General features: G+C 42.4%; 13 protein-coding genes across 14 annotated transcripts in view; 10 read left to right on the forward strand and 3 right to left on the reverse strand.

Annotated features, from left to right (window-relative positions):
• The window catches only part of LOC8062216 (U3 snoRNP-associated protein-like YAOH), a 10335-nt gene extending 5209 nt beyond the window's left edge, over positions 1–5126 (forward strand). The window contains exons 4-7 of the mRNA XM_002464134.2: positions 135–354; positions 593–768; positions 4347–4412; positions 4604–5126. Of these exons, the coding sequence (XP_002464179.1) occupies positions 135–354; positions 593–768; positions 4347–4412; positions 4604–4699 (558 nt within the window). The 3' untranslated portion in view covers positions 4700–5126. The remainder of the gene's footprint in view (positions 1–134; positions 355–592; positions 769–4346; positions 4413–4603) is intronic.
• LOC8062217 (homeobox-leucine zipper protein HOX32) lies at positions 27833–33643 on the forward strand. Its single transcript, XM_002464135.2, has 18 exons — positions 27833–28368; positions 29373–29532; positions 29708–29823; positions 29908–29998; positions 30097–30192; positions 30274–30387; positions 30488–30571; positions 30760–30915; positions 31025–31099; positions 31185–31291; positions 31397–31589; positions 31693–31881; positions 31964–32044; positions 32131–32265; positions 32349–32674; positions 32834–32939; positions 33026–33175; positions 33264–33643. Exons 1-18 carry the CDS (start codon positions 28130–28132, stop codon positions 33408–33410), a joined length of 2565 nt encoding a protein of 854 aa, XP_002464180.1. The 5' UTR covers positions 27833–28129; the 3' UTR covers positions 33411–33643.
• LOC8062218 (kxDL motif-containing protein 1) lies at positions 41299–44852 on the forward strand. Of its 2 annotated transcripts, XR_002450091.1 has the most exons (4): positions 41364–41534; positions 43820–43881; positions 44143–44295; positions 44466–44852. XR_002450091.1 is itself a non-coding variant. In XM_002464136.2 (3 exons), the coding sequence occupies exons 1-3, from the start codon at positions 41416–41418 to the stop codon at positions 44569–44571; spliced, it is 378 nt and encodes a 125-aa protein (XP_002464181.1). In that variant the 5' UTR covers positions 41299–41415; the 3' UTR covers positions 44572–44852. The 2 variants fall into 2 exon arrangements, 1 of the variants encoding a protein (XP_002464181.1); XM_002464136.2 differs by lacking the exon at positions 43820–43881 and having other exon boundaries at positions 41299–41534.
• LOC8062219 (histone-binding protein MSI1 homolog) lies at positions 49818–58008 on the forward strand. Its single transcript, XM_002464137.2, has 6 exons — positions 49818–50347; positions 54993–55319; positions 55999–56151; positions 56783–56907; positions 57046–57141; positions 57518–58008. The coding sequence occupies exons 1-6, from the start codon at positions 49985–49987 to the stop codon at positions 57747–57749; spliced, it is 1296 nt and encodes a 431-aa protein (XP_002464182.1). The 5' UTR covers positions 49818–49984; the 3' UTR covers positions 57750–58008.
• Positions 61492–63543, forward strand: LOC8062220 (patatin-like protein 3). The gene has a single exon (XM_002464138.2). It carries the CDS (start codon positions 61659–61661, stop codon positions 63042–63044), a length of 1386 nt encoding a protein of 461 aa, XP_002464183.1. The 5' UTR covers positions 61492–61658; the 3' UTR covers positions 63045–63543.
• LOC8062221 (26S protease regulatory subunit 6B homolog) lies at positions 65056–70550 on the forward strand. The gene is made up of 6 exons (XM_002464139.2): positions 65056–65729; positions 66813–67043; positions 67927–68085; positions 68413–68565; positions 69017–69100; positions 70065–70550. Exons 1-6 carry the CDS (start codon positions 65229–65231, stop codon positions 70197–70199), a joined length of 1263 nt encoding a protein of 420 aa, XP_002464184.1. The 5' UTR covers positions 65056–65228; the 3' UTR covers positions 70200–70550.
• On the reverse strand, positions 76837–78768 carry LOC8062222 (patatin-like protein 3). The gene has a single exon (XM_002466719.2). It carries the CDS (start codon positions 78415–78417, stop codon positions 77080–77082), a length of 1338 nt encoding a protein of 445 aa, XP_002466764.1. The 5' UTR covers positions 78418–78768; the 3' UTR covers positions 76837–77079.
• LOC8057251 (selenoprotein H) lies at positions 94635–99795 on the forward strand. The gene is made up of 4 exons (XM_002464140.2): positions 94635–95032; positions 98236–98332; positions 98447–98506; positions 99453–99795. Exons 1-4 carry the CDS (start codon positions 94713–94715, stop codon positions 99531–99533), a joined length of 558 nt encoding a protein of 185 aa, XP_002464185.1. The 5' UTR covers positions 94635–94712; the 3' UTR covers positions 99534–99795.
• Positions 101790–103157, forward strand: LOC8062223 (BTB/POZ and MATH domain-containing protein 1). Its single transcript, XM_002464141.2, has one exon. The coding sequence runs from the start codon at positions 101801–101803 to the stop codon at positions 102884–102886; it is 1086 nt and encodes a 361-aa protein (XP_002464186.1). The 5' UTR covers positions 101790–101800; the 3' UTR covers positions 102887–103157.
• LOC8062224 (patatin-like protein 3) lies at positions 105474–107286 on the reverse strand. The gene has a single exon (XM_002466720.2). It carries the CDS (start codon positions 107157–107159, stop codon positions 105813–105815), a length of 1347 nt encoding a protein of 448 aa, XP_002466765.2. The 5' UTR covers positions 107160–107286; the 3' UTR covers positions 105474–105812.
• On the forward strand, positions 117299–120656 carry LOC8057252 (vacuolar protein sorting-associated protein 2 homolog 2). The gene is made up of 11 exons (XM_002464142.2): positions 117299–117557; positions 117971–118015; positions 118571–118605; positions 118899–118949; positions 119030–119134; positions 119225–119296; positions 119429–119500; positions 119925–120005; positions 120102–120137; positions 120227–120291; positions 120401–120656. Exons 1-11 carry the CDS (start codon positions 117524–117526, stop codon positions 120498–120500), a joined length of 696 nt encoding a protein of 231 aa, XP_002464187.1. The 5' UTR covers positions 117299–117523; the 3' UTR covers positions 120501–120656.
• LOC8062225 (DNA repair protein recA homolog 1, chloroplastic) lies at positions 121110–127553 on the reverse strand. The gene is made up of 13 exons (XM_002466721.2): positions 127234–127553; positions 125773–125864; positions 125598–125673; positions 125361–125423; positions 125137–125266; positions 123484–123569; positions 123275–123400; positions 123080–123184; positions 122942–122998; positions 122789–122851; positions 122650–122726; positions 121873–121945; positions 121110–121475 (listed from the first exon to the last, which is right to left on the reverse strand). The coding sequence occupies exons 1-13, from the start codon at positions 127429–127431 to the stop codon at positions 121374–121376; spliced, it is 1248 nt and encodes a 415-aa protein (XP_002466766.1). The 5' UTR covers positions 127432–127553; the 3' UTR covers positions 121110–121373.
• LOC8057253 (protein LOL3) lies at positions 130450–134553 on the forward strand. Its single transcript, XM_002464143.2, has 7 exons — positions 130450–130827; positions 131123–131236; positions 132573–132686; positions 133291–133400; positions 133488–133565; positions 133654–133725; positions 133815–134553. The coding sequence occupies exons 2-7, from the start codon at positions 131125–131127 to the stop codon at positions 133854–133856; spliced, it is 528 nt and encodes a 175-aa protein (XP_002464188.1). The 5' UTR covers positions 130450–130827; positions 131123–131124; the 3' UTR covers positions 133857–134553.

Below are 141717 nucleotides of genomic sequence, written 5' to 3' on the forward strand. Positions count from 1 at the left end.
ACTATATGGCAGACTGTGGTTTGTAGGAGCATCCTTCAGTTAGTTATTTATCATTTAATAAGGGGATGTGATGGGTTCATGTTGTAGATACTGTAGTTTACTCTGTCAATTGAAGTCTCTTTGTTCTTGGACAGATTCCAGAAGAGTCGCAGTTAGTGTTCCGTGCTCCTGCTGCCGCATCTTTAGAGAGTTGCTGCTTTATTGATGACAAGGAATTTTTGTCTGGATCTGATGATGGAAGCATTGAGCTTTGGAGCATAATGAGGAAAAAGCCTATTCTCATAATAAAAAATGCTCATGCAGTATCATGTACTAACCTTAATTCAGTTGACAATGATGATGAGTCACCTAAAGGTAAGATGGCATCCCCTTTATGTTTGGAACGTGGGAAAAATCCCGGTTGCTGCGTTTTTCCTGTGAATTGAACTGATTCCTGTGAAATTCCTGTGTTCACTAGTCTGTTTTCTTTTCATCATCTTTTCAATTATTGTTAAGACGGCTTTCAGTTTAGTAGCACTTTGCATCATGGTACTATACTTGTACCTTATATTTGTGGAATCCTTAATGCTTTATATATCATGTTTCAATGCAGAAAATGGAATACATAAACCTGAAAATGTGCCATCCGCAGCCCAGTCATGGGTTGGTACTGTTGCTGCAAGAAGAGGTTCTGACCTTGCTGCATCAGGAGCAGGAAATGGTTTAGTTCGTCTCTGGGCTGTCAAACCTGATTCCAAGGGAGTCGAGCCATTATTCGATTTGAAACTGGTATGCTACTCTTGTTACTCGATTCATTTTGCTGAATGTAGTCCTGAATATTATATCCATCATAGATTAAGTGATCAATGCATTTTCATCTTGCTATCTATTGTTGAGACTTGACATGTACATGTGCTCAATTAAAGGACATTAATGGGATTTCTTAAATCAGTCTAGGTCCTTTGGTAGTTTCTAAGTCGATCATATTCGCTCCAGTTACAAATAAGTGATGTTCTGGACAATTAGACACAGACATGATCTCCAGAACACAATTTTTTGACCACTAATGTTTGCTACAGTATGTTTGTAACACATGGCATACATATACTATCATGTAAACTAATTTTCAACAGGAATCTTGTATCATTTCAATATCCTAACTAATACAAAAAAACATAATTTCTAATAAAAGTTTGAAACGGTTGACTTAAGATAACCCCAAAACATCATTTATTTGTGAATGGAGGGAGTAGAAGTAAGTAGTTGTTGCTTTGGAATGACCAGGGATTTATTTGTGAATGGAAGGAGTAGAAGGTAAGTAGTTGCTGCTTTGGAATGTCCAGGGGCATATATGTTCTCTGCTGACTGTGCAGATAAACTATTTCAAGGTGTTCATTAATTGGAAGTCTTTAGAGTGTAATTCTGAATCAGACATTCTTCAAATGTACAATGTATTGTCAACTCTATCTCCTTAAGAAATCTAATTTGTATCTATTGATTCTTTTAATACTTTGGGTACCTTAGCAAACTTTAGCCTGTATAGCTATTTGTCGGAGTCCATATTATGGTTCATTTGGGTTGGCTACAATCTGTAAATAAGGGAGTGGAAAATATAGAGTTTTAGATGGTTACTCCACCTGGCCTATTATACAAGCTAAACCAGTCTTTTGTGTTAAGCATGTATGCAGATTTGGTGCCACTTTCTCATTTTTCCCCTTATTTATTTTACTATCCATAGCATCGCCTACTGATCTCATAAATTTCAGAAACACTCAATAGATGGCGTTCGCATCATTTTCTTTTATGGATTCTTCAAGTTTAACCTTGTGTGCTTGATCAAATACACCAAACCACCAGATTGAAATCCTGACCATTGTGTCGCTGCCACCACTGTACTTAATCAGGCTTTCGATCTTAGTTTTTTTGTTTCTTGTTTCTTGTTTTTTTTTTTCGCCTGAGCTCCGTGTTTTTGGCTTTGCGTTTGAATCTGTGGCTGTTGTTGTGATTCTAATTCGTGGGGGTTAAAGAAGCAATTGTCTTTGAGAGAACTGGATGGCTTCTAGCTCATGACATCTCAGTTCCGTTGCGGGCGTAGAGAAAATCAAAATTCTCTCTGCTATGTCCCATCCTTCACATCGTGTCCTATTGTGAGATGGCAGATGAGTTCTTGAACAAATCTTTGTCTTTCCGATTTCTTTTTTCAATGAGCAGAGCCGTGGTTTCGTTTCCAGGGCGTGCCATTGACAATCCCAGACAAGCTTCTCATCTGAAACAGACAAGGCCTAGACTCTTTGGAGCCGCTTGTCAATTTATCTATCTGCCTCTTCGATCTGCTTTGAGGTGGACCCATGTGGCTCCACATATTCTTCGATCTGCATGCCTACTGCTCTGTTTCTGACTTCTCTGTGTGCTCAAAGGCTCAAAGCTGAGTGTTGATTTGCATACATGGCCTTCATAATCCCAGATTAACTCGCTTAGCTGTTCTTCTGATTCATGGGAGGCCAAGATCGATGTTCCCTGGCCATGTTTTCAGATCGGACGACTAATCGCGATTAATCGTGATTAGTCGTCCTTATCGTAACTGCGTGCTTGATAAGTTTCGTCGATTCGATCAGGTCGATCAGAAACCTTATCGTCCGATTAGATGCGATTAGTCACGATTAGTCGTCCGATAAGTGTAGCAGGACGATAAGTTGGGCCAGTACAAGAATATTGTATTTAGGCCTGTAGGAAGAATTAGGCCCACCTTAAGCCAGCCAATTAGGGTAAGAAAAGAACAAGAGTGAGTGAGTGAGTGTCCAGGAGGCAGGAGCTCATGTTTGTGGCCAAATCAGGCATCAGCAAGCTGGAATTACATGTAAGTGGCCAAATCACCATGATAATGATTCATTATGCCATGAATTCATATATTTACATCATATATATATATATAGTATATACATGGTCGATCAGGTTATCTAGGCATAAGGACGACTAAATGTCCGATCAGCCCGATCAGACCGACTAATCGACCCTGATCGACGACTAATCGCGATTAGTCGTCTGATCGGTGGTCAAACAACTAGATTCGATAATACGATCTGAAAACATGGTTCCCTGGGAGTTTCGCTGATAGCACCTTCTTCATTGGGGAGGTGCTTTATTAGTAACTCACCACACAAACACTGCTTTGTTCATATGTTTTTGGCGGGTGATTGTTGTATTCCTCTGTATCTGCAATTTTTTCAGTCGAACAAATTTTTCTTTGCTGTTCACTGTAATGCCCACAAGCGCTTTAAACTGAAGATCAAGGGACCATGCAGCTGATGATGTTACTAATTGATGATGGCAATGAAACGATGAACTAAAAAACTTGCAAAAAGAAACACCTAGCAAATGGATAGATTGTACTCTATCAAGCTTTGGAGTCCCCTTAGATAGGTTTCACTAAGTACATTTTTTATTCATCCTTCAGTTCTGTTCACTAGCACTTTTGTCAGTCCTTACTTTCTGGGAATAGATATGCTGGAATAGATATGCTTGCCCACTGCAGTGATATAGTCCACAGTGACTATCATATTTTATAAGTCAGAGCACAACTGAAAATAATCATTTGTAGCTCGCTAAACACTTAATAAAAAAATTGAACTTTTTTCAGTCTGTACAACCCAGCTGCTTTAGAAATCAGCCCCTACCTAGTGAAAGAAATTCATAAGCGCTTTCCGCTATCACCTCTGTAGTCTTCTTTCTCCCTTGCTTTTCCATGACAATGTTGGGTATGTCTTCTCTCTCTCCTGCTTTTCCATAACAATGTGAGTATTTGAGATACTATTCTCCAACATGGTATCTTTTCCATCTCGTATTAAGCTTAGGCTCGGGTAAATCTGCAAGCTGTCAGATGTGTTTTCCAACATATACTGGCTTTGTTGTCATAATCTTTCATCCTGTGTATTCCTGGAAGTTCATGGAATCACTCATTTAGTAGAAGATTAAAAAAAATGCACTGTCAGAGCCATGAAATCATTTCAGGTCAAATTGCGGGTCACAATGTAATTTCTGAGCCATGCGCTGATATATGAACCCTTGCCTGTGGTTTCGGGCTGGATACCAATTTGTTTTTGTTTGATTTGTGATAAGTTTTCCCAAGGAGAGGTCAGACATTTCGTCTGGAATTTGCTCAAGACAGATACTGCACCTGCTGCATGTTCTGCTGATTAGCTGTCCCAAACCCATACCATGCAGGATCTACTGTCATAGTTTTCTGCAATTGTTAATTAAAATGCATTCCTTTGCTCAATTTAATTTTTCATTCTAGCAGTGTAAAAGAATGTTGAACATTGTACTTTTCCTTGCTGTGTCACTGATATATGTTTTTTTTCTCACTCCAGGATGGATTTGTTAATTCTCTGGCCATAGCAAAATCTGGACGTTTTATTGTTGCTGGTGTTGGCCAGGTCAGTATGTCATGCTCCCTTTGTTACTACTGCTCAGATACTTTGTAGACGAGATCCTTTATATTCTACTAAGCTCTACAAGCTGAACCATGTGGAAGGACACAATTTCTTTTCATCCTTTTGCACCACAACACTCTGATCTTTGTGAATGTTGGAATCTCAAGCTCAGTACTAAATTTCTGTTCCATCAGGAGCCTCGCCTGGGAAGATGGGGACGAGTTCGATCGGCCCAAAATGGAGTTGCAATTCACCCAATCCGACTAAAAGATGAGAAAGAGGATTTGTAGAGTAGATGATTGATGTCTTGCCCCTTAGATGTTGTAGAAGGTCACACAAGCATTACAGTGGAACGTCCATCCATCCATCCTGCACTTTTGCACCCACGACACAGAAGAAAATTCGTTTCGAGAAGCTAAATGGATACCTGCAAGCAATGCGAATTTGGAGGGTGCTACAGATGATTTTTGAGGTCCGGAGGTGTGTTTACATGTGGCAAGAGAATTCGAGGCAATTTTGTAACTTCAACTGCCTTCCGAAGCGACAAAAGAATTAATTTATGAAACAAGAGGATCCATGTATTTTTTGTTCCCCGATGTTCTAGTTGACTGCATTCTTTTTTTTCTTCTTTCTATTAGCTAGTTGCCGCCATACGCTTGTTGTAGGGGATTTCTCCTTGATTTGATTGAATGCAGTGCACACAAAGAGTTTCATCTAGCTGCATGGCGTTTATAAGCAACAAAATGTTGCGGTTTTATTAGTCTGGTGGATCTAAGATGGGCTGTGATTATGTCTGCATCAAAGAGAGTAAGGATTAGGCCCATAAAAGTCAATAGGGCTCGGTCTTTTGTGTTATCCCTGAGGCCCGTATAGACCTATTTTGTATATATATAGGTTTAGAGGGTGTTTAGTTTCTCTTCCATTTAAAAAAAAATAGATTAAATACATTGCAAAATTTTTGGCAAAAAATAGTTATTTTTCATTTTGGATTTTGGTCTGAAGAGGCAAAAAAAAAAGTCCAAAAGAGCCTCATGGGAACAATAAATTCTATATTTTCGATGGAACTAAATATAACTCTGAAGATCTTGGTATTTTGTATTCCATCGTTTCAAAGTAATTAACATTTTGTATTTTATGAAGAACTAAACACCCCCCTTACTTATGTGTCAGAACGGAAGCCTGATCAAAGCCTGGCTGACCGAGGGTCAAACAGCAAAACGGAAGAGCTTCAGCTGAAAAGTCCCTGCGCCACAAAAATTGGGGTAGCTGGTGTATTCGGAGGCCGTGCCACGGCGGCGCGGCTGCTCCGTTTTCGCTCGAAAAGCATCGCCAGACGCCAGCTTGCTTGTTTGTGAGAGAAACGAAAGCAGAGCGAGGCGAGGCGCAGGCGCAGGCGCGCACGGCGTGCGTGCATCATGGCGTCGGAGCGGTTGGGTCCGTCGAGCGCCACCAGATCGAGGCCGCGTCTGCCCTCATGTCCTCGGTCAGCAGCACCACCCGATGCCGATGGGCGATGGATTGGCGTCTCGCCGGCGCGGCACCCCCCCTTGCTTTATTTCTCGGGAAACACACGGTCGCGTCGCGCGAGCATATTCTCCAGCCAGTCCAGTCCAGTCCAGTCCCTTCATCGGGTGATTGGAGCGGCACGACTCAAATCATGTCTCGTGGCGTGGCGTGCCGTGGGTTGCGACGCAACGCGAATGCAAGAGCCTGATCAAAGCCTGACTGACTGGGATTAGGCCAAACCAACGGCGGAGATTAATAGTAAGCGGCATTCCTCAGATCATGAGGAGGACAAAGAGCAAGGACGAGAACCTGACGGCCAGAGTCCGTCAGCATATATATAGCGGCATAGGATTCCCCAGCGAGAGGCCAATGCAAGAAGCGGCCATCAAGAGAACACATCGGAGCAGCAGTAGCAGTACAACGCAACAGCGACCCCGTGTTGCTGAATGCTGATCGACGGATCGGATCGGAGGGGCCGGGCCGGGGGTTCCGTTGGATAATGACCAAGACCAACCAACGCTGACGAGTCATCGTCTTGCTAATCCACCTGCAGACTGCGACCGGGCGATGATAATGTCGCGTGTTTAACAAAGGCCAGACACATGTGACGTACCCCTGCCCCTGTCTCTACTTCTACCTGCTTTCTTTAATCTCCCTCCTCCCTTAGCTCACAAGCAAGTTACTGCACCTACGGAAAAGCAAACCCAAAGCATGCATGCATGCGTGATTATCTTATCTATCTATCCATCCATCTACTGACTCGTGTAGTCGTGTAGCTAACATGCATGCATGTTGTATGTCTGTTGTATAGCGTCGTAAATCGTCTCTGACAAGTCATAACCGAACCATTGGTCTTTATGTCGCCTCGTACTAGTTTCTAGATTACGGTGGATACGCAAATGTTGAAGGCAAAGGTCGATGATCACATACTATGTGTAGGTATGGATGCATAATTTTAGGGCTGGATGCCTGAATTCGTCAACGTACCTTAGCACGAATTTCATTAAGAGAAAGGAATTAAGGAGTTCATCGGCGAATAAATCAGAGTGGTTATATTCCATCGTCTACAACTGAATTTTAGGTTTATTTGGATACCCTTCTCTAAACTCGAGAGTTAAAGAGTACAGATAGATGATCTAAAATTAGTTCTAAATTACTTAAGCTCATCTTTATGCATTAGAGTTCTAGATCTCAAAATTAAGCAAAAGTACTCAACTTTTAGAGCTTTAAAGCTTAGAGGAGGAGTGTCGAAAGGGATGACAGTTCCATCTCTTGTATTGACTCTGAATGATATCGTTGATTTCACACAGTATGCTTCTCTTCTCTAGAGTCAAAATGGGCTTATCATGTCCTTCCTTTTGGTACTCAAATGGAGCTTTTAGGTGCCACATGCGACATTTGGGCGTTGCGTGCATATATATAGCCAATCCATTTAACTGTATGGTCTAGTTATATGTGAATTTGTTATACAAAATTGGTTTGACTGAGTTCATTTCTAATGTATTTTTGTGGCTTTGTTTGTTATTATACTACCATGTTAGATGTAATATGTTACAAAAATTAATGGCCAAAGTATTAGCTTGGGAGGCCTGATGAGTGATGAGAGCCAGGCTATGACTTACATTTTGAATCGTGACGTTAGTCTTTATATGCTCATGTATTACTCCTTACTAAACCTCATCAGTAGGTCTGTTTTAAAATATAGTCTTTCAACATGTGCTCAGTGCTCACATGTTAGAATCTTATGAGACATAAGTACTAGAAGCTCTTGAATAAATTTAGCAACTACATATTTTGATTAATTTTATAATGTTAGAGGTGGGTAATTTAGATATGGATTTAGGGTTTATCTTATTCAGAATATCTTTTCTAATGATATAGGCAGGTAATTTGGATGCATATCTACCGATTTAGAGAGTTATTTTTTTTTCATAATGGTAAATGTGGGCACCACTTTTATAAACCAAATAGATTTGTCTATTACTGCAAATGGTGAATAGAGTCCACGTAGAATTGGTGGCTAGATATTTTGAATCTTTTCAAAGAATTTGTTGTTTTTTCCCCTAAAATGTCTAGTGGGGAGTAATGTGATCATTGTGAAATCTTCAATTAGTAATAATAGGAAAAAGGGGATACGCTATACATGCATATTTATGCATAACAAGAAAGAAATTGTGCTATTCATCTTAATTCACAAAAGAGTGTCGTCTTAGGTATCATGCAGCCAGCCATGATGTTAAAAGTTAACCATCAACGTCGTTCAAAATATTTCGGTTGAACTCTTGAAAATGATATAGCTAAATTTGTCATCAAATCGTGTCTAGCTGCATCAACGTCCAAAAACCGACACTCTTTTGCATCTAGGGGGAGCACAAGTAATAGCTAGAATGGCACGGCAGTGACATGATAATTAAGCTCAATATTTTGAGCATATATATAGCACAATTAAACAATTGACAATTCGATATAGGACCGAACCAGAGTTATACGCGTGCAGAAAGGAGGAAGGAAAGGAATGGGCAAAGGTCAGAACGTTGAACACACATATGCATATATGGCTAGCTAGCTAGCTAGTCACTAGTCAGTCACACATCTGCGTCCTCATCGTCACATCATACATACTTTTTGTGCTAAAAATATGTATGAGTATGAGAACATTGCCTTTACTAACTAGAGCAATCCATGTGTTTGTTTATGCATGCAATTAGACAAAAGCTAAATATCGTGTATAATTGGGCCCTCCCCCTGAATTATGAGTGAAGCATGCCTCCCAAGCGTCCCTACGTAGCACGCAAGCTATGGTCTCTCTCTCTCTCTGCTAATCTTTCTTTTCTGTCTACGGATTTCCATACTTTTTATATGTATATGCACACCTGGATCGCCAGATCGATCACCACCATCGATTGCAGCGGCGCCCTTCGCGTACCGGCACTGCCTAATCATGCGCGCATACGATCAACACGACCATGCATGCATGTTTATTACATATGGCTCGAATTATCAAATTATTAAGGGGAGTTAGCCGTTCGTGTCAATTATGTCTGCATGCATTCAACAACGACCGTTGTTCTCGATGCATGCGGATCTGACGGATCCGGGGTTTTTTTTTTTTCGGATCCGTTGATCGACCAGCAAAGACGAATGAACCGGGCGCAGTTTAGATTGCCTAGGATTAGATGTTATTGCTTCCTCCACAAAAGGATGCAATTATGGACTTTGTGCAGGTCAAGCTTTTTGGTCAGTTTTATTATGAATAGTATTAATATTTATGTCTCTAACTAGATTTACTACGAAAACATATATATCTCATAATTAATTGATCGGTATTTATTTTGTACTATGTTAGTAAATTTTTTATATGACTTGGTCAAACTTCAAAATCATTTTGACTTATCAAAAAGTGATAGTTGCATCATTTTGTAGATGGAGGGTGTAGTTCAAACTAAAATGATTAGTAAGCTAAAGTTCAATTGGGCGTAGGTATTTGATCCCCTGAGTAAAATTTCCATAGGCAACTTTTTTTTTTTAAAAAAAAAGGCCCAATGGCTTGGTTTACCTGTCTAATGAACTAGCTGTTACTCCATCTAGCCCAATTATATATAGGTAGTTTAGCAGAAATTATGTAGCTAGAAAAGCTAAATAGACATATAATTTGAAACAGAACGAGTAGTTGGTGCGTAAACTAAAAATTGTTAACAAAATAAATAATGTTTTATGCACCTCGCTGTCTACAATTTTGTTGGTTGCAAGATGCTCTCAAGCTCAAATAAAATGAAACAAATGGTCAATGGGCTTCATTTGTTTTGCTGAAAGTGAGCATTGGAGGAAGTCAAACATATGAAATTGGTGGTAAAGTTCCATCTCTATTATCATCTTCAACCATATGAAATTTAGTTTCCTTTTTGGGATTAAATTTAGTGTTCTAGCAGCAAGGAAATATGAAATAATATATAGCTAAACTAACTGAAATTTGAAAATCATGCTAGTTTCTATCGCAGTGATTACATGGCACCTCTAAGCTTGCACTCCAATTGTGTGGCTGGTAGAGATGATGTGTGCAAACTGCAATTGCATTGGGTATCTTTTGTTTCAAACTTTTGAGATGAAATGATAGCGAGTGAGTACATATATCTGAGCTACGCGTAATCCTGCTAAGGGTAGTGAGGGTAAGGAGAAATGATGTGATCTCGTCTCTACACAAGTTAGGAATAGAATTTCTTTTGGTATATATCCTTACTCAATTTGATGTATTGTTGTTGTTCATGACCCTATGTTATTTACATTAGGGAAGCAAATAATTATTCATAAAAAATAATTTATTTATATTTCCAGTTCATGTGTGACTGCTACAAGCCTCTAAAACGTATGCTAAAAGAAAATTTTTAAAAAATATTGCATTGGCATTACCATATGCTCCCTCCATTTTAAATTATAAGGTGATAAAATGTTTTATAATAATTTAAAATGATGGGGGTATAACTATATATGAAGCCATGTTTGTTAAGCATAATCTAGCTTTTGTTCTTTAGGTCAATGTAGGGTGTGCTGAAGGGGGCCAGCCTGATGTTAGAGCAGCTCCAGTAGGAGCACCCAAATTAGGGCATCTATTTTTTATTTGGGTGCTTCTCCTCATTTTTGTTGGTTCTCTATTTTGCATTTGCTCCAGCAGAAGACCCAAAACCAAAGCTCTCAATTTCTCTTAATAGACATTGGCCATTGAGATCTACTTGTCATCTTTGATCTTTCACCAACTGAGCTATCCCAACGCCACAAGGAGGGGAGTTCAATGAGCGCCGCACGGACTCAGCAGTTCGTGCCTCGAGCGGTGGCGGTCCGAGAGAGGGAAAGAGCCAGCGGTGGAGTGGGCGGAGCCGATGGAGGAGGGAGTCGCATGGGGAATGGTTCAACGGTAGAGGAGCGGAGCAACGCTCTTGCACGGCGAAGGAGCGAGCACACGCCGGATGGGGGTCCTAAGGGTGAGCCCCCATTCTCCCATAGGAATGGGGTCTGAAGGGTGGATTTAGATGCCCACAAATGGAGACTTTAATAGAGATCCTGCTAAACATGTGTTTTTTGTCTAGGCATCCATATTTTATTACGGTGGTTTAAATAGAGGATCTGCTAGAGTTGCTCTTAGAGATATACATGCGAGTAGTAAACAAGGTGCACCGTTGACACGAACGGAATTTTCTTGGATGCTTGAGAGCTAAGGCTTGAGACTTTGAGATGGAGGGGTCCATGTGCGTGTGAGTGTGACGAGCTAGAGAATTACGTCTTGCATTGGCCCATGCATGCATGCAAGACGTGCGACAGCTATAGTGTAGTAGCTAGAATAGAGGTAGCAACTACCGCCAATCTACCTAGGTCGGCGGTTGGTTGGTTGGTTAGTCCCGTCCACCCACAGTGGCCGGCGGTGGTGGTGGCCGGCCGTGTGCTGCGCGCGGCCCATGCAGCGCACCCGCACCGCGGCGGCGTCACGCGCGCGCGCATGGCGCGACCGACCCGACCCGACCCCGCGAGTACGTTTTGTCACGCGCGCCGCTCACAATTCGCTTGCAGCAAAGACCCAAAGGGGCAAAGGGCGGCGCGCGGCCGGGCGCCTTGCGTGCTCCTGATGCCGGCAATTCAGGCCTACCTACTCGATCGTCGCTCGCCCGGCCGGCGCCTCCGCCTCCGCCTCCGCCTCCGCGCCTGCATGAACAATTGGAGATAGAGACGACGACGACGACGACATGCGCGCGCGTACGCGTTCCTTCTGCGTCGCTGCATTGCTTTATTTAATTTGCTGCGACTGCCGACTGCGATGGAGAGAAAGAGACACGTATATATACATATAGCTAGTTGTTGCATTTTTCTTTTCCTTCTACGTTTGCTGTATGTATCCGTAACTCGATAATAAGGACCTGCATCGATCCCTTCCAGTACGTCTTCCACGCCACGATACAGTAGCTACGACGACATACTCTCCAATGTGGTGGAGGACGTACGTGTATATACCGAGCTCGCTCTCGCTACTACTACGTAGCTAGCTAGGGTCGGGCATCCTATACCCACAGGGCCACAGGCCACAGCAAGGCCAAGCTATAGGACGCGGTGACGGCATGCATGCATGGACCGGCCGGCCGGACGACGCCGCGGCGCCTACAAAATGGGCAGCATGCTTTGCTTGCACTACATCGGCAGGGGCCCCCACGCCACACACACACACACACACACTAGCTAATATTTTCTTTTGAGGGTTGAGGGACAAGGGTGACAAGGCATGGGAAAAGTGACATGAGCCCTCATCATGCCATTGCCCCGGCGACAAGGGGTCCGGTATGTAGGCCACACACTCGCACACTACGTACATATATACACACTCTGATGCATTGGGCTACGTACCTAGCTCATATGATATGCGGCATGTTCATGTACTACTTAATGCATTGGGCTACCTAGCTCATATGATATGCATTGGGCTAGTCTCAATGTATAGTTTCACAGCACAGTTATCAAAACTATAAACTACGTAACCGAGCCACATGAGTTTTATGGGGATAAAACTCCTCTCTCATCTGATGAAACTCCTTCATTTAATAACCTTGCCAAGTCACCAATTTTGCTTATGTGGCACCATATTTAATGTGTATGATACTCTCATAAAACATACGTTGAGACTGACCTTACTGTACATGAACCACGGGCCCTTTTTTATGCATGCACGAACCCTACCAAGGTAGCAATCCAGCATTGACCTCTCGCTATCCTGTCAAGGCGCAGAGAGAGAGAGAGAGAGCTAGATGGATCCATCATGCGCCACTAATTGTGCTGTTATATAGGCCCTATTGCTTATTGGTGCTCCTGGCCAGTGGTTGTCATCCTTGTTCTTTTCTTGCTGCATCCCTCTGCACGAGTTAAAAGAGCCTGCTTGCAGGGCCCTACCCCTTGCTGCAGCTAGCAACTGCTGCGTGCATGCTTTCTCTCTTGTGCTTGCCACGTTCTTGCACAGTTTGCACTTGCATTGGTGCCTCTGGTGGCCTACTCCTTCTCTCTGGGAAAGAACAAACCATTTTAAAGTTGCACAAGTCTATGTAAAAGTATCAATATTTATAATACCAAATAAGCATTATTAGATTTGTCATATACAATATTACTTTTATATTATACATATTTTGTGTAAGCATTGATAATCTTTTTATACAAATTTTGACTATGAACTCAGCTAGAATTATATTCTTTTTGGGACATAGTTAGTACATCACAAACACCATGCCGAAGTTAACAGCCCCTCTACATGACCATGATGATGTTTTTGACACTGCATGCATGCTGGAATACTTAATTACTTATCGATCGCGTTATTTATCTTCATTTCTTAATGCCAAACATGCATGCATGATTCATCAGTTACATAGATATATATATAATGCATTGTGTGTACTGGCCGGCAATTAGTAACATATATAGGAGTATATATGCAGCAGCTAGTACAGCTATGTAGTACGTACGACATGGATCGTCGCAAGTCTTATCACCTGGACTCCCTTTAATTATGAGACACGCCATATATTCTCCAGCGTTCTTGTGGCTAGCTTTTGTTCCCTTGTTGCATGCAACCTCCATTGCGTGCGTAAAGGTGACATGACATACGAGTGTGTCTCGTAGGAGTACATGCATCTATCAAAGGGCAGGGGCAGCCAGCACGTATGATTGTTCTTCCCAATGCAACAATTTTCAAAAGGAGAAGGCAATACACAATTACACATATAATATATATAGGAGTAGTAGAGTAGATCAGAGAGAGGAGAAAAACGAAGACACGTCTCAATGTAAGTAGTATAAGTATATAGGAGTAGCTTGCTAGTACACATATATGAAAATCACAAAAAAAAACCATATGGATGCATCCATGACATATGTGCTTGTTTGTCAAACCTTAGAAATACTAAAAAGCGAGTGTGGTGCTTTTGATCTAGTACTACTATCGTCTGTCGTCTCTCCCCTCTCCCTACTAGCTTTTGAGCGAGTGCATAAAGACAGTGATCGACAAGCTTGGGAGCCAAGGGAGATGAGATGAGTGACAGAGTGAGTGAGAGGGGGTGGCCACAGCCCAGCAGGCCAACACTCACATTTGTCACCCATGCAAGAGAGAAAAAGATCGATACAAGGGGGGAGGGAACAAAAGGGTTTTTATTGGGAAGTGATGGTTGGTGCCTCCTCAGTCCTCATGCCAAGAAAGCTGTTTTTTTAGGGCAAAAGGAACTGAGAGGGTCCTGCTCGTGCATGCTAGGGTTTATAGGGGTTAACGTTGGGACACGACTGCTACCAACTATGCATCTCTCTTTCTCTCTCTCGTAGTGTGTGTGTGTGAACTGTGAAAGAAAGAGCACTACTACTGACTGAGCCTGACTGCCTGAGCACACTGAAATGTGTGGCCATTTGGCTACACGATCTTGACAAATCTCTTTTGGGGTCGATTTGAAAGGCTATGTTTGTAAGGATGCATGCAAAGGGGCAGGAGTGCCTTTTGCTTCTCTTACTTTGAGGCCACTACTCCATCAGCTTGCTGTGTGCCCCCCTCTCCTTTTTGTTAGCTAGCCTGAAAAAAAAAGCTGCCCGCCAAAAAGCAATCTCAATAACTAGAGCCATGGTTTCTAACCGTGGACTCCTACGTACCTAGGGTCGTTATCTTAACTCGATTGAGTAATAACTACGAAGGATCCATGAACAATCATAGAAATCCTTATGTATAGCGCAGGAGTTGAAACAGCATATAGCCCCATAATCCATACTTTTATCCGTGGACTTGTTATATTCTAGCAATCATAAACAAAATCCCCTTAGCAACTCATATAAATATATGAATGCTATCATAAATTATTTAAAATTATATTAATACCCATAACATAATATATGTAAATTGTTACTTTACACACAAATTTATACGACATTCGAACTGATATGTTTGACATGTCTATACTGATAATATAATCATAAGCACTATATTTTTTAAATAAATCAATATTATTATGGGTATTATTATATATATATAATCCTCTGATAAGAAAATTCAACATCTTAAGAATTGGGAGAGATTAGTCCAGACCAAAGATGGTATGAATTCTAGATATTAGCGTTGTTTGGCGCGGCAGAGCTCTAGCTCTAGATAATTTATGGATTTTTCTAGAGTTGGTCACCTGTATCTCTAGAAAATCCTTGATTTAGGGCTACAAGCATGTTAAGTGCATTTGCATAACTTATTTGTATATATTTTAGATTAAATAAAAAATTCAAACCATGGATCCAACATAGATCTTGGACCTAGAGTGTGTCGAACTGGCCATCACTTCAAGCTCTACCATCGATCTTAAGTGTCTGGCAGAGGTTATTTTACATGAGTATTTGTGCCATTGTAGTATTTTAGACTATAGTCTACAACCTAAAATTCCTTTTTTTAATAAAATGCAAAAAAGTTAATAAAAATACAAAGAGCATAAGAATTTCAATTTAACTTGAGGATAAAAAGGTAGTAGCAACTAATAAGATTTTCTAGAGATACAGGTGACCAGCTCTACAAGGAGGTGCCACATGCAATTGAAAAAATTGTGTTAGAAAATGAGCAAAGAGCAAAAACATGCAAATTGTTATAGGCATTTTTTATTAGATGTAGGTATTAAATATGAGCATCTAATGCTTATTTATCCTAAGATTTTAGCTTGTGCGACTGAAGAGTTTAATGGACTAATGTACATATAATACTAGCTTGGTTTACAAAAGAATGCATCTATGGTATGCAGGTGTGTTCAAGTTCAAGTTTGATTAGGTTTAGAGTAAATAGTATTTACGTTTATGTTTCTAAATTGGTTTATTATGAAAATATATTCCATAATTAACATAATGATACTTAGTTTGTATCATGAATATTAATATTTTTTGTAAAATTTTTATCACACTTGAAAAAGCATTTGATTCCTCAAAAAGCAATAATATTTTTTTCATTGATCATGTACGTAGGCAGTCAGTGGTATTGTCTACCTCAAACACTAATATTTTTTTCATTGTATGACCACACCGGACCACCACATGTTTTTCATTGATCATGTACGTAGGCAGTCAGTGGTATTGTCTACCTCATACACTAATGTTGTAAACCTAAATTCTTAGTACTACTCCATTAGGCTGTAGTACGTTTGATCGCCTTTTGACTAGCAATTAGTGGGTAAGCATGCAATTAATTGAACTGAAGTCTACTGAACAGCGGGCATGTACATGTCAGTGTCATGAATTACTCAAATCCAAACTTTTTAGGTTCGCAGGGAGTCAGGACCATCAAATTAACTTCGGTGCATCAGACTGATTAACTGCTAATTGCAGTACTCCAGCATTAAAATAATTAATGCCTCAGCAAATGAGAGGCAACAAGCTCAGCTGCAGTCCAACTGAATGCCTGCATGCCTGCAACTGGTCAGATCTCGGCCACTAGTTCACCATTGCCGTTCCAAGACCCGGCACAAGCACTCAATTGCATTACACACTGCCTGCAAGCATTCATTCATTCCCCAGTCGCTAATCCAATGCAAGATCTCCAGCCCTGCAGTCAGCTTTCGTGCCCGTCGTCGCGAGTGCTGCCTTCCGTTCTGAAGCAACAGGACACGGGCATGAATGCAACGATGCGCTTTCCCTTCAATTATTACGGCCTTGATATGATGTACCCGCCTGTTTCCGTTCCCAGAAACCTTCTCCGATCCCTGCTGCTTGTGTTTTGTCTAGGTGATAGTGATGCAAGAGCTGATGATCGATAGTTGAAAAATGCTTGCCAACATTTTGTAGGAGCTCCTGATGATCGATGCCAACAACTTTTGAAGACGTCGAAATGATTTGCTGCGAGTCTTTCTTTATTTGTCAAGAAATCTGCTGATTGAGAAACACATGGCAGTTTTTAGCCTTTCAGTAGTTTGCTTTCTTGCATCACTTCTGGTGCAATTATAGAGCTACTATAGTATAGCAGTAGTACAGAAAATATATTCAAATAATTAACCACCAGGAGCAACAATGTATCAAGTTTTTTTCAGAGGTATCAAGTTAACTGCCCAATAAGCATTGATCTAGGCACGCCCAAATGAAATCCCTCGTCCCAAACATAATTTAAGAAAACAAAATATACAAGGAAGCAAATAGGCAGTATATATATTAGAGGATAAAAAAAAGTGAGATGTGTTTTAGGCATTTGATCGAGAAGTGGTCGTCCACAATCATGGTGTGAATATAATAATAGGATATTCTAACATTTAAATTTTGTCCTTAAATATAATGCATTCTAGAGAATAAAAATCAATTTTACATTAAATACTTTTTATTTATCGACCAATTACTATCAATCATGTTGATGATAACGTCTGATTAGGAAATAAAATAAAGGTGCATACGTCTTTTATTTTCTCTCTTGATTTGTCTTAAAATTATTAGAATGCATTATATTAGAGGACCGAGGGAATAGCTGCTAAGGAACTAATACTATTGTATTATCATCATGACATCAATATTGTATTACATAATAGCAAAACAGTTGACATATTCACAATGGAATGCTTTTAATATATGTACATAAAAACAATCTTAAATCTGAAGAATGTTTCAGAGAGAGAAAATGTAGAAAAGAAACACAAGGTCAGCGAAGGTTGATTTAAGCAATCTTCGATAGTGACAACGACTGACAGTGAAGTTTCAGTCAGTTTTGGTTGACGGGAAAAAAGAAGGTAAATCAAGCTGCTTGTTCCAGAAAGACAAATAATGAGAAAAGGATCCATCCATGAACATCTTGGATTGGATTAACCGGTGTTTCCTTAACGCCTATCCTCTCATTCGTCGTCCGCACGAATTTCCCGCCGGAAACTTTTGGTCCTCTTTTCCACGGGCACAATATGTGATCATGAGCTAAAGCCTGCATTTGTGGGGCTTAGTGGAATTGGCATCCCTTTGGACACAAGGCACATCACCAAAGCCCAAGAAAAAGATGCAAGCTTTTTCAATTCTCTCTCCTTGGCTCATGCATGCTTTGCCCCCTAACACTAGGGCTAAGTGCATGCTCCAAACGCAATGTGCTCATAAAACTAACATATCACACACCCCACCAATTATAAGTACTCTCTGTGATGGCACTTGAGGCCCCTAAAAGGCTCTTTTGTTGTTTATTTGTTCTTGGAATTTTGTCGGTCCAAATGGCGCACTTTAGTTAGCTGTCTCGCATATTATGTTTTCTAGTTAATTAAGTGATAACACCTTTTGCATGCGCCTTGTTTTTTTTATGTCCAAGTTGGGTTACATTGGATTCGGATTGTGATTTATTTCTTTATTATATTAATTCTCTCCATGTAAGTACAAAAAAAAAATCTTTTTGGGGCCCTGTAGCATGTGTGTGTATATACCCTTGGATTATTGATGCTTCTTTTCTGTGGGCGGTGTAGCTAGAAACAAGTGTAGCTTCTAAGCAACATGTACTACATACAGACCGATCGACCAGGAGCCTTTTCTTTGAGAAATTTTTGGATCTAAAGACCAAATGTCACCAACTCACAACGGTTTCTGCAAATGAAAAGATAGGGGGCTTTTCTTTTCAAGAAAAAAAAAGTAGCTTTAGTGTTCTTCGTTCCTTTTTACTGTCTGCCACGCGTGGCTCTTCTATCTCTTTCTTGGTGGTCTCCTCATTTCCGCTGGCTTTCATATATATACCTGAAAAACATGTTAATGACAGCAGTAAGTTCATTTCTTTCACATGCCACTGGAATGAAAAAGATCGAAGCAGCATGTATATATGTAGCACATAGTATATATACAAAAACATATGTAAACGAAGATGCAGCAAAAACCAAACGCAAACGAACAAATTCAGAGTGCAGAAAAAGGAGGCCATGATGTGCCAAGTCTCTGAATATTCCCCGGCCTCTCAGTGGGAGGGCCTAGCTTCTTCCTTCCTGGCGCCTGCACACACACACACACACACGACACGAGCTGCATATAAATATATATATCAGCATATTTGCATGCATTTGATTAAAAAAAACGAAGGAATTAAGGACGAGCTAGCGACAGTAAGACTACGCTGCTGGCACTGAGCAGTGGGGCCTGGCCCCGGCGCATCATCGTCTAGCGTGCAGAGGGGCAGAGACATTCCCCTTGGGCAGAGCAGAGATGGAGCAGGGTATATTCACCGCACGGCACGGCCGCCGGCAGCCGCGCAGGCACAGCTCACGCTGCCATGCCATGGCATGCCATGGCGAGACGAGAACAGTAAAAGAGAGGCCGCGTGAAATGGTGCGGCATGGGGCCGGTGGCCGGCGGCCGGCGGGGGCTCGGCGTGCGCTGCGCGCGCCGGGGCGGTGTCGGCCGGGGGCGCGGCAAAAGCCTGGGCGGGCACGCGCACCGCGGCTGCCTTTGGCTGGACCACCCCGCGCGCGCGTCCGTCCATGCGGTGCATACGCATGCATGGCATGCATATGCCACGGGCCACGGCGCACCATGCCATGCGTGTGTCCAAAGTGTCCGTCCAGCGCGCGCAAAAGAAACGATGCAGCAGCAGCAGCAGCAGCAGCGAGCGGGCACCGCGCGGCGCGGCGCGGCACAGCACAGCACAGGCTAGCTAACAATGCAGGACGACGGACAGGAGCGGCATCGCCGGCTTTGGCTAGTGACACGTCCCTTTTGCATCGGCGCTGGCACTGCCAAACGCAACACGCAGCGCACGGGTACACAACCAAGCAAGCAAGCAAGGCTCGCTTTCAGACTTCAAAGTGCGTGCATATGCATGCCAGCATCTGGATCTGTCTACACCTCCTGATGATCGTGGTATGGTATGCCAAATAAATGAGGGTAAAGAGCATGAGGATCTGTTGTAGTAAATACTTGAATCATATACCTTAATTATGCTATTTAAATTATTATTTTTACAATTACGAATTTATCAGTATGACATCTATGGTCTACCAACCATAAATACACTTATCGTCTCTCATCGTCTTGCTCCCATCGTCTCTCATCATTTTCCATGTTCTGTGTCCACCGATCATAGACATATCAATCGCTTTTCATCGTCTCTCCAACCGTTATAAAAATATTCAATTTAAACTGCTAGTAAACTCTTACCATCCGATTTGCATGTGTCTTAATTTACTTGAAACTTCTGGGCTTCTAGCTCAGCAATGCCATCATTGTCCATCTCTAGCTGTTTACTTAGGCCTTGTTTAGATGTGAAAAGTTTTTGGATTTCGCTAAAGTAGTACTTTCGTTTGTTTGTGACAAATATTGTCCCATCATAGACTAATTAGGATCAAAAGATTCGTCTCACGATTTACAGGTAAACTGTACAATTAGTTTTTATTTTTATCCATATTTAATACTTCATACATGTGCCGAAATATTTGATGTGACGGAGAATTTTGAAAACTTTTTTAGTTTTTGGGTGAACTAAACAAGGCCTTATTAAGGATCGTTCATCGGCAGAGACAATGCTTGTCACGGTTTTGCTGTTTGACAATATCGACAGGTGGCATATAGTATACTAGTTGAACTCAGGCCTTGTTTAGTTGGCAAAAATTTTGGATTTTGGGTACTGTAGTATTTTTGTTTTTATTTGACAAATATTGTTCAATCATAGACTAATTAGGTTTAAAAATTTATCTCGTAAATTATAGGTAAACTGTATAATTAGTTTTTTATTTTTTTCTAAATTTAATACTCCATGTACTATAAGATTCGATGTGACAGGATATCTTAAAATTTTTTAAAACTAAACAAGCCCTCTGCCGAACAAAGTTCAAGTCTTCAAGATATATAAGGGACAAAGAACTAGGAGGCTAGTCGTTCTAGGCGTATGCATCGGGGGTGGCGAGATGCAAAAGATGACAATGTAGCTGAGGGCCGTTATGGGAAGCGGGGAAAAAAATATGTAGTGCAAACTCATGTCTGTCGTTCGAAAATAACAAATTTGGTGTGCATGTGCAATAGATGACAAATTCCTAGGAATTTTGTCTTCTAGAGCATATGGGTATCAAATTTTTCATTTGTGTTTGAATTTGTACAATATGAGTTTGTATCTCAATTGCAACAACTCCACTTACGGCCTAGATGCACTTTCAACGGTCCATAGCATGGAATGGATACTTGTGGTCTTTTACCTTTTGGTTTACCATTTTAAATTGGTTGGCTTTATCTTCATTCTTTGTAATTTGAATTTGTTTAATTAGATAAACATCGGGCTGATCCAATGACCTAGAGAAATAGGAAAATTGTCTCACTACTTGGAACTGTTATTACCCCATGTCATGGGTCCGTAATCATGACAAATGATTAGTGGATCGGTTGATGAGTTGATTTGATGCATTGGATTTTGGTGGTTTAGGACTTGAAACAAAATGGTTATCTTGGTTCGGCCATCTAAGACCTACATCCAACAACGAGTTCTTTAGAATGCTCAAACAAGTTCTTACGATGGAAGAGAAAGCAAGAGAGATGGTTGGAGAGCGATAAGTGGTTATGATATAGGGTTTCTGGGATTTGTCCCCCTCTAGTGATGACTCTATCATGCCTTATATTCTGGAGGACGAGAGGAGTACAAGGAGTCCTGGGGGTTCTCTTGGCTGACAAGGGAGTGCTATGGTTTTATATCCTAATCTTCGGGTCGATGGAGGAGTCCAACCTCCAACTTCGTCCTCTTCTCTAGTGGTTGTGGCCGACAGAGTTGTGTCGTCCTTAACATCGCCCGTAGGATCCTAGAGCTAACCATCAAAGCCCGATGCCGTGGTGTCTCACCTGAGTTCATCCCTCCCCATGGTGTTTATTGTATGCCAAAGCGATGGGCATTTCCTTAAGAACGATTAGCCGAGGTGCCTGCACGTCCATCTTCTTCCACATGCAAAGGCGACGCGTGTACCTTTTGTCGTGTTGTGTCATGCCTCGAATGTGACCCTGATCTCGGAGCAGTTGACACAATGTCGCGTGGATGGTGAGCTAGAGCTTCAACGGGGCCTTGGATCCCTTGGCTCTCCTCGCGTGTCAGACTGGCTTGTGCTAGAGTCTAGCAAAGATTTCCTACGTCGTTGCGGACGGACGGTCGGTCGGTTGGGATGGGGCAATGAGGGTCCATAGTTTTCTGGCCTTCTTTGGTCGATCGTTGTCATTCAAGGTTGAGGATGCTCAGGGACTCTTCGATCCCCTAAGCGGAGGGCTTGATCGTAGGCTCATCCCGAGGCGTTCCTTCTAGGGGTCAAGAATGCATTGGGAGCTTGTTGTCTTAGGCCCAACGGGCTTTCCCTATTATCCGGTGGGTGCATGCGAGCCCACACGATGGGTGTAGGCCTGAGCCCTTGGTCGATTAAGGGAATCAGTTAGGGGGTTAATTGGAATGTACAATGTTAACTAGGGTTTTAGTAACCTCACTGTTAGGTACTCAACATGACCGATACACCACTAACCGTAGTATTTTTCATGGAGAAACTCGTAATAAAAACTCATGAAGATTATTTTTTATAAACAATGCAACTATTATATGTCATTTCACATGCATAAATAGTTTAAGGGAAAATTAATCCTGAAAAAGAAACATAGTACAATAGTATATATGATGAGATGAATTCCATTCTTTATGGTGCAACCAGTGCATCTGAGCTCTTATATATATCTTCTTATGAGTAGTGACGTTCAGAATACAAATGTATAAGAGAACAACAAAGTATTAAAGTGGTTTGCTTGAGTTTGTAAAAGATGAGTTTCATCTCAGTTCCAACAAAAAATATATGTAGATGCACTATGTGTGTGCATCATTTTTCCTAATGATAGAAATCAGTATTTTGAATGAGTTCTCGTGTTTCTACCGAGAGATGAGTTTGCACTATATATTTCTACCGAGTATGAGTCAATTAGTGTAAAGCCAAATGTTGATAGTTCAGTAAACATAAATAAATTTATTATTAAAAAGAATTTGTTAGGTACATTTACTTGATAGTTGAAAAGACCGAGTCAACGTCAAGAGCGATGTCGTTTTTTTATTAAGGGAGGATTTTTATTAAATCACAATCGTTACAACAAGTATTGGGCCTTGTTTAGTTCTAATTTATTTTATAAAATGGACATTGTAGCACTTTTGTTTGTATTTGACAAACATTGTCCAATCATAGACTAACTAGGCTCAAAAATTTCAGCTCATATACTACAGTAAACTATATAATTAATTATTTTATTTATATTTAATGTTTTACGCATATATCGTAAGATTTAATGTGACGGAGAATTTTTAAAAAAAATCGTCTCTAGGCTTGTCTCCAGCCCCAAGATCTACTAGATGGCTAGTGTTTAGGATCAGTTTTAGACTGGACACCCTGCCAAAGGAACAAATGCAACCGCAGGTACAGGAACACTAGCTGTGGGCGCTCCCAGTTCATCCATCTAGAGCGCACAGTGTCCTACAAATCTAGTAGTAGTATGATCCCCCGGTAGCCGTTGATCGAATTCATGAGGTAGGTGCAGCGCAGGACGATGGAAAGACCTCGCGGCTCTCTGCATGCTGCTCGCCCATTGAATGGCAACAGGCCAAGGGCCAAGGCCAACGCGACGGAACACGGAGGGGAAGAAGCATCGAGCATGGATATGGATGGCGCCGTGCGCAGCCACAGCCAGTCGTCCCCTCCTTCCCTCGTGCCTGGCCCTGGTCTCTCGCCGGCGGAAAATTTACCCCTCACACGCCCGCTCCCGGGAGCCAAAAATTATTCCGCTGTTTTAATTTGTTGTTGCCTCTCAAGCACAGGACTCTGCTGCCGCCCGCGCGCAATGAAGAGCCTTCTGCAGGATGCCTAGGTTTTGGACCCAATTTCAACATCATAATAGTATCTCGTTTGATCAATCTTTTAATCCAGCTACAAGCATGTTCACGTTCAAAGTAGACGCCGGCTATCAGCGAAAATCCTGTGAGAAATCGTTGCTTGTTCTTCATCAGAGATCAGGGGAACCCAGTCGTCGCTTTTGAGTTGAAACAGTACCGAATTTACCCGCCACCGAATCAATCAACAACAAACATCGAGAATCACATATTGCCATTGACTTTTTGAACCCTTCGATTGATGTTACCGCAGTCAGTACGAGTGCATGCATGCGTTTCAACTGAGGATGACCTGGCCGGCCGTTTGGAAAAGCACAAGCATGCACACATTGCTATCGGTGCTATTCCACGGGGGTCGGGTCAGCATACAGTATATATGAACAGTTTGTACACAGTCTAAAGCCTCTGCTTGCTTGTTCATTATTCTCGTGCTCCGGCCACTGTAGGAGGCTGGCTCTGCTCTCTTGCATTGTGTTCTTGGCCACCTGTTTTGATCTCTCCTTTCGCTTTATCTTCAGTTACCGGTTGCAGGAGAGAACCTCTCACGCTCACGGGATATATGTCTGCGAGCGGCCGGGCCACATCACGAGATGACTAGGCAGGAGCAATGCTGACAGGCGGCTTACAGTGTAACTGACTGTTTATGGTATAAACAGTATGGTCACCTGCCAACGAGTAGCGTGTACACGTCGTGTAATCGTTCGTTCTACACGGCTAACACTGGTTTCTGTATATGATTAGCTAGGCTAGGATGTTGTGGCAAATGGCAAGCAGGAGTAGATGACGGGTGCACCCAAAGGTGAAAGTAGGATGATATAGCTCTTTGATCTCATCCGATCTTGAACCTAAATGTTACTCCCTCCGTTCCAAATTGTAAGTCATCACAAGAATCCTGGAGAGTCAGAGCATCTCAAGTTTGACCAAAATTATAGAAAAAAAATTACAAAGTTTTGTGGCATCAAATAGATATACTATAAAAATATAATTGATGAAGAACCTAATGATACTTAGTTGATATAAAAATAATGCTATTATACTACTATATAAATTTGGTCAAACTTGAGATGCTTTGACTCTTCAAGATTCTTGAAATGGCTTACAATTTGGGATGGAGGGAGTAAGACCATCTTTAAGAATCTTTCTAAAGCTCAATCTCTAAATTATCATTTGGAGAGTCATTCGTATAGAAATTGTTTTTTATATTTTTCCACACTCTAAAGGTTTTTCTATACCTTGTTTGTGAGTCACTATCGTTTTTATATTTTTGGCTAATGAAAAATCTAGAATATATGGTTATATTTGGATAACCAAATAAACAAGTTGTTGGGGAGTTTTTTTTCCAGCAAAACCTCTACTCTTAGCAATTAAGAAGGATATAGAGAGTTCATTGGAGTTGCTCTAGAGAAGTTTTTTTATATATATTCAAGCAAATACGGTAACCTAAATCCGATTGTACGTAGATATACGGAGTAGGATATAACATTGATAAAATTTGATGGATATAGATTATCTAATAATTCAAAGTAGATTATCCGAGTCTTATAATAGAAATATCCAACTATTTGAAGCCGAACATATCTGAAAACTGAAAATTTATAATGAATTTTTAAGTTTTTACAATAAAATTGTTACATTGGCAGAGAGGTTTGGCAGCCTTGTTATTAGTTTACTACTACTGCTTTATTAGCACTTAAATATGTTTTTGTTGCTACGCAAGCTTTGTTTGCATAGTTACATAATTCCTCTAGTTGGAATGCTAAAGAACGTGATTTGTGTTCCGTTGACATTTTATAGCTTTGTTTATGTGACTTGTTCATTTTGTGTGGGTGTGGTGGCTGACATATATATAAGTTCGTGCAAAACGCTGCATGCCTCAAGTAATTGTGGTTTAATTTGTGAACCTATATTTACAGAAAGAATTGGCATGCCGTTCTGTAATTCTATTGGTTGTCACGTGGTTGTAGACAAATTGCGTGCGTGTGTGGTTGCCGCTCACGGTTCACCTCCAAAAGGCCGGCACTGTGGGGTCGTGCTCCGCGTCCTTGGCCACCCATATTTACCCGCGCCATGAGCCCATGACCATGAGCGAGCATGCCTACTCCTGCCTCCTGCTGCCACGGGCATGTGCCTGCCATCAAAAGCACGCAGCGAGCGCCACCAACGACGACACACCTCCCCAAGCCTAAAACAAAACAAAATGGACATCCTCCAAAGGAGAGAATATTTGTCCGTCCAATTTCGCAACCACACACACACACACACAACGCGTCAGACTTGGCCCTGCTGGGCCAGCCCTGCGTTTGGGTCCACGGCGTTTAAATTTTTTATTTAAAAAATGTCGCATGTACTGTAGCTCAGAGTAGGGCATGGATGCTTCTTCGATTTAACTGATCCATCGCTGTTATTATAAAATAAAAATTCTATCATCAACAATGTAGTATACTTTTACCCAAATCTCGTGCATCAGATTTTGTGGTATGGCAATAAAAGAGCCTTATATGAGCCAAAGCCAAGAGAACACACACCCTCCAAATGTTTTATAAGGTCCTATTTTTCAAATGTTTGTCGAAAAAGTTTCAGTGGATAATTTCTCTATCTTCATGCACTCATTGTCTTTATTGGGAATTTTTTCCAACTTAAACTTTGCTCTTCTTAGCAGTTCTCTTTTCTCTTTTTTTTTTCTTGCACAATGATTCCTGGCTATAACGTTCATGAGATCTAAACAACCTAACTTGATAGTGACATGGAAGAGCTTCTCCCTACGTGGCTGCTATCCGCATCTCCGCAAACATATATGCTAAGGCCTTGTTTAGATACATCAAAAACCCAAAACTTTACAAGATTCCCTATCACATCGAATCTTGCGGCACATGTATGGAACACTAAATATAGATAAAAAAGATAACTAATTGCACAGTTTAACTGTAAATCACGAGACGAATCTTTTAAGCCTAGTTGCTTCATGATTGGATAATATTTGTCAAATAAAAACGAAAGTGCTACAGTGTCAAAATCCAAAAAGTTTTTGCATCTAAACAAGGCCTAAGCCACTTGGCACCTCCAATAAACCTTGCCACATTACATATTCCCCCTAGTGCATATCCTACCGAATCATTTTCAAGGCAGAGCCATGAAAAATATAAGATGTGCATGTTTGTTTTTGTGACTATGTTTTGATAGAACTGATGTCGATATTGCTTAATGTACCTAGACATGGATTTACTTGAGACACAGACGCTCTTTGGTGGAGCTTCTTAGCGCTCTGGTTTAACTTGCATGTTTTACTGCTGCGTGGGGACAGAGGAAGCTAATAAAGCTTTTTTTTACTTCACCAGCTCTGCGCTGTAATACGTGGAGTTGAAGCCGTCATAAGCACTTCGTTAAACCACCACTAAGACCAACTCGAGCAGGGTCTCTACTTGAACCCTATAGTAAAATATGGGTGCCTAGACTAAAAACAACACGCCTAAGGGCCCTACGTTTGCCTTATCTATGAACCTGAAACACTAGTATGTAGATCTAATCCTAATGCTTAATATCTAGTATACTTCCTCCATCCTAAAATAATTGTTGTTCTGGATTTTCGTGTTGCAAGTTTGACTATATTTATAGAAAATACATACAATATTTGTATCTTCAAATAAATTTGTTAAAAACTAGATTTAAAAATCTTTCTAATGATATTAATTATATATATAAGTATTAATATTTTTAATATATATTTAATCGAAATTATTTTTCTCGAGAAGCAAAAACGAGAGTTATTTTAGTTGGAACGGATGGAGCATGTTCAAAGGTCACCAAATTTTTAGAAGACTAGGGCTTTTTATAACTGAAGAGAGAAATACTAGAGCTACATTTACATCTGTCATGCGTGTCACCTTGTAACCGGACAAAAAGAAAAAGAAACTGATGAATTTCAGAAACAAGACAAGGCTAAATATAAAGAGGAAAAGAAAATACGAGTACATTATTTGAAAAGACCTCAGGCTCCGTATCTTTCGCTACCCTACCCCAGCTGAGCTGAGCATTTGCCGCGGAGCTACTATTAAACCAACCCCCACTCGTCTCTCGCTCACCTCTCTCTCCCATCCCCGTCTCGCCGCTAGCTTTCCCTTTCCCTTGCGCTCCTCCCCTCCCTCCTCACCCTCCCCGCGGCTCGGCGAGCAAGCAACAACCACCCCCCCCCCCACCAGGCCACCACCGCCACTCCTCTCCTCTCACCACCATGGCGTCGGGCGGCTGCGCTCTCGCCCCGAGGCTATGACTTGGCGCCGCCCGTGGCCGTGGCTCTCCGTCTTCTTGCGACAATCCCTCCTCCTCCTCCTCCTCCTTGGGCGGTTGGGCGGCGGTGCTAGCTAGCTAGATGGCGATGGTGGTGGTCGGGGGCGGCAAGGACCGGTCGTCGCCTGGCGGCGGTGGGGCGCCGCAGGTGGACACGGGCAAGTACGTGCGCTACACCCCCGAGCAGGTCGAGGCGCTCGAGCGGGTCTACAGCGAGTGCCCCAAGCCCAGCTCGCTGCGCAGGCAGCAGCTCATCAGGGAGTGCCCCATACTCAGCAACATCGAGCCCAAGCAGATCAAGGTCTGGTTCCAGAACCGCAGGTGCGTGCGTCGCCGGAACCACGAGCCCCTTCCTTCTCTCCGTCCATCATCTCCTCTGTGTTCATGCCTCTGCTTATTTGTTGACGAATTATGCGCTCCTGCTGCTGAAATCTCTCTCTTTCTCTCTCCCTCTTTTTTTTCTTTGAATTGTTGCTTTCTTAGATTGGGTTATAAATTTATTATTATTAAAGGAACGAGCTTCCTTGTTAGCCGCATATTCGTAGGAGTTAGGATGCTTGTTTCCATGTAAGTAAGCCATCGAAATCGTCTTTGAGTACAAAGAGAAGAGGGAAGAAATGGTTTTGGTAAAGTTCTGGTTAGATTTCAAAGATGTTACGTTCTGCCTCTTGCATTGGACCGGCTGCCAGCATACAAGGCCCTCCCTTGTTCTGTTTTTTGTTTGGAGTCATGACTCATCAGTTTCTATGACATGTTTTTTCTTTTAGTTTTGAGTTTTGAGGTCGGTCCATATCTGCTCAGGTTTTCAGCTGGAAATTTGACATGACTACTTCGATGTAGTACTACAAATTCTCCCTGCTGAGTTTTTTTCCCCCGTTTGTGTCGCGGTTAGGCGTAATGGATGCGTCTTTTGCTGCTCGCATGTGCTACTATTGTTTTCTCCGCATGTAGGAGTAGCAACATTTGCTTGCATTTCTAAGAAAAAGCTGCTGTCCCTGTATTTGGATAAATAAATGGATCTAATTAGATACCCCGTGCCTATCACAATGTTCACGTTAAGAGCAGATTTAAAGGGTAGTGGGGAAACAAAACATCATTTTCAGTTGGGCAACCAATTAACTCGCCTGAGTTTGTGTGATCCATTGCTTGCTTTACTGCATGCCACCACACGGTCTTGTAGCTGGAATACGATGTTTAGAGTGAGCAATTACATTTGAATACTGCGAGCCAGGAATCCTTGTCTTGGTTTCTTCATATGCAAGTGACCTCTGTAACTCCTGTGCGATGTGACTGCGATTCTGATGATTCTTGCGATTGGTTGGTAGATGCCGCGAGAAGCAGCGGAAGGAGGCCTCGCGCCTGCAGACTGTGAACCGGAAGCTGACTGCGATGAACAAGCTGTTGATGGAGGAGAATGACAGGCTGCAGAAGCAGGTCTCCCGACTCGTCTACGAGAATGGATACATGCGACAGCAGCTCCACAATGTGAGATCCATCTCCTTTGCTCATTCCCCAGAACATCTTGCTTGTATTTTTCTAGATAAATCAGCTGAATGCTATTAAGTATCATGTAGAAGTGAATGTGCTGTTTTATGTAACTTTTGATGTGCACCTTGTTGCATGCTTCCACGTCTAATACTGTGTGCTATGATGTTTGCAGCCTTCTGCTGCGACCACAGACACGAGCTGTGAGTCTGTGGTCACAAGTGGTCAGCACCACCAACAGCAAAACCCAGCAGCTCCGCGTCCTCAACGGGACGCGAATAACCCAGCTGGGTAATTTCAGTCCCCAACATTTCTTAGACCGCTTTTGTGCTGGCATGCTTGTAAATCTGATGGAGTTCTTTTTCATTATGGCAGTCTACTAGCTATCGCTGAGGAGACCTTGGCAGAGTTCCTGTCGAAAGCGACAGGAACTGCTGTCGATTGGGTGCAAATGGTTGGGATGAAGGTAATGCACTTATTGCGACAAAAAGAACGAATTGTGCCATGTGTTGCCTGCTTCAATTCTGTTTTGGCTAATTACTTAAAGCATGAATTCCTTTACAGCCTGGTCCGGATTCCATTGGAATCATCGCTGTTTCGCACAATTGTAGTGGCGTAGCAGCCCGAGCTTGCGGCCTAGTGAGCCTTGAGCCCACAAAGGTGTGTTTTTTGTTCATTCTTCATCATCACATAGCTTTATGTTTCCATTCAGCAGACATGCCCTAATTGACTAGTCCATAGGTCGCGGAGATCCTCAAGGATCGCCCTTCTTGGTACCGCGACTGCCGGTGCGTGGATATCCTCCATGTTATCCCTACGGGTAACGGAGGAACTATCGAACTTATCTACATGCAGGTAAGCAATTTCATACGAGTTATAGTGCTTTTCGCATTCTTGAATCATTGTCCTCCGTGTTGCCTGTTAATATGACTGTTACTTACATCACATTCTTTAGACTTACGCACCGACAACTTTGGCGGCACCACGCGACTTTTGGACTCTCCGATACACTAGTGGTCTTGAGGATGGCAGTCTTGTGGTAATGCTTCTTTCTTTTGTTGCTATGATGTCATTTATGTTAGTCTTGTCAATTCTGTTTGCTTGCTGTTTGGATCAAACAACCGTGCTGCCATTTTGTATGCTTATGATAGGTGCTACTTGATTGCCCTCTCAGGATATCTATTGTGCTTATAGTTGGTAACTGTCGTTTCTTGTCTTGTTCTGTAGATCTGTGAGAGATCATTGACACAATCGACTGGAGGCCCATCAGGACCCAATACTCCAAACTTTGTCAGAGCGGAGGTGCTTCCTAGTGGCTATTTAATTCGACCTTGTGAGGGAGGTGGCTCCATGATTCACATTGTGGATCATGTTGATTTAGATGTAAGTGGAATCAATATTGTCCTGTCCAATTTGGACGCTTTAACCAGATCTCTAGGCTTGAACAAAAAAACTTTTGTGCCTGCATCTTATGAATCTTACCTTCTTGTAGGCTTGGAGTGTGCCTGAGGTCCTTAGACCACTTTATGAATCTCCGAAGATTCTTGCACAGAAAACAACTATTGCTGTATGTTTGCTTTCTCAATAATTCATTGGTATCAAGTACTGATGCATGAATGACCGAGTCATGATTTCTTATTTCTATGATGCAGGCACTGCGTCACATTAGGCAAATTGCACATGAATCGAGTGGGGAAATGCCCTATGGAGGGGGCCGCCAGCCAGCGGTTTTGAGAACATTTAGCCAGAGGCTTAGCAGGTTTGTGGCTGTGTTCATGTGTTCTCATTTACCATTTGTGCCATTTTAATTTATCGGCAGGACCAATACACATGGCACTTCTAACTTCTTTAATGTAATTTACAGGGGTTTCAATGATGCTGTCAATGGGTTTCCAGATGACGGTTGGTCACTGATGAGCAGTGATGGTGCTGAGGATGTTACTATTGCTATCAACTCTTCTCCAAACAAACTTATTGGTCCTCATGTCAACTCCTCCCAGCTGTTTACTACAATTGGAGGTGGCATCCTGTGTGCTAAGGCATCAATGCTTCTTCAGGTTTGTACTCTTATCCATCTAGTTTTAGCTACAATTATGCACTTGTTTGACGTTGTATAGCCTGATTATAACAAAGGTGTGTTATGACTTTGTCTCAATGTAGAATGTGCCACCTGCCCTACTAGTACGATTTCTGAGGGAGCATCGCTCTGAATGGGCTGATCCTGGTGTTGATGCTTATTCTGCTGCTGCTCTGAGGGCTAGTCCATATGCAGTTCCTGGCTTGCGCGCTAGTGGGTTTATGGGCAGCCAGGTTATTCTGCCGCTTGCACATACCTTAGAGCATGAAGAGGTAATTTCTAGCGAATTTCAATTTAATAGTTTCCTTACACCATTGATTGACTGATCATTTTCATCAAACTGATTGTTTGCAGTTCTTGGAGGTTATTAGGCTTGAGGGACACAGCCTCTGCCATGATGAAGTTGTTCTGTCACGAGATATGTATCTTCTGCAGGTATATGATCAGATAGCATTTTAACTTTGTCTTCATTTCAGTTGTGTTGTTGCATCGGCCTCACAGCATTGTATATTCTTTTGCAGTTGTGCAGTGGCGTGGATGAAAATGCAGCTGGTGCTTGTGCACAGCTAGTCTTTGCACCCATCGATGAATCTTTTGCTGATGATGCACCACTGCTGCCCTCAGGCTTCCGTGTCATTCCACTGGATGCAAAGACGGTTAGTATTACTTTTTTGTGATTGTAGTGTTACTCTTTGTGATGGCCTAGACTAACAATGTGTCGGTAACAATGAACTGGCAGGATCCACCATCAGGCACACGCACACTTGACCTAGCATCTACTCTTGAGGTTGGATCTGGTGGGACTACTCGTGCTTCAAGTGATGCCTCCAGCACCTGCAACACAAGATCAGTGCTGACCATTGCTTTCCAGTTCTCATATGAGAATCACCTACGGGAAAGCGTCGCAGCAATGGCCAGGCAATATGTCAGGACTGTGGTGGCATCGGTGCAGAGGGTGGCCATGGCAATAGCTCCTTCCCGTCTTGGTGGACAGCTTGAAATGAAGCAAACTCCAGGATCTCCTGAGGCGCACACGCTTGCAAGGTGGATCGGCAGGAGCTACAGGTGAAACTCTTTTCTTTCCTAAATCTGGTTATCAACTTTGAGAATTATTTATAGAGGTGGCGCAAGGGTTGACCTATCAATTATTCAGTCTGAATCATATTATACTCTGTTAAATTGTGCAATGTAGTTAGTAATCTCTGGCCATGTTAAAACTTTCAGGTTTCACACAGGAGCCGAGCTCCTTCGCACAGACACCCAATGCACTGATGCTTCCTTGAAAGCACTGTGGCAACACTCGGACTCGATCATGTGCTGTTCCCTGAAGGTAATTGGTTGTGCTTGTATCGCCAATTTGTAACTTGACATTATGTTGTCTGGTTGATGTTAAGTTTCGTGAAACCATGCATTCAGGCTGCTCCTGTGTTCACCTTCGCCAACCAAGCCGGCCTCGACATGCTGGAGACGACGTTGATCGCTCTCCAGGACATCTCCCTTGAGAAGATCCTTGATGATGATGGCAGGAAGGCGCTCTGCACCGAGTACCCTAAGATTATGCAGCAGGTATGCAATAACCTCTATTCCTTACAGCCTCCTAGATTCTATCAATGCCTGAAATGCTAATGACGCCATTAATCTGTGTCCACTCTAGGGCTTCGCATACCTCCCCGGCGGCGTGTGTGTATCGAGTATGGGTCGGCCGGTGTCCTACGAGCAGGCGGTGGCGTGGAAGGTCCTGAGCGACGACGACACCCCGCACTGCCTCGCCTTCATGTTCGTGAACTGGTCCTTCGTGTGAGAACCGGCCCCTACTTAGTAGAGCCAGTCAGTCGCCTAGCATTTGCAGCTGTTATTTGAACTCTGTGCCCATGTACTACTGTCGCTTTTGCCTGCCTGTGTCCAGGCCACCTATATGAAACGCACCTCCCCCCCCCCCCCCCCCCCCAGTTCATCCCGTGGAACAAACAGCTTTGTAGTTCGTCTTTGCTTGCTTGCTTGCTATCTTAAACTGATGGAACCTGGTTTGCTGCATTTTCTCCTGAAAATTGGTTGGACCATTGCCCCTCGTCTCCTGCTCCTGAATCCGTTGCTTCTTTGCTTGATTGGGGTTGGGGGAAGCGTGACACATGATGTGGCCGCTTGCCGACCTCGGACGCGGGGTCCTGGATGGCCAGACGACGACGGCGGCCGATGTGGTGGTTAGACTCGCAACCGAACTGATTTTTTTTTGGGTTAGGTCAGGTGCGTGGTCTTCTGGTAGAGTAGAGGCCCGCCGGCCACCTGAGCTGGCGATGGACATGGATAGGGAAGGAAGGAGAGGGTGGAGAAAGCTATGGCTGAGGGCACCTGAGGACGGTGACGGGCCGCCTAACGTAACCTCCCCCGGACCCGGTCGCCGCGTGCGCTGGCGTCGGTCGTGGCGCCAAACTCGCCGCGTTTCGGCAAAGAGGATTCTCTCGCATCCGCGGGCCGCGGCGCTGTCGAAGGTTGTACGTGGGCGGTGGATCATTTCAGTGATGCGAAGGAATGGATGGATGGGAAGCGTTTGTGGCTGGTTTGTTCCAACCATGACACTAGGCTTTGTTAGTTCACCCAAAACCAAAACTTTTCAAGATTTCTCGTCACATCGAATTTTGCGACACATAAATGAAGCATTGAATATAGACGAAAACAAAAAATAATTGTACAGTTTGGTTGTAAATTGCGAGACGAATCTTTTAAGCCTAATTAGTCCATAATTAAATAATATTTGTCAAATAAAAATAAAAAATAATACAGTACTTAAAATAAAAAAATTGAAAGTAAACAAGGGCTTAATAACGTGTTGCGGTGCAACTGCAAGGGGGCCAGGTGTGATGTACTCGAAGTGGCAAATAACTGTGAGTTTTTTTGAAAAATAAAATGGCAATAAAGGTTCGATTTTTCTTCTACGACAGTTGACGTGCTTTCTTGGCTGACTTTCAGTCGTGGGATAACAGCAGAAATTATTTTTTTAAAAAAATGTAGAGAACTACTCCAATACTTACATTTTTGGAACTTTTTATATAATATAAAAAATGTTAAACCATATTACAACCGAGTATTTTATAGGGAGATAACAAATGGTATTTTGTCCTTTCTACTTTTGTCTTCTTTGTCTTTGTTACATGAGTTTTAGGGTTATGAACAAATTTAGCAAGCCTAGAGAAAGCCCATAATGACAGAGGTCACCCAGTGGTGATGACGTGTGCAAGACATGTGGTTTTATGAGTTAGCCGACCACAAGGATAGAGGGAGTGAGGGGCTGAGGGGGACAATCATGCTTGCTATATAATTTAATGGAAAATATTAATGTGTCCTTCTCGGATAATATAGCTTTTAGCACTTAGCCCCCTCCTATCAGTAATTTCTAACTACGCGCCTGGCCAACTAATCGTTGAAGGTAAAATATAAATGAGGCGATCACATTGTAATGGCACCCTAATAAAGTGTATAGACACTAAGGATAAATTCAGCAACATGGGATTACCAAAAATAGGGAAAAAATATACAATGAGGCAGTGATGGATTTATATATGCAGTGGTCTAGCCAAGTTGACGTAGAGGCCATGCCCCCCCTCCCTCCACAATATGTTTTTACGCTATATACAAAATATAGATGAGACTAGAACACACATTGTAGTGGCACCCTAACAAAGTTGAATTAGTATAGCCACCGACACCCCTTGCCAAAATTCAGAACAAGTTAGAACCATTAACTATAATATAATTAATATAATAATATAATTATTATAACTTTTTTGAATTGCAGTAGTGAACTATAATATAAATCGGTATCCCCTCTCCATCACTTTGAATGGCATAATAAAATATAATAAGGATAAATATTTTCCTAATATGTATATAGGGAAACTCCAGGCTTGCACTAGACGAGGAGACGCAATTGGCTCACATTTCTTAGAACAACATGGAGTGTGGATTTTCCAGCGAAAACATGCATCAACGAAAACAAACGTCAACGAGCATCACAAGAGACAGATGCATGTGTTCAGAGCCATTCCTCAAATTAAAAATAAAAACAGGGCTCATCATGCAACCCATACAAACACATATATAAAATAATATATAATTTATTTTATTTTATTCAATAAAGGGTATGTACAATCGTGTGCAGTATATATATATATATATATATATATAATGCCAGACTCACACCGTCTCAATCTCACCGGAGGGCGCAGCCGCATTGGAGGCGCTTCCATCTCACTCTCGCCAGAGGGCATGGCCGCATTTTTACATGCTGGGCATTGCTTATCTACACCGTTGATTATGCATCGAGATATGTGAAACAGTGGGGAGAAGTGTGAACACAGTTGAGAAAAGTGCAGCGGCACGAATCTCAGAGCATATTTGGATGGTCCAGATAAACAATGGTGAGCATGTACATGCTGCATTGTATTACTGATATATGTGAGCAAACAAAGTGGAAGTGAGGAAAAAGAAAGAGGAGTATCTTGGTGACGTGGATGCCCACAAGTTGTGACAGATGCAAACAGAATCTTATGGCCACCGGCATGAACACGAACCGGGGCAGATCTGGCATGGCATTACCAAAAATAAAAACAAGAAAGAAATATACAATAAGACAACGATGAGTTTTACATGCGCGAGGGTGCCGTAGGGTAGGGGCCATTGCCCCCTGCCTTCACGAGCAACAACATTTTTACTTTATATGTATTAATAGCATATATTTGTAAGAGGTAGTAGTCATTGATATTTTATGGTCATCAAACTTATTGAGAGGTAATTTTATTATATGTTGATTTTCTTTATGTATAACTTTTAACTACAACCTTATTTAGGGCCATGTTTGGATCTACCCAACTAAAGTTTAATTAAAACTTCAAAGCTAAACTTTAGAATTAAAGCTCTCCAAACTAAATTTTATTGAGTTGGTTGGATCCTCCACCTAATAGACTCAGTCAAACTTTAGTTAGGTTGAAATAAGTAAACTCAACCAAACTTTAGTCATACCGTTTGGATCCCTAGTAGCCACTTGTTGCATGCCACACTCCAAACACCCATGCCACACATCGCCAAGGCTTCGGTGGTGCCAGCACAACTTAGTTCATTTTTTGTGCCCAACCACGCTAATTGTGTGGCAGCCAAAATGCCTATCGCCAATACGGCACGGCCACAGCTGTGGCACCTGTGATTGCGGCGGCAAGCAAACAAACCCTAAATTTAGCCAACTAAAGTTTAGTTAGGCCAGTCTCAATGAAGATTTCATTAGAGTTTCATGCACATTAAATATGCTGATGTGGCGCTATATTAATGAAGAGAGAGATGATAAGAATTTCATGGGAGTAGAGAGAGTTTCATCCCCATGAAACTCCTATGCACTGTTTCCAAAATATGACCCTTGGAGGATGACGAGGTTCAGCATTGGCATTAAAGCAACATCATAACAATCCTGATTAGCCTGCGGTATGCCCTTGCAATGTTTGACATTCAAGGGAGTTGCCAAAGACGAGGAAGCAAGTTAATTACATGATATAACGGAGTTGCTACATGGTGGAAAGATATATAGAGATTTTTCTTCAAATGATTCTCTAAATAATAATCTGGAGAGTGATTTTAAGAAATTTCTCGAAGATGCTCAGAGTGAGTTTTAGAGCCGTTTGAAATGGATCCAGATTATTGAATATAGGCCTTGTTTAGTTCAAAAAATTTAAGATTATCGATCACATTGAATCTTACGGGTAAATACATAAAGTATTAAATATATACAAAAATAAAAACTAATTACACTGTAATTTGAGACATAAATCTTTTGAGCCTAGTTAATCCATGATTAGACAATAATTACCAAATACAAACGAAACTGCTATAGTACCCTAAATTCAAAAATTTTGCCACCTGAAATAAGGCCATAGGGGAAATTCCAGAAATCACACAGTAGGGCCTTGTTTAGTTGTCAAAAAAATTACAAATTTTTTTAGATTTTTCGTCACATCGAATCTTGCGACACATGTATGGAGCATTAAATAAAAATAAAAAATAACTAATTATACATTTTGTCTGTAGTTTGTATTTGACAAATATTGTCCAATTATGGACTAACAAGGCTCAAAAGATTCGTCTTGCAAATTATGGTCAAACTATACAATTAGTTATTCTTTTTATCTATATTTAGTGCTCTATGCATGAGTCGCAAGATTCGATACGAGGGGAATCTGAAAAATTTTGCAATTTTTTTTGAACTCCGGAAAGTTTTTAGACTTTGATACTGTAGTACTTTCGTTTGTATTTGATAATTATTATCCAACTATAGACTAAGTAGGCTCAAAAGATTCATCTCGTAAATTACAGACAAGCTATACAATTAGTTTTTATTTTTGTCTATTTTAGTGCTATATGCATGTGACATAAGATTTGATGTACGTAGAATCTTGAAAAAAAATAAATTTTGGGTGAACTAAGGCCTTGTTCAGTTGGTGAAATTTTTTTTGGTTTTGATACCGTGGCATTTTTGTTTGTATTTGGTAATTATTATCTAAATATGGACTAACTAGGTATCTTACAAATTACAGATAAACTATATAATTAGTTATTTTTTTTAATTTATATTTAATATTTTATGTATGTGCCGTAAGATTTGATGCGACAGAGAATTTTTGAACTAAATAAGCCTAAACACTATTATATTGGAATTCCGAAATCTCAGTAGGGACGTCCCGGGTCCGTTGCCGTGGGACCAGAGGTCGGAGCGGTAGCGGTTATCGGTAGCACGCGCGCCGCTGCGCCTGCGCGCGCATAGGCAACGAGGCTAGCTGAACGGCTGTCCGGTTTGTACGCGGCAGCTGCAGCGCAGGCAGGGCCGGGGCCTCGGCCTCGGCGTGGCACGCGAGGCGGCAGACTAACAGGCCGCGTCTTGTCGATGGCAGATCTTCCCTCCGTTTTGTCTGCCGCCTGCCGGGGCCAGCTTTCACTGTTCCATCGCATTCACTCCCTCCTGTCCTGTCCTGTCCTGTTCCGGCTTCTCTCCTCCTCCTCCTCCTCTGCTGCTCTGCTACCCTTTGGGTAGTTGGGTGGGCACGCAAGACGCATGCAGCGCAAGCGGGGCAAATTCGGGTATGCATGCATGCATGCATTCGCGGTGCGGTGCCGTGACGTGACAGAGATCGAGCAGAGGCCGGCGCCGAGATCCGCCGGTCGGGAATAAATCCGGGAGCGGCGCCGGCGCTTGGCAGCACGCGCGGCCCACGCGGCGAAGCCCGGGCGGCAACCTGGTGGTGGTGGCCCGGGCCAGCACAACAACGCGGCTGCTCGCTTATTTCTCCACCGGGCCTCTCTGTCCGCGGCGCGGGCCGGCGATGATAGGCGATCATCACGCAGCGGATTCGACGTGCACGCGGACGGCCGACGCGGCTGACGAGAGGGAGCTTGTCACTGCACGTCTGCACCTTTGTTTGTTGGACGGACAGGGGGTGCCGGATGCCGGAAGCGGAAGAACAACACCAACACGACGCGCCTAGCCTCTCGGTACAATGACCGGGCAGCTGCGTACCGCCCGGCCGGGCAGCGCAGGATAGGATAAGAACAACGGCACGCAGCACAGCACATTGTACATGTCCAGGAGGAGATGCTCCCACGGTCTGACCATGATGGCACATTGGCTGCGTGCCTCTGGCCTCTGCATGCCCTCTGCACTGCAGAGTGCAGAACGTACGTACTGTACTACACAAACAGTACTGCTACGCTACATGCTCCTTGCTGCAGAGCCTGTACTACGTGCAGCGCTGCTGTGCCGCGGTCGCAAGGGGTGCGTGCTGCCACGGTTCAAGGCTTTGCAGTTTGACCTGCGATGTGATGTGACCAGCGCGGCCGCCCGTGAATGTGCGATTTGATATGTCCCTGTGCCGCCGGCTGTGCGTGCAGCGTGCCGGCGACCACGCCGGCACGCAGCTGCTGCTAGGAGTACTCTTGACATGCTTTGGTTTGGCTGGAATTAACCGTTTGGAGTACAAGCGGGTGTCATTTGAGTGCAGCTACCAATAGTGATACTTGATATTCATTTTCATGTCAATAGATTTATTCTTCTTCTCGTGATGAGATACTTTTCCTTTTGCCTGTCAAGGAAAAACACATATATTTTGTGTTTTTAAAAGAAAATCCACATATATTCTGTGTCACCATGGGGTACGTCTCTATAGTATGCTATGATAAGACCACATTCAGTCCCATATATCTTATGCGCGTACCGTAGAGCATCTCCAAGATTACCTCATTTTTTTTCTCCCCAAATCATGTAGTTTTATAACTCATAAAAAGGTATTGTAAGAAAAAAAAAAGGTCATATCCAAGAGTTTAAAAATAAGACAATTTTACATCAGGAATCCTATATTATTTCTAATATCATAATCACTTTTACTCTCTCTCTCTTAAATTTGCATCCGGAAATCTTTTCTACTCTCTATTCTTTCTCACACCCTTCCACCTTCAGAAGACGGTGTGGGGAAGAGCAATACGCGTGACAAAGGTTGCGCACAATTTTACGCACGATACCGGTCTATTTGCCAATTGCCAATAGATGGAAAGGGGATATGAGGTACTTTGGGAGATGAGTTTTTCTCCTTTTTTCCAAAAAATATGGATGAGGAAGGGATATGGAGTACTCCAGGAGATGCTCCTATGTCCTAAAAAGAGTGTCCATTGTTCTTTCCAAATTATAAAGCGTTTTGATTTTTTTAGTTATATTGCTTTTACTATGTCTAGACATAGTGTGTATCTAAGTGTGTATAGTTATGTGTCTAGAAAAATAAAAACATTTTATAATTTTGGAATGAAGGGAATGTCAATCTGGATAAATATTTGTCTAAATCCATATCACATTCATTGATTCCAACGGAATCGTGGCATTGATGCTAATGTACTTTCGCTTCATCATGTTATGCTTAATCAGTTTTAACAGTATCCTGTTTTCTTATGGTAGTGAATTTGATGGAGCCTGTAAACACATAGTTAGATTCCTTATGGTGAAAGCTGTCTACTTGAATTTATTTTCTGGACTATGATACAGTTGCTTATGTTTTTCTAGATCTATTTTAGAATTTAATGACGCTATTTTCAGTAGTAGTGATTTGTCTGTCGACGTGTGCGTTTGTATTTTTCTCAATTTATCATACATGATTTAACTATGTTATTGTTTTAGTTATAACAGACGTGTCCATCCATAGAAACACACCTATGGCGACGATGTCTCAACATAGAGTTTCATGTCTTAGTTTTCAACACATCTAATTTTGGAAACAGTGCAGAAAAGTTTATGGGGATGACTCCCATGAAACTTTTATTATCTCTCACTTTATTAATACGGTATTACGTCAGCATATTTAATGCCCATAAAACTCTGATGAAATCATATTAAGACTAGCTGCCTAGTTGTATTCCGTACTGTAATTCACACACACACACACACAAATGGAAGCAGCCTATTTATTTCCATGGGCCGATCAATGTTTACGATGGGCCACTTTATAAGCCCAGAGGCTGGTTGCCAGACGGACTGAACTCACAGTCCCATCCAGCAACAGAAATCCGTTTTGGCCCAAGTGAAGCGGCACCACGAGGGTCCAGTCCGAGTGTCCAACTGACGCTCGGGCTCCCCAATCCCTCCCACCCGGAAAATTTTCGATCTGTTTTGGCCCAATCGCTCGCAGGTCGCAGCGCTTCGACCCGGACCCCGGAGCGGAGGCCGGAGGGGGAATCCACAGCCGCGGTGCCGCGTTGGGAGCAACAGGGACGGCGGAGGCGGTGAAGCCATGGAGAAGCCGCTACCGGAGCCTGCCCCTTCGGCAGCCGCGGAGGAGGTGGCCGAGCGGTTCAGGTCGCTCGTCGACCCCGATGACATCGCCTCCATCAGGCAGACGCAGCACCTCATGTGAGCTCGCCCACTCCCCCTCCTTCCATCCCCGATTCCGTCGAGCCCTGAATGGTTCAGATGTTCTGATTCATCAGTACTACTGCTGTGGCTTTCAGTTGCTGTGTGCCTAGCGTGCTAATTGAGATATTTTTGGGTATTCCCCTCGACAGATTTTTAGACGGTTCTGGGCCTAGGTTCAGTGCGATATAATTGGCTATTTGCCATTGCAGTTGTTGCCTCCTTGCTTACAATTGCCACTGAGTCTATGAAGAAGTCACCAATCAACCACCTATAGTAAATTAGTAATTTGTTGCTCGATTGCTTCCATGCCTGATGATGATTCATCATCTAAAGAGTGTCCTGACATGTGCTGCCCTTATTACTCTTCGCCTTTTGTTTCTCTGAAAAATATTTCCTAGGTGCTTACTAAAATTTCACATGGATCCATGTATAGAGTTCACAGTTAAACAAATGGTCATTGTGGCGCTTAAACCTGGTTTTCCATTTCTGCATTTGATCAAAGGAATTGAAACTTCTCTGCCATTGAACGGACACCTGTTGCTATTTTGGGTTCATGCATATTCTTAGTCATGTAAAAGGCATATTTGACAATTTAAACTTTTATAGTATCTGTAGTTAGTGAAGCTTGCATTAGTTTAGCTTGCCCTGTTTCTACTAATATTACAAGATGTTCTAAACAGTATTATAGTTCATACATGGCACCTTCCAGTGGTTAAATCATATGAAAATGGAATTGTATTATTTAGAAAATTTTGTTTAATTGAAATTGGTGTGAACAAATGCACTCAATTAGAAGTTCAGTTAAATATTTCAAAATTTGCATTACAGTTACAGACATAATAAGAACAGATTTTAATATTTACATGTGACATATGTATTTGCCAAATATGATAGCATGATGAATTCCATGATCATGTTTCAAAGAAAAAGGAACCTGCCTAGGGTTATGATCCTAAACTTTTATGGTATTACATTTAGTTAAGGTTGCATTAGTTTAGTTTTCCTTCTTATTGTATTAATTACAAGATGTTCTAAACTGTATTATTGTTTAGACATGTATGTTAAAGCCCTTCACTTGTATGACTATCTTTACTAGAACTAGAAGTAAGATGATCCTATCAAATCCCAAACTAGTATTTGCTTTAACTGACAAAAGCTTACAGAGGAAAAGCTATGTGTGCTATTAACGACTAATGATGACTTAAGAAGGTATGCCTTGTCTTGTGCTGGCATATCAGAATCCAACTTAATTATGGATGGAACTTGACTTCCAAACTAGATGTGCATTCTGTGAAAGGTTTTGTTGATATCAGGTTGTCAGAATCTGTTTAGAAATTCTGGGAATCCTATCTAATAATTAAGAGAGCAATTTGATCTACAAGTTCATGTTATCACTTGATATACTTTTTAGGATTTTATCTTAAGAAAACTTGAATTTTTCCAATGATTCACTGAGCAGAGTACCGTTTGTTAGTAGTCAATACCTGCAAATTTAGCTTCTTGTTGCAAACAGCCCAAGATTCCAACATTATAGAGTTTGGTTGTTTCTAAACCTTACTATTTATTAATTACGATCCTCAAATGTACATAACTAAATGGATGTAGCTGTTGTATAACTTTTCCTTTTGGAATAGAGGAATGTACCTCTTAGGCACCTACGATCTCTAAGAAATTGAGAAGCACTTGATTCTTTAGGAGAACGGTATTTTCTAGCACTTTATGTACTCACTAATCTTCCATTGCAAATGAAATTTGACTGCCCTTTTTTTATTGCAAGTTTAAGAGTTAGGCGACTTAAATATCTTATTATTCTTGCTGTTAATGGTAGTTCCATAGTTGGTTATAAACAATGTCTTTATGACATATATGCAACACCAGCTGGTACAGTGGGCCAGAAGTACTTGGTGAAGGATTTATGCTCCTAATGTTGCTTCATTGTCTTCACGTAAGCAGAATCGTTTATGGAGTCACTAGCATCCATTAACTTCAGATCGTGGTACACAAAATATTCATGATTATGTCATAGGAAGAATACAAATATCTACAAAATTGACTATTCTGTAATGGATACTACAGATATTCAGACATTCAGTGAAGAACGGCAAAATGCTGCCCACCTTTTGACAGACATGTTAAGTGTTGCAGTTTGTTTCCATGAGATATGCTCTGATTTTAGACTAACTTGCCTACCCCAATTGATGAGATAGGAGGTCGATGCACACCAGATTATCTGCCATCCTATGAATAGTTTAGAATTTTGAAATTATTCAGTTCTATACTAGGTCATACTGAGTATATGCTGCCATGCGAAAGGTCTGCATGTACGGGAGCTTCCCCGCCTTATGTAAGTATTCTTCTATTGCAGTTTCCCATAGAAGCGATATATTTGTTCACATTTTGTGTGAAAATGTTTCTTATGCGAGCAAATTAGCTAATGAAGCATGAAGGATATCATGCAATTTTTTGTAAGAAGTATGAGGAACGCTAGTTGCTCTAGTGATTCATATCAATTGTTTGGCGATGGAAGTTGCAGTAACTATTGTCTTCCTTTCCATTTCTAGTTATGATCATCTGAATTGTGATTGTGATTTCCCTTACTATGCAGACTGGGGCGATTGCAAGATAGCAATGCAGTTCTCACTCATTTCAATGACTACTCCGAACAATGCTTTGCAGAAGTGTCTAGTGATTTTGCTAGTAAAACTCGCCTTCTCAGGTCCATGAAGGCTGATCTTGACCATATTTTCACAAAGCTAAGGTACCATCACATTTCTAAATTTTAATTGCTGTCCCCGTCTCAATTAATTTTCCAGTTGTATCGTATCCTTGTGCTCAGTTTTTCTTATCCTCGAATTTGCATTTGGTGTCTGCTCCTAAATCTAAGATAGATTTCCAGCTAATTAGACTCCGTCCTCTTTTTTTCTGTAGAGGGATGAAAGCTAGGTTAGCAGCCACTTATCCTGATGCTTTCCCTGATGGTGCAATGTCAAAGACGATGGACCAGAGACCGGACCTTGAAAGTCCTCTGGATTAGTTGGCCTAACATCAAAATTCGGCATATTAGTGACGAGATATGCAGGCATACCTAAGAGTTATTTAATAACTCTGGAGTTGCAGAAATTTCTAGCTTTGAGTGACCTATGCTTCCGCTTATACAGTTGTAACTCTGTGTATTAGAACTGGGCTTAATAGATCAGCATCTTTGTTGTGTTGTAAATATTGCATCTTGGCAAATCAGGGTGTGTTTGGTTTGAGGAATGAGGTTAGTGGAATGGAATGAGTTGATCCATCACCACCTCATTTCTCACAAGCTAATAATTTAGTATATACATGAGGAATGAGTTGATTCTACCAAAATTCATGAGATGAACTCATGATGCATCACCTCATGAAACATGGGGTGGCTCCACAAACCAAACACATCATTAATTGCCAAGACGACCCAACATCCTCTATTCCTCTTCTTCCCTGTTCTCCTCTGCCTCCCCTTATGATTCTCTCTGTTCTTCTCAGCTGAAAATCTCTATTCCTCTTCTTCCCTGTTCTCCTCTGCCTCCCCTGTTCTTCTCAGCTGAAAATCTCAGCTGCAAAAAAAGTATGTGCCTACCGACTGCTATGTCTTCAAGGTTGTATGAGACATCATCATGTCTGGATGTCTGGTCCACTAATCTTTGGTTTCTGTGTTTTTATCTTATTCAGAAAACGAAGTCCAACAATTGACAAGAGTTTGAGTTAGATCGATTCAATATTTAACATGGTGTGCACCTTGTGTAGTTATTTAAACTGGTGTAGGGGAGATATAAGGGGAGATATTGATACCGATTTCTACCGCAAGTGTTTTTTATTTCAACATAAAGCCTTTAACACTAGGGGCTAATTTGGAAGCAAAGGGGAGGCACAACCAGGGACGGAAAACAGTCCATAAAGAACTAAATAATTATTGGAATTGTTTCCAATTTCCTACCTTGGAGAAAGGGAATTTAAGTTTCCAAATTAGCCATAGGTGGTTCTGGACACCTGGCATGCTATGGCTATGGGAGATGAATGAGATGTTTACAGACTTCCACGAAGGTTAGCCTTATCCTAATGATTAATTTTACATATCATTGCCACTTTTTGAAAATTTGTTGCATAAGCAGTAGATCTCTCAACTTACTTTTGGAAAGCAGCATTTTTTTCTCGCAACAAATCAGCAAACAGTACTTTCTGTCACAACTTTTCAGCTAAGCGAATAGGACAGCCACAGCCACAATTTACTAATTCTCCTAGTGAGGTGAACTTTTAGTGTTTTAGCATTCAAAATTTAGTATAAATTTTCCCTACTAAATGTCTTCTAGTGGGATTTTCTAATGCTTTGAATAGTGGTAGTATTTTACTACTACTTATGACAAAGAAGAGCATAGCCTGGCAAATCTTGATTACGACAAAGAAGAGAGCATAGCCTGAAAAATATTGCTTATTTGTGGAGCAAGAACATTTACCCAATCGTCAATTCGTCATCAGTGATTTGCTTCGATACTAGGATGTGAGACATATAACCACACGTAAGTCTGTTTTTTTTTTTAATAATGGAAATAGTATCCGGCTTCATCCTCATTGAAGAGGAATCAAAGTATCAAACCAACTTATTACAGCTTACTTAACAACTCTGGATAAACAAGGTACGCTTGTAAGCAAAACAACCCAAAACCTGGGCCTTGTTTAGTTCCCAAAAAAATTTACAAAATTTTTCAGAATTCCCGTCACATCGAATCTTTAGACGCATGCATGGAGTATTAAATATACAAGAAAATAAAAACTAATTGAATAGTTTGGTCGGAATTGACGAGACGAATCTTTTGAGCCTAGTTAGTCTATGATTAGACAATTTTTATCAAATACAAACGAAAGTGCTACACTTTTGATTTCTCAAAAAAAAAATTGAACTAAACAAGGCCCTAATTCTGGACAAAGGTCATCCATAGGACGCGAAGAGACTTAGGCCTTGTTTAGTTCGCAAAAAATTTCAAGATTTTCCGTCACATCGAATCTTTGATCACATACATGGAGCATTAAATAAAGATAAAAATAAAAACTAATTACACAGTTTATCTGAAATTTGTGAGATGAATTTTTTGAGCCTAGTTACTCCGTGATTGGACAATGTTTGTCAAATAAAAACGAAAGTGCTACAGTAGCCAAAAAACCAAAATTTTGCGAACTAAACAAGGCCTTATTGCCACGGTCTCCAAAAGTCTGCTTAACAAATGATGATGGATGTTGTGTCTTTTTTTTTTGTCTAACGTCCTTGTTTAGTTCAAAAAAATTTTGCAAATTTTTTCAGATTATTCATCACATCGAATCTTTAGACGTATGCATGAAGTATTAAATATAGACAAAAATTAAAACTAATTACACAGTTTAGTCGGAATTGCTCATTTGCGTAGATAGACTCGTCGGACGCGACGGGCCATGGCGCCGTCACGCACAGGCGCCTGTTGCCACCGCCGGAGGAATTGACGACGACGCCGGCGTGCACGCTTCAATCCGACCTTGTCCTCGAGGCTCAAAAGATTCGTCTCGTCAATTCTGACCAAACTGTGCAATTAGTTTTTATTTTCATCTATATTTAATACTCCATGCATACGTCTAAAGATTCGATGTGACGGGAAATCTGAAAAATTTTGCAAATTTTTGTTAACTAAACAAGGCCTTAGGGTGCCACGAATAAACGTATGAAATAGACATGCTCTTCAAAATCTAACTTTGATTTTTTATTTATATAAAAAAAATTACAAGTGGTATATGTATATTTTTATGAAAATATTTTTTTAAGATAAATCTATTTATATAGTTTTTATATTTTCAAATTCAACAACTTAAAAGTTATTCATGATTTATATTTCTAATGTTTAACCTAAATCTTGTCTAAAATGACTTTCTTTACGGGTATGGAGGGAGTATGTGTCGTCTCTCGCCTGATGGCTGAGGCCTTGTTTAGTTCACTCAAAAACCAAAAAAAATTCTATTACATTGAATCTTGCGGTACATGCATGAAACATTAAATACAGACGAAAACAAAAACTAATTGCACAATTTGTCTGTAAATCGTGAGATGAATCTTTTGAGCTTAATTAATCCATGATTAGATAATAATTACCAAATAAATACAAAATTGCTACAGTACCCAAAACCAAAAAAATCATAACTAAACAAGGCCTGAAACTTGCTTACGTTATTATATTGGTCCTGCTAATGTCTGCACGTCCGATCCGCACACTAAATTTTCATACTGCATCTCACTCCTTCAGCAATGGATCGCGCCCCCGCCCACCTCACGCGGAGAAGAAAGTAGAGAACTAGAGATCGAAATTGCCCTTCCTATGCTCTCGTCTCCCTGCACATAGAACCCGCTCGCCCCAACCTCACCTCGAACGGATCAAATAGAGTAAGTTTCCCATTCGCCCCAACACACTCTCATCAAAAAAATTGCAACATCAAACAAACACACAAAAATAAGGTGAAACAACAAAACAAGAGTGATTGCAACGAAACTAGATGCAACATCGTAAAAATATGCAACAAAGAAAAAAACTTGTTGCTCCAATTAACCAAAGCTACTGCAACAACAGAAACAAAAGCATAAATACTAAATGCAAACATCTTATTGCAACGAAGAAAAACTGCTTGTTGCAACAACAAACCAAATCTACTACAACAACGGAAAACAAAAGGACAGTGCGAGATGCAACAACAGCGAAAAAACTAATACAAGAAAAAAAGACTACTTGTTGCAATGGTGAAAACAACACTACTACAATAATAAAAATAAAAAATGCAATGCGAGATGCATCATAAAAAAGGTCTAATGCAACAAAGAAATGTTGCTTGTTGCAAGAGCAAAAATGACGCTATTGCAATAACGCAAACAACAACTCAATGCGAGATGCAACGTTAGAAAAAAGACTAATGCAACAAAGAAATAATACCTGTTGCAATAGCAAAATAAAGCCTACTGCAAATAGAGCTCGCCGAAACCTAGCCACCATCAAGTCCCTCAGATCTAGATCTAGATTCAGAGGAGTAGGAGAAAGAGAGATCACATCTAGAGGAGGAAGAAGAAAAAGATCAGATCCAAAGGAGGACCCACCTACCTTGTCGGAAAGCCATTGCGCTTCTCTCTCGTGACACGAAGGTCGCAGAGCGAGTGAGGGAGGGAGGGAGGGAGAGAGGGGCGAGCTCGCTGAAAGCCGCCGCCGTTACCCTCCTCTTCGGTGGCATGGAGGCCACCGAGAAAAGGGGAGGAAGGAAGGGAGGAGCGGCTCACCGGAAGCCACCACCATCGCCCTCCTCTCGAGGTCACGGAGGGAGGGAAGGGCTGCGGTAGCGCGCGAGTAGAGCGAGCGGAGTGGAGGAGCGGGAGGAGATGGGGAGCGAAATGAGAAGAAAGTGCGTGGAATGGAAGAGGGAGCCAGGCGAGCAGACGAGGTACCGTTAGTAGGAGACGCGAATGGTAGTCTGACACACGTCTGAAGCATCGGACGTACGCCTCATAGTATTTCCATTATTATATACTGCTATAAAATCGTGGGCTCAATTTATGACACTGTTACATTAAAAGCTACGTTTCCTCATTTTTGTCGAGGGATGTTTCCTCATTTTCTGCATGTAAAGGTTTGCGATTATATAAGTATCCATGTATATATAACGTCGATCTAAGTTGTGACACCTTCTTGCCAAAGAGAGGACCTCGGCTCTTAGTTTATTTAGTTACATAATATCTAAGATTAAGTATATATATGGTACTGATATTTTTTTTGAGGAAATATATTGGTACTTATATTGCATTTCCTTTTTATTTGATTCATTCGTATTTGGGAGGTAAAAAAGAACTGGCAATCTTTATATTTGGTTTTGAGAGGTTCACATTACCATGTCCTGCTGCACTATTTCTACCACACTTTTCAACAAACGAGCAGTATTTTTCTTTAATCGAATTTCAATATAAACCAAATTTCAGCGAAACGAACGTCTAATCCTATCAGGTGAGGTTCGAGTCACCATCATTTGAGTTAATCCCTCTGCATGATATGCTGATTACACTATGGCATGACATTGACACGCTGATCACAGGCTCAAAGAAAAAAGTCTGCTTGCAATTTGAAATGGAGGAAGTATTTGGAAAAGAGGAATCACGGAAAGAGGTGTTGGGCGGCCTTAACATGGGCCTCTTCTTTACCTTGTAGCCCAGCAGACCTGACCCGACCCGACCGATAAAACCCTTTTCCCCGTCGCTTCGGCTCCCTTCCACCTCTACTAGTCTACTGCAGCCGCTCTTCCCCACCATTGTCCCCTTCGCTCAATCTCTCCACCCCTGCACTTCCTCCCGCCATTTCGCCCCCCGCTCGCCAACCCAAACCCCCTCTGCTCCCAAACCCTAACCCTAGCCTGCCCCCGGCGGATCGACGATGCCGAAGGCCGGAGGAGGGGCGGCGGACGAGGAGGAGTTCCGCGCCGAGGTGGAGGAGCGCCTCATCAACGAGGAGTACAAGATCTGGAAGAAGAACACTCCCTTCCTCTACGACCTCGTCATCACCCACGCGCTCGAATGGCCCTCCCTCACCGTGCAGTGGCTCCCCGACCGCACCGAACCCCCGGGGAAGGACCACTCCGTCCAGAAGATGATCCTCGGCACGCACACATCCGACAACGAGCCCAACTACCTGATGCTCGCGCAGGTCCAGCTGCCCCTCGACGACGCCGAGGCCGACGCGCGCCACTACGACGATGAACACACCGACATCGGGGGGTTCGGCGCCGCCTCCGGCAAGGTGGACTTTCTGCCCCTGCCTTTCCGATAAACTTTCCTCCGCGTTTTACTCGATCTCTCTGGCGTGAACTGATACTATTGAGTGATGTCCCGTGCCGTGCTGTGGTAGAATTTAGTTCATTCTTGATTGATCCGCGTGTTCGTCAGGGGTTAGGGTTTGTGTGTTAATAGTGGTTAGGTAATCGGGTGTGGTTTGGCTCCTATGTCGGCGTGGGTACCTGCAATTTATATATAACAAAACGCGAGGGATTTGTGTTGATCTGCTCAATAATTGCTCGCTTAGGCTTCAGCTAAGAATGCTTGCTACAGCACACAACTAGGTAACTTATTTCTTGCGACCATGATGCTTGGTGGGATCTAGGAGTCATTGCAGTTGCGGGTTCGAACGTTGCCTTAATTATGATCTCCATCCATTTATTTGGCATGTTGTTTTAGATGGTAGAGTTGTGTGTCAAGGAACTTTCTATAGTTTGCTTTGTAAATAAACATGTGGGTGTTGATTAGTGTTCGTTGTACAGGTGGAGTGGACCATTTCCGTTTAATGGTTAAAAGATCTTTTGTTTTTACATGTGAAACTGTGCTATGGTGGATTCATGTAACGATTGGCATTTTGTCATATGGACTAGTTGCTTATTATTTATTTTTTCTTGTTACTACCAATGTGCTGAACTATGCCCTATAAAAGTACTGAATATGGCCTCTCCTTTTTTTTTGCATTTTATTGTTGAGTTGTGCATGCTGGGTATGGTTGCTATATTTTTTCTATAATTGCAACTTCCAATATGGAGGCTTCATTTTTTTTCTTCTGGGTGACCTATCCACCTCCACCACCACCCCTCAAAACAAATCCCATTTTATGCCAATATTTGGATTTTGCTATGATAATGCTCGAAGAGTAATTGTGCAATTCGCTGCTGAGCTGGCATCTGTTTGTTTGGCTGCCTGTTCATTATGGGCCTTGGGCTTATAAAACATAACCCAACTCAATCGCAGCCATATCCGTATGTAAGCCCAATGATTGAAGGAAAAAGAACCTATTAAACCTTCTAAATCTATTTATTTATCTTGTAGCCCACCTGACCTGACCCTGACCTATACACCCTTTTAGCCCATCGCTTCGGCCCCCTTCCACCCCTTTACCGCAGCCATTCTTGTCCTCTTCGCTCAATCTCTCTCTCACTTGCCCAAACCCCCTCCACTCCCAAACCCTAACCCTAGCCCGCGCCCCGGCAGACCGACGATGTCGAAGGCCGGCGGGGCGGCGGACGGGGAGGAGTTCCGTGTCGAGGTGGAGAACCGCCTCATCAACGAGGAGTACAAGATCTGGAAGAATACCACGCTCTTCCTCTACGACCTCGTCGTCACCCACGCGCTCGAATGGCCCTCCCTCACCGTGCAGTGGCTCCCCAACCGCACCGAGCCGCCGGGGAAGGACCATTCTGTCCAGAACATGATCCTCAGCACTTACACCTGCGACAATGAGCCCAACTACCTCATGCTCGCGCAAGTCCAGCTTCCCCTCGACGACGACGACGACGCCGAGGCCGACGCGCGCCACTACGACGATGACCACACTGACATCAGGGGGTTAGGCTCTGCCTCCAGCAAGGTGGACTTCCCCCTCCCCATAAACTCTCCCCAGCGTTTTACTCGATCTATCTGGTGTGAACTGATACTATTGAGTGACGTCCTGTGCCATGCCTTGGTGGAATTTAGTTCCTTCTTCATCCGTGTGTTCGCTCCTATGCTGAGGCCGGTACCTGCAAATTTATAAAAGAGATCATGAGTGATTTGTGTCGATTTTCTCTGTAATTGGCTAATTGCTCCCTTAGGCTACAGGTAAGGATGCTTGCCACAGCACACAATTAGGTAACTTATTTCTTGCGACCATGCTGCTTGGTGGGATCTAGGAGTCGTTGCAGTTGCTGGGTTGGAATGTTGCCTTAATTATGATCTTGGTTCATTTATTTGGTCATGTTGTTTTTTAGGGTAGAGTCATGTGTCGAGGAACTTCCTATAGTTTGCTTTGTAAATAAACATGTGGTTTGTTGATTAGTGTTTGTTGTACAGGTGGAGTGGTCCATTTCTTTTTAATGGTTAAAAGATCTTTTGTTGTTACATATGAAACTGGTGCTATGGTGGATTTGTGTTACGATGGCATCTTATCACACGTACTAGTTGCTAATTATGGTTTTCCTTGTTACTACCAATGTACTGAACTATGCTCTACTAAAGTACTGAATGTGGCTTTAGTTGATTTAGCACCTTAATTTGGCAATTCAGTGGTGGCATCTCCAGCTAAGGATCATGTTGTTCCTCTTCTCTCTTGAGAACAACTGGTGAAGCGGGGACAAGCTATCCCCATCTTCCTTTGTAGGGAAAGCTCAGCTTTAGGGAGTTTTTTCTGTGCAAATTAAAGGCTGCTTGGAATCTTTGCCAAGCACTGTAAGCTAGAAGTTGAAGTGGGCAAGGTGTTTGGATTCTTAGCCAGCTTACCTCGGGTTCTGTGTTAGAAAGGTTTTCCTTACCCAGGCAGGCTAGCCAAATCGGCTCTCCTGGGCTGGCAAGGTTTTGCTTGCCCAGCTAGGCTAGGCGAGGCTAGTTCTCAGAAACCAAGCAGCCCCTTAACCTTCAGCCTTCCAGATATCTGTGTTTTTATGTGAATACAGAAGCCTAGGTTTTTGCTCTCTCTTTTGAATCCAGGATTTTATTTCTTACATGTTCAAGATGAAGTCTGGAGCTTCGGACTTGCTCAGTTTATCCTCTCTTTTTTTTTGCATTTTATTGTTGGGTTGTGCATGCTGGGGTATGGTTGATATATTTATATTTTTCTATAACTGCAACTTCCAATATGGAAGCTGCATTTTTTTTTCTGGATAACGCTCAAGGAGTAATTGTGCAATTCGCTGCTGAGCTGGCATCTGTTCATTTGGCTGCCTGTTCAATCTGGGCCTTGGGCCTATAAAACATAACCAGACTCAATCACAGCCATATCCGTATGTAAGCCAATGATTGAAGGAACCTATAAAGCCTTCTAAACCTACTTCCAAATCTAGATCCACCTAGAAAAATTCCCCAACCATAGACTCTAGATCCAATTCCCTAGCTCTTTAGAAGGGTGAAACTTGGAAAGTTGCCGTGGTGGGTGATGAAAGAGGATTTGCCGTGCGCGATGGAGGAGGATTTGCTGTGCGCGTGCCAGGGGCAATGACGGAGGATTTACTGGCAGGTTTGGAGGCAAAGTTGGAGGGTATCAAGATCACGGAGGACAAAGAGGAGGTGATGAATGCACAGATCGTGAAAGATTATAATATGTGGGTAGAAAATAAGCCATGACTGGATGATCTTGTCATTATCCATACTTTGGAGTGGCCCTCTCTGACTGTGGAGTGTGGAGTGGCTCCCTGATCGAGCAGAGCACCCTGGACAAGGTCGATCTGTCCCAAAGATTGTCCTTGGTACACATGCACGTGGTGACTTTCCTAACTATTTGGTGATTGCAGAAGTACATATGCCCTGGAGAGATTCCTTTTCTGAGCATTGTGCCAAATTGAAGAAGGTCCATCCCTGTGCCTGTGGACCATGTTCCTTTTTTTGTTTGTGGCTGATATTCTGTGGGGTTTGGTTTATGCTGTGTTCCCCCTCTGGCTTATTGGACTTGTTAAGATCGTTTCTAGGATTTGAATATTTCAAAGTATTTAATAATACTGGGGGATTAATACCATTTGCTTATGCTCCATTTTCCCTGTCTCTCCCAATATACCAGTTACTTTTATTTCATGTGAAGTTGGAAGTGGATGATCATAAGTTCCCATCATGTGCCACCTGTTAATATTATTATTTTTGCTTCTATAAGCTCTAGAGGAATATTTTATTTATCCTTACACAATACCAATTCTATAGCCGATAATATTTTGTTGAATTCATACCACAGAACAGTTCTAATTGTATAGTGCCACGGTTGCAGTGAGATTATCAGTTCTATCTATGGTGATTTTTATTGTGATGCTATTTCTAGTTGCTGCAGATGGCTTACATGCTGGGAGCCTGCATGAATACCTTTACACTTGGGTGATATGCACATCCTCTTGGTTTGGATTGTCTTTGCACAAAGGAATGCCATGTTGTGGAATATTTAATGACTAATTTTCATTGGCCATGTGCCATTTTGAGAAAACTGGAACATTTGATTGGGTCTTTAATTGCTTGTTTGCTAAGTTGCCATTTTTATGTGGTTCTTGGTGCATGATTTTCCATAGGTGGTACTGCAAGGTTTTTTAAAACTATTGCTACGTTAAGGAACAATCAATTTACGTATTTGACTGTTTCATCATCCTGTTGTATACTCATGTTTACTTATATTTCATGTACCTCTTAATTTTGTTGCCATATGAATCTAATGAAGTATTGGGTATGAGAGTGTTCTCTTGATTTTGTTGCCAGTCCAATCTAATGAATAATGAACCTCTTGGATATGAGAATGTTCTGTTCGTTCATTTACTCTTTAATTCTTAGCTCAAAAATATACATTTGAGAATTTGCTTCCTCATTTTTGTTACTGCCTTGCTGAGGTCTTTAATGTTTACAAGTTTCTCTTTTCTGTTTGGAGACAATTTTTAGAACACATGTTCCCTCCCTTTTTGTAGGTGCAAATTGTTCAGCAGATAAATCATGATGGAGAGGTCAATCGAGCTCGCTATATGCCCCAAAATTCATTTATAATTGCTACCAAGACAGTTAGTGCAGAAGTATATGTCTTCGACTATAGCAAGCACCCATCTAAGCCTCCACTAGATGGTGCATGCAACCCTGATTTACGGCTGAAGGGACATAATTCTGAAGGATATGGCTTGTCATGGAGTATTTTTAAAGAGGGTCATTTGTTAAGTGGGTCTGATGATGCTCAAATTTGTTTGTGGGACATTAAAGCAAATAGTAAAAACAAAAGTCTTGATGCCCTGCAGATTTTTAAGGTATGGCTCATGTGCCTGGTTCTATTTTGTGTGTTAATGTTTGGAGCTTCATGTAGAACATTGTTTAAAGCATTCTTCATTCTCTAACATTCTAATGGTTATTTTAGAACTCTGAATCATCTCTTTGAAGGTGCATGATAGTCATACTTGGATTAATAAGACAAATTAGTGGAACTAATACAGTTTCTTTTGTATGCTGATTTGATTTTTTTGTAATTAAGAAAACTATGACAGAATGTGTTCTCGCTAAATAGCAGATTGGAAAACTAAATGTTCTTTCTCTAACGAGTATGAGTAGAAAAACTATTAGCGCGTTTGGTTTACAGAATGCACCAATGCGGAGTGATCCGATCCTAGATACGAAGCTAGCCACAGCGTTTGGTTTCTGTCATGGGTTGAACCCATCCCTCATCAAGCCTGTTTTTGTGTGCAAGTCCGTCACTGACTCATTCTGTGAAAATCTATCGGACACCTCGTTCCGCATGGACTCATTCCGGATGTCATCACTCCATAAACCAAACAGGCTGTATCTGTATCTGTCACTGAAACCTGGAAACTCTATTTTGCAATCTAGGGATTTCAATCTCTCATCTGTTGTTTCTTATCCACAGTGATGTAAGCTTCATAGAAATACTAATGCTATTTAATAGTACTAATACTTTGATTTTATTCTTGTAAGCATCATGATGGTGTCGTTGAAGATGTTGCTTGGCACTTGAGGCATGAGTATTTATTTGGGTCAGTTGGTGATGATCATCATCTTTTGATTTGGGACCTGCGGTCTCCCGCACCTACTAAGCCTGTTCAGTCAGTGGTGGCACACCAGGGCGAGGTAAAGTAACTGTTGTGACTTGTGAGCTTTTAAATGCCATTAGAAATATTGATATTATTTGCTACTCAAAAATACATTTTATTCCATGGTTACAAATTTTTAAGATTTCTTGTGTTGCATGAAGTGAGGATCTGGTTGTCCTTAAATGAAAGGAGATGTACTGTATGCAATTTGAACTAGTTTTTCCAGATCGATATACTCCATCATTATTGATCTTGAAGGAACGTTTGATTGATCATACATTCTATCATTTTGTTACACATGCTTTGACATCTTTACTTTGGTTCTCCAGATCTGATGTTATATTGGTGGATTGTATTGAACACTAAAAAAGTTTAGGTTTATACTTGTCTGTATATAAGCAGCATTTTTTGGGAACTATATGCTTCTACTAGAGGTATAGGAAACCTTGGTCCTGAATCCTGATTTCTTTGGGTGTACAAACTAGAGGTAAATGGGAACAATTTGGTGTTGAAGATGTTCTAAATTTTAGGGTAGTAAGATCAGAACCCATCAGTGCATCTGAAAGCCAGTGGCGGTGGGACTTTATTGAATCTTGCTCTAAGTTCGTGATTCCTGAAAGATCAATGAGAAGATTCTTGTTCATTGACGCTTGCTTCTTTATTTACAGGTGAACTGCCTGGCTTTCAACCCGTTCAACGAATGGGTTGTTGCAACTGGTTCTACTGACAAGACTGTCAAATTATTTGATCTTAGGAAGATTGATACTTCTCTGCACACCTTTCACAATCACAAGTATGTTTCTGCTGTTTTTGTTCTGTTCATAGCTACTGTTTGTTTTTACTGCCTAAACAACTTTCTGAAGTATTGGATGTTTCTATGGATGTTATATTTCTAGTTTAACATTAATGTTTCAACACCATTTGTAATCAGAGAGGAAGTTTTTCAAGTTGGATGGAGTCCAAAGAATGAAACTATACTTGCATCCTGTTGTCTGGGCAGAAGACTCATGATCTGGGACCTAAGCAGGTAATACAAACATTCACAATATTCTCATATGTTGTTAGCCTTAGTTTTCTTTTCCACTGGTGCGCTGTATCTTCTGGATGCTACTACTTCCTCTGTCCCAAATTATAAGACGCTTTGGTATTTCTAGATTTATAGCTTTTACTATGTATCTAGACATAATATATATCTAGGTGCATTGCAAAAGTTATGAATCTAGAAAAGCCAATACGTCTTATAATTTGGAACAGAGGGAGTAGTTGTTATGATGGCCAAAAGCGATGTGTTTTTTTGCGATTTTTTCTGTGTTGTGCTTTGCTCCCTACATTACTTATTGTTGAAGTACAATTAAAATGATATGGTTCGGATTAACTATTGTCTTTGTTTTGCTATATCACAGGATTGACCAAGAACAAACACCAGAGGATGCAGAAGATGGCCCTCCAGAGCTCATGTTCATCCATGGAGGCCATACCAGCAAGATCTCTGATTTCTCATGGAACCCCTGCGAGGACTGGGTGATTGCTAGCGTCGCTGAAGACAACATCCTCCAGATATGGCAGATGGCTGAGAACATCTACCATGACGAAGATGATTTGCCAATAAGCGATGAGCCGGCAAAGACATCTTAAGCCCCACAATGCAAAAGGAATCTTAACTCCATCAACTGTTGGTGCTCCTAGATCTGAACCCTGCTGGCCAGTGTTGGCCAAGAATCTTAACTGAGTGCGTTGGCCAAGAATCTTAACTGAGTGCGTTGGCTGTAGGTTGCTTCCGTGGTCGTAACTTTATGCTTGACGGGTTGGCTGTGTTTCTTCGACTGTCGGTATGTTATTAGTCGAACCTTTTGAGCGTTATACATATGCCGATTGATTAGATCTGTTCGTCGCAGTTGTGTTTTGTAGTCCTGTTATATCTTATAAGCCGGCCTGCTAATATTTGGTGTGCCGAGGGTTAGGAATGTCGACGTCTAGTGTCAAGTTGGTTGAGATGATGCGAGATGTTTTTGTGGGCATGGCGTGCCAAGTAGTAGAGGCCTGTTGATCACTGCTTGCAAGTATCTAAGGTCGCTCGCTTGCCATTTGCATCGATGATCCTGGGGTCATGTGATCATATCATGTCGGAATCATACTTGTACGCGACAATGTCTTCGTTCCAAACGGGCATATATGCTTTCTGCCGGCGACTAGACTGACATGCCCAACAACAGGAGGTTACATGAGTAGCAACTGACTTGCTGATTTTGTACTAACGATTCTCTTCCGACCTCATTCCTCAAGCGCTTGTTCTCGTTGACAAATTTCGTAGGGAGCACGTCAATTATGCCCCACCATTTCTGTCCGGCTGATGCGAACGGTTGGGCCATGGCGTATACATGTGTGCATTATATGTTAGCACCAGCTGGTTGCCTGATTATGCTTCATCTATGCATCCTTTGTTTTTTTTTTTGGTGGAATCATCATTTGGAGATGATCCTGTCGCATGGTGATGGCCGCGCATTGCATGGGGAGTTGGGGACTGCGGAGCGAGGAGTGCTAGTGTATCCGTGTCGCAAGCAAAAACATACGAATACACTATGGCCTCCGTGGATTGAGAGCCTTTTTTTCAGATCATTGTCATGTAACACGCGAATTAACGAGAGATTATGTCGAGAATCCCAAAACATACGAATCCACATCACAAACACAAAGTAGTATAACACATGTAACACGCGTAATTAACGAGAGATTTGATGCGGTAGTGGTTGACCATTCAACTTGCACGATATACACGTATGTATGTATTGTATATAGTATTATTCCGCACGAACATTATCGGTACATTATCATTATTATTATTATTATTATTATTATTATTATTATTCTAACGAAACATGTGTACGCAAACGTGTAAACAGTTCCGACAAGATGAAGCATCCTGCCATGGACATGATAAGCTAGTTTTACAAACCTAATAAACAACATATATATACGTACGCACGAAAAGCTGGTTAGTTAGGCTTAGGCACGGCACAAGCCGACCGTCTTTACAACGTCCCTTTTTTATTTCCTTCAATCATTTCGTGGAATTTAGAGTTGCACGGCACCTAGCTAGCTTGCCGGCACTTTGAGTGGAATGGACACGACGACAGCCTGCTAGCTGGCACAGCTCGCTTAGATTAAATTGTAATCATCATTTTCATATATACAATGCATGGCGTAGTATGTATGCACGTGTGCGCCGTCTGTTTTTTTTTTGGGGGGGTTGGGGGGGGGGGGATCGAGCATTCAGTCCTAGTTTAGATCAAAAAGTTTTTTGTGTTTTGAATTTTGATACTATAGCACTTTCGCTTGTATTTGGTAATTACTATTCAACCATACACTAACTAAGTTTAAAAGATTCATCTTGCAAATTACAAGAGAACCTTGAAAAAGTTTTAGATTTTGGAGTGAACTAAACTAGGGCCTTGTTTAGTTCACCCTGAAAACCAAAAAAATTTCAAGATTCCCCGTCACATCGAATCTTGTGGCACATGCATGAAACATTAAATATAGACGAAAACAAAAACTAATTACACAGTTTAGCTGTAAATCACAAGACGAATCTTTTGATCCTAGTTAGTCTATGATTAGATAATATTTGTCACAAACAAACGAAAGTGCTACAGTACCGAAAACTGAAAAGTTTTCGGAACTAAACAAAGCCTAGGCCTCAATGCAATGCAATGCAGTGTCGGCAAGAGGGCTACCATACAGAGCGAGACAGATCCACTCACAAACAATGCAATGAATGAATATTCCAACTCGTCCTAAATAGATTGTTTCCCCTCTCTCTGGGAGTCTTGATAAATTGAAGATATCCATGGTGAATTCAACACATATATGGAACTACCTCCCTAATCTACCAGGTTTGGTCAAAACTCAAAACACATTGATATACGGCTAAAATCCGAAGAAAACCTATAATATACGTACTCTCTCCATCCATGTAAAGAGAGTTGTTTACGACAATGACACGGTCATCAAATCCTAACTTTGACTCTTTATTTTATAAAAATATTATATCAAAAAATAGTGTATATATATATAATTTTTATGAAAATATTTTTTGATTTTCATATTTCTAAACTTAAAAACTTAAAAGTCATTTATGGTTTATATTTTCAATGTTTGACTCAAACTGAGTACACCGGCCACCATCGTACGCCGATGGAGTCCAGGTGTTATTCTCTCTGTCGATCTTTGTCGCCAACCCAACAATGCAAGATCGAACTGAACTGAGGCCTTGTTTAGTTCACCCTGAAAACCAAAAAGTTTTCAAGATTCTTCGTCACATTGAATCTTGTAACACATGCATGAAACACTAAATATAGACGAAAATAAAAACTAATTACACAGTTTAGCTGTAAATCACGAGACGAATCTTTTGATCCTAGTTAGTCCATGATTGTCACAAACAAACGAAAGTGCTACCGTACCGAAAACTTTTCACTTTTCGGAACTAAACAAGGCCTGAACTGAAGGAAGATGCACACGAGGACAAGAGGAGAATCTAATCTAACAGCTCTGCTCCGTACTCCACGAGAGTACGAGCATATCTGCACATGAGGTACAATACAACGCCAAGCCAAGCCTGCAGCTGCACTGGTTTCCTCACGTGTCGAAACCACGTGAGCAGTACTGAGCTCCCAGATCCAGCGCCGACGGGCCGCGCGACGCGAGGAGAGCGACAGCGCACGGCCCGCCCGCGACGTGCAACTCCATCGACAGCAAGGACAGGCGCCCCATTATTCCATTAACGGCGGCGTGTACGGACGCCCACGCCAGGATGCATGAGAGCTCAGAGGGAGGGGGCGCTCTGACGCCCGCCCCGTGCGTGACCCCCGCTCAAGGCTCAAGGCCCTCACGCGCACGATCGCGCCCAGGACCGCCGCTGTCTCGCCATCCAGGCCGCCCCCCCGCGCGGGGTGCTCCGTTCTCCATGACAGCCGGAGCCCGCACAGCGTGGCGCCGGGGCCACCCACGTGTGCGCGCCGCGGTTTTGTGCTGCGGAAGCGGAAGCGGAAGCGGAAGCTTCGTCGTCGTCGGGTGCGTGCGTCCGTGCGCGCGCGCGCGGTGAGCGAGGCCCGCCCCCACGGCCCCCGCACCCATGCCCAGGTGCCCCACCCATGCGATCCCGATATCCAGCGGAGCACAGCGTTTCGGCGCTTCCTTCCTGCCACCTTCCCGTCGCGCCTGTGGCCCCGTGCCACCCGCCGATCAAGGCTCTGATCCCCAGGGACGCGTACCGTACCGTACGCTAGCTGTCCTGTCCGCCCGGCGCGGCGCAGCCCGCCCCTCACGGACGGCAGAGCGTGCGCGCCCCGGCCACGTCGTCGTGCTGAGCAAATAGCGATACCCTGTCTGCTTCTGCTCCCGCCATTATAAAAGGCCTCGAGGTAGACTGGACTAGGACGCGTCGATTGTTGCGGCAGTCGCAGTCTCACACTCACACATCACGAGCTATCTCCGGCTCCCATTAATCCGCCAGCCAAGCTCCGTGTTCCCACCCTCCCTAGATAGATGGAAGCGTACGCGGCAATGGCGTCGCCTCCGCCGCCCACCACGACGAAGGCCGTGGTGGACAAGCTCAGCTACGAGATCTTCTCCCTGCTCGAGAGCAAGTTCCTCTTCGGCGCCGGAGCCGGGTGCCTGTCGTCCTCCGTCCCCGGCACGCCGGCGCGGGCGCTTCTTGACGGCGGCCGCGTGCGGGTGCTGGCGATCGACGGCTGCGGCGCGGGCGCCGAGGACGCGCTCCTGGCCGCCGCCGCGCTCGCGAGGCTCGAGGCCGGGCTGCGCGACCGCACGGGCGACCCTGACGCGCGCGCGGCCGACTTCTTCGACCTCGCCGCGGGCGCCGGCGCGGGCGGTGTGCTCGCGGCGATGCTGTTCCTGAGGGGCCCCGACGGCCGGCCGCGGTACACGGCCGACGACGCGCTCGCGTTCGTGGCCGCCAGCGTCGGCGGCAAAGGCAAAGGCTGGGGAGGAGGCCGGCGCGGGCCTCGGTGGGCGAAGCTCTTCCGAGGCGCCCGTGGCGGCGGGGACGGGGACGACCGGTCGTTCCGCCGCGTGTTCGGCGACGCCACGCTCAGGGACACCGTGGCCCCGCTGCTCGTGCCGTGCTACGACCTCGCCACGGCCGCGCCCTTCGTGTTCTCGCGCGCCGACGCCGTCGAGAGCGACAGCTTCGACTTCCGCCTCCGCGACGTCGGCGCCGCCACCTGCGCCGCGGGCGGCGCGCTCGCGACCGTGAGGTCGGTCGACGGTGCCACGGCCATCGCCGCCGCGTCCGGGGGAGTGGCGGCCATGGGCAACCCGGCCGCGGCCGCCGTCACGCACGTGCTCCACAACAAGCAGGAGTTCCCCCTCGCCACCGGCGTCGAAGACCTCCTCGTGCTCTCCATCGGCGCCGGTGCCTCCTCGGCCACCGTGTCCGTGTGCGACGGGTCGAGCACGCCCATCCCCACGCGTTCTCCGTCGCCGCGGGAGCTGGCGCGCGTAACCGCCGAGGGCGTCGCGGACATGGTGGACGAGTCGGTGGCCATGGCGTTCGGGTACGCGTGCGGAAGCAACTACGTGCGCATCCAGGCCGGCAAGGCGCCGGCGCCGCTCCAAGCAGCCACCGCATCCGCGGCAGCGGGAGCCATGCTTGCGCAGCGGAACGTGGAGTCGGTGCTGTTCCGGGGGCGGAGGCTGTCGCAGCGGACCAACGCCGAGAAGGTGGACGCGCTGGCCGTGGAGCTTGTTAAGGAGCAGGATCGGCGGCGGCGCAGCCCGCTTCCGAACGTGGCCATCAAGCAGGTGGCTACGCCGCGGCTGTCGTCGGCGACCACGACGTCATCGGGTACCGTGACGGCAAGGACCGCGTCGACGATGCCGTCGCCGGCGTCGTGGGATTCTCGGAGATAGTCGAGTTAATTATGCCGTGACGCGATGACGAGTTTTTGTTTTCAAATGCATGTCACTAAACGAGGGTAGAGCAGTGACGTGTGTGTTCTTTTGGATAATGGGCCACCGACGTGTGGGCCGCAAGTTTGAAAATGAACTCATTTTCAAGTATTCCCTGGATAGTAACATCATCGAAGTAGTAGGACTATATAATTGCTCAAAAAAAATTCGAAGTAGGACTATAACCAAGTAACCAACTGTCATCCTCGAAAAGAAATCTCTCCCGGAACCAATTACACTTGATACTTTATGTTACAATGATTGCTAATGAGACTGTATAGTTGTACAATGTTGTCATGCCATTTATCTAGAACACAAATATTAAAATTATTTATCATAAATAAATTTAGTTAAATTTGAGTTTGTTGAACCGACATGAATTCTATAATTGTATTTTTTTTTCCGACGGAGTGAGTATGATATCTCGAGTTGGCTATAAGATTAGGATAGCCATTTTTTCGGCCTTTCTTCTTTCTCTATGCTTTGCATTTACTCCGTTCGATTTGTAGCACGTGCAGAGGTGTGCACCTCATTCCTCAGCTCCTGCTGTCCTGCATAGGATTCCAACTCTTTCTCTTTCTTGCCTCTCTCTTCTGGCAAAAGTTACTCTCAGAATTACATCAAAGGTTTTACATTTTAGTTTATAGGTCTAGGATGCAATCTCACTAGGCGAAATCTCCCCAATTACAGTTTGATGGAGCAGCGGGAGCCAGTAGCACGCGTGTTGGTTAGACCTTGTTTAGTTTCTAAAAAAATTATAAAATTTTTCAGATTTTTCGTCACATCGAACACATGCATGAAGTATTAAGTATAGATAAAAACAATAACTAATTACACGGTTTACCTGTAATACGTGAGTCGAATCTTTTGAGCCTAGTTAATCTATAATTAGACAATATTTATCAAATATAAACGAAAGTGCCACAGTACTTATTTTGCCAAAAAAATTTGAAACTAAACAAGGCCTTAGATAAAATACCCGATACCTAATCTCCAAACCCGAATTATCTAAACATGGACCTAAATTAGTCAAACCAGGAATATTTGATCACAATTTCAGAGTTCCGGTAAGTAATCCGGTAACTGAACTGCCCAAAATATCTCAAATACCTCTTCTCTTTCCAATATGAAGATATTAAATGGTTTAGTGGAGGATAAGGTCCCGTGTCAAACGGCACTACTTCACTGGTGAAAATTGTTTTTTTTACTTCAACCTATGAACAACTCTATCGATAAAGCTTGAGCTGTTTTAGTAAATCATTTGTTAAAACAACTCTATCGTACACTTCAATATACTCTCACAGAACGTCACGTAAGACGAGGTAAAGTCGGGAGAAGCTATTATTTTTTACTTCTTCCCATCCTAAAACTCTACGAGAACATGTTTTTAGGGGCTTTATTGATGGAGTCGTTTTATTTTATCCTGTTTGGTAAAAGACAACTTCAAACAATTCCAGAAAGTCGCTGGAGAAGTCCAGCCAAATGAAGCTATGTTAGCTTGATAACTGTTTTGTTGTTAATTGATATGAAACATGAATTGATTTGGATGATGTTATTTGTTGCTTTAAAATGCTATTGAAATTTTGTCAAAGTTGTTGGTTTTGTCAATTTTGAATATCAGGTAAAATCCGAAATCGAATCCAAATTACCATGTACATGAAATTTTAAGTAGTGCTTTTTCACGGTTGAAATCGGTAGCAATTTCTAAATACCTGAATTTTCAATTATCCAAGTTACTCAACCTAATTTTTTGGCTTAGCCGAACGCATATTTTTTGGAGTGAATAAACGCGCGTCTAGCTGAAACCTCGACACCTTCAGGGGTTGAGGCAACTGGGCTCGGCTTTGGTGCCTCTTGGGCCTCGTAACGTCTGAGCGAAAACAAGGCGAATTGGCGGCCCGTCCGAGTCCTTTTAGGTGTTTTTTAAGTGCTACTCATATAATCGCGCTAGAGTATGTTCTTGCAACACAAGTTGGTGACGAACTACCCAATAAAATCCTACAGTAACTCTTTGTTCCCCTCCACCCTCGCCTCGCTCTCTGCACTCCCGATACGAAATCCGTAGATACCACCGGCGGCGATCGCACGGGCGGCGTCGGGAACTCGGGATACAGCAGAAACCCTAACCCGCCTCATCCTCGTGCGATGTCGGCAACCGCCGTGGCCCCGACCCCTCCCGCCGCGGCCTTCGCGGTGGCGGCCCCGCCGTCGTACCCGGCGGCCTTCTCCGCCGCCGCGGCGCCCACCGAGGGCCACGACGGCGACTTCTACTGTCACTACAAGTCGCTCCGGCGCCACCACGAGTTCCTGGAGATCCAGGAGGACTACGTCAAGGACGAGCTCAGGAACCTCAGGCGCGAGGAGCTCCGCGGGGCCGAGGAGGTGAAGCGGTGCCGGGCGACGCCGCTCGAGATCGGCCAGTTCATGGAGATGGTCGACGCCGACCACGGCATCGTGGCGCCGACCACCACCGGCGGCAGCTTCTACGTGCGGGTCCTCAGCACCATCGGCCGCGAGCTGCTCAAGCCCTCGGCGTCCGTCGCGCTGCACCGCCACTCCCACGCGCTCGTCGACGTGTTGCCGCCCGAGGCCGACTCCAGCATCTCGCTGCTCGGCTCGTCGGAGAAGCCCAACGTCACCTACAGTGTGAGTTCCTGCTGTAATTGCTCATCTCAACGGTGCCCTGATTGATTCGATTCGATGTGTGCTATCCATCTTAGGCAGCTTTATTGTTTGTTTCGGATTTTAGATGTATCGTTAGTTAGTTCAGCTGCTATAGGAATGCAGGGGGTTGGCATTATATTAGACAAGGGGATTCGGCAATTTCGGTGCAATGCTGTGAACAAGCAATGAGATTTTACCTTCAGCTTTGTTGTTTTTGTATATATATAAAAGTGTGTCATGTTGTGAGGTGTCCCTTAATGTAAACATGTTCAGTTGTTAGACTAGGTAGTGTTTGGATGGCTTTGGAACGTTGCTAGTCCTGGTTGTGTCAAAGTGTATAACAACTAACAAGTCAGAAATTTATGACCACGAATGACCTCAAATTTGTCTAACATTAATTTAAAAAGTAGAGTTATATGAACCAAACGCCCGCTTAATATTTATATGTTAGATAGATGCTTCAATGGACAAATATTATGTTGGCCACACATAGATCAGATAGGGGTAAAGCCCAGAGGGCAGCTTGGCATACAGCCGCTTGGATTGAAGATTAGAAATTACAGGACTAGTTACACAGGGGTGCTGCCACTGCTTATATAGCCTAAGTGGACAGCCACCTACTACAGCATATTCTTTAGCAAAAGTAGATGCTTAACCTACTTGGTTTCCAAGGCACCATGAACAACTTGGTTGCCAAGGAACCTGAAAACTACTGGACAGTAAATAGAAACTGCAGTAAATAAGATACATAGCACTTGGCTTAACTGACATATTACACTCTCTTGCTGCATAATGGCCATACTGAAAGCAGATCTTTATGACATAGAAAAGAATTGCTTTAGTAGAAGTACAAACTATTAAGACTTAAATGTCAGTTCCATACAACAGAGTTTCAAAATTAGTCATGGGCTCATGGTAGCTATTAAATTTGGTTAGATTTTGAAGTTTATTGCCCTTGGGCATTCTGACTGTAATAAAAACACGGCATATTTGTTGCTTATTCTAGCAGTTCTTCTACAGTGAATATAAAATCTATAATGTTTGCTGCTTTATTTTTGTGTTCAGGATATTGGTGGATGTGACATTCAGAAGCAAGAAATCAGGGAAGCTGTCGAGTTACCCTTGACACATCATGAGTTGTACAAACAGATTGGTATTGATCCACCAAGAGGTGTGCTTCTGTATGGTCCTCCAGGTACTGGCAAGACCATGCTTGCCAAAGCTGTGGCACATCACACAACTGCTGCTTTTATCAGAGTAGTCGGTTCAGAGTTTGTGCAGAAGTACTTGGGTGAGGTAAGTTGGGGCGTTTGTACTAAGAATTGGTGCCCTTGCAATTTGTTGCCAAATCACACACAACACTTCCTGCCATTTGTAGTTGTGAAACATTCTACATGTATATATGTTTGTTTGTTTGTTTATGTTCCAGTGCTGAGTGCTTTGTGGTAAAAGCCATATATGTGTTTAAATACTGCTTAAACATATGAAAGAAATGCTCTAAAAAGGTATGTGAAAAGAGGCTGCAAAGTAAAACAGATGGATATCATAGTGCTTTCTCTAGAAGTGAAACCAGTGAGCAGAAAAAGGTGTCAAAGAGGGAGTTAGGTGTTTGGTGTATGCTTGTTGGGGATAAAATATATCTCTGTTTGAATTACAGGAATCTGGTTTCATGTAGCTTCATGACTTAAGTGCATAACTATGCCTAGCATAGAGATGCTGTTTCAATATGTGGCCAATGAGTGTAGTCTGTGGTGTATGGCGGTAGCCTTGGCTTTACATGAGTTCCTTGCTAGGTTGTTGGTCCCTAGATAACTAGGTCTTTTAGTTGTTTGAGCCTATCGGTCGTGTTTCCCTGGTTCATTTTCTAAAGTGCCATTTTGCCTAAACCCTGTGGGGGTACCTTGCAGGGTTTCTTATTCTCTCCCTTTTGTATTTATTTGTTCTTCTTAATGAAATGACACAGCCCTCCTGCATCTTATTTTGTATTTATTTATTGTCTTTACATTTTCCATGGAATGTGTCTTTTGTGATGCATATGACAAACTGATTATGTGGCTTTACATTTTGCATAGAAATTATCTTATGGTTCCATAAGAAAATGTGCCATTTGTACTTTTTGGGTGTTCCAGATTTATTGGTTCTGTTCCTGGTGCCTTATGTTCTTTGAATTCCTTTTCAGGGACCTCGGATGGTTCGAGATGTATTCCGTTTGGCTAAGGAGAATGCCCCTGCAATCATATTTATTGACGAGGTTGATGCTATAGCCACTGCACGTTTTGATGCTCAGACAGGTGCTGACCGAGAAGTTCAGCGCATTCTGATGGAGCTACTTAATCAGGTAAAGGGGGCTTTTTGATCGTTGTTGTTTTCCTAGGAATTATAATAGGTTTGCTATTTATGTTACAAAACCCTGTATTTCACAGGAACTTTTTTTAGATAGACCAAGAAATATAAGAAAAAACTCTGTTTTGGAATTGAAATTGTAAAGCACTATCTTCACCCTGACATGCAAAGTTGTTTTATGTTCTGAGAGAAGTAGAAACTCTAATATTATAAAAATGATAACTGAGGTCTTGGAAAGTTAACTTTGGCAGCAGGTTGCAAATTCTTAGATGCAGGAGTGTTCCTGGTTTTTGTAATAATAATCTGCCTGTGTTTATTGCAGATGGATGGATTTGATCAAACAGTGAATGTGAAGGTTATAATGGCAACTAATAGGGCAGATACTCTAGATCCTGCTTTGTTGCGTCCAGGTAGACTTGACAGGAAAATCGAGTTCCCTCTTCCTGATCGGCGGCAGAAGAGGCTTGTGTTCCAAGTAAGTTGTCTTTTGGTGTGAACTAACTGATATGCTTTACATTTCGTTCTTGTGAATTGACACAGCTTGCATATTAATTTACTAAATTACTGTATAATATATTGCATGCCTGGTATTTGATTTTTGTTTATTCACATGATGAAAATTCGATGGATTGCTTCAGGTATTGCTATTAAGGTCCTTCTCATCTTGTGCAAATAGTTATTGAGCTGCACAAATATCTTTATTTGGTAATTAATTAAAGTTTACAACCATGTCATACTGCATACCAATTGCTATCTTGTTCTGCACAGATGCACATGCTCATTTGTGATATGGTCATATGGTCTGTCAAGGATTTGCGATCAGTGCAAACTAAATTGTTTTCTTTTTATATGTTTTGATTTTTCATATTTGTTGCTGGGATCATATTGTTTTCTGAACTGCTCACCTGACTGCTGTTTCAATTCAGGTCTGCACTGCCAAGATGAATTTGAGTGATGAGGTTGATTTGGAAGATTATGTTTGTAGACCGGATAAGATCAGTGCTGCTGATGTAAGTCTACTTCCCTTACGAGGATTCAGTATAATTATATTAAATAATTCACATTTAAACTGCTGGGATACTGTCTGCATTGGGTCATTAGTTGTATGTTATCTCAAAAAGCATCTCTTACATGTAATCTGTTGCATAGGCTAATACACTTTAGAGTTTTATCTCCACACACTGCAAACTTGAACACTCGGGTGATCTTTAATGGGAATGGCATTCATGCTTCTTGTTAAGTTCTCTGGTTACCTTGATAGTGAAGCACACAGTCCAATGATTTGTTCTATTGGTTAAGTGGCTTCATCTGCATTTACCTGTCTCTAAATTGGATGAGGCATGTTAGTAGTTATAATTGTTATGTGATGTCCCTACTGTCCACTTAGCAAGTTAGCAAACATGGCTTACTGAGCAAATATGTGGGTTAATATCATTTGAAATGACAGATATTACCTGCTCATTATTGCACTAGATTTTAGTTGTGGCAGAGTTTTGATCTTAAAGTTAACAACCAAGAGATTTATATAGCTTTATTAAAAGGATCTACAAGTCTTGTCATCTTGGAGCACTACTAGTTATAAAATGAGGATGTTCCAGAGAACTACACTTGTATGCTCAAGATAATGCATAAAATGGATATTTGATACAAGGTTACCAAAATAGTATAGTGGTTTTCACCAAATTACATGGTGTTTTTTCTCAGAAAACAAATTGCTTGTACTGTTACTAATTAGATAGCCTGTTTGCAATATAGCTTATTATCTTTTCAAAATCTTTTGGGCTGAGGGTGGAAAACTTAGATGGCTGTTTTGCTTCGCCTTCTCAGTTTTTGACTCTTGGTGTGGTAATACGCAGTAGACCATACATTTCTGCTTTCCTTGTAGACGTAGATACTGAGTACAATTTAAAGTTATACTGTTCTCCTTTTGACCCTTTATTTTAATATGTATTCGTGGACCTATCTCTTTTTCAGATTGCTGCAATATGCCAAGAAGCTGGCATGCATGCCGTCAGGAAAAACCGGTACGTGATCCTGCCCAAGGACTTTGAGAAGGGCTACCGGACCAATGTAAAGAAGCCCGAGACAGACTTCGACTTCTACAAGTGAAGAAAGCTTGTTGATGTTAAAATAAAATGCATGCGCTCTTGTCGATATACTAACAAACTGGGACACATGCCATGTTGGATGTTAAGCGACAATGACTACAATTCAAACGGCATCATACCTTGTGCTGTTTGCTAGTGTGACAAATGCACCTAACCGTAGGTTGCATGGATGTCATCTGTACTAAATTTGTACTAACGATTTTCTTGTAATTGAGCCTGCAACACTTTCCTCTCATTATTCTGTCTGACAACCGACACAAGCCTTCGGCGTGTACGTGCGTGCATTTTTGTATTTTGATTGGAAACAAATGATGTTTCGGATGCGTCTTGGTAGTTTTTGCTTCCAAAATAATTGTAATTCTTTTTCAGGTAATGGTTATTACATTTTTTTTTAGAAGAACGATGTTGAAGTCTATATACCGAGGATAAAAATCTCGAAGATCACGCTAGAATGTGCATTCTGCCTTTTTCAGTTGTTCAGAATTTCATGACTAACTTCTCTGACATTAGTTTTTTTTTTTGTAAAAAAAATGGTACGTGTCAGCAATAGGAGCAAAGTACTTAGCACATGGCGAAATGACGCAATCATCTGGTTGACCGAGACAGCAATTTTCAATTTAAGCCAAAAGAATGAAGGGACACGGAGCATAGTAGTTTGACGAGCATGAGACCACCGATCATGCTAGCCATGAGTGGGAAATCATGGCAGCCACCCACCGGAATCATTGGAGCTCAGCTCAGCTCAGCCCGGCGACAAGAATGCTCCGGCATATCCCGGTGCGGTGTGATCCTGTGATCATTGGATCGGAGTTGGGGAGCATGCGGACACTACACGAAGCGACGCAGCAGTGGACTTGGCCGGTTGGGTGATGGGTTCGTGGTCAAAAAATCTCATCATCACGCGGGCGCGCGGTGGCGCCTCCAGATGCGGAGTTGCAGACGAACGGTGGTCGCCGCCGCCGCAAGCTGGGTGCGCCAGTGCAGTTGGTGGTTGGCGCCGGCAGGACGCGCGATGCCCAGCCCAGCTGATTCGGCGGAGCCTCGCGGCGCAAATCACGGGCCAAAAGAGTATGGGCCCGCGCTGCACCGCACCCAGCGTCGTGCCGTCGTCCGACCGGGTCCACACCAGTGGACTCATCCGGCCATCTGTGCCCGTGCGCGCGCGTTTCGAATTTTTTTGATCAAACCAAAAGTCTGGCTCCAGAGTACATGTAGACTTCCCTCTCTTAAAGTTGACGCCAGCACATTTGTTATTATAGTATGCTCACATTTAGTCCACCGACTGACACAAATCTCTGGCGTTGTATGTGCGTGCATTTCACTGTTACTTCCTTCGTGCTATAATACAATGTATTGTAGCTATTTTCAAACAAAAGATTCTGCATTGGGCACCTCACGATGCAGACTCTATCATAGAGTCTAAAGTTATTTATTACCTCGAATAATGTAGACTTAGAGTCTAAATAAGACTTGGAGTCTTATTTTTTCTACCTCTTTCTTCAATAAATATGCTGCCACATCAGCAAAATACCATAAATAATATGTAATTAATTGTCTTGAACTCTGTGATAGAGTCTTGCATTGTGAGTGCCCTAATACAATGCATTGTAGCTATTTTCAAATAAAAAAAAGAGAATATAATAGACGCATATACCGATCACTTCACTTTCTAAATTATTGAAATTTGATCATATTCCCTCATAATTAAAGGGTACAATCTAAGTTTCTTTATTTAAGTAGACATTATCTTATTGTTCTTCGAATCTCCTACAACTAAAAAGAACAAAAGGAAGATAATTTTTTCGTGCAACTTTTGTTTGGTGTAACCTCTCTTCTCTCCTTGCGACCCCGCATGCAGCTCCAAAAGGAAAAAAATATGTACGGACGAAAAAGGGAATCCGGCACCACGGTGCGCACAATCAGTTCGGCTCCAAAAGGAAACCAAAATAGCATGTACACGAAAAGGAAAGCCAACATTTGACATGCGCCCGCGATGCCTCCTGTTGTTTCCTTAAAAAAAACCTGCGATCCATGCAAACCCTCCTAGCGAATCACCGTCTTTTTCTTTCCAAATAAAACCGGCGTTCAAAATCTTTTTCATTTCTGCAATAAGGAAGCAAACATATAACGCTGCAATCTGTTCCAAGCAAATAAAAAAGAAGCAAACAAACAACGCTATTCCATGCAGAAAAAGAAGAAGAAGCAATCAACGCCTGGTCTCATGCGATCGCTATTAGCACCTCCCGCGACCCAGCACGCGTGAAAAAAACTGCCTTCACTATGACTGCTCGACAGCCATCTCCTCCAAGCCCCCACTGCCGCCATCAGGTCTGATCCCTGCGATCCGCTACCGCAATTCTCCGACACCCCGTGGCAACTCGACGGTATCAATCTGCTACTCCAGACCAGCGACGCCTGTCCATCGCCAAGGCCAGCGTTCATCAACCCTCACCTCCTTCGCGATCTGCATCCCGGCCACACGACGCCTGTCTCCCTCACGATCTGCTCCTTGGTCAGACTTTATACATGGCACGACAAGTCATGCTAAAAATTGCCAAAATCCTGTCTATTATAGTATGTATTGATAACAGTTATAATGCATGATTAAACCTTTATATGAACTAATAACAGAACCATGCATTTGGCTCTAAAAATAGAAAACAATGTTAATCATGATTTACTTTGAAAATTAGATGGGTTTTGTTTCAGGAAAAAAATAAATCTAAACACTGTCTGTTCAAGTGTCCATTTGAAACAAATTGACTGATTCCAACAATGAGAAGATGATTTGAAGTACCCCACTATAGTATAGTGCAACTATGCAAGGGAATGCATATTTTCATTGTTATAGCATTGTCAAACTGCTAGCCTATTTACCTGCACTTTATTGAGAAGTTCTCGATATGTTTTTGATCAGACCGGTTTCCAGTTAGATCACCATCAACAGTGACTTGTTCAGAGTCTGACTTCACTATTTAATTAGAGATGTAGTAGTCCATCAGTGGCCTGCACAAGCTGTGGCAGGAATCATTAGTGCCAATTATGTGCACTTCCATGTTGGCCCGCATGAGCTGTGGCAAGAATCATTAGCGCCAATTCTGTGCAGTTCTATATTGCATGATGGTTAAATTTACTTGTAAAGCTATATATGATTTCACTACGGCCATCTCATATCTAATAGGATTGTTGATGCATTATCTACAATATAACCGAAAGCAACAAGAAGTCATCCCCTAAATTAAAAAATTACTAAAAAAACCTTCATTCTAACATTCAAAAGAATACAATAGATGCATAAATTGTATAGGGACAGCACGCTGGAAAACACCGCTACGGGACAACCAAACTTTTATAATAAACACATGGAAAGGTCTATAAAGTAGAGTTTGTGAGCCTGCGACGTCGTTCATAAACTTTGTGGTTTACATTTAATATTATTTTCATGTTGATACTTAAATTTTATAGTATTAAAATCTTATTGTGCAATATATGTATTTTTAATATAAATTGTTAGTTATCCCGTAGCAACGCACGGGCATACTACCTAGTATATATTATATTTGAAGACACCTCCAAATACCAAAATGCACTTTATTCTAGGACGGAGGGAGTAGCTGATTGGAAACAAATGATGGTTCGGATGTGTATGAATAATGATTATTTCAGTTGTTTGAGAGGAACGAACGATGTTGAAGATTGCACGAATTATCTAACTCGATGGAAGAACACGGTAGAATTAATTCACACTGCTTCAATCTGCCTTTTTCAGTTCTTGTACCAACTAATGTGTCTGTGATGGAGAATCTTAAAAAGGTTTTAATTTTTTGTGGAACTAAACAAGGCCTAAGAAATTCATGTCCAACTTCTGTCCGCGGTGCGTTCTAAGAAATTGCATACCAAATTGGGGCTCCAACTACCTGACATTCGCCATTTTCTTTAGAAAAAAGAATAGTAGTACGTGTTCGAGAATAAGTTTATGGATAGATAGAGGATCAAAGTACTTAGCACATGGCGGCGAAATGACTATTAAAGCCAAAACAATAACGAAGGGACACGAAGCATTAGTTTGACCAGCACCAGCAGCATACTATACTGTATGCATGAGGCTGATCATGCTAGATATGAGTGGGAAATCATGGCAAGCACCCACGCACTGGAATATATCACTGAGGCTCAGCCGAGCGACAAGAAGGCTCGCTCCGACATGTTCCGGGTACGGTGTGATCATTGGATCGGAGTTGGGGAACAGCATGTAATCATGCGTGCGGACTCTGCACAACGCTGTGGTCGAACTGTGAGTCCCCGCCGTCGTGGTCGCCGGCGCTAGCTGAGTGGCACTGGCACCCCTTGCTGATTGGCGCCGGCAGCCGCGGGCAGGACACCGACGCGTTGGCGCGTTGCGCCCGGCAGATTCGCCGCCAGCAGAGCCTCGCCGCGCTAATCACGGGCCAAAAGCAGAAATCTATGGCCCGCGCACCGTCGTCCGTCCGCACTCCGCACCCCCCATCCGGTCGGTCATCCATCCGTGCCCGTGCGCGCGCTCGTCGATCGAACCAAAAGTCTTTGCTAGGCGATGGCTCCAGCTGTGCAGATGATCGATGCCATTGTGGTAGTTTTATACTACTCCAGCTATAACCCTCTGCGTCTCTGCAGTGTAGGCGCATGTGTTTTTCGTACGATGCTCCTTGCCTCCTCCTACGTCAACTCCTGCTACTGATGGTGCCAAATGGGCTAAGAGCAACTTCAACAGGGCCCTACTCAAGCCCTAATAGCTAAATATGGGTGCCCAGTCTAAAAACAATACTCCAGCAGGGCCCCTACTCCAGACCTCATATTTGGCTGGGCACCCATATTTCTCCCCAGACCCCATTCCTGTTGGCCCAACAGGGCAGCCCCCATCCTCCATCGCGTGTCATAGCCCCAGCGCATGCTCCCTCTCTCTCTCTACCTTTGCATGTGTATGACACCCTACGGTAACCGGCTCAATACTCTAATTGTGTCCATGTCCAAAAGAAGAAGAAAGAGGAAGAATAAAAAGACACTGACGAGTGGGACCCTTCTGTCATTCTCTCTGGAATAGGTTTGGGGGCCCAAATTTCAGTGCTACTGTTGGAGTTGAAGCAAAAAAGTTGAGCCCCAAGAAGTAGGGGGAGCACCCAAATTAAAAGTAGAGGCCTAGTTTTTGGGGCTACCGCTGGAGTTGCTCTGGCATACATCCTTGGTTTTCTTTTATCATATAAATGTCATCCATCATTTTTTTTATTTAATCTAGAAAATGAATTGTTTTTAATATTTTAGCTGTAATTCAATGGCACGGTAACTTTCGAAAGTACTCACCATTCGAAATTATTAGACGTTTCAATTTTTTCTTAATAATACATAATTTTTACTATACATTTAAATATTCACTATGTCTGTATATATAACAAAACAATATATCCACAATATAGTTAAACCATATTATAATTTAATTTCAAACAGAGGGAGTAGTACTATCCCGTTGTTCTCTTCAGGTCTATTCATAGGAATGTTTGAATGACTTAGAGCTTGAGTGCACTATTCTAAGAGGCTAGTTCTCCTAGAAGCAACTTAGGCCTTGTTTAGTTTCAAAATTTTTGACAAAATAAGCACCGTAGCATTTTCGTTTGTACTTGACAAATATTGTCCAATCATAGACCAACTAAGCTCAAAAGATTGTCCACCTGCTGTTATATTGTTGGATAGTGAGTTGAAAATGGATATAAACTATTAGTATATATTAGCAACTCCAAATCTGTTAATAGAACAAATAGTTAGCGGCCTTTAGGAAATAAATAGCAGATTTAAGCATGTTTGTTTGGATCGTACTATTTTTAACTGATAAATTTACGAAAAATCTGTATGTTGCCCGGGCATTATTTTTGTTTGCGTCACTCGGATTTGTGGTTGTCTGATGTTTCCCTTGAGCTGATCCTGACCGTCCATCTTTCTTTACTTTTTGCTTTGTGGGTCCCATTTGTCTGCTGCCACTGTTTGAATTTTTGGGAACCACACTCATTAACTGCAACTCTTTGCACTGTATGTAGTTACTCTCCTTATTTCTCACACCCTTAGATTCTTACAGTCTTTTATTGTAATATTTACATTGATTTTATCAGTGTAAATTTCTTGTATTACTGGTGTAAATATGGTTTCTTTATCTGCTCTATGTAATTTGTTTGTAATGTTTGTTTTCACTTTGAATTTCTTTCAATTTGCCTTCCATAAAATTAATCTGTCATTTGACATTTGTATTTTTCTACAGTCTAGAATGTGTATGTTTAATTTGTTTTTCAATTTGAATTTCTTCCTATTTGCCTTCCATAGAAAAAAATTGTCACATTTTATTTGATTTTTGTCTTTCTTTCAATTTGTTTTTGATAGAATTAATTTGCTATTTTTTAAATTTTTATTCAGATTTTTCCCTGGATCCTTTCTTTTATATCTGGTCCCTTTGATATAGATCTTGTAATATTAAATTTCAGGTATCTGATTGTCTTTTGTCATCCGTTTTTTACTTGATGTGAGATTCGAGTGTTTTAAAGGCTTCTGTCACCTGGGTGACAGGAGGCTTGGAAACACCTGAGTTTGCAGTAGACAGATTCTAAATTTAGTGCTAATGCAAACGAGCCCAAAATTTGGCTTTTGTTACGATGATACCCCTTCTCTCCATCATCATCCTTACAAAAACACATTCGTGTAGTCGGTCGTGCTCGGCGAATTGCCGTTAATTAACCGAATTTCATTTTCCGAACCCACGTGTGTGCCTCCTTGTAAAAAACAAAAATAACACACCCCACACCTAGCCTTGCATTGACAATATCCTCACCACGTTAATTACGGCCTAAAATCAACCCGGCCAGCTACCTGCGTGACTCCCATGACGCCGGCGACGGCATCGTCGACGCTGTCCTGGCCGTCCCAGTGCCCGACGAAGCAGTGGTCGCCGACGACAGGCGCGGCGTGCCGACCTGCTTGATGGCCACGTTCGGAAGCGGGCTGTGCCTCCGCCGCTCCTGCTCCTTCACCAGCTCCGCGGCCAGCGCGTCCACCTTCTCGGCGTTGGTCCGCTCCGACAGCCTCCGCCCGCGGAACAGCACCGACTCCACGTTCCGCTGCGCTAGCATCATCGCTCCGGCTGCGGCCGCGGCCGCTTCGTGGGCCGCCGGCGCCTTGCTGGCCTGGATGCGCACGTAGCTGCTCCCGCACGCGTGCCCGAACGCCATGGCCACTGACTCGTCCACCATGTCCGCGACGCCCTCGGCGGTCACGCGCGCCAGCTCCCGCGGCGACGGAGAACGCGTGGGCATGGGCGTGCTCGACCCGTCGCGCACGACGGTGGCCGAGGTGCCGGCGCCGATGGAGAGGACGAGGAGGTCTTCGACGCCGGTGGCGAGGGGGAACTCCTGCTTGTTGTGGAGCACGTGCGTGATGGCCGCCGCGGCCGGGTTGCCCATGGCCGCCACTCCCCCGGACGCCCCGGCGATTGCCGTGGCACCATCGACCGACCTCACACACGCGAGCGCGCCGCCCGCGGCGCAGGTGGCGGCGCACACGTCGCGGAGGCGGAAGTCGAAGCTGTCGCTCTCGACGGCGTCGGCGCGCGAGAACACGAACGGCGCGGCCGTGCCGAGGTCGTAGCACGGCACGAGGAGCGGCGCCACGGTGTCCCTGAGCGTCGCGTCGCCGAACACGCGGCGGAACATCCGGTCATCCGCGCCGCCGCGTGCGCCGCGGAAGAGCTTCGCCCACCGAGGCCCGCGCCGGCCTCCTCCCCAGCCTTTGCCGTTGCCGCCGACGCTGGCGGCCACGAACGCGAGCGCGTCCTGGGCCGAGTACCGAGGCCGGCCGTCGGCGCCCCTCAGGAAGAGCATCGCGGCGAGGACGGCGCCCGCGCCGGCGCCCGCGGCCACGTCGAAGAAGTCGGCGACGCGCGCGTCGGGGTCCCCCGTGCAGTCGCGCAGCTTGGCCTCGAGCCTGGCGAGCGCCGCGGCGGCCAGGAGCGCGTCCTCGGCGCCCGCGCCGCAGCCGTCGATGGCGAGCACCCGCACGCGGCCGCCGTCGAGGAGTGCCCGCGCGGGTGTCCCGGGGCCGGACGGGCACCAGCCGCCGAGGAACCTGCTCTCGAGCAGGGAGAAGAGCTGGTGGCTGAGCTTGTCCACGCACGTGGGTGGCGACGCCGGTGCCGCGTAGGCCTCCATGGATGGTCCAGGAGCAAAGCAGCAGGCCTAGGAGAGCTTGTTGCAGCGAAGCTAGAGACTGATCGGAGCTCGTGAATTAATCGTGAATGCGAGTGAGAGACTCTGCGATGAGTCCCCGTCTGCTCTACACACGAGTCTTTTATAGGGGCTACTGGCGCAGGTTAGCACCGGGCGGGCGCAAACGTGGCTGCGGCCGGACAGCTAGCGTACGGACGTGCCATGGCCGTCGGATCTGTGGTCGACGACGAGATCGGCGCCACGTGAAGAAGGCGGGAAGCATCCGCCACTTTGCCGGTGATTGGTGGCCGTGCGCACGCACCCGCCAGGAAGTTTCATGTCCGAAACTCCTGAAGTGCCCCGGTGGCCGGTGCGGCACGGCCGCTAGCTCCCCGGACTAGATGAGGCCACCACAAACCAGTCATCGACGGAGTTATTATCGATCCAACTGCGGGCCCACCTTGTCAGCGCGCGATGGGGCAGGGTCACCGACGGCGACGCCGACGGGATCGGGGATGGGGACTCGGGGTGAGCTGGCGAGACAACGGCGGAACTGCGAAGAACGCATGCGCTGCCAACTCGCACTGCGCGTTGAGCTTAACGAATCTGTCGGCCATTGAGTAATATTTTTATCTTTATTCAGCAGTGTTTTTTGTTAGGTTGATCTCAGGCCCAGCCCAACGGCTGGGGCCTCTTACCCCCTGGATCGCGCCCTGATCGGGGGCGCCCAACCGATCCATGGTTGGTGGGCCCCCGACGCGCTGCGCTATATAAACAGGAGTGGGGGCCGCAGGCACGTAACCGGAGGTTCGCCGTGCACACACCCCACTCGACAAACCCTAGGCCATCCGATCAGGCTTGCGCAGTGGCGTCGGGAAGCACCACTGCGCCACTCTCCCACCCCGCCGTCGTCGGTCAGTGCCGGTGGAGGCCCGAAGGACGACGGGATCTACTTCGTCACCGCGTCAACGCCCTCAACATGGACGCCACCGGATCCGCTCTCGCCGGGAACGCCGATGGTCGAACCCTAACCTCTCTTTCTACTCAGTTGTAATAGATCTAGTGTATGCACATATATATATGTCACTGTATGCATTGTTTTTATCCCGAAACCCCGTTCATACTATTGCTAGTAGATCCTGTAGATCTATCAATGGTATCAGCCGATCTAGTAATAGATCGGGGTTTTCGGGTTTTACCCAGCAAGAACAGCAAGTAGAAGGAGAGGTTTTTCGAATTCCTAACCCTAGCGCTCAGATCCAAAACCCCAACCCTAGCACAAGAACCAGATCAGGGAAGGGGATTTCAAAACCCTAACCCTAAACAGCAAGGGGAAGGAGTACCCTTACCTGGGACTCACCTATCCCGACCTCGTCTCCGGCCGTTTCTCCATGGCGGGCGGGACGCACGGGCAAGCTCAGGGCACCGCACACGAAACGCTCGACGGCGGCGCGCTCCGCAGTGAGCGAGCGCGTGCACCGGCGAGCGACCCGTTAGCGGCGCCATTTCCTTCTCCGGCCGGTAGCGTTCTGCTGTGGGGCGCGGTGTGAGCTGGGGAGAAAAGCACAGAGAAAGAAGAAAGGGAACGGCCGGGGCGGCGGCGTTTTCACCGGCGCCGGCGTGTTTTCCAGCCGCGGCGGTCCTACTACTGTGAGCCGCCGCCGTCAGGAAGCAAGAATGCAGGGAGCAGGAGAAAATGAACTAGGGTTTTTGGAGAGAGGGCCAGGCGCTGGCAGTTTTATGCCTCCGATCTGCACGCTCCACCGTCCGATCGCGACGACGGCAGATCGGACGGCTCGCGGCTGCTGGGCTGGATAGAGCCCAGGCGGGAGGGCGCCCTGGGCCGCTTTGCGCGAGCTGGCCCAGGTTGCGGCCTGCTCAGTGCCCGCGCCGCTGGGAGGCTTAGACGTGGGCCGATTTCGCCTTAATGGGCCGCGACCAACAGACAAAAAAAAAAGAAGCAGCCGTGCGCTGCTGGGCCAGCGCCAGCGCCCAAGCTGGGCCGCAAGCGGCCGCGGGCCGAATGGCTGGCCGCGGGCTGTTTAACCACAGAAATTCCTTTTTTCATATTCCATTTTATTTTCAGAAGCATTTAAATAATGTTTTGCTCAGTTTTAAATTCTATTTAATTTGCACCAACGTCAAGTTATGCTTCTGAAAATAGCAAGAAAATTAATGTTTTCCGCTGCGCAAGTTATATTTTAATTCTCCTATTAAATTGAACCAACGGGATATTTAATTTGAGAAACGAGTTTTTAAAGCCCAGTATTTTTGTGATATTGTTATTTTTTGACCAACGTTAATAATAGCAATATTGCAAATTTCGAGTTCTAATTTTATGCATATATTCTATTCTGCCCAACGGTGATTAGAATTTATGTAGAGAGTTAACTTTTTGTATATCTTGATTTTGACCAACGTTAAATTAAGATATGCAATTATTTTTCCTAGATTTAATGTTAATGTTCTCACTATTTTCTCATATTTAATTTCAGACCAAGCACTCAATGCGATGCACTTCATCAGTGCAATCCCAAAGCTGACGGGGCAGAACTATGTTCTGTGGCGCGAGGAACTTGATGCTGCTCTAGCACTTGCTGAGATAGATTTGGCTCTTCAGGAGCCAAAGCCCACTGAGCCAGAGGAGCCTGAAAGGGCTCAGAATGAGACCGATGAAGCTTTTGCCAATCGGAAGCGAGACTTTGCTCCCATCAGAGCAAAGTATGATCTTGAGAAGTACAAGTGGGAAAAGTCAAACCGCAAGTGCAAGATTGTCATCAAGAAAACCATCACAGAGGGCCTAAGAGGTGCCATCCCAGAATGTGAGACAGCAAAAGAATACCTTGAGAAAGTGAAGAATCAGTTTACTGGTTCCACCAAAGCCCATGCTTCCACCCTGATCCAGAAACTCACTAACATGAGGTTCACAGGGGGGAGTGTGAGAGAGCACATTCTGAGCATGAGCACCATGGCAGCCAAGTTAGAGAAGCTAAAGATGCCCCTCGCTGATGGTTTCCTCATTCACCTAGCTCTAAACTCACTTCCTAAAGAGTATGAGACATTTGTTGTTAACTACAACACACAGCCAGAGGAGTGGGATTTAGAGAAAGTGATTGCTATGTGTGTGCAAGAGGAAGAAAGGCTCAAGAATGCAAATGGTGGTTCTGTGAACTTTGTGAAAGGAAAGAACAAGAAGCCATTCTACAACAAGAAAGCTCCATATACCTCCACCCCCCAGAACAAGGGAGGAAGCACTTCACAGCCTAAAGCACAGCCAAAGCAAGACAACCAGCACAGGCATGAGGACCCGGATCGCTGTAGATGGTGTAATGAGACAGGGCATTGGAAGCATGACTGCCCTAAGTTCATGAAACATTACCTAGTAAAAGGTGAGGACATTATAACTTTTGTTGATGAATCCTTATATCTAAGTTATGCTAGATCCACATGGTGGATTGACTCAGGTGCAACTGTTCATGTTGCAAACTCTTTGCAGGGATTCAGTGGAGGGAGAACCCTTCAAAGAGGAGAAAGACAGATTAAGGTGGCCACTGGTGTTGAAGCTGAAGTTCAAGCTATAGGAAATTTATCTCTAGTTTTAGCTAGTGGCTTCACCCTTGAGTTGCATGATGTTCTTTATGTTCCCTCTTTAGCTAGAAATTTAATTTCAGTTTCATGTTTGTCAGACTATGGTTTTGATTGCCATTTCAGCAAGAATGATTGTAAGCTACAGTTAAATAATAAATGTGTGGGTCTTGCCTTCCGACAAGACAAACTTTATTTATTATCTTTGTCTGAGAATATGAATGCTGAATGTAATAATGCTGAGAATGCAATACCCGCAGATGCTAGCAAGAAAAGAAAGAGAATTGATTCCTCATCGAAATTATGGCACTGTCGTTTAGGCCATATTTCGAGGGGGAGAATAGAACGCTTAGTCAAAGAATCAATCCTCCCACCATTAGAACTCTCAGAGTTAGAGCAATGCGTTGATTGCATTAAAGGCAAGTTAGTAAAGAACATAAAGAAAGGCGCTAAGCGAAGCATGGGAGTACTAGAATTGATCCACACAGACATCTGTGGACCTTTTCCAGTGACATCTGTGGATGGTTTTGATTCCTTCATCACATTCACAGATGACTACTCTCGTTTTGGATACATCTATCCAATCAAAGAACGCTCAGAAGCTTTAGACAAATTTAAGATATTCAAGGCTGAGGTTGAAAACCAACTAGACAGAAAAATCAAAGTAGTAAGATCTGACCGTGGGGGGGAGTACTACGGTCGACATACCCCTTATGGACAAGTTCCTGGACCTTTTGCAAGGTTCTTACAGGAAAATGGCATAGTAGCCCAGTATTCAATGCCAGGGGACCCTCAGCAGAATGGAGTAGCAGAAAGGCGTAACCGTACTCTAATGGATATGGTGCGCAGCATGATGAGCTATTCCACTCTGCCACTGAGTTTGTGGATGGAGGCCTTAAAAACCGCCATTCATATTCTCAACAGAGTTCCAAGCAAGTCAGTACTTAAAACCCCGTATGAGTTGTGGACCGGCAGGAAACCCTCAGTAAACCATCTGCGTGTCTAGGGGAGCCCCGCTGAAGCAAAAGTGTTTAACCCAAACATAGGAAAGCTAGACCCCAAAACAGTAAGTTGTCATTTTATTGGCTATCCAGAAAAGTCGAAAGGTTATCGTTTCTACTGCCCTGGTAGACATACCAAGTTTGTGGAAACGAGACACGCTAGTTTTCTAGAAGATCAGATGATCAGGGGGAGCAAGGCAGCGCGAGAAATTAACCTTGAAGAGAAGCGGGTGTTCGTGCCCATTCCCATGGTGCAAGAACCCTACTTTACGCTGCCCGTTGTTGTTGGATCTACACCAGTAGTGACAACACCTGCTGCCTTTTCGCCTATGGCCAATTTGGAACCTGTCCCTCAAGAGCCGAATGAACCCATAGTCGAAGAACAACAGCCCCAACAAGAGCAACCTCAAGAAGAAATGCCAGTAGCAGAAACTTCTGGCAGACCTCAAAGAGCGAGAAAGTCTCCTATTCCAGATGACTATATAGTCTATGAATGCGAAGAAGTTCAGATGGAGGATGAACCCACTTCATTTGAAGAAGCCATGAGGAGCACCGAAGCATCTAAGTGGCAAGAAGCCATGGAAGATGAATTAAAGTCTATGAGTACCAATAAAGTTTGGGACCTAGAGGAAATTCCTGAAGGAGCCAAAACAGTAGGCTGCAAATGGGTCTACAAGGTGAAACGTGACTCCAAAGGGAACATAGAAAGGTACAAAGCAAGACTGGTAGCCAAGGGTTTCACTCAGCGAGAAGGGATAGATTATAATGAAACATTCTCTCCTGTCTCGAGCAAGGACTCTTTTAGAATCATAATGGCCCTAGTGGCACATTTTGATCTAGAATTGCATCAAATGGATGTGAAGACAGCTTTTCTCAATGGGGATCTAGAAGAAAGAGTATACATGGCACAACCGAAAGGTTTTGTTGTGACAGGCAAAGAAAGAATGGGCTGTCGCCTGAAGAAATCCATTTATGGATTAAAGCAAGCATCCAGGCAGTGGTATTTAAAGTTTGATAAGACAATCAGAAAGTTTGGGTTTAAGGAGAACGTTGAGGACAATTGCGTATATGCAAAGTTTAAGAATGGGAAATACATTTTCCTAGTACTGTATGTAGATGACATTCTACTAGCCAGTAGTGATGTCACTCTACTGCAGGAAACCAAGAGATTTTTGTCCTCAAATTTTGATATGAAAGATTTAGGTGAAGCTTCTTTTGTCTTGGGCATAAAGATTCACCGAGATAGAAGTCGAGGGGTATTGGGATTGTCCCAAGAGGCATATATAGAGAAAATATTGAAGAAATTCAATATGCATAAGTGTAGACCTTCACCTGCTCCTATTGTAAAAGGTGACAAGTATGGGGAACATCAATGTCCCAAGAGCAAGTTTGAGCGCGATCGCATGCAAGCTGTTCCATACGCTTCAGCTGTCGGAAGCTTACAGTATGCTCAAGTGTGCACACGCCCAGACCTGGCTTTTGTGACCGGGCTACTTGGTAGATATCAAAGTAATCCAGGTATGGAACACTGGAATCTAGTAAAGAAAGTCTTAAGGTACTTGCAAGGCACGAAAGGGTTCATGTTAACCTATAGAAGATCTGATGACCTACAAATAGTAGGGTATTCAGATTCTGATTACGCGGGAGATGATAGAAAGTCTACCTCAGGGTATATATTCACTCTCGCGCAAGGAGCCATATCATGGAAGAGCTCAAAACAAACAATAGTCACTGCATCGTCCACAATGTATGCTGAGTTTATTGCTTGTTATGAGGCATCAGGACAGGTGAATTGGCTTAAGAAATTTATACCCAGTTTAAAGGTGGTCGACAGCATCGATAAACCACTAAAGTTGTATTGTGACAACGAGCCAGCAGTGTTGTATGCTCACAACAACAAGTCAAGCAATGCAGCCAAGCACATTGACATAAAATATTATGTTGTCAAGGATAAAATCCGGGATCACGTCATAAGTCTTGAACATATAAGCACAGAAAAGATGCTAGCGGATCCGCTTACCAAAGGCTTACCGCCCAACGTGTTCAGAGAACATGTAGCCGGCATGGGTTTAAGGGAAAGCCTGTGATTCCTGGATAGTAAGGGGCCCAAGGCGAGAATTCATCTCTAAATAGAAAAGTGTTTGTGGCTGTCTAATCTAGCAGTGATAACTGTCAAGATGAAGCATGCTCAATACACTGATTTGTGATGGGGTGAGTTGACAAAGCGAGATAGCACAGTTGAGATCAAGGGGGAGAATGTTAGGTTGATCTCAGGCCCAGCCCAACGGCTGGGGCCTCTTACCCCCTGGATCGCGCCCTGATCGGGGGCGCCCAACCGATCCATGGTTGGTGGGCCCCCGACGCGCTGCGCTATATAAACAGGAGTGGGGGCCGCAAGCACGTAACCGGAGGTTCGCCGTGCACACACCCCACTCGACAAACCCTAGGCCATCCGATCAGGCTTGCGCAGTGGCGTCGGGAAGCACCACTGCGCCACTCTCCCACCCCGCCGTCGTCGGTCAGTGCCGGTGGAGGCCCGAAGGACGACGGGATCTACTTCGTCACCGCGTCAACACCCTCAACATGGACGCCACCGGATCCGCTCTCGCCGGGAACGCCGATGGTCGAACCCTAACCTCTCTTTCTACTCAGTTGTAATAGATCTAGTGTATGCACATATATATATGTCACTGTATGCATTGTTTTTATCTCGAAACCCCGTTCATACTATTGCTAGTAGATCCTGTAGATCTATCATTTTTCTCTCGTAATAAATCAGCGAACAGTACTTTTAGCCATAACTTATCAGCCAAACGATCAATAGGTGACAGAGAATGGGGCCAATTCCCTTGAGTAGACTATGGCTGACTTATGTCGTTCTAACATATTGATAAGTTTTTTTTTTGGAAAAGCTTGTCACTTATGATGACAGGAGTTGCTTATTGTTGTTGAGAAAGACATATCTCAAGCCAGAAGGAAGGGATTTCAGCTCAACTAAGGGTTGTGATGGCACCTCCATTTGATCTAGTTCAATAGGCTCTATCACCTTTTCCTCTTCTTGAATGAAGTGTTCATCATCAAGAGCTGGGTGGGCCATGTCCTGTAGAGATGCAACTAACACTTCTTCAACAGGGTCTAGGCATGAGTTCTACTATCGTGTTATTCGAGCGTGCAAGCGAGACAACGATAGGAGACTTTTCTTTGTTATTTATTATTCTTGTTAATAAAAAATGAGATAAAAGAAAAACAGAAAGAAACAGAAAACTGGAGAAGAACACTTGGACGGAAATGTATCCAATTCAAAAAGAAGAATAAAAGGTGGTACTATGATAGCCGAGATCGAGAAACACTTAAAAAAAATTAGATTGGATGAAAAACTATTGGTAGAAATTTTGCATATTTATTACTAGCAAAAAAAAAAATATGTACGTTGCAACGAGGTTTAGGATCTATAACCGGATGATTTGGAATTTGAAAATTCAACGATCATGTTATCTGTTCTAGCATCTTGTAATCGACTTTATATCATGCCATAACTAACACATTGAAGAAGATAGACTCAAAGAATGATGTTTCTATTGATTTTAAGATTATATTTCAGTCACACTGCTTTAACTTGTCTATGCTTAAAAAACATAGGATCATGGAAACATTTTTTATTTTAAAATTAGAAAAACAATCTTGTATATCTGTGCATTATTATGCATTATTATAATTTATTACTTCTATAAAAATAACCAATTAAGTGTACCGATGCATTCGAGTAGTCTATAATTCTATATTACAGGGCGGACGGTGGCAGCACCCCAATGTTTGTGGGTCGGCATTCTGCGTCGCCGTCATGGCCCATGTCAGCGCCTAGCTCCGCGTTATGGTCACGCTCGAGCCCCCACCTCGTCCTCGTGGCCTATGTCCTGTGTCTAGGTGACCAGGCCGGTCCTGAGATTTTAAAGACCTGGAACGAAATTTGAATCAGAGGCCCCTAATATAGTGATAATATATAAAGTAGATAAACATATAGATTTACTGCAATTTGAAAATGTAAAGATGTGTCGATGTGATCGGATTATTGGAAAGTATATAAAGGTGTGATCATATTAGTACACTATCATGATTAGCTTGAGGACGTCTCTTAGAGCATCTCCAAGAGACTTTGTATATTTTTCCTAAATGCTACGAATAGCAATTTTGGTGAAAAACTACCCTCCAACAGCTTCTCCAAATAGTCATCCAAATATAGTCATTATCTATTTCGGGTTTTTCGCTAGCTAAATATAGAAGACGAGAATGTCTCTTTAGAGTGTGCATGAGATTTAGCAAAACTGTTGGAAATTAAAAAATATATCAATTTTTATGCAAATGGCTCTCCAAATGATAATTTAGAGTGTGAGATTTAGAAAAGCTCTTGGAGATGCTCTTATCAAGCCATCTTTGGTGGGATCTAGGAAAATTGAAGAGATTGCTACGCGTCACATGAGGAAGGATCAGAGGAAGCCAACCAATCATTGGCTTGCGTTGTTTTCTTGCTTACTATGATGCTAATTTTTTATTGAGCCGTTTATGAGAGATCGCCTGATACTACACTTTAATTCCCTAGGAGGCGCCCTTTAGATGCAGGGGCCTAGAACGCTCGCCCCTCTTGCCCTCCCTTAGGGCAGGGCCTGTAGGTGACCAAGCTTCACTTCGCCCTCACATCTTGTGGCTCGCGATCGAGCTATGCCTCGTTGCCGCTTGTCCCATGCTCTGCGTCGTTATCATGGCCCACAGTTGGCACCTAAGCTCCACGTCAACGTGACGCTCAAGCTCCGCTTCGTGGTTTTGGCCCACGCCCGAGCTTCGCCTCAGCGTCGCACCCTCCTAGGCTCGCCACATGCTGAGGGTTAAAAGATCCGTGTTTGCGCATTGTCCTTCGTTATAGGAGCTCGTTTGATTCGATTCCAATCCAATTGGTCCTCGATTTGGTTTGATTTGAGATTCGTCTTTTCCTCTCTTATTTTGATTCGTCTCGGTTTGTTTATGGTTATTTTTTGGCTCGAATTTGATAAGGTTTCAGATTTAGATTTGGTAGTGAGCATATGGATGAATTCGTGCCCAACGTAACTCAACAATATATGTATTTATTTTTAACATAAAAACATATTATTTTGCATAAGGTGTGATTGTAATACACTGTATTTGTTATTTTTAACATTTTTTGCTTTTGGAAACAATAAACCATAAGACTATAAAAGCGGGGGCAGCAGGGTCGGCAAGAAAAAGTTATCACCTAATCTAAATCACTTTCTTAAAAGCTTGTTGAGGAATAAACGAAACCTATGAGCCTGAAAATTTATTTAGTTTAACCAAGTTAAATTAAGCGAGTCGCCTGTAAATCTGTAACCCAGATCTGATACATATCTTTTAGCTTTTTTCCCTTCCATTATTGGCATCTGAGACTCCGAGTCTTTTTTTTTCTTTTTTCTCTCCATTTTTTCTCCTTTCAATTAGTTTTTTTGTCCTAGAGTTTAGACGTTGATGCAAAATTACTTTTAGAGACGAGACCAGGACTCTCGGCCTCCTAAGTTTGAGTCCTGGTCTATATATTTTTTAATTTTTGCTTAGTTGTTTGTATTTGTCTCTCATAATAAATCAGTTAATAATATTTTTAGATATAAATTATCAGCCAAACAAATAGATATATAAAAACACGCACAATTAGTTAATGAGGCAAGACCAAAATAATGGTAAAAAAACAGAATTTTTTTACCTTTTTATTATTAGTTATAGATATAGATTGGGGAATAAATTAGGTGCAATGCAACATGTCTTTCTAGTGCACCTAAGCCCATTATTGGGCTGTGAAGCACACCTGCAATTTTTCTTGCCTGTTAGGCCTTGTTTAGTTCGCAAAAATTTTCAAGATTTTCCGTCACATCGAATCTTTGGTCACATGCATAGAGCATTAAACATGGACGAAAATAAAAATTAACTGCATAGTTTACCTATAATTTGTGAGATGAATCTTTTAAGCCTAGGCCTTGTTTAGTTCCCCAAAAATTTTGCAAAATTTTTCAGATTCCCCGTCACATCGAATCTTTAGATGTATGCATGAAGTATTAAATATAGATAAAAATAAAAACTAATTGCACAGTTTGGTCGAAATTGACGAGACGAATCTTTTGAGCCTAATTAGTCCATGATTGGACAATATTTGTCAAATACAAACGAAATTGCTACAGTGCTCATTTTGCCAAAAATTTTGGAACTAAACAAGGCCCTAGTTACTCCGTGATTGGACAATGTTTGTCAAATAAAAACGAAATGCTCCAAAAACAAAAAAAATTGCGAACTAAACAAGGCCTTAGTTCGCAAAAATGTTTGTATTTAGCTACTGTAATATTTTCGTTTTATTTAACAATTAGTGTTCAATCATACAGAGCTTGTTTGATACAATTCACAATAGCTTCATGAGTTGTTGTGAGTTGTTTTTTTATTAAACACTTGTTTCTAAAATAGCTTTATGAGTGAAACTATTTTTCTTCTTCTCTCACAAAGACATAAGTTGGCATGAAGCTGAAAAAGGTAGCTTATTGCAGCTCTTTCCCTCATTTCTCTCTCTCATCTATGCAAAATATAGTTGGTGAAGCTATTTTACTAAACGTTTTTTTTTCCAAAAATAGCTCAGCTTCATCCATAAAATTACTCATGAAGCTATTTAAAGAAAACAATTTTACTAGTAAAGTTGAGCTATGCTAAATAAGACCTAATTAGACTTAAAAAATTCATCACACAAGTTACATGTAAACCATATAATTAATTATTATTTTTATCTATATACAATATTAGAAACTTTTTTTTAAGTAAACCAGGCCTGAATATCCGCTTGCGCAGTGGCGGTTGCTCCCTCGCCTGCGGAAGCGATCCGTGGAACCCCTGGCTCGAAGAAGTGCCCATGATTCCATAACCTCATCACCTTCACTTGCTACTAGTGGATTGTGCGCGCCCCGGCGCGCAAGAGCAAATGATACAACGGTGTTTTGAGCAATACTAAAAATAAATAATGATATATGTTGAAAATATTAAATATCATAGTCATGCTTATTAACAATCATCGAGTTTGTCAACCGGTACATGGAAGGATAGTATGGCCTTGTTTAGTTCCTAAAATATTTTGCAAAATTTTTCGCATTCCCATCACATTTAATCTTGCGGCACATGCACGAAACACTAAATATAGATAAAAGAAATAACTAATTACACAATTTATCTGTAATTTGTGAGAAGAATCTTTTGAGTCTAGTTAGTCCATGATTGGACAATAGTTGTCAAATACAAACGAAAGTGCTATTGTTCATATTTTGCAAAAAAAATTGGAACTAAACAAGGCATATGTTACAAAAGTATTGTACACCTGCGATGATATGGCATAAGGTAAAAGCAGTCTTCGGTTGGCTAAAAACATAGTGTTTATTTTGTGTTTCTTTTCAAGCTGCATAGAAGGATGATCAGTAGTTCATGCTGCGGTCGGATTCGCAGCTAAATTCATGTTCGCTTGAGTTCCGCACCGGCGAAAATCTTTCTATATCTGAGAAAATATGAAACTATTTAGGAAATCTAGATGTATGATCTTACTTTTTTTATGACTGGGTTAGAGAGTTTGTAATACGTGCCTCTTACATGTAGGCTTTGAGTATTGGTGGATAGTTTAGAAGAAGAAAGCATAGATTTAACAAGAATAAAGCTAAAAAAATGTTATACCTAATCCAATGAGTACGAAACTTTTACCATTGTTCAAACATATAATAATGAGCCCACTATAAAAATTTTACCACAAATGAACAATATGAAGTACATATATGATTTGTTCTTATTAATTATAGAAAAACATAGATTTAAAGCTACAACAAAAACTTTGTACTAAAGCCTTGTTTAGTTCACCTCCAAAACCAAAAACTTTTCAAGATTCCCTGTCACATCGAATGTTGCGGCACATGCATGGAGCATTAAATATAGATGAAAACAAAAACTAATTGCACAGTTTGCCTGTAAATCGTGAGACGAGTCTTTTAAACCTAGTTACTCTATAATTGGACAATGTTTGTCAAATAAAAACGAAAGTGCTACAGTGTTAGAATCCCAAAAAATTTTAGATCTAAACAACGCCTAAAGTATATCATATTATATATTCATTCCGTAGATCTACTCATCAGGACCCCAACAAAATTGAATTTTTTATTTTATATTTTTTTTGATTTACTACAATTTTTAAAATATTCAGCGGAAATAAATAAATAAAAGACAAAACCACCCTCTAAAATCACGGGTTATTTAACCGGTTTTAAAAATTCAGGGTGTAGAATATCCGGTTTATAGTTTAGGGATGAAGTATTACATCCTAAATAGTTTGAGGGGTTAATCTGCATCCCACAAATAATTGCATTTCTTTGACTTCTATGATTCATGTTTGACCGTCCGTCTTATTCAAAAATATAATAAATATTATTTTTTTATTTATGACTTATTTTGTTGTTAGATAAATTTTTATAATGATTTATTTATTTTATCGTTTGATAAAAAATAAATAAGATGAATAGTCAAACATGAATCGTAGCAGTCAAGAAATGCATTTATTTTTGGGATGAAGGGAGTAGCCTTTTTACTTTTTTCTTTTTTTCTCTAACCACCTCTTTAACCACCGAGAGGTTGAAAGATATCAGAAGCGCACCTCCTTTTTTTTCTATCCAAATACATATCACGCAACATGGAAAAAAGATGTAGGTGGACACGTGTGCCAATGAAACATTTCAGATGACTTCAAGAGAGATGAGAAATCATAGGGAAAATAAGCGGTGGCAGTTTTTTTTTGTTTTCTGTTGGTACTTCGCTTGACCACCGAGATGCTAGAAGAAAATATAAAAGGCCCCTCTTTTTTCTCCCTTTTATTATCTAGAACAGAGTACACAGCGGGCAGCACAAATAATTGAGAAAGAAAACACAAACAGGGTGCAAGTGGACACGTGACCCAAGAGATATTTTTAACTGCACACTGTAGCAGTAGGTGGAGTGAATTTGGAGCGTTGATCGAAGAATCCAATGGCTAAGAATTTTGGGATGACGTGTCCCATGTAGGCTGCGCCCTTCAACCTGGCCATTGTAGAGAGTACTAGTAAAGTTGAGCTATGCTAAATAAGACCTAATTAGACTTAAAAAATTCATCACACAAGTTACATGTAAACCATATAATTAATTATTATTTTTATCTATATACAATATTAGAAACTTTTTTTTTAAGTAAACCAGGCCTGAATATCCGCTTGCGCAGTGGCGGTTGCTCCCTCGCCTGCGGAAGCGATCCGTGGAACCCCTGGCTCGAAGAAGTGCCCATGATTCCATAACCTCATCACCTTCACTTGCTACTAGTGGATTGTGCGCGCCCCGGCGCGCAAGAGCAAATGATACAACGGTGTTTTGAGCAATACTAAAAATAAATAATGATATATGTTGAAAATATTAAATATCATAGTCATGCTTATTAACAATCATCGAGTTTGTCAACCGGTACATGGAAGGATAGTATGGCCTTGTTTAGTTCCTAAAATATTTTGCAAAATTTTTCGCATTCCCATCACATTTAATCTTGCGGCACATGCACGAAACACTAAATATAGATAAAAGAAATAACTAATTACACAATTTATCTGTAATTTGTGAGAAGAATCTTTTGAGTCTAGTTAGTCCATGATTGGACAATAGTTGTCAAATACAAACGAAAGTGCTATTGTTCATATTTTGCAAAAAAAATTGGAACTAAACAAGGCATATGTTACAAAAGTATTGTACACCTGCGATGATATGGCATAAGGTAAAAGCAGTCTTCGGTTGGCTAAAAACATAGTGTTTATTTTGTGTTTCTTTTCAAGCTGCATAGAAGGATGATCAGTAGTTCATGCTGCGGTCGGATTCGCAGCTAAATTCATGTTCGCTTGAGTTCCGCACCGGCGAAAATCTTTCTATATCTGAGAAAATATGAAACTATTTAGGAAATCTAGATGTATGATCTTACTTTTTTTATGACTGGGTTAGAGAGTTTGTAATACGTGCCTCTTACATGTAGGCTTTGAGTATTGGTGGATAGTTTAGAAGAAGAAAGCATAGATTTAACAAGAATAAAGCTAAAAAAATGTTATACCTAATCCAATGAGTACGAAACTTTTACCATTGTTCAAACATATAATAATGAGCCCACTATAAAAATTTTACCACAAATGAACAATATGAAGTACATATATGATTTGTTCTTATTAATTATAGAAAAACATAGATTTAAAGCTACAACAAAAACTTTGTACTAAAGCCTTGTTTAGTTCACCTCCAAAACCAAAAACTTTTCAAGATTCCCTGTCACATCGAATGTTGCGGCACATGCATGGAGCATTAAATATAGATGAAAACAAAAACTAATTGCACAGTTTGCCTGTAAATCGTGAGACGAGTCTTTTAAACCTAGTTACTCTATAATTGGACAATGTTTGTCAAATAAAAACGAAAGTGCTACAGTGTTAGAATCCCAAAAAATTTTAGATCTAAACAACGCCTAAAGTATATCATATTATATATTCATTCCGTAGATCTACTCATCAGGACCCCAACAAAATTGAATTTTTTATTTTATATTTTTTTTGATTTACTACAATTTTTAAAATATTCAGCGGAAATAAATAAATAAAAGACAAAACCACCCTCTAAAATCACGGGTTATTTAACCGGTTTTAAAAATTCAGGGTGTAGAATATCCGGTTTATAGTTTAGGGATGAAGTATTACACCCTAAATAGTTTGAGGGGTTAATCTGCATCCCACAAATAATTGCATTTCTTCGACTTCTATGATTCATGTTTGACCGTCCGTCTTATTCAAAAATATAATAAATATTATTTTTTTATTTATGACTTATTTTGTTGTTAGATAAATTTTTATAATGATTTATTTATTTTATCGTTTGATAAAAAATAAATAAGATGAATAGTCAAACATGAATCGTAGCAGTCAAGAAATGCATTTATTTTTGGGATGAAGGGAGTAGCCTTTTTACTTTTTTCTTTTTTTTCTCTAACCACCTCTTTAACCACCGAGAGGTTGAAAGATATCAGAAGCGCACCTCCTTTTTTTTCTATCCAAATACATATCACGCAACATGGAAAAAAGATGTAGGTGGACACGTGTGCCAATGAAACATTTCAGATGACTTCAAGAGAGATGAGAAATCATAGGGAAAATAAGCGGTGGCAGTTTTTTTTTTCTGTTGGTACTTCGCTTGACCACCGAGATGCTAGAAGAAAATATAAAAGGCCCCTCTTTTTTCTCCCTTTTATTATCTAGAACAGAGTACACAGCGGGCAGCACAAATAATTGAGAAAGAAAACACAAACAGGGTGCAAGTGGACACGTGACCCAAGAGATATTTTTAACTGCACACTGTAGCAGTAGGTGGAGTGAATTTGGAGCGTTGATCGAAGAATCCAATGGCTAAGAATTTTGGGATGACGTGTCCCATGTAGGCTGCGCCTTTCAACCTGGCCATTGTAGAGAGTAAATTGGCGGGAAAAATCCCTTCCTCTCGCGCCTTTTCCCGTTCCCCTCCGCCTAAAAAACCTTTCTGCGTCTGTCTGTTCCACTCCCACTTCCGCGACACGGAACCCCTAGCAAGTGCACGGAGAGGCGAGCCAACCCAGCGATGCCTCCCAAGCGCAAGTCCCCAGCGACGGCTGGCCCTGCGGCGGGGTCCCCGAGGAAGACGCGGAGCATGACTGCTGCAGGGAAGCGAGGAACGGAGCCTGCTCAGGCGAGGGCAGTGCCAGCTAAGAAGGAAAGCGAGGCGGCGGTTGCCGAGCCGAAGGCTAGGATGAGAGCCAAGAAAGACGAGGCGGTGACGGTGGCCACCGAGCCGAAGGGGAGGAAGACGGGCAAGAAGGAAGCCGAGGCGGCGGCGCCAGCGGCAGAGGAGGATGGAGGTGATGCGGTGGCAGGAGGGAAGCGTGTCATCGTCGAGGCCTGGTGAGTGCCTTCGTGTGTACTTTCAGGATATGCGGTGATTTGGCTGCTAAGAGAGAGAAGGGATGATTTTGGGGGGACACGGGAAAAGATGGGATTTAGGTTATTTTGTTCTCATTTGATTTCCCTTATTGTTGTTTTTTTTTCTGCCGGAGGAACAACGATATGGTCTTTTAGCAAGGAAAAGCGGGTGAATAAATAGTGATAAACACAAATTGGAAGGAGTAGACAATATGTGGTGTGGGCTTGTTTTTCTTTGCAGTTGTGAGGTGTCGTTACTGATTAATGCTATATAAGGCTTGTTTAGATCAAAAAGTTTTTAGATTTTGACACACTGTAGCACTTTCGTTTTTATTTGACAAACATTGTCTAATCATAGAGTAACTAGACTTAAAAGATTCGTCTCGCGATTTGCACTGTGCAATTATTTTTTGTTTTCATATATATTTAATGCTCTATGCATATGCCGCAAGATTCAATGTGATGGGAATCTTGAAAAGATTTTGGTTTTTGGGGTGAACTAAACAAGGCCTAAGTTGGAATACACATTCTTTACATTGACAAACAATATGAGGAAGTAAGTTGTCCTGTATACTTTTTATTGTTTTCAGAGGAACAACAAATGTACTTAATTTTTTTTAAATAGTTTTAAAGATGAAGAATGTGTGCAACCCTATCCATTGCAGGCTATGCAATGTCACCTATCCAAACACATTTTTTATCCTCATGTCTGCAGGCTATTAAAATCATGTCTTTTTTTTTGGGGACAATCTCACTTTGTAATAGCTAGTCCATAGTCACATAAAACAGGTTCACTACCATCTACATTCTAATCTCACTTTGTAATAGCTAGTCTGGTTCTGGTGTTATCTACAATCTCATCTTAAGAATTAATTTTACAATCCTTAGGTTTATTGAATCCCTAGCTAGGATCTGACCTTGATATGGTCCTTGAAATATGTTTGCCCAATGATCGGTGATGTCGCTGATACTTCCCATGGAGCTGATCATGAGATGGCTCTGGATACCAGATGTAACATGCCTGATGATCCCCGACGGCTGCCGGATCGCCGGCGAGGACGATCGCGAGGTTGGGGCGGCGGCGGCATGCTGAGGGGCTGTCTGGCTGGGGCTGGTGGCAGCCTGGCCTTGATGGCCGCCGGCTGGCTGGGGTGGTGACGCCCAGGCTAGGGCTGCTGGTGGCGGCTGAGAAGAGAGGGAGGGAGCGGCGCCAGGGAGGCAGGAGCAAGAGAGAGGGGACAAGGGATAAACCCAAAACTTTTCTTAGTTTCTCATTAAGTGTCTCCCTCATATACAGTGGCGGAGCCAGGAGTTATATATAGGGGGGGCCAATCAAAAAAATCTAACTTGTCAAAACTAAACATAACCGGTGACCGCCTAGCTTAATTCATGACTTGACATAGTTGCTCACATTTTCTATATGTATTTTAGGATCAAATATGTTATTCTTCCGGTGGTAAACGATAAATCCTTAATAAAAAGATGTTTGAGATGATTTCGTAAATCAACTTGAGAGATGCGTCTCAATTTTTCTAAGGTGCTTCATAGTATTATCTAGTTATGGTTTGTATTCCCTCCATCCCAAATTATAAATCATTCTAAGAACTTTTGAGAATCAAAGTAGAAAGAATCGCAAAGATTTATGTCATCAAATTAATTAATGAATAACCTAGCGGTACTTATTTGATATCATAAATATTATTATCTTATCATATAAATTTGGTCACATTTAAGATGCTTGGACTCTCTAAAATTTTTAGAATGACTTATAATTTAAAATGGAGGGAGTACAATTTTATTATCTAGAGAATACTAATAAGTATATATAAGAAAAGTTATTATATTTCTCAAAAATCATAAATTTATACTAGTAATGACACATGTTAGGGGGGGCCATGGCCCCTGCCAGCCCCCCCTTGGCTCCACCACTGCTCATATATATAAGGGGGTTTACAATCACTAATGGGCCTGGCCCTTTAACTTAACCATCTATTATGATAACTTGGCCTATTGTCCTTAACTAGCCACTATCTGTAGGTTTGGCCCTTCTCCTAGTATATGTTTTGCCGATCATTACAACATCATTTCTGAAATGCATGGTGAATTTGAAACAGTAATGTATATTGGAGTAAATTGGGTCTGCTTTTAGATTCTATGATGATTTGATCTAGTCATAGTATTTTCATTCTGTTATGTCAACCTTGTTATCCTGTTTTCCCATGATATATATATAGTTCACCAATTTCAGTAGATAGTTTCTATTTGGAACAAAGGAAATGGGGTTCCATTTCTTTTTCTGTAGAACAGAAGATTGAAGGATCATTCTATTCACTGCTGGGAACCTGGAGTAGGTTTAATGTAGGGTTACTCTTTTATGTAGGAGTTTTTTTGTTAGTGGACAAAATTGGGAAAATATGTACTTTTTTCAAATTGGAAAAGGGTGTGGTGGTTATCAAACTTCTTGTTTTCCTCTTCTGTATATTGTCACAGTTTCCCCTGCTGTGTGGATAATAAAACAAAAAAAAGTTGGTAGTGTTTCTTTCTCCTGTGGTCTTGCATGTCAGCAAGTTTAATATTGTCAAATAGAGTTTTTTATTAGCATTAAACTTTGCAACAAATCTGGGTGAAGTTAAGCATTATGGATCTTTGTTTAAAAAGGGGAAGTTAGGCAGTGCCTAGTTGCTAGGCAGAGTAATACCACTTTGTTGACACCTAGCATTTTCTCTATGTATTTCCCTGTTCTCTCTGTTATTTTGCTCTCATCTCTGAATCCCCCCTCCACCCACCACACACACACACACAAACACACACACGTCTTCATTTGACATGCAAAAAGTACAATCAAGAAGGCTTGCCTTGTCACTTAGCGTCGTCTTTATTGCCTGTCTAGTGCCTAGCACCTTGTGTAACATTGTTTTTGAGGTCACATGTCAGCAAATTTTGTCTCGGGGACAACACATTGCAAGGAATAGTTGCCTTCACTACTTGAAGGCTTCCATTTGTTTCATCGTTCTTAATATATTTATTCCTCGGGGACAACACATTGCAAGGAATAGTTGCCTTCATTACTTGAAGGCTTCCATTTGTTTCATCGTTCTTAATATATTTATTCCTGTCAATGCACTTTATTTGGAGATACTGAGCTCCAACTTTTTCTTATAGTTCTTCTTTCTGCTATTTTATAGCACTCAGTGCAGACAGTTTAAGATCCGAGCTCAGAAGGTGAAGGAGGACCTGGAAAGTTCTGTTCCGGGGGCATCTGTGATAATCAACCCTCAGAAGGTATCCATACTGACATGTTATTTGCCAAACCGTGGGTTTGTGTAATACCCTAAAACAGCTTCCATTTACATCCTACTTTCTTGATGGCCATTATACTGTTTTTTTAATCCCCAGCCACGCCGTGGTTGCCTTGAGATACGTGAAGAAGGTGGCGAAGTGTTCATATCACTGTTGGTAATATTCTTAACTGTCATTTTCCTAATTCATATAGGTTCTCCATGTGCTATATGTATTTTGTCTGTTTTGGAGCTATTTATTATCTGAGGCCTATGCCAAATTCTATCTAATGATCTCATGGTAACATTTTGATACATTTTTGTGCATAGCGATTGGCCTGAGACAGCACAGCCCATTATCCCATACGTAGAGTGATTCATGAAATTTGACTTTAAAATACAAAATTCGAACATGTACCATTTTTGCTAAACGTTTGTCCATTGCGTTATTTATGATAAAACCTTCCAAACAAAAGTGGCATACATTTAATTTATTCAGTATCAGCTTACCAAATTGTTGTACTTCTTTTCATTCTGCCAGATGGAAAATCATATGGCGCCTAGGGGTGTTGGCACCCTCGTTAGCTAAAATACCTTGTTACAATGTTTCAAAAATCTTCATAAAAATCATGTATGTAGTACACCTAAAGTTAAGTGTAACCGCAACAATTTAGATTGAAATTTATCTTTGATTCTGAGATTAAAAAACAAAAGTGTCAATGTCAGCACATGAGAACAGTGCCAGGTTGACTGCTTGTCTAATTTGTTTCTTGGCATCTAGGATTGATTATAAGCTAAATTGTTACGGCTATATTTAACTTATGTGTACTGCATACATGGTTTTTGTGATTTCTGAAACATTGCAACATGGTATTTAACTGAGGGCGCCAGCCCCCCTGGGCACCAAATCTGCACTCCTGCCAGATATTTCGCTTCATTCCATGCTATACATTGTTTCTTAGAAAAACTTTAGAAAGGTTAAGATGAATAAATAGTAGTTTGCACCATCTAAGATGTCATGCGTTCTGAAAACAGTAGGGATAGCCCATCTTTGCATGTAATACCATAATGATGACATCCACATGATTTCATTTGGTTTAACTAAAACTCCATTTGATGCACAGAACATGCCACGCCCATTCGCACCAATGAAGAAGCTCGACATGGACAAGGTTATCAAGGACATCGCCAAGAAAATCTCCTAAATCATGTTGGCTGGCTATGGCCGGATGACACCATTTTATTCTTGAAATCTTCAAGCTAAGCTCGTAATCTTCAAAGTGTACGTTAGGTCACCATTAGTGGCATTTCCTATTGCATTGGCCATGTGCCCATGTCTCATGAATTTAAAACCAGTGGCCCTGCTTTGTTCAATGGAGTTAAGACAGGCCAAATTAGTACCTGTGGCTTTCTATAACCTATATATGTGCTTGTGTTTCATTGCTGGAGGTATATCATTTTCTGGTATATGCATATGCCCTGAAGATTAGTTGACTTCTGATCTACGCTATTCTCTGCATCCTGCGTGTGAACTACGAAGCGTTGGAGTTTGAATAGTTCAGGTCGGTGACAATCTACTTTTTCTTGGTATATAAGAGCATCTCCAAGAGTGTTCAGAAAAAAAAAGAGCCATATATAGTTTTGGGTTGTTGCAAAGGTATATTAAATAGCAAAAATAGTTTCCAGGACGTCTGTGCATTTAGTTTCGTAATTAGTCTATATTTAATATTCTATGTATACATCTAAACATCCAATGCGATAGGGCTAAATTTTTGCTAGCAGGAAACAAACACATCGAGATGTCTTGGATCCAGGGACTAAAGTTTAGTCCTTATAAAATCGAATGTCGGGTGCTAATTAGTAGAACTAGACATGAGCTAATTATAAAACTAATTACATAAGTCTGTGGGAGAAGAATCTATTAAGTCTAATTAATTCATTATTAGCACATGTTTGCTGTAGCACTATATTGTGAAATCATGAACTAATTAGGCTTAATAGATTTATCTCGCAAATTAGTCGTAATCTGTGCAATTCTTTTATATAGACGAAAGAATTCTTTTATATATTTATAGATTTATCATGAACTAAAGTAATCTATAAAAAAAAAGACAGACGAAAGAATTCTTTTATATAGATATAGACTAAGAGATGAGTAATTAATAAGCTAATCAAATATTAATTTAATATAGTTGTATATATATAATATAATATTCTCTCTTTGTCCCTAGATATCTTTCGTTTTTGCTTCTTAAAAAATAACTTTGATTAAATATATATTAAAAAATATTAATATTTATGATAAGTAACTAGTATCATTGAAAATATCTTTGAACCTAGTTTTTTTCATAAATTTATTTGGAGATCAAATGTTGCTATTTTCTATAAATTGAGTCAAACTTATGGTACGCACACCAATGACGATAATTATTTAGGGACGGAGGGAGTAATGACTAAAATATATGTTAATATAGATAGATAATCCCTCCATTCTAGTTATAAGTCATTTTAATTTTTTTTAGAGCCAAAGTATAAGTTTGACTAAAATTATAGAGAGAATTACAAAAAATTACGATATCAAACACACTATGAAAATATAAGTAAAACAAAATCTTATTTAGTATAATACATTTTATTATTTAGGAAAAAGTTTATATTACTCCCTCCAAGTTTGAGCTATGTCCAAATAACCCTTAAAGTAACATTTGATTCAATTTACTCCCTCCAACTATTTAAGTTGGCCCAACTAACACCTTAAAAAGGTTTTTCATTTTTGTTTCTCTATGCACAAATTATATTTCACTTTCACATTTTGTGAGGTGTTAGAGGATATTGTATTTTGTGTTAGAAAAATGCACTATGATTTTTCATCATTGTGCTTTATATGATATTGTATCTCTAGTGTTAATTTATTGTTAAATTTCCTAAGCTATTAAAAATTTGATAAAAAGTTAAGATATATTTTTTCTAAAACAATTTATGATGTTCTATATAATAAGAAAGTTGATATTAAAACTCAACTAATACGTGAAAAAAATATAAATAACAAATCATGTTAAGGGGTAAACTAGACCAACTAAAATAGTTGGAAGGAGTAAATTGAATCAAATGTAAGTTTAGGGGGTAATCTAGACATATCCCAAAGGAGTACTTTGGACTTTTTCTTATTATTACAAATTTGGTCCGACTGAGATTGTTTTGACTCTATAAGAAAATTGAAATTACTTATACTTTGGCATAGAGGGTAGATCGTACTACTACTAGATAGCAGGAGCACTCCAGGATTACTCCTGTACTCGTAGTCTCAACTTGTCGCCGTCCGATGTGGACGCACGCCTCAGGATCCAAATTGTTTTCTCGGCTCAAGAAAAGGCAAAAAGGTAGAACAGCAAAACCCTCCCAATTCCCCGCCGCCGGCGCCGCCGCCCACCCAGCCGATCGAGGCGCGCCACGCCCTACGTTGCTGCCCTCCATGCCGGGATCCTCGCCCTCTCCAGCCGCTGGCTACAGTGGGAGCGGCGACGGCTCGCACTCCGCCTCCGCCATCGTCGCCGGCGCTGTGACCGGCTCCCACGTGCTCAAGATCGTGTCCTACTCCCGCACCAAGGAGGTCCCCAATGGCCAGCACATCGACTCCCGCCACTTCTACCTGGGAGGGCACACCTGGTACGTGGAGTATCACCCCAATGGGAGCGCCGCCGACAACGTCGATTTCATATCGTTGTTTCTCGCCATCCATGGCGCAGTTCCCGGTAAGGCTGCGAAGGCGCAGGTCACCATCAGCTTACTCGACCAGGGTGGGAAGCCGGTGCCGTGCTACTCCAAAGTCGCCGGATTCGTGGACTTTGCGGTGAAAGGGAGCTGGGGATTCCCAAAGTTCATCGAGAGGAAAGCTCTGGAGAAATCCGAGCATCTCAAGGATGACTCCTTCACCGTCAGGTTCGATGTGACCGTCATGAGGGACATCCAAACCGTGGGAACGCCGTCAGTGGTCGTGCCGCCGTCGGACATGCACCGACACTACCGTGATCTCCTGCTCAGCAAGGAGGGTGCCGATGTCAAATTCCGAGTCGGCGGGAAGACATTCTCTGCTCACCGGCTTGTTCTCTCGACGCGGTCGCCGGTGTTCAAAGCGGAGCTCTTTGGTCCGATGAAAGAGAGCACCTCCACCAAGGCCATACGCATCGAAGACATGGAGCCAGAGGTGTTCGATACGCTGCTCACCTTCATTTACACGGACACACTACCAGAGACGAAGGAAGGAGAGGAATGTGCAATGGCTCAGCATCTACTTGTCGCCGCAGACAGGTATAACCTGGAGAGGCTGAAGTTGATCTGTGAAGATAAGCTGTGCAAGTATATTGATACGGACTCCGCTGCGACCATCTTGGCATTAGCTGAAAAGCACAACTGTCATGGGCTTAAGGATGCATGCTTCGCGTTCCTAAGCTCCGCTAAGAATCTGGATGCCGTCATGGAAACAGATGGATTTGACTACCTGACAGTTAGCTGCCCCAGTGTTCTGAAACAGCTGCTCTCCAAATTCGTTCCCCGTTGAACTGAAAAGAGGCGGTGTCAGTGTGTAACAGCAAATCTTCCCTAACTATATTTAGCCTTATACCCAAGAGGATGCAAGGTACTCCCGGCCATTGTTATATGTTTTCTCGTTGTATCCAGTATCCTTTATATATGTAGAACTGTTTTGGTGGCAACCTACGTTTCTAAGAAAGAAGCTTGTTTTGGTACTATGAACAGTTAGTTGGATTATGTGCACTGAAAAACTCGTGTTTTTGGTTCTATGAACAGTTAGTTTGGTTATGTGCACTGAATTTGCTAGATTGCTTGTTGCGTTTGCCACAGATTTCCTTTGACCATTGCATGGATATACTGTATTGTTCTTTCTTACATGCCTCTTCCATTCACCCAAAAAAAAACTTGCATTTTGAGGGTTCATATATATAGCATAATTTGTTTGGCTGGAATTTGTGATATGGAAATTGATGTGTTTTGGCCTTTTGGGGTGAGCGAGAGTTTGCTTACTTGGGAACATAAGACCACATATACTTCACAATTTCTCGCAGTTCAACTATAGACTTCAATTTCGACAGGGCCTTTCTGTCAAGCTTGTTCACTATAGCTATTATTGACGGCCCTGGATGAAAAAAATGAAATTTCAGAAAAAAAATTTTGAAAACATAAATTTCAGAAATATTTCACAAGAAAATCAATATTTTGTTTTTTGAAAAACTGGAAGCATTTCACAAGCTATCAATTTGTATATTAAAATTATATATAAAAACGCCAAAATAATAATATATCAAGAGGTAAAGCAATGGTAGTAAGGTGGATTGAGGGTGATTGAGTGGGCTATGCTGGTATTGTTGGGCGTGTGAGTGGGGAATTTGAATTAATTTGTAGAAATTTAGGGATTTAATAGGTGTATAAGACAGAGAGGGCCCATTCCGAATGATTTGGTTCAATTTGGGGTCTGAAAGATAAATTCAACCAAAAGTTTTCATCCTATACAAAAAATTATCAATCCTAGCAAAAAGACGATATTTTGGGAATTTTAGCAAAAATTGTCAACCGTTCGTCAGTGAGCGGTGCAGTGTCCTAGAGCTCCCTACCCTGCTGCCTGTTGTCGCAAAAATATAACATCTTTCACATGTATAAATTGTATTATTCAAATTATAACAAATTAGTAAAGTTTAGAATGAAATTTGGGTTGCTTGTTCAGCATTTTTTTTTTCAGTTTTAAGAGCAAATATAGTTGATAGCTCTTGTTTTTTAGCAGAATGAGAGAAAATGGTATTGCTCTGAATGATTTCAACTACTCGACAATTCTGACAGCATCAGTGGCCAGCATGCCTCTCCAAATTCATGCCCAGGTGATCAAGACAAACTACCAGTGTACACCAATTGTTGGAACTGCACTGCACTTCCGGCATCTTACTCGAAGCTTTTCAGCACTGAACAAGCTCTTTCTGTATTCAAAATGATTGATTAGAAGGATGTTGTTGCATGGTCTGCAATGATTGTAATGGTGCCACAAATATATTCAATAAGATCACCAATTCACCATGCATGGCTTGAAGCCAAATGAGTTCGCGGTTGCGGCCCAACGCCAGCATACGCAAGGACGTCGCTTGTCAGGCCGCCGCCATGCTGAAGAGAGGCAACACCTCTAGCCTACTCGACAAAGGTAATCTATCTTAATTCTTACCTGGATGAGTGGATTCGAGGGAGTGTTCAGTGGTGCAGTAGGGAGTGTGGGTTGCAAACTATATATCGTATCACTCGGCTGCTTATTGGGAACAAAAATATATGTATGTGATGCTAGTCTTAACAAGTGTGTTTTTATGTGTTGATTAATATATTAGTATTTTTATATAGTATATGACAGACACGGCCAATATATAGCACTGAAATGAAACAGAGAAATAAATTATACTCTGTTTCTGGCTGTCCATGATACAATATCGATTATCAAATTAACATATTACAGATAACATATTGATCACAGTGAATCCATTGGCCCCTTGTATGATTTTAGATTTCATTTAGATCTAATTATTTGCTTAGCGCTTTTTATTGTTATCGTATTACTCAAATTCAGGATGCTTTATCAACTCCTCTTGGAGCTTGTACTGTTTTTGGTGAGGTAAAAAAATCTGGTTGTCCATAATCATAGCCCCTGTTGGATCTGCTTGCTTATATGGATTTTTTTTACTTTGTTTCGTGGCAGTGGATGGATTCCTAATTTTGCTTATCCCCTTGCTTTTTTTTTTCTGTAGGTTGTCATGCCATAGGCCGTGTTTACTTTCTAAAAGAAAAAAATTTACGACACTGTAGCACTTTCGTTTGTTTGTGGTAATTATTATCCAACCATAGACTAACTAGGCTCAAAAGATTCGTCTCGTAAATTCCGACGAAACTATACAATTAGTTTTTATTTTCGTTTATATTTAATATTCCATGTATGCATCTAAAGGTTCGATATGACGGAGAATCTTGAAAATTTTTGGGTTTTTGGGTGGAAGTAAACAAGGCCATAGATTCATGCACATAGTGGACAGTTACTGATGTTATATTCTGTTTTGCAATGAAGATTCATAGGGTGTTACCGTGTTAGGGATGTTTAGCAGTGTCAATTCCTCATCACAGTAGGTATGTCGGTTTATTCATCTGAAGTCTAGAATACAACTCAATAACAAATTTGATAAAATTAGCTGGTTTTCTATGCTATTAACTTGATTTTATTCTAAACTTGATACCTGATATGGAGCGGCTGATACGGAGTGACTGCAGTATCTCGTCGGCTGATTGATGAGCAGCAGATGTGATGTACAGTAAAAAAGAGGGCATTCCAGTGATCGTACTAGAACTGTTGTGTTCAGCGAATTGTCGTGATAAAATTCATTTCCAAACTCAGTGGCATGCATGTACACTAGATACTCATCAAGTGACGGCCTAACTTCACTCGACTACCGGCGAGAATCCCACGACGCCGGCGACGGCATCGACGACGTTGTCCGCGCCGTCGTTGTGCCTGACGATGCGGTGGTCGCCGACGACAGCCGCCGCGTAGCAACCTGCTTGATGGCCACGTTAGGGAACGGGCTGCTCCTCCGCCGCTCCTGCTCCTTCACCAGCTCCGCCACCAGCGTGTCCACTTTCTCAGCGTTGGTCCGCTCCGACAGCCTCCGCCCGCGGAACAGCACCGATTCCACGTTCCGCTGCGCCAGCATCGCCTCTGCGGCAGCGGCCGCCGTCTCGGCGTGGAGAGGCGCCGTCGATTTCCTGCCGGCCTGGATACGGACGTAGTTGCTTCCACACGCGTCCCCGAACGCCATGGCCACCGATTCGTCCACCATGTCCGCCACACCCTCGGCGGCGACGCGTGCCAGCTCGCGCTGCGACGGCGCGCGCGTGGGCGGCACTGGCGTGTTCGGCGGCCCGCTAGAGACGGTGGTGGAGGAGCCGGTGCCGATGGAGAAGACGAGGATGTCCTCGACGCTGGCGGCGAGCGGGAACTCCAGCTTGTTGTGCAGCACGTGCGTAACGGCGGCGGCGGCCGGGTTGCCCATGGCCGCCACGCCCGCGCACGCGGCGGCGATGGCCGTGACGCCGTCGACGGACCTCACGTCGGCGAGCGCGCCAGCGCCACGGTCGGCGCAGGTGGCGGCGCAGACGTCGCGGAGGCGGAAGTCGAAGCTGTCGCTCTCGACGGCGTCGGCGCGCGAGAACACGAAGGGCGCGGCCGTGGCGAGGTCGTAGCACGGCACGAGCAGCGGCGCCACGGTGTCCCTGAGCGTCGCGTCGCCCAACACCCCGCGGAGCATGCGGTCGCCGCCCCGAGAGCCGCCGCGGAAGAGCTTCGCCCACCGCCCGCGCCGCCCGCACCAGTCCTTCCTCCTCCCGACGCTGCCGGCGACGAACGCGAGCGCCTTCTGCGCCGTGTACCGTGGCCGGCCGTCGGGGCCCCTCAGGAACAGCATCGCGGCCAGCACGGCCCCGGCGCCGGCGCCCGCGGCCACGTCGAAGAAGTCGGCCACGCGGGCGTCGGGGTCCCCGGCCTGCTCCCGCAGCCCGGCCTCGAGCCTCGCGAGCGCCGCGGCCGCCAGGAGCGCGTCCTCGGCGCCCGCGCCGGCGCCGCAGCCGTCGATGGCCAGCACCCGCACGCGTCCACCGTCAAGAAACGCTCTGGCCGGCGTGCCGGCGGCGCCGAAGAGGAACTTGCTCTCGAGCAAGGAGAAGATCTCGTAGCTGAGCTTGTCCACCACGCCCATGGCTTTCGTCTGTGGCGACGGCATTGCCGCGTACGCTTCCATCTCTCTCTCTCTCTCTCTCTCTCTCTCTCTCTCTCAGCCACAGAGGCAGCAGGACCGGAGCTCGACCTAGCTGGAAGCTAGTACACGAAGATGAAATCGAGCTCGAAATGTGAGAGACAACTGAGACTGTGACGGTGGTTCGATGCGGCCTAGTCCACCTTTATATAGAGGTGTTCGGCAGCGCATGGTAGCTGCGGCCGACGCCCCGACGACGACAGCTAGTGTACGGACTGTCCTGACCCGTCTGAGGCTTGAAGCGAAGGTGGCAGGAAACGTCGCAACCGAACGCCCGTTTCGCTCCGCTGGACGGGTCGCCTCGCCGCGGCCACGTACATGCACCCGACGGTGACCGGAAGCTTCCCTGCGAGGCGCAGCCGCGTGTGGCCCCGGTGCGCCGTTGTCGTGCGGGCTCCATCAGTCAGTGTCAATGAGGGAGCCGGGAATCGCTGGCGCCCGGGTCGCCGACGGGATCGGGGGTCGGATAGGGTGTCCCGGGATGGCGAGACAGCTAGCGGCGATCGTGTGAGGGGCCAGCGGCGGATCGCGCTGCTTTCACGGCCGGCTCGCGCGCATCGGCATCCATCAGATTTTGAGCTCCACTTCATCGGCGCGTGCGCTCGTTTGGTCGTTCCAATAAGGTTATTTATTACATCGAACAATGTGGACTTAGGCTAGTCTCAATGCATGTTTCATGAGAGTGTCATGCACATTAAATAGAGTGCCACATAAGCAAAATTGCTGAGTTGGCAGGGTCATTAAATGAAGAAGTTTCGTCAGACGAGAGAGGAGTTTCATTTCCATGAAACTCATATGGCTCGGTTACCTAGTTTATAGTTTTGGTAACTATGTCATGAAACTATGCATTGAGACTGGCCTTAGAGTCTAAATAAGACTTGAAGTTTCTATCTCTTTCTTCAATAATATGCTGTTACATCAGCAAAATACCATAAATAATACTCTATGATAGAGTTTTGTTTTATGAGTACTTTAATGGTGCATGTGCTGGGTGAGTCCACGTCGTCGCCGAGGTGGGGCGCTGTGTCCCTGCAGGGCGTCGGCGCTGGATCTATGCCACTCACCATTCACGTGGTTTCCACACGTGGAGAGACATCAAGGTACAGCCGTACGATACAAGTATGGCTTCCAAAATATTTTGCAAAATGTGAATAGTACCAATTTTGTTTGTATTTGACAAATATTGTCCAATCATAAACTAACTAGGCTTAAAAGATTCGTCTCGTCAATTCCGACCAAACTGTGTAATTAGTTTTTATTTTTGTCTATATTTAATACTTCATGCATACGTCTAAAGATTCGATGTGACGGGGAATCTGAAAAATTTTGTAAAATTTTTTGGGAACTAAACAAGGCCATATATGTTCGCTTGTCATGTGGCTCGCTGATTTAGGTCCTGTTTAGTTACAGTTTTTTTTAATATCTATTATAGTATTTTTATTTGTATTTAATAATTATTGTTGACTAAATAGGTTTAAAAAATTCTTCTCATAAATTATAGACCAACTGTGTAATTAGTTATTTTTTAAATCTATATTTAATGTTTTATATATGTACTGCAAGATTCGATGTGACAAATATCTTGATCATGTTGTAAAATGGTTCAGGAACTAAACAAGACCTTATTATGAGAGAAAAAACAGTTAAATAACTAACAGATTTGGTAGATAAACTTAAGTGATCTTGGAGGCCATGTATGAGCGGATGGGGAGTCCCTCAATTAGAGCATCTTCAAGAGATTAGCCAAATTATTTTCTAAAGGTAAATTTGGCTATTGTTGAAGGAAAAACGTCTCCAACAAACTCTGTAAATGACTCTTCGAATTTAGCAGCTCTCCATCTTACCTTATTCGATCTCTACTTTTGGATAGCCTACCTCACTAGCCATTCTTTTATAGAGTCTATTGGAGTACTCTAATATCTTTTTGTCAAATCTATTTTAGAGTGTAGCTAAATCAGTGAATTTGACTAGTCATTTTGGCTAATCTCTTAGAGATGTTCTTATTGTTGTTTTCTTTTAGGGAGCTACAGAGACGATTATTTTTATCGGCTGGTTTTGGTGCAAACCTAGTGGCCTTTTTAGTAGCACTATTTATAGAAGCTGATTTTTTTCATCAGTCAAAATAAACTAGGAGCATAGAAAAAACATGATTTGTAGCTCCGACTTTAGCAAGGGCTCTGGCTTCTCTGGTACGAGACTAAAGCAAAGAACCAAAATGTAGGCCACAACCTACTATCTGTGGTGGAATTTATATTTGATGTACTAACAAGGAAACAAAGAAAAAAAAACAAAAAATGGGTTTAGGTTTGTTTCCTTCTTTGTCTCTTAAATTTCTGGCTGTTCCATGTTTCTCTGTAATTTCCTGCTACTTTTATATTATCAGCTTTGAATAAATTACCCCTCTTTGAGCAGCATAGTGAAAACGAGAAGAAAAACTTTTAGTATACAATAAATAAATCATATAAAATGTATTGTTCGAATATTGATGAAAGCATAAGCACAAGATGAGAAGCTAGCCACATCTTGAGAAAAATATGTAGAAAATACTGGATATTAATTGCTTTACCATCTCCAAACCCACTGCTCGGTGGTCTTATGTCAACATCTGTATCTACTATTACTATCACAGTTAAGACAACGGATTACCATGGTAGAAGGACTACATTAGAAAAAAACAGCAGGTCACAGTGGCATTCGAACAACCATCAAAATATCTGAATAAAAATAAAACATGAATTCGTCATGGTCGGCCTCAGGAGAAGCCTTTGCCACCTTCTGGATGCTATTGGTCCAGGTAGATGTGAAAAAACAATCTATATATAGTAAGCTGACTCCCATGACAGAAAATTTATTTTTTACTTTAAGGGTACATATATCCTAATGTGCATGCACCATTGGATGATCGCAATTTACATAATTCCGGTAGACGGCCGAATGGTGGAATGGTGAAGGGGGTATTGTGAACTATCTTGCGACAACCCTGAAAGTTATTTTTGACCCTAAGGGCATATGTCCCCCATATTGCATATGTGTATGTCGTCGTTCTTCATGTATGTTGTATGCACACATATCACTAATTATGAGGGGAGCCTAGTTATACGTATGAATCACATCGATGATATTGGTATTGACTGGAATCACATCAAAAAGTCGGAACTGGTAGTCACAAAAGCACCCCGCTGGTTCCATGCTTGTGATGAGACAACATAAAGATAACTACAGAAACTTTAATGACCCTCTATTTTGTAGCCTCTCCTGCAAGGTGAAAGCCGTAAGCATCTTCGAGCCACGAAAACCATCAACTTGGGAGACTCAAACAAGGTCTTGTTTAGTTCCCTTGCGAAATTTTTTTGTGCTACTGTAGCACTTTCGTTTGTATGTGATAATTATTGTTCAATTATGGAGTAACTCGGCTCAAATGATTTGTCTCGCAGATTACAGACAAACTATATAATTAGTTATTTTTTATCTATATTTAATGCTTTATTCATGTGTCGTAAGATTCGATGTGACAAGAAATCTTAAAAAAGTTTTGGCTTTTGGGAGGAACTAAATAAGACCTAAATTTCATTGTGTCAAATCCGGTGTTAGCATTCATTGTGTAGATTTAGTTCTAAGTCAAATCATGAAAAGAGAATTTTTAAAAATTTACATATTTGATACTGTAAATGTTAATACGTACTCATCTTCGTAATCGTAGTTAAATTTAGAGTAGTTTTACTTAGTTAGGACAAACTCAGATCCATTACATTTGAAGATGGAAGCACCAAAATGAGGAAAGTTAAACAAACATTGATAAATGATGTTATCGTGATCATCTTTTTCTTGGCCATGATCCAAACATTGTTGAATGGGTACTTGATACATTGTCTGCTTTAACATGTTTAGCAAATACTAAATCACAGACTTATCATCGCACAAGTCCACATTATTAGATAATTAAATGCTCAAAACTATAACCATGAAATTTGAAAAAAAAAACTATAAGGGCCTGTTTGGATCCTTAAAATTAAATTTATTTTAATAATTATAATTTAGACATAAATTAATCCAGCTAATATAATTCTATACGGAATATATGTTTGTATATTATTGTTAGCCATACAAAAGAAGATACTTATATGTTGTATTTCTATTATAGAAGAGAATTGAGTTGAAGTGCGTGAAATTGGAGAATAAAAACATAGCATGCTAATCTATAGAACCAATTTCCATCTTTCATCCTATGAAATTCCAAGTCAAATAGCTTAATTCATTGAGTAAATTTCAATGTTTTTTAAAAAAAATGAAAGGATCCAAATTAACGGCTCCTGATAACAGAACACAAATTTGATGCTATCATGCAATGTGAAGTAAAAAAGATAGAGATTCGAAACACTAGCTATAGTAACCCACCTGCAAATCTGTGGATATATATATGCTAACTGATCGCTGTGGGCTGAACGTGCGTGCGGCGCCGGTGTGGGTGATCACATCACAGACTAATAATGGAGCGAGAGGTGCGCTCGCCTCGTCTCGTCCGGCTCCGGCCACTTTGCTTTCGGCGGTGAGTGCTGAGTAGACGCGTGTCCTGCTCCTGCCAAAGAGCACAGCTGTCGCGGCGGCGGCGGTCTCTGCACTTGGACGTGCCCTCCCCCTCCTGTTGTGGGGACGGCGTCCTCGTGAGACAATCACAAGAGATCCGATCGATGGACACCGTATGTATATCAGTATGTTTCTGTGTGTGCTGAATATACAAGTGTACAACACGACCATGCATCATATAGTAGATCACACACCCAACCAACGTGTCCATCGCTATTGTCGCCGGGCAGGTGCCGTTGTTTCCGCGCGCCGCTGACAAGCTGGCCTAGTCTGCTAGCGCCTAGCGGCTCCTTGTCTTGGCCAGGTGTCCTCTCCTCATCAGCGATCTTTGGATATTAGTACGTCGGAGTATATCTGAATAAACTACTGCAACGAGTACCGAACGTTCGGAGCTGCAGATCTTAATCCACGTACGCACTAGTTAGCACACTAATATAAGCCGCTAACATTATTGTTGTGTGCTATATGATGCATGACTCTAATCATTGAAAAGGTGTTTGCTTAGTTAATTATGGCAGGTTTATTGGATAGTAAAACACCGAATATTTTAGTTTAAAAAAACACCAAATATTTTAGACCTTTTTATATGAATGTGTGCTTGCTTGCAAACAAAATTTCAACACACAATTTATTTTCACTGTTACTCCAAGAGTATAGTCAGAACAAGTTTCGTAGAACGAGTAATATATTCCATTCTGACAACGAATCTTATCTAGCGTGACTACATTTACACAGACAATGTCTGGCATAAAATCTAAATTCATGATGAGAAAGAGGAATATGTGTATATATAGAAAAAAAAATGCTACGGAGCCAGATCTCAGTTTCTAGAATATAGAGAAACTTTATGTTAAAATTTGGTATGTCGTCGATGGAATCATCGATGCTTGATTGCAGTAGTAATCACAAACAGATCAACTAGGATATAGTAAGCTGTAAGCTTTGGCCATATCTCTCTTCTGCTGTGTTCTGTTGACCAATACCTGAGTATTTGACTGCCAAAATCAGCGAGCAAAGGTTGCTGAAAGTAAGGCCTTGTTTAGTTCCAAAAATTTTTGCAAAACAGACGCTGTAGCACTTTCGTTTGTATTTGACAAATATTATCCAATCATGGACTAACTAGACTTAAAAGATTCGTTTCGTCAATTCCGACCAAACTATGCAATTAGTTTTTATTTTCGTCTATATTTAATACTTCATGCATGCGTCTAAAGATTCGATGTGACGGGGAATCTGAAAAATTTTGCAAAATTTTTTGAGAACTAAAGAAGGCCTAAGAATTCCTGTTCCACGCTTGACTGTTTGCTAGTGTTCCCATTGCTTATTTGACTTACTACACCACAACCTAAATATAACTTCGAACGAAGGGTTGTTATAAATCGTTTCAACATCCTATATGGTCCGACGTTATAAATTTATTATAACGTCAGATACATCAGTTATTGAACCTCCCAACATTAAATCGATATTTTTAGCGACCTCCAGGCGACGTTAATTCTAGGCTGTGTAGTGTTGGCTAGCACCTTGCAGTATATTAGCTCGGCTGAACATTCTTGTTCGTAGTCCTTGTTTCTGTTTGATCTTAGTAGCTTTTCCAGCCTAGCCTCCACTAGTCTCATTGTTGGCCTCCCTACAGCCCCCTCAAGCTCAAGCATGCTTCAAGAGCTATCCTTAGTCTATGAACCCATGGTAAGGATATAGGGCCTCGGACATGCATGGAGATGATCACAGAGAGTCCCATTGATACGAACTCATGCATAAACAAGCAGTGGAACTCGTGTCCCGAGACAGCATCCATATAACCTCACGACATTCCGATGGTTGATCCTGTGAGAGCATTGCAACTTCGTTTGTGAAACCATGCATCGATCTCCTTCTGGATTGAAGCTTTTGATCTCTTGATTCGATGGCAACATTAACATGTCCGTTTGATAGGATGCCTCTGTAGACGGTGCCACGGCCGCCACTGCGGAGCTTGTGTGGGTCTCGTCGAAATGGTCTGTGTTGCCTTCTCGAGCACAGCCAAGCTGAACGAAGGTCATCATCCTTTCGGCAACCACTCTATCAACAACGAGCTGCTGTGTAACAACCTTCGATTGTTTTTGCCTAAGGCCTTGTTTAGTTCCAAAATTTTTTAAAAAAATCAACACTGTAGCACTTTCGTTTGTATTTGACAAACATTGTTCAATCATAGACTAACTAGGATCAAAAGATTCGTCTCGTCAATTCCGACCAAACTGTGCAATTAGTTTTTGTTTTCGTCTATATTTAATACTTCATGCATACGTCTAAAGATTCGATGTGACGGAGAATCTGAAAAATTTTGCAAAATTTTTTGGAAACTAAACAAGGCCTAAGAATAGAGCTTTCAGTTTCTTAGCCTTTTGTGCCCTGAGGATGTACACCATAGTGAGGACGAAGACAAAATGAGATTGCACTGCTAGGTCGCAGCCACCTCCTATCGCTACTAGCTAGCAAAACCTGTGAACAAAAGTGCTTCCATGAACATTTTGTGTCCTGTCAGAAACGTACAGGATGGCATTTTTTTTTTCAAAAAAGGAGAAACGTACAGGATGGCAATTATTTTTTGTGCTTCCATGAACAGGATGTCAAACAGGTTAATTTAATCACGGACCTCCTTGCAAGCTCTAAAAAAAACGAAAGGTACAAAAGAAGATTAAATTCACCTCGGCAACCATCGGCACGCCGGACTCGATGCTCTTGGCGGACGTTGTTTTGGGCCTCCAAATGAGTACGAGTCAACAACAGCCCAGTTCAAGAGATGGGCCGGACACGATGTGGAGTCCAATCATACAACGTGGCCCAGATTCATTTTTATTGCCCAGGCCACCCGAAGACGACGGCCACTGCAGCCATTGCATGTGTTTGTTGGGAGAAGAGGGCAAAGTTTTAGCGCCACATCGGCTACCGAGAGCTGAGCGCGGAGGGAGAGAGCTACAAAACGAAGGGCACGGCCCCAGAGCAACTCATACCTTTCTCGGCCTTTTGGCTAAGATCAAGTGTAGTATCTGTTCTTATCAGTTTAATATCTGATATGTGGGCCATGTGCCTACTTTGATATTAAATTATTTTTTGTGGGGAGGGTCCATTACAGTGGCTTGCCACTGGGGCCCTCAAGCGTCGCCTGGCCGTTGCACTGCTGGCTGGGCCTGGCGCACCCCAACCAACACAAAGTTAAAATTTGTTTGCTTAGCTCTGATCTGGCTGGACTGAGTTTTTGGATTGACTGACTTTAAACCCAAATGAAATCTATTTTGTTTCTCGAACCCGACCTGAGTTTGGACTGGGCTTGTGCTAATTAGTTTCCTTAATTAGGCTGCATTTAAGTTAGGACAATTTTGGGCTTCGAAATTTGCGCTGTCAATTGGTTTGATAAGTATCAGACCGGTTTGATTGTCCTGCCTTGGTTAGGTTTAATTGTCTTGCCCTGGTTAGCAAAATTAACTGCTTGTTAGAGCATCTCCAAGAGATTAGCTTAATCATTTTCTAAAGGTAAATTTGGCTATTATTAAAGTAAAAATGTCTCACTCTGCAAATGACTCTTTAAATTTAGTAATTCTTTATTTCACCTTATTCGTTCTTTACTTTTGGACAGTCTACCTCGCTGTATAGTCTATTGGAGTACTGTATCATTTCTTGTCAAATTATTTTAGAGAGTAGCTAAATCGATAATTTGGTTAGACTTTTTAGATGCTCTTAGCCTTAGGTATTGCCAGCCTCTAACCGGCCGACTGCCAGGATATGACAGTGTTGTTTAATTATGCCCATAAGTTTACTTTGAAAAAACAGCTTTAGTGATGAAGTGAAGCCCTGTCAAAAATTGAGTTATGCCTAGGAATGGCTTCGGCCCGAACTGAATTGGGTCTAGAAATTGATTACTGGTTTCAGCCTCCAAATGGGTATGAGCAAAGCTGAATTATACTTCACAATGGGCTTTCAAGAATGGGCCAAACCCAAATTAGTTTGGTCAGCACCAGCAAGCTCCTTGCTCTGAGCTTGCGGCCGTGGCAGGGCTTGGCCTGAGCAAATAAGGAGATGGTTTATAGAGAGGGTTTGATCAGCTGTTGGCTTAATACTCTTCTCTATAAACTTGATCAAACTAAGATCCACCATATTTCATGGCAGATAGAATAACAATCACTTCACTTGTTCTTCTTTTGTTGTTGTCTGCTTTTCTTCTCACTTTTAGTGCCTAAACCCGTGCCATAAAATAAACTCGTGTTTGTTTAAGAATTTTTGCTTTTCAAAAGCAAGGATTTTGTTGGCTGCCGCCGTACCGTATATGCCAGCTTTTGAAAATCTTAAAGAGCCGTCTTTGCATTTTAACTTTTGAAAATATGCAATACTCCACAGAACATCATTCACACAGGCTGAGATAAAAACACTTTCAAACCTTCTCTTGGCTTAATATAGACATAGTTTTTGCTTCTCATAAGCCAATTTCAAAAGTTGTCTTCCACCATAATCCAAATGAAAAATCTAAAACAAAAAAGACCGTATTAGGATTCTCGATGAGATCTTGCTAGCCATGGCCACATACTCTATTTGTTAACGAGTAAATTTTCAGTGATTTTTGAAAAACTTTTTTAGAATTCGCATCTAACGTCGACACTCTCAAATTGCAGTTTCGGCTCCCTAAAATCAGTTTAATATGCTAATGTACGTGGCATGCTGGCGTGGATGGTTTCATCACATGAGTGGCACATGGCGTCGTAGGTTTTAGGCCTTGTTTAGTTCACCCAAAAAATCTAAAATTTTTTAAGATTCTCCGTCACATCAAATCTTGCGGTAAATGCAGATGAAAAATAAAAACTAATTATACAGTTTGTCTGTAATTTGCGAGACGAATCTTTTAAGCCTAGTTACTTTATGATTGAACAATGTTTATCAAATAAAAACGAAAGTGCTACATGTTGTTCTCAATTTATTTTTAACTAAACAAGGCCTTAATCAAGGAGCGGTTGAAGCATGCAACAAAGAACCCCCTTGAGGTTTTGTCCCCCTCATTCCTCATTAGTCAATTTTAAGGAAAGGATATGCATTTTGAAAACAGACATAAATAACTAAGAAATTTACTAATTCCTTGTCTGTATAGAAAATAAGGGAAAAAATGGTGGCATGACCAGCGAAGTACTGCCCTGCATACCAATACCAATGACCATAATAAAAACTAGAAAGGTAGGAAATCAACTTTATAAATAAATAAATAAATAAATAAACTATTCCAACAAAGATAAAAGAAAAACCGGGAGAAGTGGTGGGCGGTTCGACCAATCCCAAGGCGCTGCCGCATGTTGTCAAAAAAGAGAGAGAAAAAAAAAAGCGCTGCCGCACAGGTCTCTCTCTCCAGAAGACCCGTACGCATATAAAACCACTCCACTGACATTCCGGTCCCACACCTCCATGGACCCCACGCCCCATGCCTGAAGCGTGAACGGGTCCAGGTGCCGGTAGCGTCGCGCGTTGTTTTTCCGTCCGCAACGGCTACTAAAAGCCTGGAGTGACCTAAAAGCTGGGCTGGGTCGGCGACGGACTGACACTACCCGTTGGGCTCGGCTCGCGCGGCGCCGTCCTCCCCCACTCTCCCCTCACACACACGCACGAACACACAGCACGCGCCGCACCCCCGCGCTCTCCTCTCCTGCGACCAAATCTGCGCGGCGCGGGAGTGAGCACACTGAGGGCGGTCTCCTCCTCCTCCTCCCCGTTCGCGAGCGGTTCGTGTCCCGAGCGATCCGGCAGCCATGAACATCTTCAAGAAGAAGGTCGACCCCAAAGGTGCGGTTACTCACTCTTGGATTTCCTTTGTCGCCGGCGCTCGCGGGCCTTCAGGGATCCGCGAGAAATTAGGGGAAATTTCGCCGCCGTTCTATTTGGCGCTCTCTGCTGCTTGGCTTCGGTTATTCGGGGGGTGGAAATGCCGTTTCCGCCGTCCGGACTCCGGAGGCGAGGTTCTCCGTGGATTTCTGCCTCCGCAGGACACGGGTGGACGGAGGCGGCCTGGTTGGGGTTAGGGTTTTAGGGTAACTTGTGCATTTTATTTTTTGTGGGAGGAGTGGAGGAGTCAAGCGTTCCGTTACGCGCTGCGGGTTCTCCGCAAACTCGTTGGGGGGAAAAAATTGCGGATCACAAGCTTCGGGTGCTGAACCCACTGCTATGCTTATGAATTGCTGTTTGTTTGCCACTTGCAGAGGCTCTCAGGACCAGCAAACGTGAGATGGCGGTCGCCACGCGGGGTGAGCAACTGAGCACTGCTGAATGCTGATCAATTGTTTGCCACTGCTGATGATTTACTGTTAGTGTTGGCTGCATATTAGTTTGCATTGCTACCCAGGCATCGTGGAAAATTTCAGGGATTGCTGACACATTTGCTAGTCGAGCTATGTTATATTGAATCAGACTAGCACATGTTCATGAATCTGGGATATAGGTGGAAGCTTTTTTGTAACTTCTATTGTTACAGATTTGGCATACCAAATTACAGTAGCTCTTCAATTTAAAGAATGGCGCTTAGGTAGCAGCCCTTTTAGCCTTTATTTCATATTGCTCTCTGTTGATGCTAAAAAGTTCAGCAATTGCTACCACACTTGCTACTGGATCTTTGTTATATTGATGAATCAGATCAGCAAAATATCATAAATTTGGTAAATCAGTGGGCATTTGATAGTTTCTCTTGTTATAAAGTTCAGAAATTAGATTGCAGCAGCAACCCTTCAGTTTCAAATTAGGTTACATGATTCACATCCGTGTGCTAATTTTCTGACACAAACTCCGTATTTTACATATTTTAGGAGTTGAGCGAGAGATTGGTTCCCTGCAAATGGAGGTATGCAGTATACTGTTTGAAACATTTTAATATAATAACTACAATTTGAGTGGAGGCATGAAGTGGTCGTGTTAAATCTACCATTTTCTGTTATCTCAAGATGCAGTTTTTACTACAGTATCCTGTGTTCTTTGAATGAGTCTTGCTGATATCTATGGTCTGACATAATACAATGGTTACCAAGCCTTAGCCACAATCTAGAAGCAGAAGCCACAGCGTGTCATGGCATGCAAACTATCTATGTGCAAATTATAATGTCTACTGTTCGTGATTTCATGGTTGTAATTATGCAGGAGAAAAAGCTGGTCGCAGAGATAAAGAAGACTGCCAAGACTGGAAATGAGGTGAGTCTGTTAGAAAGTTGAGGGAGATCCCAATTCTCTTCATCCTATGTACTGATGACAGATGATCTGGTTTTCTCAAGGCCGCAACCAAAATATTAGCTCGGCAACTTGTCAGGCTGCGGCAACAAATCCTCAATTTGCAAGGCACACGGGCACAGATTCGTGGAGTAGCTACTCACACACAGGCATGGCTACCTTCCTTTCTTTTTTTTTGGATTTCTGTTCTGATTGCGGACAAGACTAACTTGTGATTAACACATCCATTCGTTATTTAGGCAATGTATGCCGGCACTTCAATCTCTGCTGGAATGAAAGGTGCAAGCAAAGCTATGGCAGCAATGAATAAGGTAAGATGGAAGACAGCCATGTTAGTTGTTATTCAGTATCAACTATCAACACATCCTCTTAAGAAACTTTTGCTTGTGAACTCTTTTTGGACTATCATCTAAGTGACTTCTATATTTCACTGCACATTTCAGCAAATGGAACCGGTGAAGCAGATAAAGGTTATGAAAGAATTCCAGAAACAATCAACACAATTGGACATGACGGTAATAACATTGACACTGTGCTGGCTTGTTTATTTTACTTCAAAGTTCAAAGCTGTAACTTGTCATATAATTCATGCATGGCCCACTGACATGAATCAATTAGAGCATTGTAAAAGCATTAGAAGACATATCAAAGTCGAACAGGTTTCAACATGAGTCCTGATTGATATGTCTCACACATTTCAGTTTTTGATTGAAGCTTGTATCCCTGACATAGAACAGTTACCATTCACAAGCTCGCAGAACCTCTTAGCATCCTAAAAATATTTGCAGCTTGCTAGTGTGCTAAACTATAAAATGCGATAGCAAGTTGTTAAACTTTTCTGAGGGATCAGAGTTCAATATCAGTCTAGGACTGTTATATCAAAAGAATGTTGTTGTAGGCTTATAGCTGTCTCACATTGAAATGGCCGTTACCATGCAGCTCGAGATGATGTCCGATGCCATTGATGAAACACTTGACAAAGATGAGGCGGAGGAGGAAACAGAAGAGCTTACAAACCAGGTAACCTAAAGTTCTCAGAATACCACCTTGCAAAGAATTCTGCTTTGATTTCCACCATATCACGAAAAATTCATCCATGGTATGTCGGGTATGCAGGTCCTTGACGAGATTGGCGTGGATGTGGCTTCTCAGGTATGCTTTCAACAGATGGCAGTTGTCTGTTGTTCAGATATTGAGCGAGCCTTAATTTTGACTTACCGTTTGCTTTCGGCAAAATGTAGCTTTCTTCGGCTCCTAAAGGGCGCATCGGAGCAACTAACAAGAAAGTCGATAACAGTCACGCACGGTATGCAAATGATTTTTCAACTGACAACACTATGCCATTTGAATTTAGGTCTGCCCACTGTCTCTGCATGTTGCCTTTGTTGTTTCTGAGCAAATTGTGGTTTCTGCAGTAATCCTGCAGCTCCTGCGAGGAACGTGGCGGCACCACCCGAATCCTCTGCTGAAGTCGACGATCTGGAGAGGCGATTGGCATCTCTGCGCCGTATCTGAGTCTGAGCCGCTGAAGAAAGAACTTGTTTGTAATACTACTAGTAGTTATTCATCTATCTATATGTGTAAAGTTGTTTATATGTGTAAGGAAACAGCGAATTGCAAATGATACGGTTTAATAACCTACCTAATGCTTTATTTATTTTGATTTGAAAAGTAACTGCACAGTCAACCTAATCGCAAAAACCAGGGCGGAATCATACGAAGGTTCGCAATTGCGTCACAGACCTTCATATAGCTGGCCGAGCCCACCCGGGCTGGGCCTCAACCCATTTACGCACAGGCGCACAGCAGCAGCACACCCAACACAGTTTGACGACCTGCAAGGTTCAGTCATCTGCTGGTAACTTTGCTAAAAAAAAACTGCCGGTAGGTAGCGGCCTTTTACAGAACTCCACTCGTTTAGATTTGGGATTAGCATGGAGCAGGTGCCTGGCATGCTCATCGACGGCAATTCCAAAAAATAAAAAATAAAAAACCGTTGGTAAGGCAAGCATTTGCACCTGATCCTTCGTTGGAGAGGAATTTACAGCTCATTGTAATATTACAAATCTGCCCTCCACAGATCTCATAGTACCATTATCAAGTCAGGTTGAACACATGCAGATGTGCAGATAAAGATTAGCTTCATTTAACTGGAAATATCAGTTCCTTGGTTATTACACTAAATACCCACACAAATTAAATCATTCTCAGTGAGTCAGTGGTGGCACGCGTACAACACATCAGTCAAACTCCCCTCCAAAAGCGCCCACACGCCTGCATATTGGTTGATTACCTCTGATAGATCTTCTGTTATCTCTAAGACAAGCCCAGAATTATGGTGCTTGACGGCTTCACAAGTGTTCATCTTTGGAACCTCGTCGTGTGCCATTATTGCTCATCGTACACTTGTTCATCTTCAGTTGATGATGTCTGCCCGAAAGCTAGTAGGCTCATATGTCTGGATCCTTCTGGTATCATAGCACGAACCACCTGCACAATCATCAAGCATGTCTGAGGAATAGGATATGAACAAAGACACTAGTGCCCACAAGTATAGAAAGAAAACTAACAGTTCATCAGATGATTGATATCTATAAATAATTTTTCCTATATGTAACATATTGATATTAAGGAAACAATAAAAGTGAGCATGGCTCTAGTGTTGAATCCAAGAAGTCCTGATAAAAATCGACATTATAACATATTTTTATGACAAGCCTGTAAAAGACAAATATATGCTTGAAAGAGATTGTATGATCAGATCACATAAAGAACATATACATGTAAGCCTCTAGTTTGAAGCTTTAAAGCAGCGAAAAATGGATTTGATTGAATCTTGTCAACTGTAGCAGGCTCATGCAGAAAGCCCAGGCAAAATCCAGCAAACCTTTTCTATCTCATCGCAGATGGTTGGGCTCTCTCGGAGATACTGCAGTGCCTTTTCTCTGCCTTGGCCCAATCTGAGCAATTGTTCAAGCAAAAAAAAAAAAGCGCACATATCAAAGCTACATCAATACATGGAGAAAATCTTTTGACCAAAACATGAAGATAATTCTACTGTAACACTGATCTCCTACCAACCTAAGTACCTAAGCAATGAGGCAAAAGGTAAAGTAGAATGATACTGGCAAGGACAAAGTAACTCCCTAGTTTGAATCGAAGTAATATCTGTTGTTTAAACAATGGTATCAATTTCTGAATATTTGGATTTAATTCTGATACAGTATGATCAGAACGTCTATTAATGATAACTAGAAGTTCTTTATCTAATTATCAGGACAGATTGATAACAGAAGGTCACTACTTTTGTCCAGCAAAGGAGGGGAAAAAACTCACATCTGCATTTAATTTTTAAAATAGTTTTAGATCCTTTACTTGGAAAACTAAATATCAAGAAGGCTCAGATCTTGAGTTATCTTATTATTATATATTGTAAGCACAAAAAAAGAGTATTAAAAGAAAAGGAATTGAGGCCTTTCCATGGGTCTCATATAATTAGCCCAAATAGGTTAAAAAACATATGAAAATGGAACAAAGAAAGATTTGTCAAAGTAATATTGCTTTCAAAACCAAATGACATGTAAAGATAGCTCCCATAAGAAATATATTTTTTAAAGCTCAATTATTCACTGAAGATTAAACTCTTCTAAAGCTCCCGGCATACCTTATATCTTTGTAACTATACCATGAACCCTTCTTTGCAACTACATCCATCAGCTCAGCACAATCAAGAACGCACCCCTGCCCAATATTTTGTTTAGTGTATGATACAATGACAAAAGGCTAAAAAATTATAAACTTACCAACTTACTAACACCCTCCCCAAAAATGATTTCAAATTCAGCTTGCTTGTAGGGCCTAGATACCTTGTAAAGAAGGGGAAAAAGGATATCATGCCTACTGTACAAGTGTCAATCATAAGTACAGAGCAAGAACTACACAAAATTTGGACATACTTTACTCTTCTGCACTCTGACCCGAACCTTCACACCAACATCTTCATCTCCCTTGGGCTTAGTAAAAGAAAAACAACCATAAACAATCATTCCCACCTCAACTTTCAGGATAGATGAAATTTACTTTATTGATCTCACAGATTTTATCTTCCCAATGGGCCGTATCTCAAGGCGGACAGATGCAAAGAATTTCAAGGCTATCCCTCCACTAGTGACTTCAGGATTTCCATAGAACACTCCAATCTGTTGAATACCAAATCCATCAAATGAATCAACAAAATGGAAATAAGCAATTAGCTGGGAGTCAATGTAACTGTTTCAGTATTATTACACCTTGTATCTTATTTGATTCAAGAACATAAGAGTACAGCCAGCCTTTGAGGCATTCCCTGACATCTTTCTCAATGCTTGACTCATCAAACGAGCTTGTAGACCCATCTGTTGCATCCCTATCTCACCCTGAAAAACAGATAAATTACATTGCCAATGCAGCATTTCATACAGAATTAGCGCAAAAGAAAAAAAATGGGAGAGGGGCATACTTCAATTTCTGCACGTGGAGTGAGTGCTGACACCGAATCGATACAGATAAGATCTATTGCTCCAGATCTGCACATACGGTCCGCAACTGATACACAGTAAGAATATGTTAGCATTTTTTTCATCTAAACAAAGATCTAAATATATAGTGATAGAGTGATCTTCAAGGTTAACAAATGAAGGAAGAAATTGTACTGACATACAAGCCCACAAACAAAATAAAACAACACAGCATGTACAGGCTTAACCCAGAATGCTGTCCACTTTGTGTCCAAGAGGAGGAATCAATCAACCATCTCCTGGTTGAATGTGTTTTCGCTAGGGAGTTTTGGTTTATTTTGCTGCGGCAGGTCGGTCTCCGGGCCTTGTCGCCACAACCTACTGAAAACTCCTTCCTTGATTGGTGGGAGACAGCTAGTAATGCTACTTCTAATATGGTAAGGCAAGGGGTTAATTCCATAATCATTCTGGGGGGCCTGGATTCTTTGGAACCATCATAATAGCTGTGTTTTTTATGGAGCGGCTCCTAGTGTTGCTGGGAATTTAGTAGTGGCTGGGGAGGAGCGCCGGTTGTGGACCACGGCAGGAGCTCGAGGCCTTTCCCTCTTGTCAGCCCATCTCCCAGGAGATTAGTGCTTTGGGTCTGTGTGGGTCGTTTTGCAGCCAGCTTAGGTGCGTCTGTGTTTTGGCTGCTGTAGTTTGTGTTGTGTGAGTGAGTTGTGTTTGGGTGTCTTGTAAGTGTTGGGTTCTTATACCGTCTTTCTTCTTAATACAATGAGATGCAGATCAACTGCGTTTTTCGAGGAAAAAAATACTTATACTTCTCAAAATCCAGTATGTGCTATCATTTTATTTGAGAAGAAATACCAATTGCTGGCAAAATTTCAACACTACAAGTAGGGTTGTAAATGAGTACAAAATGGTAAATTATATGTGAAAATACAAAAGCATGTCCAGATCACTGGACAGCCTAGAAAATAAATATTAATATGTATTCATATCAGATGATAATCACTAAATTTGCAGTTTCTAAATCTCCACCCTCCATCCCAAAAAGAGTTCAATTCTAGCTTTTCCCTAAGTCAATCAATCTCAAGTTTGACTAAATCTATACAAAAAATACTAATATGTCCGGTACCGAATAAGTATCATTAGATTAATCATGGAATATATTTTCATAGTAAACCTATTTGGAAAATAAATGTTCATACTATTTTCTATAAACTTAGTCAAACTTAAGAAAATCTGACTTAGTCCAAACCAAGAATTGCACTATTTTTTAGGGCGGAGGCTGCAACTAATACCATCTCAAAATGACAAAGTAAACCTTCATGGGCCATGGCAGACATCTGCCAAAAGAAAGTTTATACAAACCTCAACTGAATGAGGCTTATTTAGGGAAGAAAAATTATTGCACTATCAAGCCATCTCTGCAGGACTCTCATATGTTAAATTTAGATATAGGATCCTAGAGGATGAATATCAAACTTGAGTGGAACAATATATGAATTGAGACAAAAACTAAAAAGGATGAATATGACTCTATGAGTCCTTTACTAGATAAAATCTGTAGAGTAAATGAGTAATACTAAAGTAGAGGGAGGATCAATATTATGCAAAGAAGCATTAAGCCCTGTATGTGTGAAATGGATTACTTTCTAGTGCCATCTCTCCATTGTCAGGCTGGCAGACAATCAGATTTTCAATATCTACCCCAAGAGCTTTTGAATAAGCTGGATCAAAAGCATGCTCTGCATCGACAAGCATGGCATTTCCTCCGAGCTTCTGCATATTGGATATTGAACAACTTTTATTGCCATAATTGTTTAATGCTAGATCATAAAAAGTAGTCATTACTAATAATAATAATATCACAAACCTGTACTTCAGCTATTGCATGCAAAGCCAGGGTAGTCTTTCCACTGCTCTCTGGACCATATACCTGCAAGGTTTTACAAATGAAATAATTTAAAGATAGGAGATCAAAATCCAAAATACAGGTAAGACCACTAAAGTGTTTTGTACAAATCATGGTTTGACCTGAATGTGCTTAGATCAAAGAATGAATGAACTACACTAGCTGTATTATTGCAGAAAGCATAAAATAAGAAATTACCTCCACTACTCTTCCTTTTGGAAGGCCACCGCCCAGAGCAAAATCTAGTGTTAGACAACCACTTGGGAATGTCTCACTGGGTTGGAGACAGTAATAATCAGAATAATAGAAATACAGAACAAATGTGAATACTAATGAACTTTTCAGTGAAGAAATCAAGAAACTACAAACATACACAAAAGCACCACCAGCACTGCCTAATCTTGTAACACTTCCTTTTCCAAAAGAGCTGTTTATGTCATTCATAGCTGCATCAAGAGCTTTTTGCTGCAGATGAAATTGTGAATAAATATCTCTTAATGACAAACCAAAGCAACAAGCCAATAATGTAATACATCACTATTCAAAAGGTACAATACTATTTCACAAAGATATGTCATCCATTAAAAGAAGGTGAAGAAGTGTGAGATACCCAAATGCCTTTCCAATTCAAGATAGCTGTGCTCAAGAAAAGCAGGAATAAACATCCAAACGAAACACCAATGCAAGTATATCTGACAGCAGTATTGTCAACTTTTCAACCTAAGTGGATCGAAGTAAAGAGTTGTCTTATTGAGGATAAAGACTACTAGTGTTCCTGATCAGATCAAAACCTATGGGTTGCAGCATCTCACTTGATTCACATTATGTCATCACAGTTCCAGTATGTCTGTGACTAGCAATAGTACAGCAACTGATTTTGTGCATTTTGAGTACATAGCAGCAAAACAGACTCGAGTAAAAAATTGGGGATCACGATGTTGATATGGATTTAATTTAGCTTCTCCTACTCCAATGTGGGACTCATCTCATAATGAAAATCCAAACCCTCCCTCCTTTTTATCTCACCAAAAATGAGGCATAGCACACTGCTCTATCACCTCTCCTTCCTCTTACATGTCAGATAAGATCATAGATATATATTGTACTAATAGGCAAACATGCCATTTTGTTTCACCTGGACTGCTGCAGTTCACAGGAGTCCTTGCATTGACTTGAGGGATTAAATTCCTCTGTAGTAGTTTATTAGATGAATGGTGTGTAGTGCAACGGAATGCTTCTCCCAATCACACTGAAGACGTTCATACATTCTCCCAATCACACTGAAGACATTCATACATGTTTGTCTCTATTTGAAACTTTTGAAGTTCATATCTCATAATTATTTTTAGTTCAACTGGTCAATGGCATAACAACAGGACCAATTAATCCGATAGATTACTAGGATAGAAACCAAATACTTAACAGTAAGACAAGTCCGCCCCTGATGCATGCAGTAGGGGGTCAAGCTTGTTAAATTTCCCATGCGATTCATTTGATATACAAGCGCAGGCTATAAGCATAGCACAGTGATGCCTTCCGTTCCTATTGACAAGCGTAGCAACAGAAGTTCACCGCAGCTGGAGCGCCACTTCGCACACCGTGTGCTAGATGCAATGCAGTGACAACTCAAGGGATAAGAACACTAACAATACTCCACCGCAGCAAACACCGCGCCGCACTCTGAGTTCTGGACCTCATACGTCGGCGCGAAGACGACAAAGAGCGGTTCTCACGGACTGCGTCTCACTCGTTCGACGAAATGCCAGAGGACAAGAAGAAAGGGAGGACAAGCCGAAGAGGGGAGCAATAGAGAAGTAAGAGGATATATTCTTACGCGGTCGACGAGGCGAGGGTCGTCCTCTCCGGAGAGCGCCCCGTTCCCACCGCCGGCGACGAACTCGCAGCGCAGCCGCCGTGCGCGCGCCGTTAGGCCGCCTGCCGCGGCGCGGGGCGCGGCGCGTCTCCGGCGACTACGGGCTGGAAAAGAGGGAGCGAGATGGGTGGCGGTAACAGTGGAGACGGCCATTGGCATGCGTGGCTCCGCTCCAAGCTCGAAGGCGGCGGCGAGCGCCCGCGGGGAGAGTGGAAACTGGAAAGGGAGAAGAAGAGCCGAGCAAGATAATAGGGGTGGCCGAACACCTCGCCTCGAGATTCGTGAGACGGTCGGATTTCGGGATTCGGATGGGAGCATTGCGCGATCGTGATCCTTTGAATCCGTGACCGATTCCTCTTTGGTTTGAATACCTGAATAAATTTGGCCTTGTTTAATAAAAAAATTTACGAAATAGACCCGTAGCACTTTTGTTTATACTTCTTCAGGTCCATTTTATCTGACGTACACGCATATCAAGATTCAAACCTGATAAAATAGACCGGATGGAGTATTTGACAAATATTGTCCAATTATAGATTAACTAGGCTTAAAAGATTTATATCACAAATTACAGACAAACTATGCAATTAGTTATTATTTTTATCTATATTTAATATTTTATGCATACGCCGTAAGGTTTGATGTGATAAGGAATCTGAATTTTTTTTGCAAAATTTTTTAGTAAACAAGACCTTTGTATAAATCCCCAGGACGAGACACGAGTTGAACGCCCAACATGTTTAGAACTGTCCATGTGTTCTAAATTATATATAGCTCACTTTCGTTTCGTTTTAAATTAAATTTAACTAACTTTAACCATACTTTAAGAATATTTTGATACCTACTAGTTCAAAGTCATATGAAGAATCTAATGAAATAAATTTGGTCGGTTTGAATATGAGAATCAGTTCCCATTCTCTAAAGAATCGCTAGAAACTCTGCCAATCAGTCAAAGGCAATATGATTCTTATTTTGTATATGCTCTAGAGATCAAAATCACCTCTAGGGTAGTTTCTCCTTATTCCGATTCTGATTCTTCCTTTCATACCTCCTCTCTAATTTAGAAAAATTTGTAGTGGCCCTGTTCAAAGAGAGACCAATTAAACTGCTTTATTGAACATTGTTCTTCGCCCACAAAAGAATTACCATTTTTTGTAAAACTTATATATATATATTTATGATTTTTTATACAAAACAATTACTTTCACCACCCTCTACAGATCAGATGCCGGCCAAGATTTTTTTTCTCTACCAGATTCATGGCATTATTTCTACGACAACATATTCGCATGCTGACTTTGCTGACCGGACGCAGAACAATGGCATTTCGTGGCGGCAAAGAGGCAAGGCCAAAGGTATATTCGGATCAAATTAATTTGGAATCCTGGCCGCGTTTACTACACCGCTTGGTCGTTTTGGACGTTTTTCTTGACGTGTTATTTCCTTCGGTTGATAATTGATAGTATACTCCGTATATTATAACAAAAAAAAATCTGTCTTTTACTTGCTCCGTAAGGCTATGACTACTAAAACCATTCCGTATTAGTATGTACTCCCTCCGTTCCAAATTATAAGTCATTCCAAGAATCTTGGAGAGTCAAAGCATTTTCAAGTTTGACTAAAAATATAGAGAGAAATATAAAGATTTATGTCATGAAATAGGTACACTATGAAAATATAACTAACAAAGAATCTAATGATACTTAGTTGGTACCAAAAATATTATTATTTTGCTATATAAATTTGGTCAAACTTGAAAAACTTTGACTCTCCAAGATTCTTGGAATGACTTATAATTTGGGACGGAGGGAGTATCATATATGTCAACGCTCGTGTGTCATGTGTGTCATCCAACGAGTAGTACGGATGGAGTGGATAATAACGCTACAACGCTAATAGGTCTTGACGTTTCTCCAACGTATTCTAGAACGTTAGAACCGTAGAAGGTAGAACCACACCACACGATCAGTGATTACGTTGAAGGTTTGTATGAAAGGTCCGTCCACTTATTATGTTATATATATAGTTTTGCACCTAATAAAAACTAGTGGTATGTTTCCTTTTACTTTCTGTTATGAAAACCTTATTATACTATCACTTAAAAGAACCTTATTCTGGGACGTTTGATTGCAGCGCTTGACTAATTTCTAGGCTCTTAACTAACCAAATAGGCTCTCAGTGTCGCTATTGCATTAAGCCACAAACTGAAAATAGCTCAGTTAGTTTCCTGTGTGCATCAAAGTGTGAACTGAAAGTAGCTCATAAAAGTAACATAGTCATAAGGGTGTGTTTGGTTAGGCTGTGAATTTTGGAAAAACTACTGTGAGCTTTGAGCTTTTGAAAAGCTGCTGTGGGATGTGGGTTTTGAGAAATCCAAAAGTCATTTGGTTGGTCACTTGTGGCTTTTGGAAAAAAACTGAACGGATCCCAAAAGTCAGTGAAAGCAGAGGGTGAGGTGCTTTTGGATTTGTACTACGAGAAAAAGCTGCTTTTGGGCAAAAGCACTTGTGGCTTTTGGGCCCTTTGGTTGGCTTTTGGCTTTTACAAAAGCAAAAGCAGGTTCAAAAGCCCAACCAAAGAGACCCTAAGTTTCTTGTGGTGGATTCTACTCATTTAGGTGCTTATACTTTTCTAGATTTAATTATTATTGTACAAATATTCTATATATAACAATGGTCCAACATTCAGGTGTGGTTTTCTAGTCTTGGATATCAAGTTCAAGCTACATGTACATGTGTCACGCAAAATTTGTGTCATTTTATCTCGTATACTCATTATGCCAAACTAGCATAACATCATTTTCCATATGCTCTGGTCGGTGGTCGCTCCATCACTGCTTTCTCCAAAACAATTTTATAGTTATCTTATTATTAAGTGAAGCATGACTAAATTATGAAAATAGTACGGATCAAATAATACCATTAGATGTTCTATACTCTTTGCTATAGATTTAATAAAATGAAACATAATAAAAAATTGAGTTAAGATAACTCTAGGACCTTTCTTTGGCCTGTGCCATCTGGAACGATCACATCTTTGAACCCACGGCATCGAAGGGTGGGTCTGGAAAACAAGCCCAAAATTCAAAGAGGCGCGTGGTTTATTGCTTTTGCTTTTTAAAACTCGTGGTTTATCCATATCGCTAAATCTAGCGACCCCCTCTGGTCTGCTCGGCTTGGGTACCCTGCACTGCACGCGCGGAGGAAAAGGCAACGAGAACGAAGAGGCGTCCCCGCGACCCCATCCAAGCCGCGTGCGCCTGCGCGTGACAAACTGGTAAATAAAAGCCGGTAACAAAATTTCCGTTGTGCTGCCTTCCCGACAAACGCAGAGCGCCATCGAATCGTCTCGTCTCGTCCCCTCCCTCCCCTCCTCTTCCTCGCCCAATCCCAGACAAATCCAATCCGAAATCATCTCCCCCCTCGCCTCGCCTCGCCGAGGAAGAGCAGAGAGAAGCGACGCCGCGTTCCTTCCTCCCGCGTCGAGCTCGATCTTCCCGGAGCCACCGCGGGAGGCGCAGACGTTGGGACAGCCTCGCGCGCGCGTCCCACGCCGGTGAGTCGCCTCGTCCTCCCCTCATCCTCTTCTCACGCTTGCCGGGGGTGCCAATCGATCTCGGATCCGTGCGAGGATAGCTGGCATGCGTGCTAATGGTAGGTACGCGTTGGGTGGTTGATCGAACGATCGCGCTGTCGTCCCCAATCGAATTCAGTGCTGGGGCCCCCGGGGGTCGTCGCTCGACTCGTCCGATGGTCGGGACGTCGGGTTGCGTTGTTGTTTACGATCTAGTTGCGATTGGGTGCTCATTCCGTGCGTGCTCTTTTTTTTTCCCCTCCTCCTTCGATTCCAGGTATGCAGAGCCAGATCGTGTGCCATGCTTGCCGGACCGTTCTACTCTACCCGCGAGGCGCGTCCAGCGTCTGCTGCGCCGTTTGCCAGGCCATCACCACCGTGCCGCCACCAGGTACGTACTGGATGCTTGGTTGGTTTCCCTTTCGACTGCTTGCTCCTCTGGAACTGGGACGCGGCAATAATCGCCGTTGATTCTCTCAACCTGTGCATAGCGAATTAGCTAGGGGTGCAAGAGAAACGAACATTTGAGCTTCACATTATGTACCCTACTAAGTACTCATAATAATAATGTTTTAATAGTGATAAATAATAAACTACAGAGTTTCGTGGTGTTTGGCTGGTATCGTGAGTCTGTTTACCAACACACATGAAAAATGGATTGGACAATAATTTACATGTCACAAGTAACTTTATCCTTCCTGCATACGTGCTGTTCAGTTTGGTTGGAAAAGTCAGCTGTTACTAAAGTTCAAGCTTGACCATACCTAGTTTTAATGTATGCATTCTCTTTGTTTATCGTCTGGGTATCATCTGGGACTCATGCTAGTCTAATAATCTGATTGTGGCTGCACTTGCACTTGGTTATCTCGTGCTGGGGCCCTCTGGATGGAAAACAGAGAAGTTGGAACTTTGCTAAAAAATAATGGACAAACCACTTTTTAAGTTTACACGTTCGGGCACTGACAATTCCTGTCTCCCTGCTCTGTATAATGTGCATTTGGTACTGAATACATTGTCCGTGCATCTAAGGTGATTGACTGATGCTGGTACACCACAGCGGGTATTTTTCTGTATATGTGTTCATCCAATTGCATGTATTGTGATCCTATTCCTAGCATCAAAGCACAAATAGGAACTTAAAACATGTGTTACCCATAGTGTTCCACTTGCTATCTCTTCTGCCTTCTTCTATAGTTTTCCCAATAGCATCCTAAAAATTTGGTGAGCCCATATGATCATCACAAAAGTAAGCATGTTAGCTCACCGGTCATGGCATTTTTTATTGCTTTCACCAGCTTGTTTCTATTGCTGCGTTAGAATGTGGTGTAATTAAAAAAAATTACATAGCTTCATGTCAGATGCTCTAAATTCATCAGTCATTTGTGTATATATATGACATTAGAAGCAACCCTTCACAGCTTTTGTACCAAGCTCTATATTTCTATCAAGCTACAGATTCTATATCCTTTTCTTCTGTCCCTTTTTGTTCGCAATTTGTTTATGTGCTCACCTCTATGTTCCAGTCATCTTCTACCACCATGCATTCTGTTCACAATTTGTTTTGAAATGAGGCAAATCTTACAATATGACTTAGTATGTCTTATCTTCTCTGTTTCCAATGGAGTTCTTCTGCTGCTTTGCATGAAAGGAAAAGATTTACAAAGGGCTTACAAATACCATTATGAGATTTATAGTTGGTTGATGTTCTTTTAACTTGGTTATTACAGGACTGGAGATGGCTCAGCTTATATGTGGTGGTTGTCGAACTTTGCTGATGTATACTCGCAGTGCAGACACCGTAAGGTGTTCATGTTGCAACACAGTCAATCTTGTTAGACCAGGTGTTATTGATTTCCCCCCTGCTCTTCCCTCTCTGAGCATTTTACATAACTACTTTCAGGCATTCATCCTCTCTTTACATAGAAGGGTTAACAATAAATTACTTTGTTTGACCATTGTCATTCACAATGAAACTGAGTAAATCTATGCATAACGCCATAGCTTTATGTAAATATATTATTGTAGTAAATTAAGTTATGATGATGATACCTTGACATAGTAATCAGGACATGTGGCACACTTGTTTCTTTCTGGTAACTTGTTTTAGCATGACCTATAAACCAGGCATAGTTTAATGCTCCATTTAGTTGGGCAAGAGGACATTGAACAACAGCAGTGTGCTTTTTCAACCTGTAATTGTGGGCTCTGTGTGTATCTTGTTCTGTTTTTCGGCAGCTTGCCCTTTTTAAGCGGCTGGGGATGTTTTGTAGCCTGCTGAGGTGTTTCTGCCATTGAGGCAAAACTGTGTTTTCTTTCTTCCCTTTAATGCAAGGCAGAGCTCCTGCCACTTTTCTTTCAAAAAAAACTTTAGTTGGATATGGAGCTTAGGTTGCATGTCCATTTGTGTGGGTATCCCTTATGATGAGCAATTTCTCTTTTGTGCAGTGAATAATATAGCTCATGTGAACTGCGGCCAGTGCCGGACAACTTTGATGTATCCGTATGGCGCACCTTCAGTAAAATGTGCCATATGCAATTATGTCACGACTACCGGAGTATGTCAAAGCCTCATTCTTTGCCTACTTGCCATGCAAATGCAATCAGTGTATGCAGAGTTCACTGAACTTTGTTCTGAATCTCAGGTAAATACTGTGGCACCCACTCCATCTGCGAGGCCAACATCAAATGAGTCTTCATATATTGGCTCATCTACTTCTGCTGTAAGTCCTTCCTTATCAATGAAATTCTGGTTTAACTAGTCATTCTTGAAACAGAGTGATTTATCACCTTTTTGTTTTCATCCTGCAGCCTAAATCTCAACCTCAGAATGTAACTGTTGTTGTTGAGAACCCTATGACAGTTGACGACAAGGGAAAACTTGTAAGCTCTTCTTGACCTACGGAGTTGCATATTTTGCATCGTTGACTGAACGATCGTTTGATTAACTTCGTTTTGTTGGCTTCACACAGGTCAGCAGCGTTGTAGTTGGAGTCACAGCTGGGAAAGTGTGACTTTCTTGACACTTCGTACATTATTATTGTTTGTTCTATATACAAAGTTGGAAATACCATGCAGCATCCAATGCTTGGTTGCTTGGATATCCTTGGAGATACACCATGAAGTATTTTTATTAGGACCTTGCTGATGAAACAATGGTCGGACACTGTGTATTGATTCTTTTGTGTGTATAATATGGGCTCTATTAGACTTCTGTAATCAGATAGTTGAGAGGAATTACAGCATAGTTTCATTATACGTGCGTTGTTACGCAATTTATTTGTTTGTTAGTTTGTGCTGTCTTGGTTGTTCATAGTGTGTTACTGTTATACTTGTGTACGGTACTCATTTTAAAAGGGAAAGCTGCAAAATGTTGGCAACGGTTGACTAGGATATGTGATGCGTCAGACAGCGATTGATGTGCGGTTACCTCAAGAAACCGAAGCTGCATTTGTCGAGTTCGTTCCCTGATTTGAGCGGGACGAGTTCTGGAGCTATCCTGGTTTGACTTGGCTTTCTGCTGTTCGGCACCTCAGATCTATATCTCAGTTTAGATCTCCGAAACTACTTTGGCACGGGTCTGGTTCTCAGAATTGAACCAGGAATGGGAGAGTATTTTCATTTCGGGGCTATTTCGATGTAGGGTTTGTGTGATTCACTTCCAGAATTTGTCATGTCATGGCGAAGATTTAACAAGTTATATTTGGGCTAGTATTTAGTTTGCTACCAAAACTTGCCAAACTCTTCCATTTGATTTGTTAAATCTATGGCAATTTTTATCTAACTTTTGGCTTGCCATATCTTTGGCACGACAAATTTTAGAATTCAACTAAGCAAGAACCGTAATGCTGAATTAGAAACAGGATTGCAGTACGATTGTACATAATTTTATTTTTTCTAACCGTGACGTATCGCGTGTTTAGGAGGAAATCAAGTCAAGTGAAGTAAAAAAAAAGCCGTATGGTAAAGGCTGGGTTACCAAGCAGAGATCACCTAAAGCATGCTAGGGTATTATTACCTCCGTTCCATTTTATAAATCATTTGCAGTCGGGCACCCGATCACCAGCCGTCGATCAACGACGTAGCCCAAGAGTGAAGGGCCGAGATCAACGACACATATACGTGACATCGTCAATGGGGCGCCAACAGTGCATGTCCTCCTTGACCACATTCACGTCTGGGATGGGAGGTGGTGAAAGAAATCGTATTACATAAAGACACACCGGACATGCTGCTATGACGCTGCATCGTTGTCTTTTTAGGGGAACAGGAGGAACCGAGAGGGCCAGTCCCTACTTGAAATGCATTAATAAAACAAACCAAACCAATACAAGACCAGAGAGACAAGGAAGAAAAACAGAAAGTCCTCATATTACACAAGCTGCTCTAGCCACGAAGAAATAAAAAGCAATGTGCCTCTATTTCATGACACTACCAAATTAGTGGAGTTCTCCTAATGTTTTTAATTAGTAATAAAACACTAACACTAGTCATATCACTAGAGAATCCTCACTAGGAGATATTTACTAGAAAAAATTTATACTAAATTTTGAATACTAAAACAGTAGAAATCCACATTACTATAAGAAGTTGAAATTTTTGGTTGTGCGAGGAGAATAACTAAGCCGATAACTATCTCGATCTGAAAGTAGCCTCTCCTTTGAAAGTATTTGAGGAGCTCCAGTAATTGATGATGGAGTTGTGCCAAATCGAGCCTAAGTATAAAGCTTATTGTCTACCTAGCTTTGAAGTCAGTAGGAAAATTTTTACATTTAAGCAAACTTTTCAACTATGTTCAAAATAATTTTACATAAATATGCAAAAACATGAGACTGACAATTACAAAACTTTCGAGGTCTCCGACTTCAGGACCTATTTAGTTCCCTATTTGAGTAATTTTTTTTTTAAGTTTTGGCCCACCATTTTGCAGAATAGAACTAAACATCTTCCAAATTTTTTTAGTAAAATGGTTGTCATTTTGCATTCTGAATTTTGGTATCAAGAGGTAAAAAAAACAACTAAAAGAGCCTTCACTACCACCTAACCTTGAAAATTTTAGTATTTTGGATGGAACTAAACATAACCCTAAAATGTTTTATATTTTACATTTCATCATTACAAAGTAGTTGATATTTTGTATTTTACATTCTATGGCAAACTTAACAGGGCCTCAATTTGCAACTAGAGATAAAAACTTGTTATACCTTGGTTTTAGAAACACTTAAGCCGATTCACAGACGTGGGGGATCCACTCTAGCCTTGCCCAAACTCATATGTATACACTGCAAAACACGGTGGTTCTGTAGAAGAGAGATGAGGAGGGAACCGAGGAAGCAACATGCATGCCGCGCGCTTGCCACTTCTAGTTCTAGGACCGGCAGAGCTCATGCCCTCTGGAGCCGCACGTCAACCTCAACCATGGCCATCTTTTCTCTTGTTTCCGCAGCAATGGCAACCTGCTTCTATTTGAATTTTGATACTCTCTATATATACCCGTACTCCCTCCATCATCGTCAGGGACGAAGCCAGAAAAAAATTTAGGGGAGGCTGAAAAAAATTCCACATCGACTTAGATCTACTATTACCTCTCGTAAATATAGATTAATGATGAAATTCACAAAATATATCTAAAAAATAAAGTTCGCAGCCCACCCTACCCTATAAATTTGTGTCTAAAATTAGAAGAAGAGCACTAGGGATTCCACTAGGCCAGCAGCGGTAGGGGGGGGCTGGAGCCCCCCTAGTCCCACTGCTGGCTTCGTCGCTAATCATCGTAAACGGCATTACCCCCGGACGCGGTTTTTTTTGCCCTTAAGGGCATATGCCCTCACTCTCCCACCCATTAGATTCGTTTCGAGAAGTGTGCAAACATACATCTCAAAGCAGTTTCACATTGAGACGTGTGTTTGCACACTTCTTAAAGCGAATCTAATGGGTGGGAGAGTGAGGGCACATGCCCTCAAGTTACCCATTACCCCCTCCATTTTCTTTTTTCTCTTTTTTTCTTCCTCGGCTCATATCTCTGCACTTCTTTTGTTTTATAATATCAGAAGCAAGGGTGTGGCAGTGTGGCTGTGGCCCCTAATAATATTCCAAATTTCCAACATTTTTAGCTGTTACCTGGCCTAGCTTGCTATTCTTGCTTTGCTCGGCCAACTTATTTGGGACTTAACATGTGATCGATCGCGTTACATATATGGTAGTACTAGTTGTAGTGTAGACGGGTACATACACTGTGTAGAAGAGCAGAACCTGCACACACACACACTGACACACACACACACACAGCAATCCATGCATATCCACCATGGCGAGGCTCCAATTCATCTTCTTCCTCATGCTGGCAGTCGTCGTCTTCCTCGCGGAGATCCAGGTAATGTAGCAAGGAATTGCATGAGAAAATATAATATGTCTTCCATTCATTTACATTTGTTACAGTATGCATCACGCGTGGGCAGGTGGGAGCTCTCCACACCCTGGTGGGCACTCACCCTGGTCGGCGTGGCCAGATGGGGGCTCGGGACACGACGGAGGCCACGGCGACGACGGGTCAGAGTCACAACACTAGGGATGAGGCGCTAGCGACTTCGAGCAGTGATATTGATGTGGACTTGTGGTTTATGTTATGAACCTGTGGCTTATGTTATGAACTTGTGGCGACTTTATGTTAGATTTGTCATATCTATGTGAATTTGTGATATCTGTGGACTCCAATATGTTTTATGTATGATTTATATGTGGATTTGTGATATAGACATGTGGATTTGTGATATGTGGCTGTGCATGTAAAAAATAGAAAAAAAAACAAAAAAATTCCAGCTTTGTCGAGAGCCAGAATATCAGCACTCGGCAAAGATGGAAAGCCAGAATACCAGAATACCAGCTTTGCCGAGAGCCTACCAGGCTAGCTCTCGGCAAAGTTCTCCTTTGCCGAGAGCCAGCCTGGCAGGCTCTCGGCAAAGATTTTTTTTTTTTAAAAAAATAAAAAGTCTTTCCGAGAGGCGACTAGCCCGGCTCTCGGTAAAGACAACGTCAACTTTGACGTTTCTCGACGGCGCCGTGGGTTTTGCCGAGGGCGCTTCTGGCCTTTGGTAAAGTCTTTGCCGAGAGCCTCGACAGTGGCTCTCGGCAAAGAATTATTTGCCGAGAGCTTCTTTGTCGAGAGCCACGTGGCAGGCTTTCGGCAAAACCTTTGCCGATGGCTTTTAGGTCTTTGTCGAGAGCTCTCGGCTCTCGGCAAAGAAGGTGGATTAGTAGGGACGGTGTGAAAATGGGTGCAAGCAGCCATGCACCATAGTCTAGCGCGCCCCGCGGTTTCTGGTGAATCAGCTCCAGCGGCACCCTGCTGCATGGCGCAACGCATTGGTGTCCCCGCCTCACGCGCATGCATAGAGAGGAAGAGAGATCAGAGATGACCGACCGAGCTAGCTCGTGCTGCCCTGCCACCATGCATGTCTTGCGCCGCCGGCCCTCACACTCTCGCACAGCTACAGCTAGAGCTCCTCCACGGCGGCAGTGCGGCACGGCGTCGCCCATCCACGCCGTGGATTTGCTTGTTCGATCCCTCGATTCGAGTTTTGTTCCGCTAGCTATGCTCTTAAGGCCTTCCGAAAAATTTTGTAAAATTTTTCAGATTCTTCGTCACATCAAATCTTTAGACATATGCATGAAGTATTAAATATAGACAAAAAAACTAATTGCACAGTTTGATCTGAATTGACGAGACGAATCTTTTGAGTCTAGTTAGTACATGATTGGATAATATTTATCAAATACAAACGAAAGTGGTACTATTTCTATTTTGCAAAAAAATTTAGAACTAAACAATGCCTAAGTTTGCTTTCCTTTTTTTTAAAAGGAGGCAAAGCCCCCGCTTTTAAGAAAGCAAGGTAGCAGTTCACAGACTGGGAACACCAGTTTAACAGGAAAGCAAAAAAGACACTCCCAGAACAAACCAGCCTAATACAAGACTAAATTTCCAACACATCAGACATGAGGATCTCATTAGGCTTGAAGGACTTGAGCCAGCGAGTGATTGAAGCTTTAATCTGCATGATACGTTCCTGATCTTCCCCTTTAAGCTTCACGCTCCATTTCTGCATCAGCGAAAGAGCAATGTACAGAACATCAGTTGGCGTCTTTGGAATCTTCTTTTCAATAGCAATCTTATTCCTAGTTGTCCAAAGGGCCCACGCAAAACCTGCGAAAATAAAGATGATTAACCTAATCGGAATAGGCCTTTTGCCTTTTAGCCAGGACCCACAGAAGTCATCCCAAGAAGTAGGCCTAAGTTTGCTTTCCTTGCCCTGCCTCCTGCTTGATCTGTCGCCCGCAGCAGACGAACTGAACGACAACAGTTTGCTCATGCTTCCATGCATAGTGTCATGATGTGGGACTTGCGCGGATGAGATGAGCGTCGACGCGTAGGGCCTGCGGGTCGCGACGTTGGCACGGCACCGAGAACGACCGCAAAGGCCGTGACACGGGCGCTGGTTCATGCGTGCTCGATCGATCGGCTGTCAGACGCGTCGTGGCGAGCGGCTCTGATTTGTGATTCAAACAAACGAGGGAGTAGTTTTTGGATGGCAATAAGGCCCTGTAATCGCGAGACGAATTTTTTAAGCCTAGTTACTCCATGATTAGCCTTAAGTGCACAAATGTATAACTCCTCAGAAATTTTAGTTCGCTTATATTTATCACGATAGGACTTGGGTTCAAGCTTTCCCCAGCTCCTTTTCATCAATAGACTCCTAACGTCTACGAAGGAGCATGGTTCATTCGACCAAATTCCTACCTCTATTTGAGGAGTTTAGGTTTTGCAAAACTCCATAGACATGTAGAAGAGAAATGTTATCCCCTCATTGGTAACTTATAGTTCCCATATCTGACTAAACCGACGGAAAAAAAAACTTCTACAAAATAAATCAGAGGACTAGCTAGTAGCCGGCCCACGTAATATAAAATGGCAAACATACCTTATCAAAGGTGGAAACTTATATTTTATAAATACGTCATGGCTTTTTCAAGTGACTGCAAATCAATTGTCGTTTCACGCCTCTCATCCGTTTTGATACACGACATTTCCGCCTATACAGGCCTAACGGGCACTTTTTCCTTTAAATTCGCCGAATCTAAGCGTTGTCGTGATATGGAAAAAACTAAATTTCGTGTCGAATGCATCAAAATATACTTTCCTCGTAGTCTTTTCTCTCTCTTAGCCATCAGATCAACAATCCTTGCACTAGTACCTTGTTCGGGGCTGCAAACTGTGTCCATGACCAGCAGGATGAACAAAATCTGCTCCTGGCTGTATATCCATAATGCAGCTATCCATCCACAGTAACAAAAACCAGTCGGGCCAAGACATGTGTACCAGTGCCATGTTTGTTCCTACCAATATTGCGCTCCTCGCAAGTTGAGGAGTGGCCGATGATGGTCGTTGTGTCCTAGCGCACCTAGTCATGTGCTCGTTAGCCCCTAGCACCTTCCCTAGCTGCTGGTCTTTGTAGCCATGCCTCCACTGCAAGCCATACCACCAAGCAGACTCCACCCTGTGAAATGGTCACCGGTGTCACTCATTTAGCCTACACCTAAACCCGTCTATGCCAAATCGAAGGCTAGGGTTGTGTAGCGACCTTGCCTCTGCAAGCCTTTGTGCCACTATCACCATGAGCACCACCACCAACCCTAAGTCACCATCTTTCGCCCCTTGCTGCCTCCATCAATTCGGAGAGTGTGCGAGCCTCTAGAGGCCATAGGATCAGTCCCTTGAGACTACAGAAGAGCCCCCATAGCATGACATCATCGTCGGTGAGCCCTCTGGAGCCAAGCATATCAAGCACCTAAGAGCAGAGGAATAGGAGCCCTCTCCCCATTTTCTCCTGTTGGTCACCCACTTAGGTATGGAAATAGGATAGATTTGAATCAGGTGGAGCCTTCGCGGATCCGAACCCAAAACTCGAACTCAAAACCTAAATCCACCCTGAACACCGGTTCGAGTGATAATCCAAACCCAAAACCAAACTTGGTGAATCCCCGAAACCAGATTGGTTAACCTAAACCTGAAACCCACCACTATATGACAATACAAAAAATAATAATGAATTTTTAGCAACATATGCATGATATATATTACATATTCACAAACAAGAGACAATAAGCAACACACAATTTTATGACTCAACGAACGAATTTAATAGCTTAGATAAACAATTTATTAATAAAAACATATGAGTTTTTTAATTCAAAATGTTCTATTTTGGACATCCACTGGATATCCATAGGTGAAAACGAAACCCGGTCCCAAACCCAAAAACCGTGGGAAAAAACCGAGCCAAACCCGCTGGACCCGAAATCCACGTAGCTTCGACCCAAAACTGCACCATTGCCATATCTACACATGGAGCATCGTATGCGTAGGCACTGCATGAACCCACTTCCTTATGGACCAATAGTGGTCCACGGTGCACCATGCCCTGGTCCACCGTAGTCCGTAGTCCAGCTTCATGAGGGGAGGCTACTAGGAGCCAAGCCGACTACATGGCCACCCGGACAACCAATGCGTATCAAGCCTGGCCCAGCCCAAACCAGCTTGCGACCTAGCCCGCTAAGCCCACTTAGGCTCAGTCTGTGTTGATTGTTGATCGGTCAGCATTGACCATTGACCTAGACCCCACCTGTCATTGATCGTAGATTTTGGACCCTACCTGCCAGTGACCGTTGAGGCATCACCCAATCAGAGAGTGCCATATGGCAGCTCTAAGTATTTTCTTCTCATTTTCTTTTTCAAAAGATGAATTAATCTTAGAAAATCCATAGGAAATTCGTACGATTTTAGAAATATGAAACCAGTGTCCAATTTTTTTTCTAAAAATA

This window comes from Sorghum bicolor, chromosome 1, assembly GCF_000003195.3.
Source record: "Sorghum bicolor cultivar BTx623 chromosome 1, Sorghum_bicolor_NCBIv3, whole genome shotgun sequence".
Taxonomy (NCBI): domain Eukaryota; kingdom Viridiplantae; phylum Streptophyta; class Magnoliopsida; order Poales; family Poaceae; genus Sorghum; species Sorghum bicolor.

Excerpts from the sequence above, each read along its gene's own strand:
- LOC8062221 (XM_002464139.2), top strand. The coding sequence starts at position 65,229 with ATGTCGGCAACCGCCGTGGCCCCGACCCCTCCCGCCGCGGCCTTCGCG. Across the intron at positions 67,044-67,926 it reads TGCAGAAGTACTTGGGTGAG|GGACCTCGGATGGTTCGAGA; the intron begins GTAAGTTGGGGC and ends ATTCCTTTTCAG. Across the intron at positions 69,101-70,064 it reads ATAAGATCAGTGCTGCTGAT|ATTGCTGCAATATGCCAAGA; the intron begins GTAAGTCTACTT and ends TCTCTTTTTCAG.
- LOC8057251 (XM_002464140.2), top strand. The coding sequence starts at position 94,713 with ATGCCTCCCAAGCGCAAGTCCCCAGCGACGGCTGGCCCTGCGGCGGGG. Across the intron at positions 95,033-98,235 it reads CGTGTCATCGTCGAGGCCTG|CACTCAGTGCAGACAGTTTA; the intron begins GTGAGTGCCTTC and ends GCTATTTTATAG. Across the intron at positions 98,507-99,452 it reads AAGTGTTCATATCACTGTTG|AACATGCCACGCCCATTCGC; the intron begins GTAATATTCTTA and ends TTTGATGCACAG.
- LOC8062223 (XM_002464141.2), top strand. The coding sequence starts at position 101,801 with ATGCCGGGATCCTCGCCCTCTCCAGCCGCTGGCTACAGTGGGAGCGGC.
- LOC8062225 (XM_002466721.2), bottom strand. The coding sequence starts at position 127,431 with ATGCCAATGGCCGTCTCCACTGTTACCGCCACCCATCTCGCTCCCTCT. Across the intron at positions 123,570-125,136 it reads TGGAGAGATGGCACTAGAAA|TTGCGGACCGTATGTGCAGA; the intron begins GTAATCCATTTC and ends ACTGTGTATCAG. Across the intron at positions 122,852-122,941 it reads TCAGAGTGCAGAAGAGTAAA|GTATCTAGGCCCTACAAGCA; the intron begins GTATGTCCAAAT and ends CTTCTTTACAAG.
- LOC8062217 (XM_002464135.2), top strand. The coding sequence starts at position 28,130 with ATGGCGATGGTGGTGGTCGGGGGCGGCAAGGACCGGTCGTCGCCTGGC. Across the intron at positions 29,999-30,096 it reads TGCAAATGGTTGGGATGAAG|CCTGGTCCGGATTCCATTGG; the intron begins GTAATGCACTTA and ends ATTCCTTTACAG. Across the intron at positions 30,193-30,273 it reads TGAGCCTTGAGCCCACAAAG|GTCGCGGAGATCCTCAAGGA; the intron begins GTGTGTTTTTTG and ends ACTAGTCCATAG.
- LOC8062224 (XM_002466720.2), bottom strand. The coding sequence starts at position 107,159 with ATGGAAGCGTACGCGGCAATGCCGTCGCCACAGACGAAAGCCATGGGC.
- LOC8062219 (XM_002464137.2), top strand. The coding sequence starts at position 49,985 with ATGCCGAAGGCCGGAGGAGGGGCGGCGGACGAGGAGGAGTTCCGCGCC. Across the intron at positions 55,320-55,998 it reads ATGCCCTGCAGATTTTTAAG|CATCATGATGGTGTCGTTGA; the intron begins GTATGGCTCATG and ends TATTCTTGTAAG. Across the intron at positions 56,908-57,045 it reads CACACCTTTCACAATCACAA|AGAGGAAGTTTTTCAAGTTG; the intron begins GTATGTTTCTGC and ends ATTTGTAATCAG.
- LOC8057252 (XM_002464142.2), top strand. The coding sequence starts at position 117,524 with ATGAACATCTTCAAGAAGAAGGTCGACCCCAAAG. Across the intron at positions 118,016-118,570 it reads GATGGCGGTCGCCACGCGGG|GAGTTGAGCGAGAGATTGGT; the intron begins GTGAGCAACTGA and ends TACATATTTTAG. Across the intron at positions 118,950-119,029 it reads CTGCCAAGACTGGAAATGAG|GCCGCAACCAAAATATTAGC; the intron begins GTGAGTCTGTTA and ends GGTTTTCTCAAG.
- LOC8057253 (XM_002464143.2), top strand. The coding sequence starts at position 131,125 with ATGCAGAGCCAGATCGTGTGCCATGCTTGCCGGACCGTTCTACTCTAC. Across the intron at positions 133,566-133,653 it reads TTGGCTCATCTACTTCTGCT|CCTAAATCTCAACCTCAGAA; the intron begins GTAAGTCCTTCC and ends TTCATCCTGCAG. Across the intron at positions 133,726-133,814 it reads TTGACGACAAGGGAAAACTT|GTCAGCAGCGTTGTAGTTGG; the intron begins GTAAGCTCTTCT and ends GGCTTCACACAG.
- LOC8062220 (XM_002464138.2), top strand. The coding sequence starts at position 61,659 with ATGGAAGCGTACGCGGCAATGGCGTCGCCTCCGCCGCCCACCACGACG.
- LOC8062222 (XM_002466719.2), bottom strand. The coding sequence starts at position 78,417 with ATGGAGGCCTACGCGGCACCGGCGTCGCCACCCACGTGCGTGGACAAG.
- LOC8062218 (XM_002464136.2), top strand. The coding sequence starts at position 41,416 with ATGGAGAAGCCGCTACCGGAGCCTGCCCCTTCGGCAGCCGCGGAGGAG. Across the intron at positions 41,535-44,142 it reads AGGCAGACGCAGCACCTCAT|ACTGGGGCGATTGCAAGATA; the intron begins GTGAGCTCGCCC and ends CTTACTATGCAG. Across the intron at positions 44,296-44,465 it reads CATATTTTCACAAAGCTAAG|AGGGATGAAAGCTAGGTTAG; the intron begins GTACCATCACAT and ends TTTTTTCTGTAG.